The sequence below is a fragment of the Atractosteus spatula genome, chromosome 10, assembly GCF_055471065.1.
Source record: "Atractosteus spatula isolate fAtrSpa1 chromosome 10, fAtrSpa1.hap1, whole genome shotgun sequence".
In the NCBI taxonomy this organism is placed as follows: Eukaryota; Metazoa; Chordata; class Actinopteri; order Semionotiformes; family Lepisosteidae; genus Atractosteus; species Atractosteus spatula.
Window position 1 is genome coordinate 7,804,373 of NC_142715.1, and position 143,885 is coordinate 7,948,257.

A 143,885-nucleotide genomic window follows, 5' to 3' on the forward strand; every position below is an offset into this window, starting at 1 on the left:
TCAGTGCTTGTACAATCGATGGAAATGTTCAAATAAATGTGCTAAAGAACTAAACAAAAAAGATATTCCTTTATCATATTGGCTAGCTATGTCCCATCCTTGTTAGTTAGATCAACGAAATGCTGTGGTGGGTGTAACTTTTTGTCGATGAAAAAATAAAGTCGTTACAAATAGTGTGGACCAGAGTAATACTTTGAGTTTTATTGGCGGAGCTCATACAGCTGTGTCTGGATATCTTGGTCAAATATTCGGCTAGTGTGTATTGTCTGTTTGGGGTTCTGTAGCATTCCACACAGCTGGGCAGCTTGTTCCCCCCTCCCGCTGTTTAGGAAGAAATTGAGTATTGGTGTGTATTTTTTCTTTAAAATACCAATAACAGCAACATACAGTTTACATAATATGTTTAAGTTCCTAAATTAATATCCTTTATGACCTTTATGACCTTCGTTATGCTCCTCTGCATTTTATGCTTAGCTACTAAAATTTCCCTTTTTTGACCGGGGCGGGGGACATTCGGGAATGTGAGTCTGATTAAGAATGAATAAAAGCATTTTATTAAAAACACGTTTGCGTTTGTCTGGGTGCTGACAAAGAACAAAACAATTACTTTTTGACGATGAAAAACTGTGTGTGTGTCTCTCTCTCTCCGCTGGCGTTTGTAATCGTTTTTATTTTTAAATACATTTTAGCAAAGTCATGTACCATAAAAGTATGGTAATTAAAAACCATACTTTCATTACAACAGTAACACTGCAATTAAGGCTTACAGTATCATTATTACTAACAATAACACAAACTTAGTAGTACACTAATAATACCAATAATAACATTAAAACTATCAAAAGAACTAACATGACAATGAATATTAATATTCTGACACTAACACTATGATTATCACTAATATTAACAGGAATACTACAGTAGCATTAAAACTAAAATTAAAAGTAGCTCTATAACCACTAATTCTCACATGAATACTAGTATTCAGTAGTGCTATCATCATTAATACTCACATAGACACACAGACACTACACATACACACGGACACACACCCACACACATCAAACACTCACAAACACCCACACACCCACAGACACCACATATGCTAATAGTGATAAAAACACAGCACTCACAGATTTCTGTTCATTGGTCTGGACTCTAGAAAGTTCTAAAGTGCTCTAGAAATTTGCAAGCGACTCTGGACCTCAACACCTGTTGATGTGTCACTCCTGTCAGACACAGCATTGGAGTCCAAGCCCACCTACACACACATACACACACTGACAGATTTACAACCACAAACTCACACACATTCACACAGACACTACACACACTCACAGATACAAACTCAAAGACACACATTCACAGACACACACATAGACACAACACACACTCACAGGCACCACACACATTTATACACACAATCAGACACTCACACACATACTCGCACACATTCACAGACACACATATAGACACTACTAATACTTACAGACACACACCCAAACACTGATAGACACCACACACTTCCAGACACCACAAACTCACAGACACACTCTACAAACATTTATACTTATAATAACAGTAATGCTATCACTAAAACTAACACTACTGCTACTGTTAATACTGTAACAGTAACACTATAATTAAATTTAATATTAACATAAAAATGATCGTTAAAACTAAAATTATCAGTAGTGCTATCATCATTAATACTCACATGAACACTTGCATTAATATTAAAACTACCAGTTGTACCCTCACTAATATTAACATAAATACACTAGCATTAGTATTAGTTGCTGTCCGTGATGTCACACCACTCTTTGTGATGAAGGCGAGACACCTAGCCAGGCACAGTGACGTGCCGCGTGTCGCCATGGTTACCATACTTACGATTTGTAAACAAATGGAAAATGAATTTAAACTGTTACTTACAAATATTTATTAACTTTTAATATAATTTTCTAGCTCTAGGATACAATTCCTAAATAATAATTTGAATAAATCATTCTTTAATTTCAGATTGAACATTATTAACACTAAACGCACTATGTTAATTAATCGATATTAACTCTTTTCTAGATTTTAAAATGGGTCAAGAACTGGAAAAGATTCAGTGCTCACCAATCAGTGAAGTTAATCGATTATTCTACGTTTTTTTAGTTGAATTAATTGCTTGTCGATAGATAAGTGATCAATAACTCTCCTCCGTGCGCTCTGCGCGTCTCCCGCGGTCTCGCTCTCTGATCCTGGCGCTCAGGCTGGTGTCTGTGACGTCATAGCGCTCTTTCTGACAGAGCAGAGCGCATCTCTGCTGGAGGAGACTCCTGTCCAGAGCCTGGGGGGCTTTTCTTACAGATATAACATCTCCAAAAACAAAACACACCTGGCTGTTAAGAGAAGAGATTCATAACAGCAGGAGGAGGAGAATGAGGAGGAGGAGAATGACAAACCGAGAAATGAAATTCATTAAACAGAAACAGCAAAAAAGTTTACTTCACAGAATAATGCGTTATAAAGCATACTCCTGTGGAGCAGAAGAGAAAGAGAAAGAGCATAGGTCTCTATAATAAGCGCTTTTAAGCGTTTTACACAAATCTCCATAGAATAGAAGCCAGGAGGATCAGACTCCTGAACCTGGAGGTTGAAGAGCAGCTCTTGGTTTTCTTTCCACCCAAGCTCTCAGTTCCTCAGCGGGTTTGATGATTTAATTAACTGTATAACTGTTATCAGACTCTCTTTAACTGTATATTTATAAGACTCTCCATGAGAGACGTGTGGGAGATGCTGAATCCCAGGGCTGGTGTGGAATCACACACAGACAGGTCTTCTGTGTGATCCGAGTCCCACTGCTCAGAGCTACAGACTTGTCAACTAGTCACTATTGTAGACACGACCATCAGTCTGCTGCTGTTGATAATCATATTACACTTATAAGAGTGGCAATACTGCTGTTCATTAAATAAGAAAAAATAATAATAAGAGATAATCACATATTGCTCCATTGTCAGTCAAACACTTCTGACAGATAATAGGTTTATTCCATGCTGAAAAAAAGAAGAGAGAAAACACGTTTCGGCCGTGGAGCCTTCTTCTGGTGTGAGAGAGACAAGGCAGTAGGCAAAGGTAATGTAGCTGGAGAACAAAGGCTGGGAGGGAGGAGGGGTGAGAGGCCAGAGCAGGGGACATAAAGAGAGGCCAATCAAGAGGTGTAAAGTCAGAATAGATGTAGAGAGGCGTGACAGAAAGAGGGTCTTTGAACAGCTGTGAAGAGACGGAATGCTGGTTTAGTGAGAGAAGCGGGCAAGTGGCCCAGGGAGGAAGAGAAGGTATGACGAAGAGATCTAGAAAAAGATTTGGAGGAAGGCATAGTGGGTCGCAGCAGGTGTAGGCTGTAATAGTTCAGGTGGGTAGCTGCGTCAGCATGCGTAGGTTGCAAAGGAACAAGTAATAGGTTTATTCCATGCTGAAAAAAAGAAAAAAGAAAACACAACGTTTCGGCTCTTCACACCTCTTCGGGTGTGAGGTGTCACACCTGCTCACACCTGAAGCTGCTCACACCTGAAGAAGGCTCCACGGCCGAAACATTATGTTTACTTTACTTTCAGCAAGGAATAAACCTATTACTTGTTTCTTTGCAGCCTACGCATGCTGACGCAGCTACCCACCTGAACTTCTGACAGAGGTTTGGAGGCAGACTTACAGTATAGACAATGAATCAGGACAGTAATACTGAAGGGCTGGAGGTCCTGGAAAGGGTTAATAGAAGCTTCTTGCTTCTGACCTGGAACAGAGCCCATAGCTGCCAGATCAGTGACCCCTGAGCCCAGTTCACAGAGATGGGAACCAGCCACAGCCTCACAGTACAACCTAGCTTCCTGTGCTGGAGGAGCTCAGAAGAGCACAAACCACAGACTCACTGCAGAGTCTGACCTGCAGCTCCAGTGAAGCTCTGTCTTATATCACCGCTTTTAGGCTGTATTAACAAGGACTGATTTTTAAAAGAAATCGTCATATCATTGCTTTTTCAAACTGACTCTTGCACTTATGCCCCTGCTGCTGCAGTTATTATGGTGAGGCTGTAACACAGGAGCTCTGTTATATTGAACAGGAGAGTTTAAATACAGCATAACTTCTAATATTACTACAGCTATTACTACAACTACTCCTGCCACTGATACTACCGCTACCTACTATTACTATTAATACCTACTACTAATATTTTACTGCTCCTCCTACTGCTACTGCTACTACTACCTATAAGAATAAGGAGGAGGAGCTGAGCTGTGTCCTCACTCTGTTCAGACAGGGGGTGTATTATTGTATAAGTATCAGTTCAGCTCCACTGTGCTGTTAGATTAGTCTCAATCACACAGTCAGCTCCACACAGAGAGACACTGGGGCCACAGCTGGAGGGGCTGAAACATCTGTGTAGACTGGAGCTGCACAGGGACAGACTCGGAGTCTGAGGTAGAGCTGCTGTCCACCAGGCTCAGTACAGAGGGGACAATCACTGCTGGGCTTTTCTTTCTTTTTCATTTAAATGTTTGGGCTCTGTTCACATCCACAGGACACCCAGTTCTTATTCAGTCCACCTTGTTTCTGTATTCCTGTGCTGACCTGTGTGACCTCACTGCCACAGTGGATGAAACAGTGATGTTGCTCTGATATATGTGGAGAATACTGAAAGGGCCCTGTCTGATTGTTTTATTTGTTATTGGTTTTATTTCCACCCCGCACTCAGTTCCACAGCTGGACTGATGATTTATTTAATTGTGTTACTCTTACCAGACTCAGAATCATGGCTGTGGAGCCTTCTTTGGGTGTGATACAGAATAAACCTTTACTTGTTTCTTTTCATGTTAATTTAGACCTGATCTCCAGAAAATCGTCAGTTGCTTTCAGTAGCTAAATACACAGGCCACACTGCTCCAGCTGAGGCTCAAACTCACAACCTCAGATTAACTCTGCTGTGCACTGCTGTATAAGTGCCACACGCTGACCGACTGCGCTACTGGAGCTGTTTAACACCCTTTCCTCATACAGACTGACGCTGCAGAAACACAGGCTGCAAACAGGATTTCGGTTGTGGATCCATCTCCACATGGGGGAAAGGAACAGTAAAATAGCAAGGAAAATACAAGAGAAGAAACGGAAAGAATTGTGCTCACTGCAAAGTAGGAAGGAAAGAGGTGTCCGGATACGTAAATCAGCTCGGCAGATAATTTGTAACGACATTCTTTGCTGACAATCAGCAGACGGATTTCGCTTTAGGTTCCGCTGTGCAGTTTGAACGTACATTCTCCGAGATCGGTTGGTTATATGAGATCAGCTGAAATTACCAATAACCTTTGTACATGATCTGGAATGTGACTGGTTAAATTTCAGCAGAGCTGCAACTCCCCTTATAAAGGGTGTGCGCACTTATACAACCAAGGCATCGAAAGTTTTTATTTATTATTGTTCCAAAAAATGTTACATTTGTTTTCTTTCTTAAATGTTGTTGATTAAAAGATCTTATTAAATGTGAAAAAATCTGATTGTGAAAAGGTCAAAATGTTAGTGAAAAAATGTGTAATGTGAGGAAAGATGAATTGTGGGAGCACCTTGACTCCTCGTGTCGTTCTATATTTCTCTCTCATTCTAGTGGGAGTGGTGCCGTCGCTTCTGGATAAAGTCTGTCAGTGGTCATTCCAGACGGGTCAGGTATGACTGCGCTTTGGCACAAGAAGAGACATGTGACTTGCGTGAATCCCGTCAGTATCTACTTTCTTCCAAAGCCTGGATAGCTCAGTTGGTAGAGTGTTAGACTTTTAATCTAAGGGTCCAGGGTTCAAGTCCCTGTTCGGGTGGTTGTGCTTTCCTTAAATTTATTGTGAATGTCATTATAAATTAGTAAGGTGTCGGTCGCGTAAACCAAAGATCGGGGGTTCGAACTCCATCCGTGCCTGTTTTGTTTACCAAGACTTTACTTTATCTATATCGTCAATTGTCTTGCAATGTAGAAATCTCTGTATTAAGAAGAAAATAACTACCAGTAGTAGTTAATAATCCTTCGACAAAGCAACAGGTGCATTCAGAACACCAGCCTCCACTGCTTGTCAGGATGGGTGAGTGGTCTTAGGTGCCAGACTCAAGGACTCAATCATGTGTAGTGACAGTTTTATGTTATTCACAACACGGATTTCCATTCATGTTTATTATTTGTTATGTTGGTTGTATGAGAACAGTTTCTTCAAAAGTCCTGTCAATTAACAGTGGATAGCAAGCCGACATACATCTTTATGAAAACTCTCTTTAAGGCAATTACAAGTGTCTTGAAGAAATCTGCGTCATATTTTTAAAATAGTTTAGCTCAAGATGCAATGGGACTATAAATGAATTCTCCCGCCCTCCATTCCAAGATAGACTCCATGTGTGAATCTTATTTTGCTTGAAGTTTCTGATGTTGGTCATTATTGGAAATTGCCCAGTGATGTTGACTCAGGTACTCTCAGTTGTTACGTGCTGTAATTTGATACATGCAAAGCATTTGTATTCCCTCCAAGTATCAATAAGGTCAATCCCAGTGGGCAAAAGATGTAGAATATACATCTCTTAAATACATACCTTAGACGTATAAATGTGGTCCATAATTAGTCTAGAATGAAATTCTAATATACTTATATCGTTATACATCAATTATACATCTATGATATGTCAATTTTTCATAAATGTTGGAGTTCTATTATACGGATACATTTATAGTACTATTATACATATATGGTTAAAGGTCTATTATACATCAAAGCTATGTTTTATAGGCATAGAAACTAGAAAATCAAACCAATGATTTGGTTTAGAAATTTATTCTGAAAATATACAATCATTCACTCCTGAAAAATTATACATTATATACAATATTGTAATCAAAATGTGGCTAATCATCAAAAATCATAAAAAAACAACTAGTAAACTTCAGCTACAAATTCTAGTAACATGGCAATATATTAACAAACACAAACTAATTACATGAACACGCTAATATTTAACTCAAAACCACATTTCAATTCAAATATAAGTTTTAAAATTTACAACTTCTATATTTTCAAGAAAATATTATTACAATGTGAAATTAAGTCGATTTTTACTGTCCACCATTTGCAACACCGTCTAATTGTCCTAACGGTTAGAACCAGACTTCCTGGCCCCCTGCGTTGCATACGCATTCTTTAAATAACACATTGTGTGCTCTTTATTTCTTTTTCTGTTGCTGTTGAGTGGGACTTCAGCACCACAGCTAGGAGAAAATTTTATAATATTAGTACTCAAATAATGGATGAGTAATCTCTTCTTGAATATAATCTCAAAAAAGAGCCATTAAGGTTTACTAAGCACAAAGCTTATTTAATGTATTAAATTTAGCTTGCATCATAGTAATTGAGCAATAAAGTCTGTCCTAATTAAAGAGTTTCCAAAGTTTGAAAGTACAACATAGAATAAGAGTACCTTTAATTACTCTATAAAGATTTGTGTCTCCCAGGCCCCTATTTTGTCGTTGATCTTTAGGGTTTGTGCCAGCGAAGTTGAATTCCATCATCAGTTCGTTTGTCATAAGTCTGAAAAACATATTTTCACTGAGCTTAGACATTTTTTAAGTGAGTTTCCACTCAACATTTATTCACTCAAATATTTAGGATCAAATGTACTAAATTCAGTGGTTAACAAGGTATCTTTAAGCTAAATTTTGTGGATATTTTAACTTGATCAAAGTAAAAATGTAATGTAAAAACATTTAAAAAATTGATAAGCAATACCTTGACAACACTGTGAACAAACTCTCTTTGACATCACTGCTGCCTACCCTCCAAAGTTGGTTTATCTGGAAATAATATTATATTAGAAATAATATAAGAAGCTATTTTTACTACTAGATCTTCACTAATCAACTAATCAGACATACCCATTACACATTTTCAATTATTATCTGCACTTTTCTGATATATTTGCTCAGTCCTAGAACACAAAGTGACCATATTTCAAAGTTCAAAAGTTGTAGCAACTTTTTAGAACATGAAGCTTTTTGTAAAACACTTTATTTTGGCATTAAAAAATAACCAGGATTATACATTATAAACTAAAAATAAGAAAGTATGCCAGAGATGGATCCTATTAATCAGATGTAGGCTGTCATATAATGACGTATCTGTAACCTAGAATACTAGTAGTGAATATTGTCTACACCACAGAGAGAATATAATATCATACAAGCAGGTTTTGATTGTCCATGTTGTCAAGGACTCGCTTGTGTGTACAGGACTCTTCCATTGTGCTCAGCCTCTTGATGTGAAATTGGGAGTTCACCAGTTCTGTACACTTTCCCACATGCCTCAGTTCATCTCTGATCTCTATTAGGAGACCCAATACCCGAAACTCTGAAATCATTCACATTTTGTATCGGCATTTGAAAGGAATTAGGTCAGGATTTTCTTACACTATTGTTACATTAGCATCACTGTAGTGTTGCTAATGTGCTACATGCAATTTATTATCCTAAAAATGTTAAATTTTCACATTTGAAGTTGATTTTGTATGATCTTCACCATAACACTATTTTTATGTGACATTTATTGCTTATTAACATACTATTTTTAATCAAAATAATATTAAGTAAGACCTGTATGTATTCAAATAGTATTATTATTATACTTACTCATCAAAGAGGATTGCTGAGAAAAATGTGACAGTATTTAACATAAATCGCAAACAATGAATATCAGCAATGCATTGTGGTATATAACTGGAAAAGATGCTGTGTTAGATATGTTTTCAATTTCAATTATATATGCGTTTATTAATGTTGTCAATATTATGGTTGCAATTTAACCATGGTGAGAATCCCTGCCTGTCATACAGGAGAGTGGGGTTTGATTCCTGACAAGGAGCTAAGGAGCTTTTTCTACAGCCTGTTTACAATACAAACTGTAGTATGAGACACCTTTCTTCCTACAGAAATCTATTTTTTTAAAAAGGAGATTCATTTGTTATAACAACACAAAACATCAAAGTGAAGTTACTTTTCAGCAACCCCTTGGCTACATGGGAATTTTTTTGGGGGTCATTTGCAAAATAAAACAAGGAATTCACTCCTGTAGAAAATGGAAGACGGATTTGATGTGGAAATAATTTCAGTTTTTTTCCCAATTGTACTCCCATCAAAGTGACATAAGAAAAGTCATTGTCAGAAGTGGGATATGAAAACAAGCCACCAGGGGAGACCGATGTAATAACTGCACCAGAAATATATTAAAACAAATGGGTTGTCACTAAGGAAATTCATAGAGAAATACAAGTCCCGCCATAAAACAGCATAAGGAGTGCAAAACATGTTACATTATTTTAACGTTACACAGCGTCAGTAAAAGAGGGACTCAAGGACACTAGTTTGTGATTCGAGCTGAGAAAAGGAAGTGTGACTTTGGACACAGGGCATTGCAGAGAGGAACAAATGGTGCAACAAAACAAAATGCCAAAACCCCAGATTGAACCAGGGACCTTAAGAGCTTCAGTCTAACGCTTTCTCAGCTGATCTATTTCAACCTCCGTGTATGACCCAAGCTCTGCTATCTGCAGTAGCCTCCCAAAGTTCCAGCATGAGTGCATGAAGAGGAGTGGTAGAGTGTTACTGTGACGTCACTCAGAAGGGAAGTGATCCAGCTCAGCTCTCTGAGGTCTGGTAGATACTGTACATCTTCCTCATGAGTAATGTAGGATCAACTTCTTCAGGCTGGAGGAAGGGCTTACATTTCGGCAGCAGAAGCTGACTGAGTAGTGACTTCTAGGACATGCTCTTAGCAGGTTGCTTTGCCAAGTTTGTCAGTTCTGCTGAAATGGTCTGTCTCTAGGGACATTTAGGAAGCAGAGGAATGACTATCTGAAAGGTGACATGATCTGCTGGCTGTTTGGCGTAATCATGAATGATGCAGGAAATGCAGGTTCTTGAAGTAAGAGAAACAAGATCCATAAAATACTGGCAGAAGTGCAAAACTTGAGAGGATAAAAAGACACCTGTTTCTGCCTGATTTCAAACAGGGGATCTTGTGCATGTGTGATGAACGTGATAATCACAATATTACAGAAATGACAGCAACATTGACCGTGGCAAGACAGAAGATTGTGAATACTCACAGTGCCTTTATTCTGCTGTATTCATTTACTGTGCTCATCAGGCAGTAACACACCTGCTACCTACACTGTTCCCAGAGTTGGATAGGTGACTCCACATTCTACAGCTCTCTAGCAATAGAGGAAGTCAGACTACAGAAATGGAGAAAATCTCCTCTTCAGAATGTGGAAATTTCCTGAGAGAAGTCCTTTTCTCGAAGTTCAACACTCTCTGCAAGTCACCCATTCCCACCTTGCGCAGTGTAGTGGTTATCACATTCTCTTAACACACCAAAGGGTTTCAGTTTGAAAGCAGGCAAAAACAAGTGATCACTTTTCTCACATTTTTCACTCCTGACATTGCTTTATGGGTCTATTTTCTATACTGTGCTGATCAATTGGAAACCCAAAGGCGAAAAAGACACGTTCCCTCACCTAAGGTTGAACCTACAGAACCACATCAAATTCCAGGAATCAAAACTGCTAGAGCGTACGGAAGCAGACAGCTTTATCAAGATATCCAAGTGCAAGATATTTTTATTCATAAAAGACCCTATTTATATTGTTTGAGAAATATTAATACAGATGTTTGTTTTTCACCAAAAAAACGGGCTTCCTGACTTCAAAAAGCCTTCCAGACAAATACTAAAACAGCAAAAAATTCCGCTTGTTGGAGGAAACAAAAACACATATACCCAACCAAACTTTGAGTACAGGCCAGTCAGGGTGATAATACAAGACCATATAAAATGAAACAAATAAAACCTGTCAACTGGTAATCACCACTAACCATAAAAAATGAAGTGGCCATACACAGGAGGTGACTCTTGGGTGTAAATTAAATCCACGCAAGAAGGGGGTTTAGTGTTATATTTCCAAATCTGATATGCAAATGAGAGATCAGGCTCAGCCAATCACAAAGCTCCCATGGTCTGGAATGGAGCTGCTCCCCTCTTCTAGTTATTCACACTGGAGTTAGGTTACATATTAGCACACTTCATCTAACAGTTGTTTCAGAAAACTTTTTAAGAACTTTATTTTAATTTCACAAACAAATACAAAGAATCACAAAATAGGAAACTTTAATAAATATACCCAAAACAATATATATATGAAACCATCTCTTTAGGTTATAGCTGTCTCTAATAATGGACAGGGCCAGGCTACCTGCTCCCTTCACTGGAACCTCGATGTCTATAAACACCCCCATGTTCCTCAACCCCCACAGGGTGTCTTTTCCACTGTTCACCACAGCCCAAATCAAGCAGGGGTCAGGGTGAGGTGAAAGGGCCTGTAACCAGTCCTCCAACTGGGCTCAGAAAGCCCAGTCTCCTGTTCACATCCGACCACTGTCACAAAGCAAGTGACAAGAAGTTACCAGTATGAACCTTTACAAGAAGGTTTATACTGGTAAGCACATAGGAGACATTAAACAATCAGAGGGAAAATGTCCCTGATTGCTGCAGGTCTTGCGAAATTTCATTGTGCAAGATGATGCCAGGTGTCCCACAGCACAGACATTTCTTCAACTGCCCCACAGAAAAACATATCTATTGCAGGCACCCAGCCGGATTGCAGAGGGCAGGTGTCTTAAGCCTCCATTTACATTGTCTGGTAGCAAGTGAATCTTCCTTGCTCCTGTTTTTATTCCATCAGCATCTCTGAGCTGAGTTCCATGAAGGACTGTGGAATAGTGGCTAAGCCAGGTGCGAATGTCCTCCATCTCTGCAAACTCTGAGAACAAAACAACATGCACAGTTGAATATGGATCTTCCCATGGGCCCGAACTATCACTCTTTTTGCCACAAACAACTCCACACAATGTTCAAAGCGAGGGTAGGTAGCAGAAACAACTTCAAACATTTTCTCCACATTCTACAGAGCACTAGAAATAGAGGAGGTCAGGCTGCAAAAGTGGAGGAATGGAGAAAATCTCCTCTTCAGAATGTGGAAATATTTTCCTGAAAAAGTCCTTTTCTCTGCAAGTCACTCCTCCCCGCTTCACGCAATGTAGTGATTGTCTCATTTCTCTTAACACACCAAAGGGTTTCAGTTCGAAAGCAGGAGGAAACAAGCGATCTCTTTTATTAAAAGTTTTGCTATCCTGACAGTGCTTAACGGGGTTCTTTTCTACACTAAGCTGCTCATTTGTAAACCAAAACGCAAGAGAAAAGTTTCCCCTATTGGGAGTCTAACCCAGGCCACCTGGGTGAAAACCCAGAATCCTAACTGCTAGACTATATAGGAGCACACAGCCTCAAAAACAAAATGTGTAATTTTTGTCTTTACAGCACACTTGTTACAGAGCTAGCTGGCACTCAGAGTACCGCAGGATCTATTTACTGAGAATTAGTTGAAGTACAACGTCAGGACTTTTCAGTTTGCTGGCACACGATGAGATCAAACGTTTCCACGCAGGCATGGCAAGACGCATGCATGTCTCAGAAGCTTGTCATGATCGTAAAGTTGCAATATAATATATTTGGCAATACTTGGCAATATAAGAAAAGTAACGGTCAGACGTCGGATTCAAACCCCAGCTTTCAGGGGGGACCGCAACCTTAACACACAGCCTTAGCCCACTCAGAAAAGGTTTGTTGGCTTTTATAAGTAATTAAAGTAGTTAATGTGTGGAATCTATGTCTTCCAGGCCTGTGGGACTACATCACAGAAATGCAAACTTGGAGGAAGAGCTTAGTACTTAGGGCAACAATTGTGACACGGCCCATGCCTCTTATGTCCCCTGCACATGCAGACTTTGAAAATTCTATACGACACTAGCAAGATGGAATAAAGGAGCGGAGCCTTTAAGAGACAGAAACACCACATTGTTATAGCCAATGTTAATTAAAAGGACAGCACAGCGATGGAACTACTGTCACGGATGTTAAAAGGGCATGCCAGAGAGCAAAAAAGACCCTATGCATAGTGGCAATACAGGTGTTAGCCCAGGCTCAGGAGGTCAGACAATGTTTGGTAGAAACCTATGCCCTCAGGCTGCGGAGGAGACGGCCTGTTGCTAGGAAGATCTGAAGACATCCGAACCCTCAATGCTGAATGGGGAGGAAAGGGTGACCTGGAAATATATAGCCCCAGACAAAGACAAAGCAGAAGGACAAGCAAAGCACAGGGAAACTAGGACAGGACAGAGTGGGAGCACCCTCTAGCTGTAGAGGGTGTGACAACTATTAGCTTTGAGTGATTGAAATCCATTTTCAATGGTGTTTTTCCTCTACATAACGTTACCAGTGAGAAAGAAGATTACGAATCACCCTTTGCTTAAAAAGCATTGGTGGTTGTAGTAAAAAAGATTCCATAAAATGAAGCATTATATTTTTGTAATACGTATAGTGTCTATAAAAACTATTCACCCTCCTTGGACCTTTTCACATTTTATTGTGTTACAGCATGGAACCATGGTGTATTTAACTGAGAATTGTTTCCACTCACCAACACAAAGTGCTCTATAATATAAAAGTGAAAAAATTCCAGACATTATACTAAATTCATTAAAATAAAAACCCCAACCCTAACGCTCAATACCCAGTTTATAAGGTAGAAAATGATGCTTGAGGCACAGCAACATTCTAAAACCAGCATGTGAGAAGCACCCAGATACATTAAATGTCCATTTCTCAAAAGTTAAATCTTCAGCTTTGAAAGATTGTTATCCAGTTTTCATTTTTTTTCTTACATAACAAGCTTTCGAGAAATTTACTTCCTATTGTAATGAAGGCAGTATTAGCAAATGTGTATCTTTGTTAAATAAAATCGGGCTGTTTACCCGTCTCAAATTGTTCACTCTTTGGAGGCACACTACAGAAACCCACGGGCGTGAGCTGGTAGAAGTGACTCTTGCAGAGAGTGTTGACCTTTGAGAAAAAGACTCCTCCTCTCAGGAATATATTTCCACATGTTGAAGAGCAGATTTTCTTGATTTTCACCATTGCTTTCCCATATTTTTCGGTGTGGTTATTGATCGCGTTCAAAATATTATTTTCATAATGTACGTGTTATCTGTCAAGTAACAGTGAAACTGTTACAGTGAAAAGATTAATAATATGTATTTTATTGGAATATATGTGTAATGTCTCATTCTTACAAGCAATGTTTAAGGAAACTCTAGTGTAATTTATACTGTAAATAGACAGGAGCTATTACAATTTTAAATACTAGTTGAGATAGGTATAGCTGCATCTGAGTGCTTGGTATGAATAGGTTATCTACAGAGTCTTTTATCTACTCAGGCGAGGAGCTAGATCAGTCCTTTTTTTCTCAATTTGAGTAACCATCAAGATGTAACACAGTCAAAGATGAACAGGAAACTTCATTGATGAGAACACCTGTATCACCCAAAATGGAACCTATAACCCTGAGATTAAGAGTCTCATGCTCTATTGACTGAGCTAGTCGGGCACTGGTTAAAGTACCACTCTAGTCCCTGCTGACATCAATTTAAAAAGGTATACTTGCTCGCTTTTAATCATGTGGGGACCGGAGTTTAGTGAAGCACACTGTGTTCTTTGTTGATTACTTAAAGCAGAGCAAATGTCAGTAATCACAGAAATTTACAATCGTAACAAATAAAAAAACACTCAGTTCTCTCACGCAGTAACATATTGAACAGAGGGAAGATATTCATTGTGTTTTTCAGTGCCTGAGCCCCTGTTGTGTCTTTATTGGGCACAGAGTCTTTGTCTACTAAAAGAAGGAAAGACATATTTAATCTTTGACTGTTCATCAGATGTTTTCATTAGTCGGTGTGTTGTGATGTATTGACAGGTACAATTCTAGTGTAGTATGTACAAGAATTAACTCGCTTTACTGTAAATAACAAGACGCACACAGCTCAACATGGAACTCAAATCCTTATCTCTGAGATGTAAGCGCTGACGGGGCTGTTCTCTTAACTTTATAGAGGCTTAATAGTTGAGTTTCAATAACTACTTAGTCCAATACAGCATTGTGGTGTGCCAGTCAAATGTCAACCACTGTGGGTTTTGTAAATTGTTTAAAGAAGAGAAATTGTAAGTAAAGATTGAAACATATTGTTGAGATAATTAACAATTTGTTCACTCTTGCAGTTACAGATTATAATGTAGGAAGATTTCCTCTGGGTTAATCTGTGTCCGAGTGCCTGGTGCGAATATGTTGAAGGTAGAGACTTTGCTTGATCTGCTCAAGGAAAGAAATTTGGTTTTTGATTGTTTCCAATTCGATCAATGATACATATAAAATATAACAAAATTACAATATACTGAACAGCATTCATGTTTACATTCATATTCAAATTTAGGTAAATTTAATAATATATTAAAATAGAGCTCTATAGTCCTAAGTTAACAATGCTGCTATTACGACCCCAGGTGTCTACGGGGTAAAGGGGTGTAACATTTAGGATGGGTTTGGATGCAGGTGGGATTCCGGTGAGGGACCTGGGAAGCGTGACAACAAGTTTGGTTCAAAAGTGATTTATTTTTAAAAAGTGAATAAGTGACTTGTAAGTATACAGAACACAATAACACACAGGGAAAAGGAACTTGAGCGGTGCCAAAGGAATGAAAAAAACAAACAAAAATGGAGCTGGCTAATTAAGTGAGGGGAGGCTGACCTAACTACCAAAACAAAACCCTAAATACTCCATTTTTGGTGTTTTCTCACACACACGAAACTAAACGAATGAAAACGAAGAGAGGTGAAGCCGAAGCAAAATGAAAGCGAAACGAAGCTGAAGCTGAGCCAAGCAGAACCAAAGTCGAGCTAAAGGCCCCTTCATTCTGAAAACCTCCAAGTGAAATAATGGATGAATTAATGAACAAATGGGGAGGGAGAACAAAGTCAGGAAGTGTGGAAGATAGCATCAAAACAAACACATACAGACCACACAGGGACGTAACTATGTCTTGGTCAGTCTGTGGGTCTCTGTAAGTGTGAGTCTGCGTGTGCTGAGATAGTGTGCAGCTCTGGAGTGCATGAAGCAGAAAATGGATGGATTTATTTAATCTCATCTCATCTGGGAGATGCTTCTGTGTCAGAGGGCATAATAGTATCAGGAAATCTTTTTCCTCTCTGCAGTCTCACTCTCTAACAATGTAAAATAAATGCATTATGACATTATCAATAAAAAAAGCATTTCTGGTAGCAGCTGAGGCATTAATGCTGCACACTATTTCCAGGGGTGAATAGGATGTGCATATAAACTGGGCATCATGTGAAACCGGTCAGTTACACCTTCGGCAGGCTGACAGGCTGACAGGGTTAGCTAGAGAATGCCAGCAGAGCTAGAAGATGAGTGTTAATTGTTGAGAAGCAGGATTATGAAGTGGTGTAGCTTCTTCTACACTCTGTTATGTTGAAAGGTTGTGTTAAATCCTGCTGGACCTTGTGTTTTTGTGGGTGTGAATTCACTCAGGGTAGTGTCAGCAGGGCCTTGTCACAGTAGGTGAGTGTATATGCAGTGCCTTCAGAAAGTATTCACCCCCTGGAATTTTTTTTGCATTTTGTTCCCGTTACACCTCCACATTTTAATACATGGAAATAATTTTTTCCTCCTTTCAATATCACAATAAATTCAACACATTTATGAATCAAAAATATTTTTAATTCAAGAACATTCATTTTTCCAAAATGAAAGATGTACATTTCTCATTTATAAAAGTATTCACCCCCCCACCGGGTCAATACTTTGTACATAGTCCTTCAGTAGCAATTACAGCCATGAGTCTTTTTGGGTATATCTGTATGAGCTTTGCACATTTAGATTGTGGAATTTCTGCCCATTGTTCAATGCAAATTTGCTCCAACTCCAAATTAAATGGAGAACGTCAGCGGACAGCAGTTTTCAGGTCATACCATAGATTTTCAATTGGATTCAAGTCTAGGCTCTGGCTGGACCATTCCAGAAAACGAACCTTCTTTTTTCCAGCCATTCCTTGATAGTTTTTACCACGTGCTTTGGGTCATTGTCATGCTGGAAAATGAATCTTTGCCCTAAATGCAGATCTCTGGCTGACTGAAACAGGTTCTCCTTTGCCTGTATTTGGCTCCATCCATATTTCCGTTGATGTCAACAAGTTTTCTACTTCCTCCTGCTGAAGAGCAACCCCAGAGCATGATGCTGCCACCACCATGCTTGATGGTAGGGATGGTGTTACCTGGGTGTTGGGCTGTATTTGGTTTGCGCCAAACATAGCGCTTTGCTTTCAGGTCAAAGAGCTCAACTTTATTCTCATCAGACCACAAACTTGTCTTCCAAAGGGTTTCAGGTTTTGTCACATGGCTTCTAGCAAACTCAAAGCGTGACATGATGTTGGCCTTTCTCAGAAGTGTCTTCCTTCTAGCCACTCTCCTAAAGAGGCCGAATCTGTGAACTGCTGAAGAGACTGTTAATGTCTAAACAGTTTCTCCCATTTCAGCCAAAGAGCTCTGCAACTCTGTCAGAGTTGTAGCTGGCCTCTTGGGTCACTTTTCTGACGATCACCCTTCTTGTCCGGTTGCTCAATTTGGTAGGAGGGCCTGATCTGAGTAGTGTCTGGGTTGTGCCATGTTTTTTTCTATTTTGTTACAATGGGCTTTTAACGGTGCTCCTAGGAAGGTTCAAAATTTTGCCAATCTTTTTATAACCTTCTCCAGCTTTTTTTCTCCTAACAACTTCATCTCAAAGTTCCAAAGGCAGCTCCTCGGTCTTCATGACAGCAGGACTGATCTGATCTGCTGTTTCAGTTGTGAGACCTCACAATCAGTGATATTTATTGTGCAATCAAGCAATTGAACACCGGTGAATTTGAAATGAACACAGGTGTACCTTGTTAACGTATTTAATGTGATCTCTCAAGATCAGTGACTCAAATTAGGTTGTTAAAACAAAGGGAATGAATACTTATCAATTAAATAATTTTTCCATTTTTATTTTAAATAGATGTCTTCAGAATTATTAATACTTAATTTCATTTTAACATTATAGAGAATTGCTTCTACAGGAGTGGAAAAAAACTCATTTAAAAATTATTTGACTTTGCAACACAGCCGAACGAGAAAAAAAACAATGGGGTGTGAATACTTTCTGAAGATACTGTATATATTGCTTGTCCTGTCTTGTTTAAAAAACAGCAGCATTGAAAAAAAAACATAAAATATGGAATTATTACTAATGGTGCCAAAATAGATTTTCTTATTAAAAGAGATTCATACAATATCTTATTCTTTATTATTTACGTTTTATTGCATAATATTTCTTGAATTTGATCTATATATGCTCTCTTATCTACATAAATTAAATGTGACAAGAACTATTTCTCTTTTAGTCAACTGTAAATAAGAGTATAGTCAAACTTTAACTGACCAGATGAACTCAAAAGTGGGTGACTACAAAGTGACTATGACTAATAGACATTTTGGGAAAAAGTAAAGGTTTGTTCCATGCTGAAAAGGGAAGAAATTAAACGTTTCGGCTGTGGAGCCTTCTTCGGATGTCACATGCTGACGCATCTACCTACTTGAACTAAAAGACATTTTAGTTGACTTGACTAAGACTATGATTAAATAAAAAACCTGGTGACTAAATTAGTGTTTCTAAGTCACCTGACTGGATAAAACTTTTCCCACACTAACTGTAGCTGAATGGTCTCTCTTCAGTGTGAATGCGCTGGTGGGTTATTAAGTTACTTGACTGACTAAAACTCTTCCCACACTGACCACAGCTGAATGGTCTCTCCCCTGTGTGAATGCGCTGGTGGGCTATTAAGTTATTTGACTGACTAAAACTCTTCCCACACTGACCACAGCTGAATGGTCTCTCCCCTGTGTGAATGCGCTGGTGGGCTATTAAGTTATTTGACTGACTAAAACTCTTCCCACACCGACTGCAGCTGAATGGTCTCTCTCCTGTGTGAATGCGCTGGTGGGCTATTAAGCTACTTGACTGACTAAAACTCTTCCCACACTGACTGCAGGTGAATGGTCTCTCTCCTGTGTGAATGCGCTGGTGGGCTATTAAGTTACTTGACTTACTAAAACTCTTCCCACACTGACTGCAGCTGAATAGTCTCTCTCCTGTGTGAATGTGCTGGTGGGTTATTAAGTTACTTGACTGACTAAAACTCTTCCCACACTGACCACAGCTGAATGGTCTCTCTCCTGTGTGAATGCGCTGGTGGGCTATTAAGTTACTTGACTGACTAAAACTCTTCCCACACTGACTGCAGCTGAATGGTCTCTCTCCTCTGTGAATGCGCTGGTGCTTCTTTAAGTGATGTGAATGAACAAAACTCTTCTCACACTGACTGCAGCTGAATGCTCTCTTTCCTGTGTGAATGCGCTGGTGGGCTATTAAGCTACATGACTGACTAAAACTCCTCCCACACTGACTGCAGCTGAACGGTCTCTCTCCCGTGTGAATACGCTGGTGTCTTTTTAAGTCACTTGACTGAATAAAACTCTTCCCACACTGACTGCAGCTGAATGGTCTCTCTCCTGTGTGAAGGTGCTGGTAGGGTTTTGAAATACTAGAATGACAGAAACGCTGCTCCTCCCTGTGCCATAATGGCAGTTTGTCCACTCCATCTGAGTAAGGCCTTGAGTGATTCTTCCTTATCCTCTGATCGTGCTGGGGTCTCTTTTGCTGCCAATGCTCCACGGAACTGTCTTGTTCTGTGTGCTGAAACTGAGATTTGTTTTCTCCACCGTGTCCTTCAGTGTGCTGCTCAGCAGTGTGAATCATCTGGGACTCCTTCTCCAGCTCTCTGAGACAAAAACCATCCAGTTCATTCAGTTGTTCCTCTCTTTGCCCAAGATCAATCATACTCTCCAGTTCATTAAAACTTTCAACAATTTTCTCAGTAACCAGATTAGTAAACCTGTGTGTAAAGTCATCAGATACTAAAGGGTCATATGACTGTTTTAGACTTTGCAATGACAGTCTCTCCACTTGAACAGAACAAGGCCTAATTATCAAGCCCTGTAGGAGCTGGTGTTGCTCCTCCCTGTACTGACTCTTCTCTGTGTGCTGTGACTCAGTACTGTTCTCTTCAACAGGTACATCAGTCTGCTGCTCTGAAAGGTCAATCAACTTGGGTTCCATGTCCTGCTCTGTAAGATTTAAAACATCCAGGTCTTCATTGTGCTCTTGTACAGAGACACAGCCCAGTTCATTACAACCTTGTTTAATATTGTTCGAGTCCAGATTATTAAGCTTCTCTGTAAAATCATCACATACTAAGAGCCTAGGTGTCTCACTCTCAGGCTCTGTCTTCATCATGGGCACAGAGTCCAGATCCTCCACAATCTGTCTGCTCTCTGTGTGCTGCTCACTTAGTGTCTCTTTCCCTTCTGCAGCGGTGAGCTCTGTCTCCTGCATCAGACTGGAGCCCCACTCCTCCTTACTGTGCTGCTGTTCAAGAGGAGCCCTGTCCCCAGTGTCAGAGAGAGCACTGGCCTCTGAGCCTGTAAACACAGGACAAGAAGACAAGACCTTTATAATAATAAACTTTATTTTATATGGCGCCTTTAAAGGTGGCTTCTCAAAGCACTTTACAGAAGGCCAACAACAAAAAATACACAATATAAGCATGATTAGAATACACAGTTAGACGAGACAGTAGATGGTGGTACTAAGTCCAGTAGTAGCAGAGGGGTAAAGAACAGTTAAATAAAGGCTCTTCTGAAGAAGAAGGTTTGGAGTCTGGATTTGAAGGAGTTTAGAGAAGGTGATTCTCCGATATCCTTAGGAAGAGAGTTCCAGAGCTTGGGGGCATAACAGGAGAAGGCCATGTCACCCACAGGGTGTAGACGGACTGGGGGACAAATAGTTGAACACAATTAGAAGAGCAAAGGATGTGAGGTGGGGAGTAGGGCGATAACTTGGACAGGTACTGAGGTGCCAAGCCATAGAGAGCCTTATAGGCGAGCAGGAGGATTGTTAAGTCGATAAGAAACTTGACAGGAAGCTAGTGCAAGGACTCCAGGATAAGAGTAATCTGAACACTTGCACTAGACCTGGTCAGGATTCTGGCTGCCGAATTTTGGACAATGGAGTTTGTTCAATGTGGATTTAGAAACCCCAGAGAGTAGAGCATTACAGTAGTTGATTCAAGACTAGACAACACTTTTCAGACACAGTTACTGATAACATAGGGCGTAGTCAAGCAGTATTTTTGAAGTGAATGAAAGATGTTTTGACAACATGCTGCACATGTGGGTCGAACGTCAAATATCATCCCCAAGTGTTTCCAATATAGACTCAAACTCACGTACAAGACCATCTTCAGATAGGGTTACAGCACTGTTTTTACAAAGTTGATGGGTGGTGCCAATAAGCATGATAAGGGGGTGTTCTGATTTAACTTTGTCAGAAACCTAACTACCATGTAAAAAGTAAGTCTACTGTAATAATATCACAATTACATTACATTTACATTAACAGTGCACTGAGAGAGAGGGGGATTGCAGACACTGACTGGGCACTACAGTACATTAACACTACACTGAGAGACAGGGGGGTTAATAGATACATACTGACTGGACACTCCAGTACATTACAACTGCACTGAGAGAGAGAGGGGTTAATACAGACACACTGACTGGACACTCCAGTACATTAACACTGCATTGAAAGAGAGAGGGGTTCATAAAGACACAGTGACTGGACACTCCAGTACATTAACACTGCACTGAGAGAGAGAGAGAAAGCCAGACCAGCAGCTGAACCGGACCAGAACCACAACCCCTCCCCACCCAACACAACAGCAGAGCCGGACCGAGCCCCTCCTGCACAGCTACGCCGCAGCCCTGGCCAGACCAGCGGTCCCGAGCGGTTTGGAGCTGGGAGAAATCCGGCAGCTCCTGAACCTCATCTGCACCTGGCTTATGAGCTGAACTTCCATCACCCACAGCGACAGGCAAAAACCCAGCACAATACTTGTTTCTGTTGATGATGTAAATGTCCGACACAAATTTGATACAGTTCCAGAAAACAATAACAAATTGCAAAGATAATTCAAACGATAACAATGAGATCTCTAATGATAAGTATGTGGAACATTCAGGGTCTGGGCTCGTCAGCATTTGGGCTGAAAAGCACTGATCCCAAGTTTATCAAGGATGTAAAGGAGACAGACATCATGATCCTACAGGAGACATGGTGTCGGGGAGACTTGGCTACCCACTGTACCCCAGGCTACAAGGAGATCATGGTGCCCTCTGTCAAAAAAACCTCAAATCACCCGGGGCAGAGACTCTGGGGGGATCATTGTGTGGTACAGAGCAGAGCTCAGTCACTCCATTCAATTAGTAAATAAAGAAGAGTCACGAGTTTGGCTTAAAATCAAAAGAAATGCCATCTGTACAGAAAATGAGGTCTTCCTGTGTGCTGTCTACATCCCGCCTTCAGAATCCCCCTACTATAATGAGGGAATTCTCCCCAGTCTCCACACGGAGATCGGTCACTTCCAGGGCCAGGGAAACGTGCTGCTCTGTAGTGACCTCAATGCACGAACAGGCACACTGGCAGACTTCACCAGCACACAGGGAAACACTCACGTATTCGGACAATCCCCTCTGTACCACACACCGGTCACCTCACACAGGTGCAGCCACGACACCACAGTCAACAGCACTGGGCGCGAGCTGCTCCAGCTCTGTCAAGGGCTGGGCCTGTACATCGTCAATGGCAGGACTAGAGGGGACTCCTAGGCAGGTTCACCTACAGCTCAGCACTGGGCAGCAGTGTGGTGGACTACGCCATCACCGACCTGGACCCCTTCTGTATCAGTGCCTTCACTGTCAGGCCACACTCTCCGACCACAGCCAGATCACACTCTACATGAAGAGAGCACACCAGCACAGAGACACACTGACACAGCCCAACCAGCTGTATGACCTCAACCAGGGATACAGATGGGACACAGACAGCCTAGACAGATACCAAACTGCACTGGGCGATGATGAAATTCAGACACTGATGGACACATTCCTAAACACTCCATATCAAACCAACAAATTGGGCATAAACTTGGCCACACAAAAACTAAATCACCTATTCCACAAACTAGCATCAAAATCTAAGCTAAAAACAACTAAATAAAAAAACTACCAAAAAACAAAAGCAAAAGAAAAGTGGTTTGATACGGAGTGCAAAAACATCAGAAATGCACTATGAAAAGTCTCAAATGAAAAACACAGACAACCACACAACACAGATCTGCGCCTCGGGTACTGTGACATGGTAAAACTTTACAAACACATGCTGAAAAAGAAAAGAAACACATACATAAACAAACAACTTGCAGAAATTGAGGAGTCACTAAATCAGAACTGTTTCTGGGAGAAGTGGAACAATTAAAACAAATCAAACCCAGAAGAATTGGCCCTCCAAAATGGAACAATCTGGCAAACATACTTTGAAAATCTCTATGAAAAGCTCCCAAATACAAATCAATCAGACCAAAACACCATTTATGAAAAACTCAAAATTTTGGAATTGGCTATCAAAGACAACCAAAACCCCTTAGACTCCCCAATCACTGAGCAGGAGCTACTGGACAAACTCCAGGCCCTCAGACCACGCAAAGCCTGTGGCCATGATGGAGTCATAAATGAGATGCTGAGACACAGCAGCCCAGAGTTGCAACAAGCCCTGCTCAAACTCCTCAATCTCATCATGACAGCTGGATGTTTCCACGAGGCCTGGAACCAAGGACTGATCACGCCCATCTATAAGAGTGGAGATAGACTCGATCCCAACAACTACCGGGGCATCTGTGTGAACAGTAACCTGGGGAAGGTATTCTGCAGTATCCTGTACACACGAATACTGGCCTTCCTTACCGAACTTCTTGCCAGATCACCGCACATCTGATCACATTTACACCCTACACACACTGATAGACAAACACGTCCACCAAAAACACAAAGGAAAAATTTTTTCCTGCTTTGTCGATTTCAAAAAAGCATTTGACTCGATTTGGCACGAGAGATTGTTTTACAAACTACTCCAAAGTGGCATAGGGGGCAAAGTGTACGACATAATTAAATCAATGTATTCAGAGAGCAAATGTGCAGTGAAAATTGGAAACAAAAGGACTAAATTCTTCACACAAGGCCGTGGGGTGAGACAGGGCTGCAGCCTGAGCCCAACACTGTTCAATATCTATATCAACGAATTAGCAGGAATGTTGGAGCAGTCTGCAGCTCCTGGTCTCACACTACACGACACAGAAATCAAGTTCCTCCTCTACGCAGATGACCTGGTCCTGCTGTCACCCACAGAACAGGGGCTGCAGCAGAACCTGGCACTGCTGGAGCAGTACTGTCAGACCTGGGCACTGACAGTCAATCTGGACAAGACCAGAGTTATGGTTTTCCAGAAGAAAGCCAGACCTCAGAGAAACAGGTACAAATTCACACTGAACAACAACACATTGGAGCACACATCCAGCTACACATATCTCGGTCTCAACATCAGCTCTTCTGGGAGTTTTGACCTGGCAGTGAAAGCACTGAGGGAGGAGGCACTCAGGGCTTTCCACGCAATAAGAAGGAGGCTCTTCAACACCAACAAGAATCTGGCTCCAAATATTTGAAAGTGTAATCCAACCCATTGCCTATTAGGCAGTGAAGTGTGGGGTCCCCTCACAGACCAGGAGTACACTCAATGGGACAAACACCCCACAGAAACTCTGCACATGGAGATCTGTAGAAACATCCTCCGTGTGCAGATAAAAACACCTACAGATGCAGCCATTCAAAATGCGCGGGCGATTCCGCATTATTTTCCGGTGCGCTGTACGCAGTCTACCGCGAGTTACCGGTAAATACCGCTAGTTACTGTAAATTCTCCTATAATACCGCAAGCAAAATAATAGTATCCGGAATTTCCGCAAGGTGGAGCTAATAAAGCTCAACCTCTCATGTTTGAGCTGTCGCCATCAAAGTCTTTAACGAAGATATTACTAATAGTATTAATAATGAATGACCTTGGACAAGCTGTAAGTGTAAACTCAAAGTATTGCCCTGGTCCACATTCTTTTTTTCATTGACCGTCTTTGTAAAAGTAACACCACAGCATTTCGCAATCACGCATTTGTTTCCAATCATGCAAAGTACAGTAATTTTTGAGAATCGATTCACTATGCCTTTCACATGCTCATAAAAGAGATTGATTTAGGAACATAAACATATTACCATATGCAAACTATACTGTATACAGTATGTATATGTATATTTAATGTCTTAACTGTGCCCGTTTAAGTATTGAATATTTATATGGAATTTTACCACTGAAGGGAAATCTTAGTGCCTGAGCATAAAAAGAATAGGAGCATACTGCAACGCGTGTGAAGGCCATAAACGATATTAATTTTGGAACTTAAACATACAGTATATGGCTGGTCTCGGTACTTTAAAGAAAACATACACACCAGTATTCCATTTCTCCCTAAACATTTTAAGCATCGAAGTCTTTAACTAACATGATACCGGAGTCAACAAGCATACTTTTAGAATTTGATTAAAAGGGAATATAATATGGAATCGCGTATCTAAAGAAATTAATAACGATATAATTATATTCATGTACATAATTATAAGAATAGTACACGCTGTACATTGTCTGTTGATAAACTGCAACGGACATAAAAACTCCCTTGCTTTTAACAGAGCGTTTCATAATTGCCAACTACGAAATTTATTTAAACTGCGACACTTATCATTCAACCAGAGCTCGAAATATCACAAGGATCCTCTAGAGCACAGCAAAGACTGTATTAAAAGTATACTAGTGACAAACTAGTATACTTTAGATATTTTTTTCTGAACCGGGGAAAATCTGATCATGTTTCTGTATAACAATAATAAAAACATTATTTTACATATCACCTTTATGTGATATCACCTTAAGGACAGCACATACAAGGGTTAATTGCACAATGGACCGCGCAAAGAAATTTAAAATAGTCTTCTTTAGGTGTGAGGGTAGGAGTGGATCGCAGCAGGCATAATCGGCAAATTAGGAAAACAAAGAACAGGACAGGCGAGACGTTTATCCAGAGAGCGAGTGATCAGAAAAAGGAACAGCTGTTATGCCCAGGTTTTATGCTCTCTCTCTGCTGAATGAATAAAAGCATTTTATTCAAAACGCGTTTGCGTTTGTCTGGGTATTTACTTTGTAATCTGTGGTTTACATCTACTGTATTGTTCTGAGATGCCACTTTTAAAGGTGATATGTAAAATAAAGTTTTTTATTATTGTTATAGAGAAACATGATCAGATTTTCCCTGGTTCAGAAACAAGACGATCAAAATCTGTAATCTTTCCACTTGTAAGTCATCGGAAAATAAAAGAAGTTTCTGCTTTGTGTAAGGATGGTATCAAAAAGTAATCTAAGTGGTGAGAAAGCTGTGCTCCCCAAAGCGCTTTACAGGATAAAAACAATAACAGCAATAGTGGCTGGGCAAACGATTTTTTTAAAGAAATACAAAATGAGATATAATGATGTGTTCCGGCTAAGACATTAACGAGTACAACCCCCCCTCTCTGCGGGAGTGCTGGCTGTGACGAATTAAACCAGTTTCACAGGTATTTTCAAAGTAGAAGGGGGCGAGATTTCCAGCTTAATTTTCGTGTTAAATAATTTTTTTTAATTAAAATTCATTCTATACAGCAATCGCATATTTGGGTACCGTTTCATAAAACTTTCATGCTTAAAATGTTTAGGGAGAAATGGAAGACTGATAATGGAATGGAATGAATGATAAGTGTCACAGTTTAAATAATTTTCGTAGTTAGAAATTATGAAACGCTCTGTTAAAAGCAAGAGAGTTTTTATGTCCATTGCAGTAAAAGAAAATGCCTGACAAAGTAGGGCTTGGACAGATTCCAAGTGCATTTTTGCAATTTACGTTGCATTGTCCAATGTGTTGCTGTAATATAGTTTAAAATACAGTAAGTCTAAACTGTATCAGCTTTATTTATGGGTTGCAATTTAGAAACAGTCAAAAACCGCACTCAAAATGCAATTTAGAGCTTTCTGGCAAGAGGAGACACCCAAATTAATAATGTAACATGCCACTGTTTGTGCATGAACAAAGTTATACTGCTATTTTCCTTAGATACGCGATTAAAAAAAAAAATTTTCTGAATTCCCAGCGGAACACATTCCATAAGAATCAGCGCTTTTATATATCGCCTTTAAAGGTGGCTTCTCAAAACGCTTTACAGGATAAAAACAACAATAACAGCAACAACAACAATATTGTATTTCATTGCACTTTGAAAACCCAGTAATAACTTAACTACATGTGCAAACGTTTTATGATATGTCGCTGTTGTGAATGTCTGTGGAGTGTATCTTATTTGCATGTCTGTCCTGGCTCTCTCGCTCGCCCTCCCCCCTCTCTTCCTCAATTCAATTCAAGGTGCTTTATTAGCATGACAATCAGTGTGGGGTATTTACTTTGCTGTGAGATTCCACTTTTAAAGGTGATATATAAAATCAAGGCTTTAACTTGCTTTAACTTCGCAAGTCTGAGTTCTCGTGTCTGTCCTATCCGAACCGAAAGTATTACAATATGTATCTTTATAGCAGGTGGTGTACAACTTTTTAGCATAGATTACACTTTTATAAAATGTATTTAAAAAATAAAAACGATTACAATCTAATCTTTCCACGTTTGATCCCAAGATCCCAAGAAAAATAAATCTAAACGGGGAGAAAGCTATGCTGAAAGTTTATTAAGATACTTAGATGACAAAGATATCAATTTATGTTGCATTTGTCTGATTGTGAATCAAAAAACACATATATTTAAACACGCGTTTACGATTTAAATCAAAACGCGATTCAAATCAATATAAATGTTTATTTTGTAACGCATAGGTGACTATTCATTGTTATTAAAATGACTTAAATTCGATCATGTTGTGATATTTAGAAATATAAATTTGTTTGGTGCGAGTGAGGTTTTATTTTATCTCTGACCAAGGGAAACGTTTCATTTTTTCAAAGAAATGTTTGTTAAAAAAAAAGTCATAGTTCCAGTGGGATTCGAACACAGACCGTGTGACATGGGAGTCGGGAACCTAACCCACAGCACCACCGGCAAGCTCACATGCAGAGTGCTGAAAAAGCACTACAGAAACATTATCGACAGACAATGTACAGCGTGTACTATTCTTGTGTTGCGGTACATGAATATAATTATATCGTTATTAATTTCTTTAGATACGCGATTCCATATTATATTCCCTTTTAATCAAATTCTAAAAGTATGCTTGTTGACTCCGGTATCTCTTTAGTTAAAGACTTCGATGCTTAAAATGTTTAGGGAGAAATGGAATACTGGTGTGTATTTTTTCTTTAAAGTACCAAGACCAGCCATATACTGTATGTTTATGTTCCAAAATTAATATTGTTTATGGCCTTCACACGCGTTACAGTATGCTCCTATTCTTTTTTTGCTCAGCTGCTAAGATTTCCCTTCAATGGTAAAATTCCATATGAATATTCAATACTACAACGGGCACAGTAAAGACGTTTACTGTAAATCTTTCTACGACAGACCAACGGACCACGAGTGCCCCTGTCGGTCAACCAATCACGTACCACGATACCGCGCGTCATCTTGCGTCACAATGCGCGACGCCGTAGCCAATTACCTCCGGTACGTGTCTGTACCACGCACTTTGAATGGCTGCACTGTAACAACGGGTGCAGGGCTGAATTAGGCCAGTACCCACTATTGATAAACATACAGAAAAGAATATTAAAGTATTGGCTACACCTAAAAAACAGCGACCAAAATTCCTACCACCACAAAGCCCTGCTGAGTCAAGAGCTGAGCCCAAAACAGAGCCCCCTGAGCCAGCTGGTCCTGAGGCTCACTGACCTGAGCCACACCGACACTAACCAGCATCAAGACAGCACTGCTAGAGCACCACAACCCAGACTCAACCACATCACAGCACAGATCAAACAGCAATATCTCACACACTGGGACACACACACACAAACACAACATGAACTGGAATGCTACAGAACCCTAAACAGACAATACACAAAAGCTGAATATATGACCAAGATAAGAAACAACAAACAGAAACAGACCATGACGAAGTACAGGCTCAGTGAGCACAGCCTAGCCATAGAAACTGGGCGACACAGGCAGACCTTGCTGCCCAGAGAGGACAGGCTGTGCTCCCACTGCCAGCGGGGAGAAATAGAGACAGAGGTGCACTTCCTACTGCACTGTGACAGATACTCTGGGATTAGAGAAACATTCTTCCCGAAATTCAGAAATCTAATCCCAGAGTTCCCACACCTGCCAGAATCACAACGGGTCCCAATCCTACTGGGAGAGGGAGGAGGGAACTCAGTTGAACTGGCAGCCCAGTATGTGATCTCCTGTCACAGCCTGAGGAACAGTGAGTCTGTCTCCCAATAATGCTCCAGCCGCCTACAGTATATGTCAATATTTTATAATATGTCTTTGTTGTAAATGTCTGTAGATTTTATTTTACTTTTATTTTTTGTTTTGTTTAATGTAAATATCATTACTTTCATTTGCTTTGGCAACACTGATTGTACCCATCGGTCATGCTAATAAAGCACCTTGAATTGAATTGAATTGAGAGAGAGGGGTTCATACAGACACACTGACTGGACACTCCAGTACATTAACACTGCACTGAGAGAGAGAGGGGTTCATACAGACACACTGACTGGACACTAGAGTACATTAAAACTGCACTGAGAGAGAGAGGGGTCAATACAGACACTGACTGGACACAAGAGTACATTAACACTGCACTGAGAGAGGGGTTAATACAGACGCACTGACTGGACACTAGAGTACATTGAAACTGCACTGAGAAAGAGAGGGGTTAATACAGACACACTGAATGGACACTAGAGTACATTAACACTTTGTGAGAAAGAGAGGGGTTAATACAGACACACTGACTGGACACTCTAGTACATTAACACTGCACTGAGAGAGAGGGGGGTTAATACAGACACACTAGATTAATATTCCAGAGGAGTTAATACAGACACAGACCCTGGAGGACGGTAATACTTAAACCAATTATTTTATATATATATACACACAATCATTAGTATAAATCTAGAACAACGTAAATATAATATTAATAAATGTTGTTTCCTAATGACGTTGGATTACAAATTGATTCAGTGAAACAATTGTTGAATCTGAACGAGGTGTTTTCAGCACCGTAACCGGACAAAACAGTTCAGTTTCCAGTAAAGAATCCCATTGCACACACAACTCTTTCCCACTTCACTTCACTTGCATCTCTCCACTATACTCTCACCTCATTCGGAAAGTTTTTTATTTGATGACAGTTTTATAGTTTGTTAGAACGCATACTGATAATGAGAATGTTTACTCTTGTGAGATGTTTTCTTTAAAATAAAGTTGGTTATTTATAAAATCTCACCAGTGAGGAAGTTACAGACACTGGTTTTAAACACACACACACTCTGACTTCATACAAGTCACCACACTGACCTGACAACCGTTTCGTGTGCATTTCTTCTTTTATTTCTGCAGTGACTTCACAGGTTAGCGTCTGAGTACCCTGATCTGTCTGTCCCTGATCTCCTCCTGCTCCCGACTCCTTCTCCCACAGCTGCAATCTCCACTTCAGGCTCTCGTTTTCTTTCTTCAGCTGCGCCATTTCACTCCCGACACTGTCCTCCACACACTGTGTGATTTTAAACACGACCCGTCTCACCAGAGTCTGGTAGATGCTGCGGAGTTTGTCTTGAAACTCGTTCTCAGAGTCAGACATCCTGTTTCGGAAAACTTCTGAAACTTCATACACGATCGATTTGAGCAAAACCTGCATGAAAGAGTCAAGCTGGATTTGCAGATTTAACAAGCACTCCGCCATCCTTCTTCAGAGTCGGTCAGAAACAAAGGCTGACTTTCGGAGTTTAAACAGAACAACTTATTTTTTATTCTTCACAGATCCTGTTGTCGGGGCTGTGCTCTGTTCAAGCATAAACACAGCCGACAAGACGTTACATATTCAGAACCTGAAGTTTTTTTAAAGAAAAACAACAACTTTCTTTAAAGCAAATGATTCAGTCACCCACACGTGTGTGAAATATATGCAGTGTCGCGCAGTATAATGACGTCATTCGTTAGGGCAGCCGCGGCTTCAAAACAATCGAGAAGCGGAGCTGAGAAAGAGGAGTTTCTGCAGCCGGATATAAACTTCACTGCACCTCCTTGCGCCACCTAGTCAAGAGGAGTGAATCACCTGCGACCTTCGCCGTTCGTAACGGAACAGATACATTTCCACAACCCTCCTCCCCAACGAAAACGTCTCAAGTGGATATTTGTTCTACATCTCTGTCCTGCCCTGCCCTGTCTCTCTCACACCTGAAGAAGGCTCCACGGCCGAAACGTTGTGTTCTCTTTCTTCTTTTTTTCAGCATGGAATAAACCTATTACTTGTTCCTTTGCAGCCTACATCTCCCTATGCAGGTTTTGGTTAAAGAAAAAAAATGCTGTCATTTTCTTGCCAGATGGCAGTATTTCTTCTGCACCGATAAGCAAGATTTCTATTTCATATTTTATAAAATGTTTGAATTTCTCGAAGAACAAGTGGTTCCAAGAAAGGAAATAAATACTTGCATTTAACAAAATCATGCCATATGTGGTTGTCCTTAACGATAAATTCTGTATGACAAGACAGGGAGAAAGGCACCTCAGGATTTTGGACACAGGATCTCATTTACTTTTTAACAGTTTCAATAAGATCGATGAAAATTGTTGCCCTGCTTATTTGTCGTAAATACACAAGCTCTTTACGTCATGTGTCAGAAGTAAACTGCATGAAATTCGCTAAAGCAACAAAAAGCAAGCGCCACAAAGAAGGTAAACATTTGCGTTAATGGTGCAATGTTATCTCGTGTCTTTAAAATTACTTTAAATGCAATTTGTTTTTCTCTGTGGCTCTAAGGCTTTCTTATTTAGCTGTGCTGTTTTTTTTACATATTGTAAAAAAGTCGCTAAATCATACGAACCATAAAAAGTCCAATTGTAAACAATTGACCATTCATATTCCAGAATTTTAAACCCATGGAGTATTTATACCTTGTCTTGGTATTTGTGAATATTACAGAGCTCCTTTTCAAAAACTCTTAGGTCTCGTTAACGTGTTTTTTTTTTTACATTTTATTCCATATTATTAGCATTTTAATGTACACATTTTACATTATTTGTAATCTCTAAATCACCCGGGCGGACTGGGTTCGACTCCTGGTATAGTAGCGTGTCTGTGTTGCCTTTTGGATTTCAAATCAGCAGCTCAGTGCAGAAGAGAGCCCTGAAAAACACCAGCTTTAGGGAAGGACTGCCCACTATTCAGCATAAAAGGTATTTTAGAGCTTTTTTTTTAATAGGAATTGAAACCCTTGCAATTACGTGTCCTTGCTTCCTGGAAGTGGAAGTGGTCTGAGTTGCTTCCCTGTAAAGAGACTGGAGAAATAAAAGAAGAAATGGACACAAAACTGAAGCTGTCAGGTCAGTGTGGCGACTTGTATGAAGTCAGTGTGTGTTTAAAAACAGAGTCTTTAACTTCCTCACTGGTGAGAATACAGTGGAGAGATGCAGAGTTATGTGGGAAAGACTTGTGTGATGTTGCCACACGATTCTTTACTGGAAACTGAACTCTTGTTGTCTGGTTTTGGTGCTGAAAACATCTGTAATACAGTAATGGAACTGGAAACAAAACCTTCAAACAAAATTACTGTCTTAGTAATACAGAACTCACATTAAAGAATATTGTGTATATCTTATTATAATTGTGTTTATATGTGGCAATGTATTCTGTTGATAATTGCTAATTTAATTAGGAAAATTCCCTTTCCTCAAAAAGCAGGCAGCCTAACATTTCAGCAGACAAAAGGTTAAATGCATTGCTAAAGGTCCAGAATGAAAGTATATAGAATATTGTTTTACACAATCTCTTAGTGTTTCACAAATTATATTTGTTTTACAGGTGGCACAGTGGTTAACTTTGCTACCATGCAGTGCTGGAGCCCTGTGTTTCATTCCTGACCTGTGTGCCATCTGTGTGGAGATTGTATGTGTCCCCATGTTTGCATGAGTTTGCTCCAGTTGCTCCACTTTCCTCCTACATTTCAAAAACATTCTGATATTATTTTAGGAAGGGAGCTTAAAAGGCCTGTTCTTTCATGATCATGAGTTTTGTAATTTTAGTTTGTCACACTTGTTAAAGTGTGTATTTGAGCAAATTTTTAACTCTCCTGTGTTCTTGTCATTTGAATCCAGATGCTTTAGTAGATGTCTGTAGTTTCTGAAGTTTTAGATTTTGGAATTCTGTGCCTTCTTGTAGGGAAATTTCAATACCAGTCAGGTTGTCTTATGTTGTGTCTGGTTTTGTCTACTGTGTCCTTTGTGTAGATCAGTTTATATGACTAAGTTGAAAAACATTTACATTTCCTCTTCCTACGGGGTGGATATTATCATTGTGAGTGGCCTAGACTCCTTAATTTTTTATTGATACTTTTAATATCATACATTTGAAATTACACACAGATAACAAAAAATAGTTTTAAAAAGTTTATTGCAAAACAAAGTTTGTTTTAATCAAATTTATAAAAAATGTTACCATCAAAAGTGGTACATTCAGAATTGTATATTAATGAATGGTTTTATTTCTAATTTTAATACATCAAATTATTAAAAAAACAAAAAATGAAGAAAGGCACAAATGGGATGTTCAAGCCTCTCTTTTGTAAAACACAAGCTGCAGGTCCTGTCACGGATGTTGGGAGGGACAAACTATGGAATGGCAGGAGAGCAGAAAAGATCCATATGCGTAGCAGCGGAACGGGGGATTAGCCCGGGCTCAGCAGTTCAGGAGTCGTATAGAAACCCATGCCCTCAGGCAGCGGACGCGGGGTGACCTGGTGCTAGGCAGGTCTCAGGACATCCGAACGTCAATGCTGAGCGAAGAGGAATGAGTGACCAGGAAATATATAGCCCCAGAGAGAGAGACACCGGAAGGACAGCAAAGTACAGTAAACTAGGGACTTACAATACAAACAAGAGCACATACTGTATAACGTATCAAGAAAATCATCAGGGTCACATGCTATAAAACAATTAAACTTTATGAAAAATGATTACACAAGGTAAATAAAGATAAGGTCCTCACAGCTTGTTCTTACATTTTGAAAGAGTCCGTAAATACCCCGTAAATACCCCTTTATGTCTATTCTGAACTGTTCAAACGTAGGACTCTTCCCAGACCATTTCACTTTATATCACATTCCTAAACGAGAATGTATCTCTTGTTTTAGAACTGTTTTGGGCGGTATAGCTTATACAATGCACCCGCAGTGTTCTCAGCTTGGACTGCAGATAATTCAGATAATTCTCGAATTCGAGGGATCCAGCTATCGTACTGGGATTGACTGGGATTCTGAAATGTTTCTTGCAAAGGTTTTCGGGTTTGCTTGAACCTCTAATAAAAAAGTGATCTGAAACTGCCCAGCTTACAATCTCTGAGGTAGTTCTCACTAAACTCAGACGTGATGTGCCGCATATGTGCAGTGTGCCTTTACTTTTGTCGTGTTAAAGAGTATTCGTTGTGTGAGCTCCTCACTGCGTGCCCTGTCCTGTACCGTGATTTTGTTTAGATGATCTACGAAGAGTACTTAATGCGACGGCTTCACTTAATGAATTTCCTTAGTGACAGGTCATTTCTTTCCAGTATTTTTTTCTGGTGCTGTTATTGATCGCATACGAAACCTTATTCTCATAAAGAACATGTCACCTACAAAGTCACTGTGAAACTAGTATTGGGAATAGTTTCTTAATATTTCTATTAGCATTAGCATGCAAGTATTTGATGATTACCTACGGAATCTCTCACCAGCGTGGAGCTTGAATTCACAACCCTGAGATTGGGCTGTATGTGTAAGATAAGCTTTCGCTTCTTCGATCTCTCAGTTGGTAGAGCGGAAGCCTGTAGTGAAAACAGATAGGAACCCTTAAATTGCCAGTTTCAATCTGGTTCAAAGAGTTGAAGACTTTAGGTCCATTGGGGTCTCCTTGCACAGGTTCAAGTCCTGCTGACTATGGCAGTCTCCTTACGTCGTTGTGTGCCTGCATAAACATGGAAATGCACTGCTCTACTTTTAAAAGGCTAAATTGCTTGAAACCGCTGCCTTGGAAATCAATTCTTCAGCGTCCACGAATGACATTTCGCAGCTGGAAGCAGATAAGGATGCTTTTAGCGCTCGCGTGTCTTGTGCCCTACTTCCAGACTTTGAAAACCTAATTAGCAAAGCTGAAAGAACCGACTCCATGGGTGCTGGTAGTGCACAAGGAGGAGCTGTGACAATAGCAGAGCAGGAGTGAGGATGGCGCAGATGGAAACTCGCTTTCATGCGCTCCTCTGGAAGGAATGAAAATAAAAGTCGAAACCCGAAACAGTAGTAGCCATCAGAGTAAATGCCTCCCAACAGCTAGCAAGCATTCCTAGTTAGTAAAGTGGTGTGTATCCCTGCCTGTCACGCGGGAAACCGGGGTTTGATTACCGACGGGGAGACAGGTAGCGTTTTTACAATCAGATTCCAATCTTTAATGCTGTGTGTGAGAGCTTACATACTTTCCTTTTCGCATATTTTCTGACGACTGTTCCGAAGGGGCACCCTGTCAACTCCTAATACTTTTCAAATACCTGCCTGCGTGTTTGATTATTTTTGTTTTATATAAAAAAAGTTCAATATTGATCATAACTAAAGAAAATAATGATCACAAACAAGAAAAGAATGCTGAAGATGCGAATCGCTCTTGAATCAGAGCTGGGTGACAGGGGCTTCTGTTCTTATATGGTTGTACGAGAAGCAAGAGGAATCACTTCACTCCTGTGGAGCATGAGCTGAATCAGGAGCGAGATGCACTAACACACGAAATGTCTCACTCCTGATTCAGCTCATTTAGTGCACAGTATGTCAACGTAAAACTAAAACTAAAACTAAATTAAAAACTAACATTAAGTTGTCAGAGACATTAATTTATATACAAACAAGAGACAGACAAAGCAATAATTCTACATTAACATGTCCTGCATTGATCAGACTAATTGAAATGGTGTAATTCGTGTAGTTCGTGCTAATACAACGCCAGTATTGAACCCTCAGCACCGTAATGACTACTGAGTATAAGTTCAGCTGCTCTGCAGCTTTGTTAGGGATGGTTTTTGATTGCAAATGGAGCTGATCTCCAGACAGTACCGTGTTAATTAGTCAGCAGCCTCTACTAGTAATACATCGCCTCTGTCCAAAATTTCGATGTAAAAAAAAACACATTTTATACATTTGTCTGTTTAAAAATTTAATCTCTTTAAAAAAGACAAAGGGTTGTGTGTCGCGCCTATGTTTCGATTAATTTCGAACGCAAAGAAAAGTAGTTTTCTTCCAAGAAATCACACATTTATCGCATCCTTCTCTCTTGTAGTAGTAAAGCATTTTGATTAAAAGTGAACAATATATTAAAGGTTTCATTTATACACTTACAATTAACATAAGCAGCCTTGAACGGATCGCGGAAATCAAATATACAGATGGATTCAGAGTGTGCTTTCCAACTTTTGTGTAACATTTTCCTTTGATAGGGCGGAGTTGTCTTTAAAATCTGGATTAAATAAAAAGGAGTCACGTCAGTGTAAAACAGTTTTCCTTCTTGGGGAACAACGGTTGTGTTCCATATTTCTAATTATTTTGGTTTCAAGATCGGAATTTAGTGTGAAACATAAAAGCCAGCCGGATAAATCTCTTACACGTAATTTACAATGTTCTTTCAACTAATAGCCCGTGCAGGGATCAAACCCCAGCTGTTGGTACGAGTTGCCTAAGGCTCTGCAACATGCAGATGAGAAACTAACATCCGCTTCTTCATTATATACACAGTGAGCAAAATTTGTGAATCTACTACCCCCCTGTGGACTCTGAAAATAGAATAACAATCAGTGTCCTTGGATTTGTTATCGAGAACAACACCTGCAAAAGAGTTGCGCAGGAAGAATAAAATGTGGTCTGGGAAGAAGAGACTCTTCGGAGCGCAGGAGGGAAAAAAAATTTCGCAACCCTGATTTTTCTCCTTTGGGGGCTTAAAAGTAGCTGTTCCTTGTGCCTTCATGGCACAATGGTGGCGCAACTAACTCCAGATCAGAAGGCTGCGTGTTCAAATCACGTCGAGGTCAGTTGATGTGTTTTTAGGTTCTGCTTGTACCGAACCTGGAAATTACACCAGGCAGGTGAGCTTTATCTGTACCCCACATACTGTACATAATCAAACAAAATAGAGCAGTACCAGACACGGAGTGAGGAGCACACACAGTGAATATCCTTGACTACAAGAGAAAAGGCACAGTTCACATCTGCTAAACATCACGTCTGACTATGTAAAGATTGGAATCCTGGAAGTTTCTCCTTTATTACAGGTTCAAACAAACCTGAAAGTTAGGGAGTTTCATGATACTTTTGTTTTATTAAAAAGTGTCTGAAGCCTGTAAATGTAAGGAGGTGTTCTAGGACTTCTTGACTCAGAAAAAAACTGCCAATACATCACTTATTTCTACCTCATCAATAGCAGCAGTTTTATCGGTACTGAGCGCTAAAGGCAGGTCCTGGCAATACAAACTTCTTTAGAAAACATTTTTAAAACTATTTCCACTACCATACATAAAGTAAAAGATACCAATTGCTCGCAACTAATAAAATCTCTTTCCAGGGACGTTGTAGCTAGATGCAAATCACAATTGAAAATGTATCAGATTTAAAATTTTCTTTTGGATCCATACAACGATCAGCATGAGACTCAAAATATAACTGTTTGTACAGCATAGATTGTACAGCATTTATCTTTATATTTATGTTAAAATTAAGGTAAATATATCAAAATATCAACATCCAACTTCACAGTGCTAACGTAACGATGCTTGTCAAGTTCTCAAACAATTCCGCCTTGTATTTCTAAACGAGTTTAGCAGAGGACGCAACAGGAGTATAAATGACATCTCCTGCCAGCCATTCAAAGATACTTTTCCATGGGTGAACATGGTTTTCTGGGGGAGTTGCAGTGTTGATCACTATTGGACTTCCCCGGTCTCAAGTGTTGTTGTTGGACACGAGAAAAAGACTCACATTTTCTGCAAATATAAAGAGAGTTACGGTTTCAGCTTTAGCGGAGACAGTGTTTACATTGACAATACTAAGAAGGCAATCCCTGGGTGGGTTTGAACCACCAACCTTTCAGTTAAGAACAGAACATGCTCGCCGATTGCACCACAGAAACTGACGAGAGAAGCTGTTCTCCATTCCCACCTTTCCTGTCCAAAAATAAACATCGCTTGCATTTTCATGCCACAACCCATTTGTATCTGCTAGGCGGCGCAGTCGTCATGCAAAAAGAACGCTTTGAAAAGCGTTAAAAGCAAGTCATTCCGATTTGGTCGTTTGTGTTTTCGAAATGCTATATTGCTGCGAAGTGCTGAAATGATCTCACGGCTCCTCGGTTGTCATTTCTGCTCTGTAAAGGAATCACAGCACGCATCAGGGCAGAATAGGGGCATTCACTTTTACTACATGCACGAATGAAGGCAAAAAAAAGCCAACTGATGTGAACAAACGGCGCTTTACAAAGGAGTACTGCCTGACGGGATCATTGATGAATGACAGAGGACACTCCGATTTCTTTTGTGTTTTCTTTAATGACTCACTAAGGATCTTCTTCACATTCGCCCATGAAGGGGAAGCCAGTTTCACCAAAGCAAACGCAGAAAAGTGCATTTCAAGCAGAGACCAGGAGGGACTTGTTTACACCGAGAGTGGTCGGAGAATGGAACAATGCGCCCAGCCCTGTTGCTGGAGCCGATTCTTGATGAGATCTTGGGCTCACTAAGAGGCCCCCGCTGGATGCTAATCTTTCTGTTGTTCTTGCAGGTCCTGCGCTGCTTTTGAGCCGACAGAGCTCGTCCTGGTCTGTCGGCACAGCCCAATTGCAAATGATCGGCTCCGCGTACAGAAGGAACGTGCGTTTGATACAAGAGTGCATGAAGGCACCGGAAATACATTGGAAACAAATGACCGGTCGCTCAAGACCTCTATGAAGTACAGGAGTGTGCAAAAAGAGGCTGTTTCTTGAATTCTACACGAGTGGAGAATTCTACAAGGCAGCGCCACATTTTACACATTCTACTGGGCCCGATTCCTCCGGTTCGAAACCCGGCAGAAACAGACCCGTTTCGTTTGTCGCCACACACAATGTTTGGGGATTCGCCTAGCGCTGTGATCGAACAGACCCACTCACCTCTTAGTGTGGCGGGATCTGCACAGTGCATGTCGCAGCGCATCCTGCTTTCACTACAATGCGCGTCCTGATGTACCCCGGTCTCCCGCGTGACAGGTGGGGATACTCGCCACTATACTAACGAGGAAGACATCGCTCTCTGCTTAGTGTGCAAAACACTTACTTGCAGCATTGTGGGTGCTGTGGTTTAAATGCTATTGGTTTGTGAACAGAATACCCCTATCCCAGTGCATTGTGCCACATTAAATAAACGCACGAGAAAAAGAGATTCAGAACGCAAAGCTGTGTCAGTGTTCTGTGTAAAAAATCGGTTTGAACATCATGGGAGCTGTTTTTAATAAGCTGCTGAGTAAAGAATATTTTAATCTTCCTGCTGTCAGTAGTATTGTGAATATAGTTGACTCTTACCTGAATGAAAACAGGACGTAAAGGAAGGGTTTCAGAATTCAGACAAAGCTTTATTCCCGTGCTTACAGTCTGAGTAATTGGAGACTGCGCTATTCTGTTGCCTATGGTCATATACGGGTCTTTCGCATGAAGCCGTATTGAACAGTATTTCTCGCGTTGTGAACTTGTGTATACAGCGGTCCCCCGGGTTCCAGTTAGTGCGTAATTACGCATCGATGAAAAACCGGAGGTTTAAAAAAAGATAATTAGCTCACTGATACTTTGATGTAGAGGCTGTGGAAATAGCCACATGTCGTGGCCTTTAAAATGCATTTGGTTTGAAGGCGTTCTGTGCTTCCGTTGCGAAGATATGGACAAAAGAATATTCGTGCTTGGTCAAGAAAATGTCATATAAACGAAAAAGTAAAGGCTGAGAAAGCATTCACAATGTATTTTATACACAAAGCAAGCATTCTCGCGATTCTAAGAGGTTTCGTGTAAACGCTACAGGCGTGCCAAAATCGTTTTCGAACTTCAAGCTAACTTTACCCCGGTTCAGGACCGTAGCTGCATCAGCATGCGTAGGCTGCAAATGAACAAGTAATAGGTTTATTCCATGCTGAAAAAAAGAAGAAAGAAAACACGTTTCGGCTGAAACGTTGTGTTTTCTTTCTTCTTTTTTTCAGCATGGAATAAACATATTACTTGTTCCTTTGCGACATACAATTTGTACGATCTGGTTGCACTGATGACGGCACCGCCCTCCCCTGCGCATAACAGGGATGCTGGCCGCCGGGGCTAACGAAAGTGTTCTTTAGCTCAGCTGGCAAGACCTGGGTTCAAGCCAATGCAGTGAGGCATGGACTAGAGTGGGAGCAGCGAGGGTACAAGCCCTAGAACCCGAATCCATCACGATAACAAAATGACAGACAATTAAATATGGGCTATTTCGAAGTTGCAAATGTGAGATATAAAGTCGCAATTCTGAGTTACTTAGTCGGAATTCTGCGATACCATAGCGCGTTTTTTTGTAACTCCCTGGCGGAAACGGGCTTTCATACATTTCAATTAGTCTGATCAGTGTAGGACAAGTTAATGTAGAATCATTACTATGTCTGTCTCTTGTTTGTATATAAGTGAATGTCTTTGACAACTTAATGTTAGTTTTTAATTTAGTTTTACGATGTAGGTCATGCGTTAACATATGCACGAGCATACGAAATGTCTCACTCCCGATTCAGCTCATGCTCCATAGGAGAGAAGAGATTCCTCCTACTTCTTGTACAATCATATCAGAACAGAAGCCCGTGTCACACAGCTCTGATTCAAGAGCGACTCGCATCTTCAGCCCTTTTTTTATTAGTGATCCTAATTTTATTTAGTTATGATCAATATTGAACTTTTTCTAAATAAAACGACAATAATCAAACATGCAGGCAGATTTTTAAAAAGTATTAGGAGCTGACAGGGTGCCCCTTTGGAATAGTTGTCAGAAAATGTGAGAAAAGGAAAGGTACGTAAGATCTCACACACAGCATTAGAGATTGGAATCTGAAAAAAAAACTACCTGTCTCCCCAGCATTTAACGGTGCTGTTGTTTTGATTTTACATATTGTTAGCATTTTAATGAATTGTTAAAAGATTGATACACAAATCGCTAAATAAGAAAACGTAAAAACCCTAGCTGTAAGCAATTGGCCAGTCATATTCCTGAATTTTAAATCCCTGTGTTTATCTGTATCCGAATGCCTGGTGCAGCTATTTTGAAAGCAGAGTCTATGATTTACTGTATTGCAGAAGCGTATTGTTGCCACCAAGAAAAAAAATCCTGAGTTTACAGGAGTAAAAGAGGAAACAAATGCAAACACCGTTTAGAAAAAAAACACACGTCTCAGGCCTTAACCGTGACAAGGATGGGATTTGAACCTAGACGAGCAGAGCACAATGGATTAGCAATCCAAAAAGTGACACCTGTTTAATTTTCTTTTCGCTTGCTCGATTTGTAGTACGCTCTTCAATCCTTACAACCAATAAACAAAACGGCTTCATGTGCCACAGCATTCTGCTGCAGGTACGGTTTGCACCGTGTATTAGGCGAACCCGAATTAAATATTTCAAATATGTGAAGAATTTCATGAAACTTGAAAAAAGATCATAGCCAATGTCAGCAATTCGGAGCCTGTAGGCAGCTTCAACAGAACAAAACGATCTGAAGCCGCAATACTTTCATAGAGTGTATTGTGACACTCTAACCACGTTGTTGCTATTACAGCTACTTCTGCTGCAGTTGCTTTAAACTCTACTCAGCGGGCAAGTAAAGTTGTACAAGGAATAGACTACTTTGAGCCGTCCAAATTCCATTATGTGAATTTAAGCTTTTTTTTATTAATAACAGCATTAGTAATACAATGCGTGCTCAGAAACGTTACTTATTAGCTTATGAAGCAATAGTGTTTCGACAATTTGCGGTCTTCAAAAAGTAAACGCTGAAGTTTTTATACTTCCTTGTGAGCAGATCACCTTTGATTTAGAAAAGGAAAACTTACTCCCCTGTTGCTTTCATTGCAATATCTGAATCGAGACCCAAGCGCTAAGAAAGCTGAAAAACGCAATAGTCATAAACCCGATTTTAATTTAGATACACATTTTCTAATGCAGCCTTCATTACACGACAGTCTATTTCTCGAAAGCGTGTTATGTAAAAAAGAGAAAAACGAAAATAAATTGATGACAATATTTAAAAGATTAAGATTTTACTTTTGAGAAATTGTCATTTTATGTATCTAGCTGCTTTTCAACCACTGCTTTTAGAACTTTGCTGTGCTTCCTGCATCATTTTCAGTGTTATAAACTGGGTGTAGAGGGAGCGATCACTTTGTAGAGCAGTTGATACTGTAGGCTGGAGCTGTTCAGACTACTCTTGTTATTTCTCAAATGCTCCCATCATTTTTCTTTCACGCTAGGACGCGAGTGTGTACATGTGTTTGGTATTCGTTTCACTGATTCTCATTGAAGATTTGGGAATTAACGACGAAAGAATCAGCAGCCAGGAAGGCAGAAGCTTTGGTTCTCAACGATCTTGAAGACACGCCCATGTAGAGCAGCGTGTGATGATTTGTACTACAAAAGACCAAGTGCTCAGTGACGTCTGCGTTTACCGTTGAAACTTTTCATCTCAGGTGCAAAAGCAGTTGTGTTAAACATAGCAGAGTGGTGCAGTGGAAGCGTACTGGGCCCATAACGCAGATAGATTGAAACCATCCTCTACTATACACGTTTTACGCACGATTGATAAGCACACCATCAGTTTAATGAAGTGCATTGAAACTGATTTTTTCTCTCGTGTGTGCAAACTTCACACTTATGGTGCTCTTTAATCTGTACAAATATGCAGATGCCCAAATGTATCTTTGGTTGTTCTGAGATTCCACAAATCCTTCAAATGAACATCCATATCAGCACAATTATGTTTATATATTTTAAAATTAAGGTACATACAACAAAATTATCAATGTACATTTGTACAGTGCTCATTTAATAATGATTGTCAAGGACTGTCAAGTTCTCCAACAACTCTGTGTTATAATTTTAAAATATTTTTGCTATGGATACACAACGGGTGTATAAGGCATTCTCCCTACAGCCAGCTGAAGATAAAATTCCACACGTGAAAATGGTTTAAAACACGCACATTTCCTGCAAAGTTCAAGAAGGCTTTTTATCGGAACAATCCGAAGCGCGTCCCTGAATGGGCTTGAACCACCAGCTCTTTGTTTAACAGCTGTACAGAGACACACTCCCGTTGCTTTTCAATATTCACACGTTTGTAGTTAAAGAAAATATAATGCTGGCATTTTCCTGCCAGCCGGCAGTATTTCTTTGGCACTAACCAAGAATAACCAAGAACTTTATTTCTTCTTTCGCAGGCTGTAATTTCCAAAAAAGGAAGTGAATACTTCCGACGGAGATACACTGCCGTTGTTTTTCTGCACTTTTCGTTAAAAGGAGAAAAAAACATTTTTTTTGCAGTATTTCTTCTGTCCTGATAAGCAAGAGTTGTATTTTTTCTCTCAGAGGTTGTATGAATTTCTTGAAGTTCAGAAACAACTTGCTCCCGAAAGGAAATTAACACTTGCTTCAAAGTAAGTCAAGACGTACAGTGTCTTTCTCGCTGTGTGTGCTCTTATCTGTCCATCTCTATCTCCTCTCCTCTCCATTTGTCTCTCTTCTTGTCTCACTCTGGCAGTCTGTGCAGGGTATCTGAAGGCAATGTAACAACACTTGGCAAAGAAGAAAAATTCTCAGAAGGCAGATAAAAATTCATTATTCTGTTCTCAGTCAGACTCGCACTCGGACCTCCATATTTCTCTTTATCCGACAATCCAGAACCAGAGGACATGGAGACAATCAGTGCTGCTACATGAATAATATCAGACAGAACAGCCTGGACTCAGGTCACATCTCCCCCTTTTCTCCTTCCTCACAGCCACTTAGAGACAGAAAGGAGCTCCTGGTTCTCCTCTCTGTGAACTGGGCTCCTGAAAGGAGCTCCTGGTTCTCCTCTCTGTGAACTGGGCTCAGGGGTCACTGATCTGGCAGCTGTGGGCTCTGTTCCAGGTCAGAAGCAAGAAGCTTCTATTAACCCTTTGCAGGACTTCCAGTCCTTCAGTATTACTTTCTTTACTGTATGTCAGCCCCCAAACATGTTTTCTAAGTGTTTTATAAAGCAAGTGAGTGTGGAATTATCTTAGTATTTATTTTATAAACACCAGTATTGACACTCTGATCAGTATATTGATTATTAGTAGCCGATGGGCTGATGGTCATGTCTACAATAGTAACTAGTTGACCAGTCTGTAGCTCTGAGCAGTGGTACTCAGATCACACAGAAGAAGACCTGTCTGTGTGTGATTCCACACCAGCCCTGGGATTCAGCTGCTCTCACAAGTGTCTCACAGACAGTCTTATAAATGTACAATTATATGAAGTCTTTAACAGTTATACAGTTAATTTAAATCATCAGACTACCTATGAAACTGAGAGCTGGCTGGAAATAAAGCCAGGATACACATTTTAACCTCCAGGATCAGGAGTCTGTTCCTCCTGGCTCCTATACTCTGATGATTCGTTTAAAACATTTAAAAGCGCTTATTACAGGGACTTGTGCTCGTTCTCTACTGCTCCACACGGGTACACTTTGTAACACATAATCTAATCTGCGAAGTAAACTATTTTTTTCCTGTTTAATGATTTTCATTCCTCGGTTTGTCGCTCTCCTTCTCCAGCTGTTATAAATCGCTTCTCTTCACAGCCCGGTGTGTTCTTTTTGGAGATGTTTTATCTGTAAGAAAAGCCCCCCGGGCTCCGGACAGGAGTCTCCTCCAGCGGAGACGCGCTCTGCTCTGTCAGAAAGAGCGCTGTGACGTCACAGACACCAGTCAGAACGCCGGGATCAGAGAGCGAGACCGCGGGAGGAACGCGGAGCGCACGGAGGAGAGTTATTGATCACTTATCTGTCGACAACCAATTAATTCACCTGAAGAACCGTAGAATAATCGATTAACTTCACCGATTGGTGAGTACTGATTCTTTTTTCGTTTTTTTTTTTCGTGTTTCCGTGTTTAAATATCTAGAAAACAGTCAATAAAGACTGTATCGATCAATTACCATAGTGCGTTTAGTGTTAAAAATGTTCAAACTGAAATTAAACAATGATTATTAATATTATTATTTAGGTAACTGTATCCTAGAGCTGGAAAATTATTTTCCAAGTTGATAAATGTATTTAAGTAACAGTTTACATGCATTTTTTCCAGTGTTTATAAATCATAAGTATGATAACCACAGCAACAGGCGCCACTTCACTGTGCGCGTCTAGGTGTCTCGCGTTCGTCACAAAGAGCGATGTGACGTCATGGGTAGCAACTAATACTAATATTAGTGTATTTATGTTAATATTAATGAGAGTACAACTGGTTGTTTTAATGCTAGTGTTCATGTGAGTATTAATGATGATAGCGCTACCGATAGTTTTAGTTTTAATCAATCCAATTGCCAGTGGAGAGCTTTCCGACGCACACCTTTATGAAGACTCGTTAAGATGATCACACCTTTCATTGTCAAGTCACCTCCTTTATATACAATAGTTGCACCAACACTAAGAGAAAGGATGAGAAATGGCTTTTATCAAGCGATTGCAGTGTTTGTTGAGGATCCTTTTTTGCTGAACTGGCCTCTGGAGAAGTGTCGTAGTGCAGTAAAAGAGAATGTTTGTGTCACTCAAGACTGTAATAGAACAATACAATTACAATACTTTTATAAGAGTTAATATTACTGGTGCATCACAGTTCTTATAATGGTGAAAAGAGGAGCACCTTCTCAACATTTTTGACATGATGTTCTAATCTGATGAAACAGTGTATAGAATTAGGTGACAATATCGGAATTCATTCAAACGCACAAGATTAATTTTCAGCAACAAAAATGCGCTCGAAAATATTTTACAAGAAAGAAACCTTACATTCACCTGAATAAACATTCACCCTCTATGTTAGCAGAGAACAGTAGGACAGATAGTTAGTGTCACTGGACACTGCATCACAGAGGCCAATCTCTTCTCCCTCATTACACCGGCTTACTCTCTCATGATAAACACTTCTCCAACGATAGTCAGCTGCCATCACTGACTCAGACATGATGTTCATGTACACATTATACCTTAATATGGCACTGCATTACAATAATTTGATCAAAACAACTGGTGAAAAATAATAATCAAATATTTATTTTTTTCTTTTAGTAGATAAAGACTTTGTCCAAAAAAGAAGCATTTATTCCTTTCGTCTCCTACCAGCCTTTACAAGTCACCTAGTTTTCTGTGAGCCAGTGTGAGGTATGAGGCAGTCGAGGCTAATGCAGCCGAGCGCTCTAAAGAGGTAGATTAAAGCTCCCGTCTCTTTGGGGGTGTGAGTTGGAATCCCACTGCTGCCAAATATCTCCAACTATCTCTGTGTTAAGAAGCACTTCTTTTTTTGTTGTTATTTCCCTGCAGTTTAAACCAATTTCAGACTAATTATTTAAACAACCACGCTGTTCTTACAGCATGGCATTGTCTGGCAAAAAAATAACATGACACCTCCTTTAAAACACACATTTTCTGTGGAGGGAACAGGAGAACTTGTGCCATTCAACCTTATAGCATGATGTCATTTTCTCATGCTCATTTTTAGATGCTTGTCATCGAATCTATGATCCTTATGAGTACAGTCACCCTCCATTCAGGTAGCACAGATATAATGTGCCACGTTTTCAGTGAATCGCGTTAAATACAGGTCAGAAGAAGACGACAAAATGTTCTCTAGGCAGTTTCCCAGTTGATTTTTTTTTCTTGTTTTGTAAGACAAGAAGACCGGCTGTTCAAAAAGTTACCTCACACTGGAGCCACTCTTTTCTTTCCAAAGGCTCAGAGAGAGATAATACCGCAGGTAACACCAAGTGAGAAACATCATGAGCATTTGTAAAAGCTCTCTACCTGCCCACTCCCCACACTGACATGTGTCAGAGCAGAGCATTTCTAAAACAGGAATTACACATTTCGGAATGCGCCCTCCTTTATACATGAAATAAAAGGTCTGAAGCCTGCTCTAAAGAAGAACTATATTCAGAGCTGCCAAAGAAGTCGAGATTTCACCAAGTGACAGGAAGCATCTCAGAAAACGATGGTACAGTTGTTTCCACACGTCGGACAAGAAGAGCTGAAGCCACCCGGCGTTCTCCGACCAAGTAATGTGAGGATGGATGGTGTCATCAAAGGTAGCATGGCCGAGTGCTCTAAAGTGCTGTGTTTTAGGCTCCCGTCTCTTCAGAGGTGTGGGTTTGAATCCTGCCACTCCCAGGTCTTTCTGTGTTAAAGCCTTGCTCACGGAGCTAGGTTTTTCACGATTGTCTTTGTAAGCTTAATATCAAGGCAGAAAAAAGCTTAAATTTTTCTTCTTAACAGAAATGCTCATTGGATTGCTCATTATGCAGGGAACAACTTTTGAGTCCGTGCGAATCGTAGTGTGCCGTCAATTCCATTTAATATTGCTTTTGTGTGGCTTTTGTGCGGCGGCGTTTTTGTCAGTGAAACTTGAACGCTCTGCTTTTTCACGCCGAATTGTCGGCAGGAGTACAGTTTATTTAATCTTTGCGCACAGTGCTCCATCAGAAATACTTTGTCCAAGTTTAGAAGAGATTGGGATTTAGTGCATGTGTTTATAACGCATACCTCAAACAACAACACCATTTAATGGGAAATTGATTCGCTTCTTGCTGTGGTTGCGGTAGTTAGAAAGTTGAACGCTCTTTGATGTTCTGCTATACTACTCACTGGGTCGGCTTTATCAATTGGCTCAGAAAGGTCAACTGTGATTTGGCTCCGTAAAAATCATTAGCAGTGTCGTTATTTTTTTCTGTGTGTATGGGTGTACTTTTAAAGCATGTGAAAACACGAGGTTGTGGATTTCTCCAAATAGCAACGGCAAGTTTTAAACCTGTGATAAACATTCTTCCAGTTGAATAGTTTTACTCCAAGGAAAAGGCAGCGCAAAATAGAGAGTCGATATTCAAAGACTTCAGTGTCTGTACTGGACTGCTTGTATGCGGACATCACTCAAAATCCCTAATATGTTTCTTCCGAATTCAGTTTTGCAGTGCTTTAGTGCTTTACTGTTTTCAGAGGGTCTTTTACTGATGCTGCTGTAGTAGAGAAGTGACAATCTTCTGTCCATTGCAGTTGAGAACGGATTTAATATGGAGCTGCGGTGAAATGTCTGCGGCAAATATCGCTGCAGAACTTGCCCGTGCACAACACCGAAGAGAAAAAGAAATACCACAGGGTTGCCCATAAGAGTGAAAAATAGACATCAATTGTTCAAAGAATTACAACACTCTTCCTCTTACAGTGGTCTCATGTTATTTTTCTTGCAATAAGAACAGTGGGATTGTTCGACTGTGTTGTTCCCCAACTGGTTGAATAATAATAACAATAATAATAGTGGTGGTAGCTGATCATTCTTGTCCGTGGCCGAGTGACCTGTGCAAGTATGTAGGTTGAATTCTAACCATTCGGTGCTTATTTCAACTAACGCCACGTTCCTTTTTCTAGGTCTTCAAATAATTCACAATGTAGAGGTATCTTTAGTAATAAGAAAAAAGGTGCACCTCAGAGATCCATCTCACAAAAGCAAAGACTTCTTAAAGTGCACTTCTGAGCTTTAGAACCCGAAGGAGTTATCTCTCCTAGTTATTAAATGTGCAGATAATGAAATCTGTAATTTACGATTAGTAAACAGGAGAACCTGGGTCCGATTCTCAGCGGTGCCTTCCTTCCTGTCTTACTGCACAGGATTTATCCTTACAGACAAATCCCATACGTTTTAATTTAGGTGAATGCAAGTGTTCGTTTCCTTTCTGGAACAACTTGTTTTTAAAGAAATCTATACAGCTTGCAAAAGATGAAACACAAATCTTGATTATCAGTGAAGAAGAGGTACTCCCAGCAAGCAAGTTAATACCAGCAAAGTTATTTTATCACCCTAACCCTGAGAATGTAGAAAGGCTCCATGTGGCTCTGCAGTGTAATCAGTTCGTGAGTTTGGCGGTTGGCTGAAAGAGTGGTAAACGGAGCTCGCCCCAGCCCATCCTTATTCTTTTAAAGAGGAGAAAAATGAACTTTGTCGGCATTTTTACAAGCTTCAAAAGACGGCCGTGTGCATAGAAAAAAACACACTACAGATGACTTTTCTGGAACTGAAGCAGAGATTCCTTTACGAACCAATTGATAAAGCTCACCCAGTGAATACTGTTAACAGAATGTGAAAGCATGGTCAACTTTCTAACTGCAACCACAGCAAGAAGCAGACTCCATTCCACATTTAAATCTGTCGTGCAAGGTATGCTTTTTGAACGCATTAAGTAAATCCCACAATCTCTTTTGAACTTGGTCAAAGTACTTCCAAAGGAGCGCTATGCGCAAAGATTTAACAAGCTCAACCCCCGCCAATGATTCGGTGTCAAGAAGCAGAACATTCAAGTTTCACAGACAGAAGCAGCACGCCAGCACAACCAACATTAAAACGGAGGGCACACTACGATTTGCATTGACACAAAAGTGATCTCGGCAGACGTCGTTCCCTGCATAACGCAAAAAGTGGCAAAGCGCATTTGGGTTGAGAGGACGCAAGAAGGTTTTTGTTTTGTGCCTTGATGTCAAGCTGAGAAAGTATCTTTAAACACTTTGCTTAGTTTCTCGAGAGACTGCCAAAAAGCAGTTCCCTCCCTTTTAGCTGAAAGGGGGTCTTGACAGAAGCACCTAGCAGCAGTGGGGTTCAAACCCACCCACCTGAAGAGACTAGAGCCTTAACCCAGCACTTTAGACCACTCAGCCACACTACCCGCTGTACCCTGTCTCTTTGTCTCATTACTTGCCAGGAGGAAGCTGGGTGGCTTTTGCTCTTGTCGCCTGACTTAGTGGCGTTATGACCGAGGAACCGACTGCACCTGCTTTTTCTGAGATGCTTCCCCTCTCATGGCGAGATCTCGACTTCTTTAACACCTCTGGATAAAGATCTTCTGTGGAGCAGGCTTCAGACCTCTGCCTACAGCACCCTCGATGTCATTTGATTTTTACAGCAGCCACATCCGGAAAGATGTGTTTTTTACTTTTTATTTGAACAACAAAAATACATACAATACAAACAAGAGCACATATAATCTATCAATAACATCAGCAGGGGCACATGCTAAAATACAATTACACTTTATGAAAAACGATTACACAAGGTAAATAAAGATAAGGTCCACACAGCTTGTTCTTACATTTAGAAAAAGTCCGTAAATCCCCCTTTATGTCTATTTTGATCTGTTCAAATGTAGGACTCTTCCCAGACCATTTCACTTTATACCACATTCCTAAACGAGGATGCATCTCCTGTTTTAGAACTATTTTGGGCGGTATGGCTTATACAGCACACCCACAGTATTCTAATGGTGGACTGCAGATCTGTGGTATAGTTCAGCCGAATTCGAGGGATCCAGCAATTGTACTGGATTTGACTGGGATTCTGAAATGTCTCTTGCAAAGGTATTCGGGTTTGCTTGAACCTTTAATAAAATAGTGATCTGAAACTACCCAGCTTACAATCTCTTAGGTTCTTGTGGCAAAGCACAGTCATACCTGACCTGTCTGGAATGACCACTGAGAGTCTTTATCCAGAAGCGACGGCACCACTCCCAGTAGAATGAGCGAGAAATACAGCATGACATGGGGAGTCATGGGGCTCCCACAGTTCATTTTTCCTAATGTTACTGATTTTTTCACTAACATTTTGAGCTTTTCACAATCAGACCTTTTTTCACATTTAATAAAACATTTTAAACAGCGAACCGGTTTTATCGGTTTGTGAGGTTTGTGAATGTGTGCAGTAAGTCCTTATTGAACTAGGACAAAATATTCCTGATGGAGTGCTGTGCGCAAACATTGAATAAACTCGACCTTTGCAGATGATTCGGCATGAAGAAACAGAAGATTAATTTTTCACAGACAAGCAGCACGCCAGTACAACCAATATTAAAATTTAATTGACGGCTCACAAACATTTGCACTGACTCAAAGGTGATCTCGACGGACGTTGTTCCCTGCATAACGCTGAAAGAGCTAAAGAACATTTCTGTTGAGAAGACAAAAACACGCTTCTTTGTGCTATGGTGATACGATGACAAAATTTGTCTTTAAACACCTTGCTCAGCCTCTCACGAGACTGTCAAAAATTGCTCCCACCGATTGTATTTCAAATCGGAGGAAGCGGGGTATTGGGAAATGTTTTCAACTAGCAGTAACTGCACCTCTGCTAAACCTCATAGGCGACGATACTGCCACTGCGCAAAGCTGACGGTTGCCAGGCAACCATGGGGCTCCTACGGAAATTGCGATTAATCATCTCATGATATGCCATTGCTGTAACGCTTCACGTTTGTCTTCCCCTTATAGCTTTAGGGTTACATAGGTTTAACTATTACATAGTTTACATCCTTTGGATACATAGGGCATTCTGAGAAATCACTGCTCATTTTCAGCAGTAGATGACAGAGCCCTGATGAAGATGACAGAGCAAAGATATAAGATAACAGAGCAATGTTCTCGGATTTTGCACAAACAAATCCTAACTTCCTGAAAGTATTACAGCACATTTGCGTCTGACTTTCCATAGCTTCAGGATGACTGACACGACTGGACAAACACAATCTGTGGCATTTAGCATGAATAGTCTAGCAGGCATTGTGTTGTCTCACTGCAATACAATACCACTGCGGTTTGTGACTCTCTAGGAAACAGTCCACCTGGCCCTGAAACCCATTCGAACGTCTAGCGACAGTATTGAACAATATCATGATTCCTTTGCGATATGTGGAATCAGCACAAATGCTGGAGAAAGCTTCCGATATCAGTGGCATTATCGTATGATGTTCTGAGGGGCTCTGTGGTGTGCACGTTGATGGTGTAGTGTCAGGCATAGCTGTCGTCCAAGCAGTTGACCCGGGGTCAGTTCAAGCCCAATGCATCGACAGCCGTTTTCAAATGCTGTTGAAAACTGTTAGGAAGCTAGTCACCTATACATTTTTGAAAGCACTAAAGCACAGCCAGTCTGAATTTGGGAGAATCATACAGGTGATTCTGAGTGATGTCTGCATCCACACAATTTGATAAATGCTAAATGGATTCTGTGTTAATTGTGCTCCTCCTGGGAGAGGTCAAGATGAGAAGTTCACGAGGCTGGTGGTAAATATCCTGTCCAGCAATATCGGGGCTGTAGGGGGTCAGATCTATAGATGTAGTAAACACATTAGTGGAGACGGTGTGTCTGCTCACTGTGTGAGAGCCGAGCAGGAAGAATAATCTGTGGTCTGGGAAGAAGAGACCATCGTTGCGGTGTTCCTCACAGGAGAGAATGAAAAAAAAATATTTTTCAGGGACGCTGATTTTTCTCTTTGGGGGAATTAAAAGCACGTGTAGCGAGTGATCTCGTGGCGCAACGGTAGCGCGTCTGACTCCATATCAGACGGTTGTGTGTTCAAATCACGTCGAGGTCAGCTGATGAGTTTGCAGGTGCTGCTGGTGCCAAACCCGGAAATTACACCACGCTGTTCAGTTTTATCTGTACACCACTTAGATAATCTGAACGAAATAACAGAACAGTACAGAACACGCAGTCAGGGGCTTATGCAGCGTTTCATCTTGAACACGACAAGAGAAAAGGCACACTGCACATCCGCGAAACATCACGTCTGACTTTAGAGAAAGTGACATCAGAGAATGGAAGTTTCAGACCGCTTTTTTGTTACAGGTTCAAGCAAACCTGAAAGTTAGGGAGTGTTTGGTCACTTTTGTATGAAAAACTGTCTGAAGCCTGTAATTATAATTTGCCCTTTTTTAATTGTGGTTGAAATCCACTCCCATGTACCAAGACCTTACAGTATATTCATGTTTACTTAAATGACTAACTATTGGACTATTGGACATTAGTTGGTGTTTTTTTTGTAACGATTTGCTATTTCATGCAGGAAAGAAAGGAACCCAGACCCAACGTTTGCTTTCAGGTGCGGTTCATTTACATAACGGACATCTATTTCTGAGGAGCCTGATTTAAATCACACAACCCCGGTAGAAGTCGAATCGACAATCTTATAAACCGAAATCAGACGCGTTTTCCATTAAACCACTAGCCCGTCACATAACTGAATTGCACCATGGTGAGTTCAGCGCCGCTACTAGTAATACCCCACCCCCATCTTAAATTTCTACGTGAGAAACGTGTTTTCTACATTTTTATCAGTTTTAAAAAATCATCACTTTTAAGCAGACAAAGCCTTTATGTGTCGCTCTGAATTTCTAATTGATTTAGAATTCCAAGAAAAAAGCGTTTTGTTCCACAATGGCGTGAAATGATCACGTCTTTCACTCTACTTCTCTCTAGTAGTAAAGCAGATCTTGCTAGGTGAGCATTTGCTCCGGTAAATTAGGTCACTTTTCATGTTAACTCACTTCTTCTAAACACAACATTTCCTGGTGCATGTTTTCTCCATGAAAAAAGACATTTTCCCTTACATGATTTCTCGTTTTGTTTCATCAAAGAGTACAGAAAGAAGAAAGAAAGAAAGGAAAAGTGTCGTAAATGAACTCTGTCGCCCTTGGGAGATGTCAAGCGCATTGGACATGAAAAGTGCACAATAAAAGCCATTTCTCTTCGTGTCGGGGCTCCTATTGAATGTAAAGGAGGCAACGTGCTCAGCCAGCCGACTCAGCGCTTACTGAACGCAGGTGTCTCAGAGCGGTGTGTCCAAGTGGCAGTAAAAGAGGAGAATTCTGCCGGCGCCGTGGCTTAGTTGGTTAAAGTACCTGTCTAGTTAACGGGAAATACTGGCTCCAAATCCTAGCAGTCCATCGCCTGTGTTGCACTGGACACCCTGTAGATCATCAAAAGCATATTGAGCTCCTTGGTAATGAAATTGCCGGATAAAAGCCATTTCACATCCTTTCTCAACATGCTCAGCGAGCAGGCTCACCGCACACCGAACGAAGATGTGACAGAGCGGTGTGTGCAATTGGCTGTAAAAGGATACTGCTTCGCCGTCGTTGTGGCTTAGTTGGTTAAAGCTCCTGTCTAATAAACAGGAAATCCTGGGTTCAAATCCCAGCAGTGCCTTTCTTCCTGTCTTCTCGCACCGTTTATTGATATAGACAACATGCTTCTGCATTATGTTTAAAAGAAGTGTTCATTTCCTTTTTGGCACAGCTTATTTTTCAAGAAATCCACACATTGCGAAAGATAAAGTGCTCATCTTTCTTATCAATGCAAAAGAATTACTGCCAGCTGGCAAGAAAATGACAACGATTTGTTTTTACTGTAGCCAAACATCTGTGAATGTAGAAAAAATACGACATGTGTTAATTTCTATGCCACACTCAGGGTGTCCTTCAGTTAAACACAACGTTGGTAGATCAAACGTACGCAGAGACACACTTCGAATTAATCCGATCTAAACATTACCTTCTCTAAATGTGATTGAGTTTCTTTCCACGTCCTTAGCCATCTTGATGTTTGCAGAGATTTTCAACTTTTGACACGAGTCAAACTACGAGTAAATAGTTGAGTACCTAAGTCAATATCACCGGGAATGTGAAAATAAATGTAAACATCAATATTTCTGCTGTCTCCTGAGAAACACAAGTATAGAGTCAAAACACAATAAATAATGCTAAAAAATTATTCAGTTAACACCCAGATGTGACAAAACACATTTAAGACTTACATCCCCTTTAAATATGTATTTCCTTAATATCAGTTCTCTTCCCTCCCCAGGACACTTGCAAATTCACTATAGCATATTAAAAGCTGTGCGTAAGTCTTACATGTGTTCTGTCACATCTGGGTGTTAAATTAATAGATGTGTTGTGTTATTTAATATGATTTGACTCCACGCTTGTGTTTCTCGGGAGACAGCAGAAATATTGGGGATTTGCGACTACAGAAAATAATGTGAACTTTACAGGCAAAAGTAAGGTTACGTTAAAGAAACAAAAACTTATTGTCACCCTTTTTAACGTGATTTTTTAAGACATTTGTTCGGAATAGTATATCTTCTCGTGTCTGTGGCTGTTATCCTACAATAACGGTGGTGAAATAGCAGGAATGTGCGGAAAGAATCGGAGATTGAACAGAAGACTCATCCAGTTGATAGTAAGGTTGTGTAGGACCGCACACACTACGATGTCAGTGTTGAGTAGCGTGGTTTAAAAGCTTCTTCACGAACCAGGAAGGAGTAGAAACCTAAAGTCTTCTGATCCGTAATCAGACACGTTATCCATTGTGCCATTGGCGTTTGCATCGCGTTCCCATACAGCACCACATTCAGTTCAGAGCCGCTACTATTCATGTGTTTTGTACGTGTGTCTAGTTACTACGTCTTTCATTATGTCTGGTTTAAAATAATGTATCTTTAAAACAGACAAAGAGTTTATGAGTCTCCCTGAAATTCACACACGAAGAATAAAAGATATCGCGTTTAAAAAGAATACAGAGATGCCGGCGATAGAAAACGGAGCGTCTTAAGTGCGCGCTATCACTGAACTAAACTCCCGATCGGTAAGTTTGTCGGTGGGTTTTTAATTGTGTTAGGAAGGGCAAACAGTCCACAGTGTACATTTTAAAGGTCTAAGCAAAACAGTCAGACGTGAGGATTATTCAGAACAGGAGCCTCTACTTCTTTGTATACTGAGCTTTCGGGTGAACGTCAAAGTGAAAGACAAATTCGCAATTTTCACTTTTTGATTAAGGAACAAGAAAACACCATCCCTCGAGCTGGATTCAAACCAGGGACATAAGAAATGCCCGTTGTTTTTGTTTACAGTCTTAAGATCTAGTAACATAGCTATCGAGAGGTCGAAAAGTAAACGCTTTGTCACACGTGTAGCCCAATGTAGTTTAGTGTTCCTCTTTATTTAAATCCCAGTTCGACATCAAAATACTCACTCCCATAGTCTCGTTCAGAAGAAGAAACGGACCAGGCTTCCACTGTATAAACGTCCAGAGTTCTTAACGTAAAACGTTTGAAGGGACATCAGTGCAGGCGGAAATTGACCCTTTTTCTAGTGGGATCAGGATCATATAAAACCTTTCTTTTGGATTGAAAAGAGGATCATGGAGACACTCAAAACATCCCTGTCTTTGCTTCTTTCAAGGACAAATGGAGTATTGAGCTGTAAGCATCGGTTCAAATCAAAACTCTCTGCTACTGCAGTTGCTTGTTTGAGAGTTTCTTCAAATCTTTCAACTGAACGTTGATATTGTAGCGTTGCAGGTTCTTTTCAGAACTAAAGAACAGTGGAGACGCGATTAACCAACCAAACACTGACTTTATTTAACAACCACACAGTCTACACACACATGAGGAGACTGACGGAACACGTACACATATTTAGGGTGGTAACTACCTAACAACACACTATACTTTTACAGGACTACACAGGGCACTAGAATTACTAGGACATTATTTACACAGGTAGGGTCAGCCGCTGGTCATCGTGCTGACCCTCAGACTCTCCCCGGCTACCACTCCCAGCATGCCCAGCGGTACTACGAGCGCCTAGGGGCGCTTCCTCCTCACCACCAGGCGAGGGCGTTACACTGCCCCCACCTGAAGCGTCTGGCATCTCGCCGACGTCGAACACCCCCCTCAGGCTGTACTCGTATTCGGCCAACTGCTGCGGAACCCTGCGTGAGCGGCCGCTGCGCCGCGGTGACGGCTGGCGACCCACGGACGCCCCACTATCGGCCGGCTCCAGCCCCGGCTGCTCCTCTAGAGCCTCCCCACACGGCTCCTCCTCCCGGGCCCGGTAGGGGGCCAGGCGGTCTCGGTGCAGGACCACCACTCTCCCCCGTGTTCGCAACCGGACACGGTAGCAGACCTCGCCCACCACCCCGAGTACCTCAGCGGGCCCCTCCCACGACGGCGCCAGCTTAGGGCTGAGGCCTTTGCGGCAGCGCGGGTTGTACACCCAAACCGAGTCCCCGGGCTGGAAGGCAGGCCCCCTGCAGCGCAGGTAGTAGTACCGCTTCTGTCGGACCCCCGCCTGCGTCAGGTGGGTCCGTGCAAAGCTATGCACCCGCTGCATCCGCTGCCGCAGGTCCCACTCGTAATCCGGTCCAGCCGGCGGTGCCGACCCGTCTCCGGGCGGCGGGCCGAAGACCAGGTCCACCGGGGTTCGCATTTCCCGGCCCAGCATGAGCGAGGCCGGGGTGCACCCGGTGGATTCCTGGACCGCGGTCCTGTACGCCCAGAGCGCAAGGGGGAGGTGGCGGTCCCAGTCCCGTTGGTGCCGGGACACCAGGGTGGCCAGCTGGGTGGCGAGCGTCCGATTAAACCGCTCCACCAACCCGTCGCTCTGGGGATGCAGCGGTGTGGTCCGCGTCTTAGTGATCCCCAGGCGCTGGCACACTCTGGCGAAGACCTGGGACTCGAAGTTACGCCCCTGGTCACTGTGTAACTCCTCCGGCACCCCCAGCCTGGCAAACATCCCCTCCAGCAGTGCATCGGCCACCGTGGGGGCACTCTGGTCTGGGAGGGCGTAGGCCTCCGGCCACTTCATAAAATAATCCATGGCCACCAAGACGTAGCGGTTCCCGGCCTCGGTGCGTGGAAACGGGCCCAAAACGTCCACCCCCACCCGCTCCATAGGAGCCCCCACCTGGTGTTGTTGGAGGGGGGCCTGGGAGCGCTCGGGGGGACCCTTCTGCGCCACGCACACCGCACACGTTCGGCAGTACCGCTCCACGTCCCGGTGGCAAAGACCCCAATAAAAATGGCCTCGGAGATGCTGCAGGGTTTTTTTACCGCCGAAGTGCCCCACGCCCGGCTGGCCGTGCACCGCTCGGAGCACCGCCCCGCGGAGCGACCGAGGCACCACCAGGTGCCACCGTACCTCGCCACTGGAGGGTACCCGCCACCCCCGGCGCAGCACCCCGTCCTTTACCTCCAAGGCCTCCCACAGGGCGCAGAGGGCCTTGACGGACTTCGGGTGCGGGGCGAGCTCCTCTCGCGTAGGCCGCACTCCTGCTGCCCTCCAGCGGAGCACCGGCCTCACATCAGGATCAGCTGCCTGATGCTGCGCCAGGTCTGGCAGGCCCACCCCCAGCGGCCCCTCCCGGGCCGTGGCCGCGGTGCTCACCCCCGCCACGGGGCGGACAGCCTCCTCACGCTGCTCCCGCCGGGCGCAGTGGTGGCAGTCCGCGGCCTCGCAGGGGCGCCGCGAGAGAGCGTCGGCATTGAGATGGCGAGACCCCGCACGGTGCACGACAGTGAAGTCGTACTCCTGCAGGATCTCTATCCATCGCGCCATCTGCCCCTCTGGCTCCTTAAAGTGGAGCAGCCAGGTGAGGGACACATGGTCGGTCCTCAACCGGAACCGGGTCCCGAACAGGTACGGCCTGAAGTGGTGGACCGCCGCCATCACCGCCAGCAGCTCGCGACGGGTCACGCAGTAGTTCCGCTCAGGCCTAGTCAAAGCCCGACTATAGTATGCCACTACGCGCTCCCCATCCGGCCCCTCCTGCGCCAACACCGCACCCACCCCCGAGTCACTCGCATCGGTGTCGAGAACATACGGCAACCGCGGGTCGGGGTAGGCCAGCACGGGGGCCCCCACCAGAGCTTCACGCAACCGGCCGAAGGCAGTCTCACAGCCCGAGTCCCAGTCAAAACGGCGGCCCTTGTCGGTGAGGCGGTGCAGCGGGGCAGCGATGCTGGCAAAGTCCCGGACGAACCTCCGGTAGTACGAGGCCAACCCCAGAAAGCTGCGCAGCTCCGCGACGGTGCGTGGAGTTGGCCAGCCCCTCACTGCAGCGACCTTACCTGGGTCCGTAGCCACCCCTTGCAGTCCAACAACATGTCCCAGGAAGGTCACCTCCCGCCGCAGGAGCTCGCACTTGCGGGGGTTGAGCCTCAGGCCAGCACGGTGAATGCAGGCCAGCACCGCCTGGAGGTTCGTCAAGGCCTGATCGAAACTCCGGGCATGAACCAGCAGATCGTCCAGATACAACACACACTGGTTCCGCGGGACAGATGCCAGCACCCTCTCCATCAGCCTCTCGAACGTCGCCGGGGCATTGCACAGGCCAAAAGGCATGACAGTAAACTGCCAGAGGCCCTGGCCGATGGAAAAGGCCGTCTTCGGGCGAGCATCGGGAGCAAGCGGTACCTGCCAGTAGCCGCAGCGGAGGTCCAGGGAGCTGAACCAGGTCGACCCGGTGATGTAGTCCAGGGCGTCATCTATCCTCGGCAGAGGGTAGGAATCTTTCCGGGTGACCTCGTTCAGCTTGCGGTAGTTGACGCAGAACCTCCACGAGCCGTCTTTTTTTTTGACCAGTACGGCTGGCGCCGACCACGGGCTCGCGGAGGGCTCAATAACCCCCGCTGCGGCCATCTCCCGGATCTTTTCCTCGGCGGCGGTCCGCTTGGCGTGAATCATGCGTCCCGGTGGGATGCGGATGGGCCGAGCGTCGCCGGTGTTGATCTCGTGTTGGACCAGGGCAGTGCGGGTGCAGTCCTCATCTCTCGCCGCAAAGAGGTCCTCGTTCTGGGCGAGTAGCTCCTGGAGCCGCTGCCGCTGGTCCTGATCGAGGCCCTCGCAGCTCCGCTGGTAGAGATCCTCAACGGCGCGCCTTGCTTCCACGCAACGTTTGGCCCCCGCCGCCGCCGCCTTGTCTGGCCCCCCGGCCGACTCGGGGGCAGGATCCAGCACGCTCGCTCCCCGGCTCGCAGGCCTGGTCTGCCCCGGCGACTGACGCCGCCGCCGCCGCCGCTGCCTCTTGTTCCCCCGGCTCCGGCAAGCCCGCGTCCCTCGGCCTTCGCCGGGCCTGCCCTCCACCAGGTGAAGTCGCTCCCCCTGCCACACCAACTCCTGCCATCCCAAGTCCAAACTGGCCCCCACTCGCTGCAGTAGGTCCAGCCCCAGAATGCAGTCCTCCTGGATGGGTGCGAGGTAGCAGGGGTGGCGCACCGTCGCTGCACCCAGACGGAAGGCAAGCACCTGTTTCCCCCGGACTGCAGCGAGCTGTCCCGTCACGGTCCTTAGCCGCAAGCTGGAGGCCTCCCATCCTGGGGGGTTGGTGCCCTCGGTGTCGGGGAGGACGCCCGGCCGGAGTAGGGTTACCGAAGAACCGGTGTCGAGTAGGGCCAGGCAGGGTTGGTCCTCGATTCGGCAGTGGAGGTACAGGCCCCGGCTACAGCCGACTCGCCCCACGGTGGCGTAAGGGGCGCCGGTTTTTACAGCGCTCTCCGGAGCGGGGGTTGAGGTGTTCAAGGGCGGCCTTCCCCGCGCTGAGCCGCCCCGTTCCCGTTTCCCGACGCCGATCGGGGAGTGCGGGGCTCGGGTGCCCGGCAGAACCGGGCTCGGTGTCCTCTCTTCCCGCAGCGGTTGCAAAGCAGCGTGCGGGGTTGTTCCGCGGGGGTCGCTGCCCGGGCTGGCTCCTCTTCCCCCTCGCTGGATTCCTCCGTCGCCGTCTCGGTCAGCCGGCAGGGCGCACTGCGTCTGCTGGCGCTTCCAGTCACCCCGAACACGGTCTCAGCCCGTGTAGCAAGGGCCAAGGCCTGCTCCAGCGATGTTGGCGCGGCCAGCTGCACGTGGCGCCGCAGCTCCTCGGGTGAGAGGGCCTTGAGAAAGGCCTGGAGAGCCATCTCCCGCTGCGCCTCCCGGGGGAAAGTTGGGTATCCTCGGCGGGCGAGGAACATGACATCCGCGGCGACCGGGCCCAGTCGCTCTCCTGGTCGGCGCCGCCGCAGGGCCAGCCTCTCCCGCATCAAGTCCGGCGCCTCCTCTACACCGAAGCGCAGCTGGAGGGCTGCCGCCAGCGCCGTGTAGTCGCCTCTGTCCTCCTCCGGGACGTCCAGGAGCACCTGGCAGGCCGCTCCTTCCAGCGCCACCGCCAGGTGGCCGGCCATCTCCGCCTGGCTCCAGCCATTCGTCCGGGCCGCGAGCTGGAACTGCGCCTCAAAGGTTTCCCAAGGCGCTTCACCGTCGTAGCGACCTAGTCGCACCCGCGCCGATGGGTGTGGGAATCGCTGATCGGCTCCAGCAGGGAGGGCATCCTCTCTCCGGGGCAGCCGCCCCAATTCTACTGGCGGGACCACTACTGGGTAGCCCTGGTAAGGGCTGTGGCCACCTGTCGCACCCAGGAGTTGCTCAGGCTCCCTATGTGTGCTGCCGATGGGTTCTGCGTCTGTCAGCGTCAGTCGGCGCTTAACATAGTCGGGTAATGTTTGCCACGGGTTGCTCATTCTGCTCGCTTCTGACACCAATGTAGCGTTGCAGGTTCTTTTCAGAACTAAAGAACAGTGGAAACGCGATTAACCAACCAAACACTGACTTTATTTAACAACCACACCAAAACCAAACATAGGGTCTACACACACATGAGGAGACTGACGGAACACGTACACATATTTAGGGTGGTAACTACCTAACAACACACTATACTTTTACAGGACTTCACAGGGCACTAGAATTACTAGGACATTATTTACACAGGTAGGGTCAGCCGCTTGTCATCGTGCTGACCCTCAGACTCTCCCCGCCTACCACTCCCAGCATGCCCAGCGGTACTACGAGCGCCTAGGGGCGCTTCCTCCTCACCACCAGGCGAGGGCATTTCAATATCAAGGGATATTGACGGTAATATCATACGGATTTTGGTTTTCTTTTGATCGAAAATTGTATTAAAATACAAGCCTCTTTCACGTTTGTATAATACTTTCCCTTGCATCCTCAGATAAAAATTCTAAATACCACAAAGTTACAATATATGGAATAGCATTTATTTTAAAATGTATTTTAAAATTTGCATTTAATTAGACCTATATTTAGAGCTTAGTAAAGATAACATTGCTAATATTGATGGAGTAGAAATGTAAGATGAATTGATAGCTTTTTCTGAGCTAAAAAGTCCTACAACGCCTCCTGTAACAGGTAAGGACTCATATCAAGACAATGCTATTGCATTGCGCATTTTGCAGATACGACCAGTTTCTGCTTCTGGTGAGTGCATTTTTTCCAAACTGAAATTAACAAGAACATTTTCAAGATGCGCCATGTCCCTAAATCGTTCATCAGGACTACTATTAATATCAGGTGAAAGCAGTACAAAGCATAAATTTAACCTATTAAGAGACTATATCTGTCAGCTACTGCTGTAAGCCATGTTCAGCCAACGCTAGAAATATTACTGCTCTACTACAGTAGCTAAAGAAAACAAGTCCGACTTAGAAACGGATCGCAAGTCGAAGACATAAACCGACGAGGATGGGATTCGAACCCACGCGTGCAGAGCACAATGGATTAGCAGTCCATCGCCTTAACCACTCGGCCACCTCGTCACGAAAGCCATCTACCCTTGGGCATGATTTTGGTCGGCGACCAGGCTCAGCGCACATCGACCTCAGATGTCTCAGAGCGGTGTGTCCAAGCGGCTGTATAAGAATAGGTAATAGGTTTATTCCATGCTGAAAAAAAGAAGAAAGAGACAACAACGTTTCGGCCGTGGAGCCTTCTTCAGGTGTTAGAGAGACAGGGCAGTAGGCAAAGGTAAAGTAGCGGGAGAACAAAGGATTGAGGGTGGGTACCCACCTGTATAAGAATAGTGTTCTGCCGGCGCTGTGGTAAAGCTGGTTAAAACACCTGTTTCATAAAGAGGAGATCCTGGATCCGAATTCCAGCGGTACCTTTTTTTTCCTGTCTTGTTTTACAGAACATGTAATTTGGGACACTCAAAGAGGTCTTGATTTGGTTTAATGCGTTTATTCATTTCCTTTGCAGAACAACTTGTTTTTTTTTTAAATCATATAGCTTGTGAAAGATGAAATGCGAGCGAATTTTTTTGTTCACCAAAAGTATGTAAATGAAAAAAAGCAAGGTGTAAGCATTTCTGTGGTGCAACCGGTTAGCGTGTTCGGCTATTAACTCCAAGGTGGGTTTTTTGATCCCACCCAGGGACGCACTTCCTCCTATAGTAAACATCATCGCCGCAAAAATTTAATTGTTCCGCAAAACCTGAACTATTTTGATATTTGCAGTAGTAAACAATTGAGTACCAGAGTCAACATTACCGGGAATTTCCAATAATTACGGACATTGGCAATTTCCAAGCAGTTAGTATTCACCCATGGAATTATAGGTTCCAGTGGGTGGCGGGAGAATTCACTTATGCTCCCGTTGCATCTTCAGCTAAAGTAATTTAAAATACATAGCAAAATTGTTTGAGAACTTGACAAGCAAAAACGACAGATCGCCGAAGTTGTATTTTAATATTTTCGTATATTTACTTTAATTTGAATATAAATGTTAACATAAACGCTGTTCAATATAATGTAATTTTGTTGTACTTTTAAAATATTTTAGCTGAGGATGCGAGGGGGGCTATTACACCTTGACAAACATCTAAATAACTGTAAAAGAGGCTGGCATTTTAATAAAACAGGCGATCAAAAGAAAGCTACAAATAGTACGGTATTATGCTCAATATCCCTCGATATTGAAGGTCAGATGAAGAACTTGAAGAAACTCTCAAAGGATCAACGGCAATAGCAGAGGATGTTGATTTTGAACCAACGTTTGCACCTCAATTATCCAGCAGTCTTTGCTTGACAGACTTCCTCAAGATATTCGGTGTTCTATACAGAAAATCGAAAATTAAAAGTGCTAATGTGCCAAGAGGGGTGGTCCGAGGCAAAGACTGCGGTAGAGGAAGAATAAGCTCCGCACGATAACGCGTGTCTAATACTCGGCCCCTGAAAGGCATCATATTCGTTGAACTGCCTCCCAGCTGTGACTCTTACACGAATTTCGCGGTACGTGTGTACGAGCTTATAATTCAGGAATATCAATGGTCAGACGTTTACGGTGGGTTTGTGTTTTGTATTATTTAGTGAATGGAAAAAAACATTTTCAAAACTACAGCTCGAATGAAATAATAAAAAAAGTTTATTTGCCTGTTTGTTGTAACAGCTGTGCCAAAAATATTCATCTACATCAGAATAGTACCTGAACGTGACTGGACCTTGTTGGATTTTAGGAAATTTATTTTTGCACATCTTCGCCTACGATCAGGAATACCTTCCTGTTTTCAGCGTGTTTATTGTTTCTACCTGTGATCTCGGAAAGAAAGACCCACTACCTGTGAAATAGGTAAAACCGAAATATTCTGGGAATTTGCTGTGGTTTGAGAGGAGTGTATGAAGGTATTAAAGGAGAAAAGAGACGCGCATTCCGCAGGGGGAGCACAAAACCATGAACCGCGCCTGTGTCTTTTCTTATATAACCGCTGAGCCCGGACACAGCGTCTCCAGCCAGTGAAATACAGGATAAACCGCAAGGAAAACAATGTTTCTTTTAATAAGTCTTCTTCTGGTTTTCTATTTCGGTCTTTCACATTTGAATGCATACTTTGCAGTTAATCTTTCCTCGATTACAGGCAGCCCAAACAGTTCTTAAGGCAGACATCGAAGCCTATTTGACTTTCTGCTAATCACATAAGTGTTCAAGAAGTATTTCCCTGCCCATCATGTGCCCCCAAGCCGGTTTCTCCGTTTTCCTCTTCCTGTCGTTGTCAGCGAGCACAAGAAGACAGGAAAAACGCAAGGCAGGGAAAAGACGGTAGCTGTCAGAAGTGGGATTTGAACCCATGCCTCTATTCAGAGACCAAAACACCCAAGCAATGGAAAAACATGAGCCCTTAAACCTGGCGCATTAGACCACTCAGCCATCCTAACAAGCTACAGATGTTAGTGTGTTGGAAGCACAAGTCATTCACAAAACTGAGAAATGGTTTGCTGGAGAAGCGCCAAGTTGCCTGTTGTAGCCTAAACCGATCGAGGAAATCAAATTTTCGGATCGATTCAGAGTGTGCTTTACAGCCATTGTGTTATATTTTGATCTGCTAGGGTGCAGTCGTCTTCACAATCTGGATTATCTCATAAAGAGCGACGTCAGTGTAAAACAGCTATCATTTTTAAGAACAGACGTTGTATTGCATATTAATAATTTATTTATTTTCCTGATTACAATACAGTATACTTTCCTGATTGCAATGTATTGTGAAGCATAAAAGCCAGCTGCATCAATCTCTATTACGCGTCATTTATGAAGGCGTTTCAAATAGCAGCCAGTGCAGTATTAACGCTTTTGGAGCATGTATTACATTGTAAACAATCTTATTTAAATAAGTTTAAATTCGCACACTGTTATTTAGACAGCGCAAACCAGTCTGACCTCCTTCAACTTTCTGTGCCCACTGAGTAGATCTTAAAGCAGCTGCAGCCAGAGTAGCCGTAATGGCAACACAGTGCTTGGAGTTCGGCTACTCTTATTTCTTCTGCAGAACCACCGGCATCGGAATATACTGATCCTCATAAGAAGCGCTTTCGGTTTCTGATCGTTTTTATTGAGCGCTGCTCTAAACTTTACATTTGCTCGTACTTGTTTTTCCCATGAAAAAAGATATTTCTCTCATTACATGATTTCACTTTTTTTCTTTTCAACAAGTAGAAAGAAATAAAATATAATTTCGTATAAGAGACACAGGTTGGATGGTTGGTGGTCTAAGGCGTTGCGTTTAGGTTGCAGCTTTTCCTGGAGACTTTTGTTTAAACCCCACTTCTGACAACGTAGAAACGATAAAATCCCTAGGTAGAAAGCATCTCGCATTTCACGTGTTCAATGTTAATTGTCTCAGTGGTTGCCTCAGTGAATGATGGATCTTCTCTCTTGCAGGGTGACGGAAACTTCTTCAGAGAGGGAGTCTCTGGAGTTTACAGCCAGTGCAGTTTCTCCTGGAGACGTATGTTCAAATCACACTTCTGATGAAAAGCTTTTCTCGTTAGAGTAGAAACGATAGAAGCCTTAAGTGGGAAAAAAATCACGGCACGGCTTTTCTTCGTCAAGAGCCGAGACAACAGAAACAGACTTCAAACTGACATGAATTACTTCATGAGCGTTTATGACCGTCTTTAAAAAGCTGAGAGCAGGCGAAAACGTCATTTAAATGAGGAAATGTCTGCTGACTGTAAACAGAGCTCACGCTCAGCTGCGAATAAGCGCTCCTCTTTAGTACAGTGCTGAGTGCCTACGCTTGCTGCGCGGGAGACCGGGGTACTTTTCTGTGACAGGGCGCTGGTTTAATTTTTTAACAACCTGACTCCACTTAAAAGTGTGTACTGTGTACTAACTTTCGAACTACTTAGTGCGGTAGAATATGGAGATCATCTCTAGCTCTGAGCTCAACTGCAACAAGAAGTCGTGCTGAACAAAGTCAGAGCCCAGCTGAACGTGTGCTCAGTGTGGTGCTCAGGACACGGGAGCATTGTTGTGGTTCTAATTAGCACGAACTGCAGGGGCTCTGAATCAGAACGTTTCAATTTATCTGTTCAGTAAATTAAAATGCAGGACACGTTAAAATCGGATTATGACTATATAACCGAATGTCCCTCACAGTTTAAAAGATACCAGTAAGGACACACAATTACTAATGCGATACTTATTGGAAATAGTCCCAAAACAAGCACGTATCGCAGCTGGTAGACCCCTGTAATAATTTTGCAGTGACAGAACACTTTGAAGATTTGCAATCTATTTAAATATGAATTTTCTAAATTTCAGTTCTCTTCACTCCCTGGCATAACTGAACTCTCACCTTCACATACTAAAGGCATTACATGCATTAGCTGTGATAATGCTTCTAAGAAGCACAGAATGACATTTAGTTTTGTTCCTCATTTCCCCCAAGAAAAAAAAAAAGAGTCAATTTCCGCCTGGAATGATTGATGCCCCATCAAACATGTTTTAATATCCCCGGAAGTTTATACAGTAGAATCCTGGTTTGTGGCTTAAATTCAAGGTAAAAAAGACTAAGGAAACGAGTTGGAAACAATGTCGATCTGGGATTTTACTCATCTGGAACATTTCACTACATTGGGCAGTATGTGCCAGAGTGCAGCTCCTGGTGTCCCTTCGATAGCTCAGTTGGTAGAGTAGGGAACTGTAATGGAAACACTTGGGAATCCTTAGGTTGTTGGTTTGACTCCAGCTTGAAGGAAGGTGCCTTTTGTGTATTTTAATCAAAGAGTTAAAATAGTGAATCTGTTTAATTCAGTCGTTGATCAAAAGCTCAATAAATGACGAAGCAGAGGCTCCTGTTCCAAATTCAGCTCCCATCTGATTGTCTTGTTTTGGCCAAGATCTGATCTATGAATTAAGGGACTTCTCTGTCTGCTTTGTAATTCAAAAATACATTTTGTAATGCAAATGTCAAGTTTTTTGTAGATATAAAGGTGTTCTCTGTTTTCAAAGGATAGCTACTTAATTGGCTTTATGATTTGGTATTGATTTTGTATCGTTATATTATTAACTTTGTGCTTTCTGTGTTTTTATCGTATTGTGGACTTATTTTTTAAACAAATGCTTATAGAGGCAGACATGGCACACATCTGTTTATACCAGCGGTGAATTGTACATTTTTATTAAGTACAATCTACTGTGCACTTTTGGGAGTATAACAGGTTCGATATAAAGTGGCAAAAATATAAAAGGGGAAAATACCCCAGACTGCGTGTAAAGCCCTTGTTGTGGCTGTTGTTTTATTTTTAGATAAAAATGGCGTACTGTGCACGAAATGTTGCAGAAACACAATCTGATATTTTAATAACTATTATTTTAAGTATGAGGCCCCGGATCCAAATCTTCGGTTCTGATTTTTTAAACATGATATCTTCCCTTTCTCTCGATGTGAGCAATTCTATTTTTTCACGTTGCGATCCAAAGAGCCTCAGACGCACAGTCTAACAGTAACCAAACCAGAATGGATTCTGCTGGGAGCCGGACTGAGCTCATTCTCACTCCCTGTGCTGAAAACAGAATTATCTCTTCCCCGAACATCGTCTACAGATCACTTGTGTGCTTTTAACCTTCTCCCAGCTACAGGCGAGACTGAAGCTGGAGATGTGAAGGCACCCACTGGTGCATCTTCTCCAAATTTCACAATTGCAACAGACTTCTCTTTTTTTTAAAAAGTAGATATAGCCCTGAAAAAAGCATTAGCTTTATCAGTTTTTACATTAATCGATTTTGAAACAAATATTCTATTTTTATTGCAATTTACATAATAATAATTATTATTATTATCGCTTACACTTATATAGCGCTTTTCTGGACACTCCACTCAAAGCGCTTTACAGGTAATGGGGAATCCCACTTCCGCCACCAATGTGCAGCCCCACCTGGATGATGCAACAGCAGCCGTACTGTGCCAAAATGCTCACTACACATCAACAATCAGTGGGGAGGAGAGCAGAGTAATGAAGCCAGTTCATAGATGGGGATTATTAGGAGGTCATGACTGGTAAGGGCCAATGGAAAATTGGGCCAGGATGCCGGGGTTACACCCCTACTCTTTCAAGAGATGACATGGGATTTTTAAAGGCCAGAGAGAGTCAGGACCTCAGTTTTACTTCTCAGCCGACGGACGGCACCTGTTTACAGTTTAGTGTCCCCGTCATTATACTGGGGCATGAGGACCCACATGGACCGCAGGGTGAGCGCCCAGCGACAGAAACCAGATGGTACCGTGTGTCGGGCTCGGCTGCGAGCAGGACAATGACGTCACGGGGACAAAGTAGAAAAAAATCAAAACAGTTCTGTAAAAGACCTGTGTCAGCTGTCGGTTAGCAGTCTGGACTCTAAATCCATCGATCTGATTTCAAATCTCTCTAACACCTGAGCTGCGGCTTCTTTCGAGTAGTTATTCAGGAGAACACTATGTTGATTGTATAGATGAAACGTTTAATATATTCAGGTGGGTAGCTACTTCAGCATGCATATCTGCAAAGAAACAAGTAATGTTTGTATATAAATGAATGTCTCTGACAACTTAATGTTAGTTTTTAATTTAGTTTTAGTTTTACGATGTAGGTCAGGCGTTGACATATGCACAAACACACGAAATGCCTCACTCCTGATTCAGCTCATGCTTCATACGAGTGAAGCGATTCCTCCTGCTTCTCGTACAACCATATCAGAACAGAAGCCTGTGTCACCCAGCTCTGATTCAAGAGCGACTCACATCTTGACAGGGTGCCCCTTTGGTCAGAAAAAATAGTTGTCAGAAAATGTGAGAAAAGGAAAGTTATGTACAGTAAGCTCTCACACACAGCTCTCACACACAGCATTAGAGATTGGAATCTGATTGTAAAAAAAAAAACTGCCCATCTCCCCGGCATTTAACGGTGCTGTTGTTTTTATTTTACATATTGTTAGCATTTTAATGAATTGTTAAAAGATTTATACACAAATCGCTAAATACGAAACGTAAAAAAAACCAACTGTAAGCAATTGACCATTCATATTCCTGAATTTTAAATCCCTGTGTTTATCTGTGTCCAAGTGCCTGGTGCAGCTATTTTGAAAGCATACCTCAAGGAGGGCTTTACACGCAGTCTGGGGTATTTTCTCCTTTTACATTTTTGCGATTTTATATCGAACCTGGTATACTCCCAAAAGTGCACAGTAGCTTGTACTGTGTGCCCTGTTTGCCTTTGTAAGCGTTTGTTTAAAAAATAACTTCACAATACGATAAAATCAGAGAAAGCACAAACTTAATAATATAACGATTCAAAATCAAAACCAAATCATAAAGTCAATTAAGTACCTAACTTTTGAAAACAGACAACACTTTATCTATAAAAAACTTGACATTTGTATCTATTTTTGAATTACAAAGCAGACAGAGCAGTCCCTGAACTTAAAGACCAGATTTGTTCAAATCCCTTGTACCAATTTAGATTGATCTTGATCAGAACACGACCATCAGACGTGAGGGGAATTCGGAACAGGAGCCTCTGCTTCGTCATTTATTGAGCTTCTGATCAACGTCTGAGTGAAAGTTATTTATTGTCTTTGATTAAAGTACGCAAAAGGCACCTGCGTACACCTTTTAGCTCATAAATTCATCGTACATTTATATCCCATCAATATAAACAATGTTATCTTTACCTAGCACTAAATGTAGCTCTAAATAAATGCAAATTTTAAAAAAACAGTTAAAAATTAATGCTATTCCATATATTATAACTTTGTGGTATTTAGAATTTTTATCTGAGGATGCAGGGGAAAGTATTATACAACTGTGAAAGAGGCTCGAATTTTAATACAATTTCGATCAAAAGAAAACCAAAATCCGTAAGATTTTACCGTCAATATCCCTCGATATTGACGTTCAGTTGAAAGATTTGGAGAAACTCTCAAAGAAGCAACTGCAGTTGGAGAGATTTGATTTGAACCGATGTTCGCAGCTCAATAATCCATTCGTCCTCGAAAGAAGCAAAGGTTAGTATGTTTTGAGTGTCACCATGATCCTCTTCTCAATACAAACTAAAGGTTTTATGTGATCCTGATCCCACTAGAAAAAGAGTCAATTTCCTCCTGCACTGATATCCCTTCAAATGTTTTATAAGAACTCTGGACGTTTATACAGTAGAAGCCTGGTCCATTTCTTCTACTAAACGAGACTATGGGAGTGAGTATTTTGATGTCGAACTGGGATTTAAATAAAGAGGAACACTACACTACACTACACTTGGGCTACGCGTGTGACAAAACGTTTATTTTCTGACCTCTCGATAGCTCAGTTGCTAGCTCTTAAGACTGTAGAAAAAGCAGCGAGTATTTCTTATGTCCCAGGTCTGAATCCAGTTTGAAGGATGGTGTTTTCTTGTTCCTTAATCAAAAAGTGAAAATTGCTAATTTGTCTTTCACTTTGACATTCACCCGAAAACTCAGTATACAAAGAAGTAGAGGCTCCTGTTCTGAATAATCCTCACGTCTGATTGTTTTGCTTAGACCTTTAAAATGTACACTGTGGACTGTTTGCTCTTCCTAACACAATTAAAAAGCCGCCGACAAACTTACCGATCGGGAGTTTAGTTCAGTGATAGCGCGCACTTTAGACGCTCCTTTTTCTATCGCCGGCATCTCTGTATTCTTTTTAAACGCGATATCTTTTATTCTTCGTGTGTGAATTTCAGGGAGACTCATAAACCCTTTGTCTGTTTTAAAGATACATTATTTTAAACCAGACATAAAGAAAGACGTAGTAACTAGACACACGTACAAAACACATGAATAGTAGCGGCTCTGAACTGAATGTGGTGCTGTATGGGAACGCGATGCAAACGCCAATGGCACAATGGATAACGTGTCTGATTACGGATCAGAAGACTTTAGGTTTCTACTCCTTTCTGGTTCGTGAAGAAGATTTAAACCACACTACTCAACACTGACATCGACGTGTGTGAGGTCCTACACAACCTTACTATCGACTAGATGAGTCTTCTGTTCTATCTCCGATTCTTTCTGCACATTCCTGCTATTTCACCACCGTTATTGTAGGACAACAGCCACAGACACGAGAAGATATACTATTCCGAACAAATGTCTTAAATAATCAAGTTGAAAAGGGTGACAATAAGTTTTTGTTTCTTTAACGTAACCTTACTTTTGCCTGTAAAGTTCACATTATTTTCTGTAGCCGCAAATCCTCAATATTTCTGCTTTCTCCCGAGAAACACAAGCGTGGAGTCAAATCATATTACAGTACACAGCTGATAGTAATTTAAGTAGGGAGCTGCGTCAGCATGCGTGGGCATGCTGCAAAGGGAAAAGTATAGGTTTATTCCATGCTGAAAAGAGAAGGAAACAATGTTTCAGCTGTGGAGCCTTCTTTGATTGTGACTCGAAATAAACCTTTACCTTTACTTGTTCGTTTGATGTTAATTTATCTCCATCAAATACCTAAGAGTATCTAAACTCGACAGTTGCTTTCAGTAGCTAAAGACAGGCTCTACTGCTCCAGGTGAGGCTCGAACTCACAACCTCGGCATGACTCCGCTGTGCACTGTTGTATAAGTACCGCGCGCTGACCGATTGCGCCACTGGAGCTGTGCTTCTCATACAGACTGACGCTGCAGAAACACAGGGTGAAAACGGTTTCGGTTGTGGATCCATCTCCTCATGGGGAAAAGCAACAGTAAAATAGCAAGGAAAATACAAGAAAAGAAACTGGAAGAATTGTGCTAACAGCAAAGAGGGACGGAGGGAGGTGGTCGGACAAGTAAATCAACCCGGCGGATTATTTGTAGCGACATTTTTGAGTCAATCAGCACACGGATTTCTCTTCATGTGCCTTAAGCTGTGCAGTTTGTATTTTCGATGTCGATAGGTTTCTTCAGAAGTCCAGTAAACTGACAATAATGGAAAACTAGCTGACGCACCCCGTCGTGAAGACCCTCTGTAAGGTGATTACACGTTTCATTTTCAAGTCGCCTCCTTTACACGCAATTGCAGCCCCGACACTGAGAGAAAGCATAAGAAATGGCTTCAATTTCAATGTGAAAGCGCAGTACAGGCATTATGGCTTCACATCTTCCATCGATCACATAAAATTGCAGTAAAGCGCTCTAAATATGACTCTGAAGTACTGGGAAAGATGATTATTTTGAGCATGCCTCCCAGGGTCTGCTACGAGGCTGAAGTTGGCTTCTTATTCGCCAGCTTCTTATTCGCGTTTTTCGTTCCACCTTAAATGCTGCTGCTGTTATGTTATGTCGCCTTTCGCCTGTAGATGGCTCTCGTCGATCAGTACTAATCCGGCTGGAATACTGTAGACATCTTCAGTGAAAGGGAATATCCAAATAAATAGCGGCTGTCCAAATTATATTTTTGTATGGAATATATTTCAGAAAATCGCAAACCAATTTTAAAAACTCACCACAACACGGACTTACACTGGGAAAGGGTGATTGCACTTTCTGCTTATTGCTACGGCCTTCCCCCCGATTATGAAAATGTCTCACAGTTCTGACACCGACGTGTGAAAGACAATGTAACAGACTATCAAAATCCTGAAGTACAAAAAATTTTAATAAACCAGTTTTTTAAATAAAAAAACTGATCTTGGCATGTCAGAATACATTGGGAAAAAGTATGGCATGAATTGCAATGGCACACATTGTTGAGAATATCACTGACCTTGCCGATATTTGCAGGGGATACGAATGTTTTGCACATGTTAAACTACAACACGTAAAAATTGAGCTCCTTAGTCAATATCACCGGGAATGTCCAATAATGACAAACATCAGTAGCTACAAAGAAACTTAGACTCGCACATGGAGTTTTATCTTTGAATGGAGGGTGGGAGAATTAATTTATACTCTCGTTGCTCATTAGCTAAATTATTTTAAAAATCTGACACAGATTTGTTCAAGAAACTTGTAATCGCCTTAAAGAAAGTCTTCTTGAAGATGTGCACCAGCTAGCTCTCCACTGTCAATTGACAGGACTTTAGAAGAAACTGTTCTCATACAACCATCATACAAATTACACATCTTAAGGAACATGAAGAGAAATCCGTGTACTAAATAACATAAAACTGTCGCTGCAAATTATCACCAAGCTGTTTTATGTGTCTGACCACCTCTTTCCTACTTTGCAGCGAGCACAATTCTTTCTGTTTCTTCATCGCTATTTTACTGTCTCTTTTCCCCATGTGGAGATGGATTCACAGCCGAAACGTTAGGTCGGTTCCTGTTACTCTGTCCAATTGAAAGAGCTGTATTAAAGGCACTCCCATCTCTGCAGGAAAGTTATTGCTGCCCTCAACACAATATACTGCAGCCAATTGTGATAGTATCACATTACTATCACTGCCTGTGGGCCACGTGTTCCTACTGTCAGTCTATTATGTCATGTTCATCCACACCCAGAAACATTACTGCTGTAGCACAAGATTTATATAGGCGCGGTCGATAGAGCATGAATCTCTTAATCTCAGAACTGTGGGTTCAGCCCCCACATTGGGTCCCTCTGTGTCAATTTGATCCTCCCAATCCTCCTAGCAGGACCTGATGGTGTAACACTGATACCCAGTGCCTTATATGACCTTTGCGTAATTCAGCTTTCTTTCCACTTGATTCAGATTTTGATCTGAAATCATCGACCAAACAAGAGTTTGTCTAAATCGAGGGAGATCTGCTCTCAAGAAAGTACTAAACACTTCAGCATTTACTGTTCGAATACCACACTTTGTCAAAACACTGCCGCTTCTTAAGCTAATAAGTAACGGTTTTTGAGCACGCCTTGTATTGTTAATGCTTATATTAAAAAAGCATAAATTCACATAATGGAATTTGGATGGAACAAAGTAATTCAGCCCCTATACAACATTACAAACCCACTGAAAACTGTAAAACAAACAAACAAATGAAACAACTTCAAAACAAAAAGAAAAAGAACATTAAAAACATTAAAAAGAGTTTAACTGCGAGAGCTTTTTCAAGTTTTCGGTACTCCATCCAGTAGTTACGTTAAGCCTTATTCAAAGCCCAACTGCAGTAGGCAACTACACGCTCCCCATCTGGCCCCTCCTGCGCCAACACCGCGCCCAACCCCCGAGTCACTCGCGTCGGTATCTAGGACATACGGTAACCGCGGGTCGGGGTAGGCCAGCACGGGGGCCCCCACCAGAGCTTCACTTAACCGGCCGAAAGCCCGAGTCCAAGTCAAAGCGGTGGCCCTTGTTGGTGAGGCAGTGCAGTGGGGGAGCGATGCTGGCAAAGTCCTGGACGAACCTCCGATAATACGAAGCCAACCGATAATACGAAGCTGCGCAGCTCTGCGACGGTGCGGGGAGTTGGCCAGCCCCTCACTGCGGCGACCTTACCTGGGTCTGTAGCCACCCCTCGCTGTCCAACAACATGTCACCTCCCGCCGCAGGAGCTCGCACTTGCGGGGGTTGAGCCTCAGGCCAGCACGGCGGATGCAGGCCAGCACCGCCTGGAGGTTCGTCAAGGCCTGGTCGAAACACCTGGCATGAACCAGCAGGTCGTCCAGATACAGCACACACTGGTTCCACAGGACCGATGCCAGCACCTTCTCCATCAGCGTCTCGAAAGTTGCCGGGGCATTGCACAGGCCAAAGGGCATGACAGTAAACTGCCAGAGGCCCTGGCCGATGGAAAAGGCCGTCTTCGGTCGAGCATCGGGTGCGAGCGGTACCTGCCATTAGCCGCAGCGGAGGTCAAAGGAGCTGAACCAGGTCGACCCGGTGATGTAGTCCAGGGCGTCGTCTATCCTTGGCAGGGGGTAGGAATCTTTCCAGGTGACCTCATTCACCTTGTGGTAGTTCACGCAGAACCTCCACGAGCCGTCTTTTTTTCGGAAAAGTATAGCTGGCGCCGACCACAGGCTCGCGGAGGGCTCAATCACCCCCGCTGTGACAATCTCCCAGATTTTTTCTTCGGCGGCAGTACGCTTGGCGTGAGCCATGTGTCCCGGTGGGATGCAGATGGGCTGAGCGTCGCCAGTGTTGATGTTGTGTTGGACCAGGGCAGTGCGGGTGCAGTCCTCATCCCTTGCCGCAAAGAGGTCCTCGTTTTGGGCGAGTAGTTCCTGGAGCCGCTGCCGCTGGTCCCAATCGAGGCCCTCGCAGCTTCGCTGGTAGAGGTCCTCAATGGCGCGCCTCGCTTCCACGCAATGCTCGGCCCCCGCCACCACCACCGCCACCTTGTCAGGCCCCCCGGGTGATTCAGGGGCAGGATCCGGCACGCTCGCTCCCCGGCTCGCAGGCCCGGTCCGCCCCGGCGACTGCCACCGCCACTGCCTCTTTTTCTCCCGTCTCCAGCAAGCCCGTGTCCCTCGGCCTTCGCCGGGCCTACCCTCCACCAGGTGAAGTCGCTCCCCCTGCCACACCAACTCCTGCCATCCCAAGTCCAAACTGGTCCCCACTCGCTGCAGCAGGTCCAGCCCCAGGATGCAGTCCTCCTGGATGGGTGCAAGGTAGCAGGCGCACCGTCGCTGTACCCAGACGGAAGGCAAGCACCTGTTTCCCTGTTTCGGCACGGCTCTTCGGGTAAGAGGGCCTTGAGAAAGGCCTGAAGAGCCATCTCCCGCTGCGCCTCCCGGGGGAAAGCCGGGTATCCTCGGCGGGCAAGGAAAATGACATCAGCGGCGACCGGGCCCAGCCGGAGAGCTGCTGCCAGCGCCGCGTATTCACCTCAGTCCTCCTCTGGGACATCCAGGAGAACCTGGCAGGCCACTCCTTCCAGCGCCGCCGCCAGGTGGCCGGCCATCTCTGCCCGGCTCCAGCCATTTGTCCGGGCCGCGAGCTGGAACAGCCTCGTAGGTTTCCCAAGGCGCTTCCCCGTCGTAGCGACCGGGTCGCACCCGCGCTGGCAGGTGTGGGAATAGCTGGCCGGCTCCGGCAGGGAGGGCATCTTCTCTCTTGGGCATCCACTGGGCGGGAGTAGTGGGCAGTCGCCCCAATTCTACCAGCGGGACCACTACTGGGTAGCCCTGGTAAGGGCTGTGGCCACCTGTCGCACCCAGGAGTTGCTCAGGCTTTGTATGTGCGCTGACAGTGGGTTCGGTCTCTTTTAGGGTTAGCCGGCGCTTGACAGAATCAGTTAATGTCTGCCATGGTTTGTCCATCCTGCCCGCTTCTGACACCAATGTAACATTTTTCAGGTTCCCTCAGGACAAAGGTCAAGTGGAGACATGATAGTAAACCAAGCGACGGCTTTATTCTCCAAACAAAACCACACAAAAACCAAACACAGGCTATACACACATGAGGAGACCGATAGAACACTTACACATGGTTAGGGTGGTAACTCGTTAACTTCGGGCTATACACTTATAGAGCTATACAGGACACTAAAACTACTATCACAATATTTACGTATGCAGATACATATCATCGTGCTGACTCTCAGACTCCCCCCGGCTACAACTCCCAGCCTGCTCCGCAGTACTATGAGCGCCTAGGTGCGTTTCCTCCTCACCACTGGGCGAGGGTGTTAAGGTATTATGCTATTGGCTTGTTTGTTTATTACCAAATAGATTCACCGCTGTAAAAATAAACTTTATAGTTGTGTTCAGAGGCTATTGGGAATCTTTTGCGTTTGCGACGTTTTTTAGGAACACGTATTTTGTTTGTGGCAATGTACACTTTGTAGTGTTAAACGGGGACTGCTGCCCCAGTGTCTCCAACCAGTTATTAAATCTCCGTCTCAGAAGAAATTATTAAGGGTACTGCAAAATGTGAGAAATTCCGAGACCTTCACAAATTCGTGAACGTTGTGCAAGTCCTGTATGGTCGCCATGTTTGTGGAGATCAGCGCAAGGCTGCTCTCATCACGGGTGAGAGCTCGCGAGAATTGTGATGTAGGGGCTGCCCTTCCTGCTGGGGTCAGTTGTAATGAACTGAAAGCAGCGCCCCAAACTGGAATTCAGCCTTAAGATCAGAAGCAACAAATGTGGCCGCTGAAATTAGCCCCCTGTTTAACTTGAATTGCCTTTAGTGTTGACAGCATGAAGTCTGCAGAATAATTTCTTGCTTAGAATGTTTTCTCTTTCCATTTACAATGATTTTTTTTCCTTTTGTCTGTTTGTATATCATACATCAGCTCCACTGTTATACTCCTGTTTTTTAAATTATTTCATATATTTTCTCCTGTAATTCCTCATATGGTTACCTTATATTTCTTCATTAATTATGGGTTTTCTTATCCATTCAGCCCTGTTTGCTGGGTTGTTAGATGGTCTAATTTCCAGTTTCGTCTCCTATGTGTTCCGATCATTTGATCGCAGCTCATCTGAAAAAGGTCTTTACACCCTGTATCATTCACACCACACTGTGTTGCAGACAGTAGCTGCGGTCACCCACTTTATCTGTCTCTGGAGCTGTAATCGAGAGCATTATCAGATATGGTACTTCAGTGTGGTTCGGTCATCTATCAGTTCATTTTAAATGGCAAATGACCAGCCTCATCCAGACAGCTTTCAAGGTCAAGGGAGTGAAACAGCAGCCCTCCCTGCAGGCCATCTTTGAAAAATCCCTAATCAGACAGGCAGGAAAAATGATATCAGATCCTTCCCACATCCTCAACCCTGAATACCAACTTCTTCCTTCTGGCAAACATTTCAGGGCTCCCAAATGTAAGTGAAACGGATACAAACATTCCTTTGTTCCATTATGCATTACAGCTGTCAACACAAAAATGTCAAGGATAAACAATTTTGACTCTTACAACCCACTTGGGTGCAATATGTTCTGTGATGTGTTATAAACGTTACATGCTGTTATGTGTTCTACTGTACGTGTGCAATAGAATAATGTGCAATGTCTTTCTTATTTTTTGTAATAGTGTAATGTGCAATGATTTCCTTTTCTTCTCTCTTTCTTATTTTGCATGCTATTTAAATGTACAGGAGTGCTGGTTGTCCATAAAAAATTTGCCTCAGGGGACAATAAAAGTCTTATCTCTTTGCTGGAATTTTTTTTTGCCCATCTGTTGAGAGAATTGAAGTGTGAAAGAGCGTGAGGTGTTAAAGTAGCTCCTGTCAGGTTTATTATATTGCTGTTGCTTTGTTTGACTATACTGTTATCTGTTGTGGGAATTAAAAAAAAATCATCTGTGTTAGTGTGGGCATGGCTCTGTAAATGGCTGACTTAGCTTTTAACTCATCATTCTGTACGGTACGAAAAAGAGCAGAAGATAGATAAGACTTTATTGATCCGGAAGGGAAATTGATGTGTTACAGCAGTCCAAGACAAGCCAAAAAAAAAACAGACACCAGAATAGACGAAAAATTAAGATGCGTACAGCAATACAAAATAAATATAAAAAAATCACTTAAATAGAAATATAAAAGACTCTTTTCACAGGTCCCAGGCTCTTACACAGTTGGGTCTCTCTGGGGGGCGGCGTTTATTTGAACATCTCTCCAGGCTCCGTTCTTGCTCCTGTGTCTTCTGTAAGTCTCTCTTTCAGCGAACCCAGAGCAAGAGCTGCTGCCCTCTAGTGGTTACTGAAGTAGGGGGACGAACTGACATCACCTCTTCATGTGGTTTAAGCAGCTGGAGTCACATTAGAACGTCCCCAGTTAGGGTGGACATAATACAGTCACTACTGTCATGAGTCTGTTATGCAGCTGTCACTGGGAAAATTGTAATATTGAACTGAAACTGCTTTCCAGTGAACATTAATACATGTGTGAACTAATACGAATGTCATTTAGTAATGGCGAATTTCAATGTCTGTCTTTGTTTGTAGCTGTATTACAGCTGGTGAATGTAGAGCAATGTGTGATGTGAGGGCGTTGTGTGTGAGAGTGGGTTTTCAGAGATCATGGGGAGCAGAGCGATCTGAAATGAAGGAAAGGCATGTTTAACCGGGGTGTAAACCTGAAATGTGTTCGGTCACCTCTGAGTGTCAGTTGAATAGATGTGTTGTCTTTTGTTATTTGGACGAGACTCCACCCTCTTGGCTCTCAGGGGAAAGCAGGGATATGGAGAAAAGGTTGTGTAGTCAAATGGAAGGGTACGTTTCTGGAGAAAAGCGAGGGTATCGGCTTCCACCACAGGGCTGGGCCGCTTGTTCCAAACCCCTGCCCCCCTCTGTGTACAGAAGACCCTCCTGTCCTGACTGGAGGAGCTCACCCAACTGTGTCGGGAGAGAAGCCAGGGTATCGGCCTCAACAACAGGGCTGGGCAGCTTGTTCCCCACCTCCACCACCCTCTGTGTACAGAAGACCCTCCTGTCCTGACTGGAGGAGCTCACCCAGCTGTGTCTGGAGAGAAGCCAGGGTATCGGCTTAAACCACGGGGCTGGGCAGCTTGTATCACAGACGGCAAAGGAATCAGACTGCTCCCATCGAGACCATTTTATTGTGCAGTTCCATTATTTCACACCATACAGATTGAAATTTTCTGCAGTCACACTAGAAACACGGACATAACCAAACCCCCCTGCTGTAGATCAGCAACACCCTAGCCTTGATCCTAGTCTGCATGATAACCCCTCCCAGAACCCCAGGAGCAGGGAAAAGCAATTCCCATCCTCCATGACATCATAAATCACCACATGACATCATCAAGAAACTAGACAGATGGCCTAGCAGGGACCCCATTATAATGCAGGAAGCGCAGAGGCCGTGAGAGAGCTCTTCCCGGTCCTCGTGCTCCTGCCTCAGATGCCGATGGCCATGTCCTGGGAGAGGCTCAGCTGCTTCAGCTCTTGCAGGGCCCGGTCGTACTCCCTCTGCAGCTGCTCCGCAGACAGACTGGAGGGGCGTAGGGCCAGGAAGCTGTAGGCGTCTTCGCAGTGAGAGAACTTCTCCCCCCCACTGGAGCAGCAGGCACACAGCACCTGGAAGGACTGCAGTGTGTGTGTGTGTGTGTGTGTGTGTGTGTGTGTGTGTGTGTGCGCGTGTGCATGCGTTGCATTGATGTAAACAGTACAAATGTGTAGTGTGTATACAGTATAGTTGGGTGTAGAGTGTGGTTGTGTGTATTGTGTATACAGATCAGTGGTGTGTAAAGTGTGTATGTGTTGATGTATGTAGTACGAATGTGCATGCATGTGTAGTGTGTCGTTGTGTGTATTGTGAATACAGATCAGTTGTGTGTACAGTGTGTGTATGTGTTGCGATGATGTGTACAGTATGAATGTGTGCGTGTGTAGTGTATATACAGTATAGTTGGGTGTAGAGTGTGATTGTGTGTACGCGTTGCGTTGATGGATATAGTACGAATGTGTGTACATGTGTAGTGTGTATACAGTACAGTGGGGTGTAGGGTGTGATTGTGTGTACAGTGTGTATACGTTGTGTTGATGTATGTAGTACGAATGTGTCTGTGTGTGTAGTGTGTATACAGTATAGTAGGGTGTAGAGTGCGATTGTGTCAGATCAGTTGTGTGTATACATTGTGTTGGTGTGTACGGTGCGATTGTAGTCAGAATGTGTGTGGTGTGCATTTGTGCACAGTGTGTAGATGTGTGGAGAAAAATGGCAGTTATTAACTCTAAAATGAATGACTGTCCTAAAATATCGTAGTTTCCTTATTTCCAGCTACTGTAGACAGCTACCCGTCTGACTGACGGAGGCTCCCACTGAAATTCGGGAGAGAAAATCACACCACCGATCTGCCCCTCTGCCCCTCCACCCACCTGCTCCGCCTCATCCAGGCTCTTCAGGTACTCCTCCTTGAAGTCCTGGATGTAATCCAGGAAGCTCTCTCCCGCCTCTGTCTTCTGCCCCAGGCTGGCGATGGCCACCCGGGCAGTGTCGCAGAAGTTGTGCAGCCTCAGCAGGATCTGCTGGACGTGGGACAGGCAGCGCTGCACTTCCTGCAGCTGCTTGGGCTTCCCGAGCTTCCCTGAGGGAGAGGGAGAGAGGGAGAGGGGTGGGCAGCAAGCAACAGGCACAAGGCAGGATTCACCCTGGACAGGACAGCAGTCCATCACAGGACACACACACACACACACACACACACACACACACACACACACACACACACACAGAGGACAGGATGCCAGTCCATCACAGGACACACACACACTTACACACCCTGGACAGGATGCCAGTCCATCACAGGACACACACACACACACACACTCACACTCACCCTGGACAGAACACCAGTCCATCACATGACACACACACTCACACCCCCTGGACAGGCCGCCAGTCCATCACAGGACACACACAAACTCACACACCCTGGACAGGATGCCAGTCCATCACAGGACACACACACACTCTCACACCCCCTGGACAGGCCGCCAGTCCATCACAGGACACACACACACACTTACACACCCTGGACAGGACGCCAGTCCATCACAGGACACGCACACACTTACACACCCTGGACAGGACGCCAGTCCATCACAGGACACACACACACACACATACATGCTGGACAGGACTCCAGTCCATCACAGGACACACACACACACACGCTGGACGGCCTGCACGCGGTTGAGCTCGGCCGCGTTGTCCCAGATCTCCCAGGCGAGGCGGTTGTCCTCCCCGAAGAGGTGGCGCAGCTCGCCCTCCAGGGCGCTCAGGCGGGCGTTGTTGCTCTTGTCGCTGTAGGCCCAGCAGCCGCCCTGGCGCCGCCTCTTCTCCGCCAGCTTGTCCTGGATCTGCCGGCCCACCCGGGCCTTCTCCTCGCTCAGCCGTGCCAGCCGGTCCTTCAGGGCGTGGGCCTGCGCCCGCAGAGCCTCCGCCTCATGAGTCTTCTTCTCCCTCTCCTGCTGCTCGCTGTCCCGGACCGCCTTCACGTCGCTGCAGGTGCTGGCCACGCTGCCATTCAGGCTCTCGTACCTGCGGCCAGGAGAGTGAGAGAGAGAGATAGTCAGGGGTTCATCCAGCCGGTGACAGAGACTAGACTAAAGAGAGGGTCCCACACTGACAGGCCGGTGGAACTGAGTTTCTTCAGTCTGAAGGGAGTGTCCCACACTGACAGGCCGGAGGAACTGAGTCTCTTTAGTTTGAAGGGAGTGTCCCACACTGACAGGATGGAGGAACTGAGTCTCTTCAGTCTGAAGGGCGAATCCCGCACTGACAGGCTGGAGGAACTTTTAAGTCTGAAGGGAGTGTAAAACTATCTGAAAGTGTTTGAAAGCGGAGAACAGAAAACACCTCTTTGCACAAAGGGTGGTGGGGGTGTGGAACAAGGTTCCCAGCTCCGTGGTTGAAAACTGGCTAATTTCACACCATTGCAGCCTCGGATCCATTAACCATTAAAACAGGCTAGACCAGTTAGAAATGAAAAAGAGGACTTGGCCCTTCTTATGTTCTCACGACAGAGAAAAACGAGTGCCTTGGGGGGGGGAAACGAACGTGAGACTTGACATATCGTTCAGTAGCCTTTATCCATTTGCACAGCTGTTCAGTTGAACCCTTCCACCTTGAGGCTGACTGAACTCCGATTAAAATGATGAGAATGATACTTAACCCTCTTCCCCAAGAGAGCATCAACAGACCCAGCAGCCGCGAGCTGGAATTCCTCAGAGGAAATAAAGATGTGTACTTTTCCACGACATTATGCATTATATTCTTCTGGATCAGGGTCTTGGACAGCTCCAGGCTGACCCGGGCCAACTGCGTTTGCTGGTCCCTCACCGCCTGCCGAATCGCTGGGAACACCCGTTTCATGACGTTGGTCCCCACGTTGGCGCACTTCGGGGGGGAAGAACAAGAAATGAGAGAGAAAGGTAAAGATACTTGTTCCCCACCCCCACCACCCTCTGTGTACAGAAGATCCTCCTGTCCTGACTGGAGGAGCTCACCCAGCTGTGTCAGTACAGACGTGCTGCCTCCCCCCCCTATCAGTTTTAAATACACTTCCAGGCAGTGGTCCACTACACGAGCATCACTATTAGTGCTGCTGGGCCAGCAATAATGATATTTAAAGGGCGCGTCGCCTACCTGTAAAAACGTAGCCGCCGTGGAGATGCACAGCTTGCGCGACTCCGTGCCCCGCTGGTGGACTTTGGTCTCCAGATCCGGGTACAGGTAGAGGCTGAAGTAGGACACCTTGAACAGCACGGCCGCCTTCTGCACCACGGAGACCAGCTCCTGGAGCTGGATCACCGACTGCACCGCGTGGAAGCTGGCCTGGACTGCGGGCGCACGCAGGCAGAGAGAGAGAGAAACCGGACAGGAGGCTGTGTTAAAAAATCTGCCGCGGGCCACCGAAAACAGCCCGGCAGACGGATAAGATGGGAGGGGAGGAGACCGTTCAAATGCAGCTGCTTCGGCCGCTGCAGGACAAGCTCGCCCCGGCTCCTTTCCTCGCTGTTGAGGTGTGGGGACGTTAATAAAGGCAACCGGAGGAAAAGACCTGGGAGCTTGGGCAGTTCCCCAAGGGGGAACCACAGCGCTGTTTCACTTAAATCCAAAAATAAAAATTAATTTTCTAGAACATCGATGAGGAACTGGTTGTAACCGAGATCTAATAAGTGGTCTTTGAGTAGTAACTAGTAACTTTTTTTACTAGTTGTTTGAGGACACCTCATTGTTGAAGAGGGCCGAGCGGCTGATAATTCGGCCCTTTTCCTGCCAGAGGGCGCCCCAAGTCCTATCAAACTTCCATCAGGTCTACGCGTTCCCACAGTTGAAGCAATTTGGACATAGGGAAGAGATTCCCCAGGATAATATAACCATCCGCGGCTGTTTTGTAGGGCATTCATTTTCAATTTTGTAAATTAGATCTCACTTGACACTGCTCAAGAACGTCATCCTTGATTTTCTCAGACTTCCGCCCTTATAATATAACGGGATGAGAAGTTCCTTTGTTTAACAGCGTCTGATCTTTAAGCCGACTTGTGCGTGTCCTTCTCGACCTCGGAGGTACCAACACTTACCTTTGTTCTCCGCCATTTTTCTTACTGATCTTCTTTACTTCTGGAAAAGAGAGAGACGGAGGTCAAAATGTTGTTTTTTAAATCTATGGTCAGCATCTGCTCTTCCTTTCCCTGCAGCTCTGTCACCCTAAACATCACCCAGGTGAGGCTCCACACTGGTGGGGGTGGAGGGGATCCCCATGACCTGGAGAGAGCTGGAGAGTCCGGAAAGGCGCTATATAGGTGGAAGGGGGTTGAATAATATGAGCTGCACCCCCCTTTTGGGTAAGAGGAAACTTTTCCAGGGTCCTTCAATACAGGGGCGGCTCCAGCGTGCGTGTTTGCTTCTTCGTTCGTGAATATAGGGTCGCTGGTGTGTTTCTGCCGGTGCCTCGCTGTATCTAATGAATTAATTCCTTATATACAAAGGAGCGGAGGGCGGAAGGCGGAGCGCGGAGCGGTGGCTCTGTAGCTCAGGATCTGCGCCTGGGGCTGGAAGGGTCTGCCGGTTCTGCGCTCTGACCCCCAGCTTCTCTCTCCCTGTCTGTGTGTCTCATTTAGAGCAAGCTGGGGTCTGTGAAAAGACACATTCCTCATGCAAGAAATTGTATAGGGCTAATTAAAATAATCTCATCTTATTTTATAGCTGCTGCCTCTACCGCGTTTGCTGGGGATCGGAGTGAAGTTGCAAATTCTAACCGAAAGACAGTTCTAGTGCTCTTCACGCGAGACAGGGGAACCCGAAAGAAAGCCACGCGCGTGTCCCTTTTTAATCCTCATTGCGTTACGCATCGGTCATTAAAACCCCCCATAGACGCAGATCTGAACCTTTCTGATTGGAACAGGAACCCCGATACACCCACAGCCCTGCACCGTGAAAGAGTGCAGCGCGGGTTCATTCCACTCAGAAAAGCAGAAACGGACACGCTGGGGGGTTTTTTCTGTCCACGTTTCGGCCTGTAGTTAACTTTTAAGCCTGCTTAACACACACACACACACTGGACAGGACACCAGTCCGTCACAGGACACACACACACTCTGGACAGGACACTAGTCCATCACAGGACACACACGGACACACACTCCGTGCTCGCGTAGGATCGGCGCGTCCGTGTGACCCTGGATCGTGGATTAATATCGGCGTACCCACCCCGACACACAATGCAGAGCAAAACCCGCAAACCCGCAGGCCAGCCCGATCAAGCGCGGAGAGACGGGCAAGCTGATCGCGCGGGGCAGCAGCCACGCAGAAGAGGACCGAGCTCAAATACGCACCAAGGAGCTGCTGGAAACGCGCGGAGCCGGCTGAGCTGCTGAAGATGGTCTGATCTTCGCGGCGGAAAGGAATAAAACCGTGCAAGAGGAGGAGGAGGGGGGCAGGTTGGCGATACACACCTGTGTGCGCGCGGCCCCGCCCCTCGAACCCCTCACCCCGCGCGACACGCAGCCTTTCCTGCTGAAACGGGTGATTTCTGAAGAGGTGGCAGTTTTCCAGGCAAGTCAAGATAAGAACAGGCGTCGGCTTTCCCCAACCGTCCGTTGTCCAACCCAGCTGTGTCTCTCGGGGCGCGTCCCCAGTCTCTGTCGCGTCCCGCCTTTCGCTTGCATGTGAACACACCTGCATCCACGAGGGGTCCGTTCAGCTGTTTGCTGGTGAAGAATTAATTGTTCCGAGGAGCTCATCCAGCTGTGTCCCGAGAGAGGCTTTAACAACAGGTTGGGCAGCCTGTTAATAATAATTAATAACTCCTTACACTTCTATAGCACTTTCCTGGACTCTCCACTCTCCAGCTCTTCCCAGGTCACGGGGATCCCCTGTAGCCCCACCTGGATGATGCTCCAGTCCACTCAGCACGCAGCAGCTCTCAGTGGGGAGGAGAGCAGAGGGATAGATAGATACTTTATTGATCCCGTGAGGAAAATTGCAGTGCAACAGCAGCTTTACACAGACAACACAGCCGCAGTGTAACGAATGATACAATAATAATAATAGTACAATACATACAATACAATCAGTACAGTGAGGGGTGCACTAAAAGAGTTACTCACAGTCTGGACACACAAAGAACAAACTAGAACAGAACAGTATGCAGAAAAATCATACATATGAATATAAATATAGATGTAAATATAGATATAGATATAAATATAAATGTATTGCACGGGTCCCTGGCATATATTGCACAAAAAACAGTTGTAAACGGGAAAAAGAAAGAGAACAGATGTAGCAGTAGATGTGTAGATGCATTCAGTCCAGAAACAGGTCACTGTCAATGTTGCCTCTGCCCAGACGCAAGGTGGATGCGTTGTACATTCTTATGGCAGAAGGCAAGAATGACCTCCTGTAGCGCTCCCTGTCGCACCGTGGATGAATCAGTCTACTGCTGAACGTGCTCTTCATTTCTACAAGCCTGTCATAGAGGGGATGGGAGACGTTGTCCATGATGGCCTCTAGTTTGGACACCATTCTCCTCTCAGCCACTACCTCCACTGGGTCCAGGCCAGACCCAATGACAGAGCTTGCTCTCCTGATGAGCTTGTTCAGCCTTTTAGAATCCACTGCTCTAATCCCAGGGCCCCAGCATACCACTGCGTAGAAAACGGCGCTCGCTACCACCGACTGATAGAAGATATGTAGCATCTTACTACATACATTGAAGGACCTGAGCCTCCTCAAGAAGTAAAGTCGGCTCTGTCCCTTCTTATAGATGGGCTCGATGTTCTTAGACCATTCCAGTCTATTGTCGATGTGCACTCCCAGGTACTTGTACGAGTCCACCATCTCCACACAACTCCCATGGATGTAGACAGGAGTAGGTTTGACCTTTTTTCTCCTGAAATCTACCACCAGTTCCTTTGTCTTTGTTACATTCAGTTCCAAGTGGTTCACCCCACACCACTCCACAAAGCTGCTGAGCAGTCCGCTGTACTCCTCCTCCTGCTCACCCTTGATACATCCCACAATTGTAGAGTCATCTGAGAACTTTTGCAGGTGGCATGACTTTGAGTTGTACTTAAAGTCCGAAGTATAGAGGGTGAAGAGGAATGGAGAAAGATTTGTCCCCTGAGGTGCCCCTGTGTTACTCACTACCTGTTCAGACACACAGTTCTGAAGTCTCACAGACTGTGGTCTGCCTGTCAGGTAGTCAGTGATCCAAGAGGTCATGGAGGCATCGACTTTCATCTCCTCCAGCTTCCTCCTTAGAAGTAAGGGCTGTATGGTATTGAAGGCACTGGAGAAGTCGAAAAACATGATTCTTACAGTGTAGCCAGCCCTGTCCAGGTGTGAGTAGGCCCTTTGCAGCATGCAGATGATCGCATCCTCCACACCAACACTGGGCTGGTAGGTGAACTGTAGGGTGTCCAGTGATGAAGCCAGTTCAGAGAGGGGGGTTATTAGGAGGCCATGATGGGTAAACACCAGGGGGGGAATTGGGCCAGGACACTGGGGTAACACCCCTACTCTTTTCCAGAAACACCCTGGGATTGTTAATGACCACAGAGAGTCAGGACCTCGGTTTTACATCTCATCAGAAGGACAGTCCAGTGTCCCCGTCACTTTACTGGGGCATCAGGACCCACACAGACCGCAGGGTGAACGCCCCCTACTGTCCCCCCTCACACCTCTCCCAGCTGCAAGGTGAGATGGCTGCTGGCCACACCCCCTACCACTCTTTGTGTAAAGAAGCGCCTGCTGTCCAGTTTCCAACCAACTTTCGTGCAGTTTGAGCTTGTACCCCACCCCAGGTTGTGCTTCACCATGAGCAGTATGATACTGGGGAAAAACTGAAACTGGACACCAGCCAGACAGACTGAAGCCTTATTTTTTAGAGTGACTTCTGCAATCGCAAATGCTGACTGGTAACGTGCACAAACATGATTTTAAGAAGGTCCCCGATGGCCTGAGGCTATTTGGATGACATTTTGTTGAGATAAAGTGGAATTTAATGGAGCAGGAAACAATGATCCGCAGACCTCAATTGAAACAAGCCTATAATTAAAAATTCAATCAGGCTTTCACTCTTTTCCAAGCTTCAACACCATACATGCTGATGGAGTCTGCTAGCAGAATCTGTGTGTTACCCTGTACCCAGATAGTGGCAGGAACTGTGAACTCCTGCTGCATTCACATGCTAAACTCTAACCTTCACGCTGGCTTGAGCACAGATGCTTCTCCCTTCCTGTCCTAAATTCCCAAATGGGGAATGTTTACACTAAACTCCCTGATAAGAAAGGAATGTTTTAAGTGCTTTCTGAGTCCTGGAATTTCTTGAGAAAGCTATCTCAAAGACAGGAGGGGGAGGGTGTAGAGAAACGTGTATAAATAAGCTGTGTAGAGTCATGTCCCTTCTGAGCTACTAGGACTACTATGGTCCTTATTGTGGTTCTTGTATGCAGACAATAAAGCTTGGCTGGACGAATAGTCACTTCAGGCTCGAATCTCTTGGTTTCTACAATGCCAGCTGATCTGCTGGAATATCGTCAAGTATAACAGTGGCTAGGACTTTGAAGATCGTTTATGGTGCGTATTTTCATATCTGCACTTTGTTAAACACAACAATATGATCCCAATAAAGGTGAGAAGATCCAGCCTTTACAGTATTTAGGAGTTATTTGATCTGAGGAGCTCATCCAGCTGTGTCCTGAGGGAAGCCAAGGTATCGGCTCCAATAGCTTAACTGGGCAGCTTGTTCCCCACCCCTGCCACCCTCTGTGAAAAGAAGAGCCTCATATCCTGACTGGAGGAGTTCATCCAGCTGTGTCTGGAGAGGAGCCAGGGTATCGGCTTCAACAACAGGGCTGAGCAGCTTGTTCCCCACCCCCACCACCCTCTGTGTAAAGAAGAGCCTCCTGTCCTGATTGGAGGGTCTCACCCAGCTGTGTCTGGAGAGAAGCTGGGGTTACCAGCTCCCAACAGCATAGCTGGGCAGCTTGTTCCCCACCCCCACCTACCCTCAGCGTAAAGCGGTGTCTCTGTTTCTCAGTTCCATATGCCCTTTCCCGGAGCTCCTGTTTCTCTGTTCTTTTTCAGACATCCACTGGGTTGACGTCATCCCCGGGGCCTCCAGGGAAGGCATGCTAAGAACATCCTGCTAACAGAGTCCACTGCTAGAGTGTCAGAGGCCAGAGGCGTGTTCTGTCATGCCCCTTCAATAGCTTCAGGTCACTACAGATCATTTTACTGTGGCTGCTGAGGTGGGTACACCCCTCTGGTATGTTCCTGCTCATGTCTCTGGCGCTCTGTGAGTGTGTGAGCCCAGCCGTCTCCGTCATCAACCTCAGCAGCTCGCCTGCGTTTGAACACTGGCTCTCTTTCACACAATATGAGAACAGGTTTTTGCCTTTTTTTTAACTGTCCTCCAGTTTGGTATTTTGCCATGTTTCTATTAATTTAAAATTATGCCCCCCCCCCCCCCAAAAAAAAAAAAAACGAACCGGATTTGTATTGTGTTCCAGATTCTTGTAAAGAAGAGTTTTTATGATTTATTTATTTTTATTATTGAGCCCACTCCTGAAAGGTAAAAGGACTTATTTTCTGTAGGGCTTGAAATCTGAAGCTCCAGACATCATGAATGTAGAAGATAATATCATTCTAATGTTGACTCCAGCTGTGGAAATCCTGATATTCGAACATACTGTACACTCTTCCCTCAGGAAATGGGTACCTTGCTTATGAGTACTGAGTACTCTGTCACTGACAGAACATGAAACAAAACATTTTACTGTCAGTGTGGGACACCCCCTTCGGACTAAAGAGGCTCAGTTCCTCCAGCCTGTCAGTGTGGGACACCCCCTTCAGACTGAAGAGGCTCAGTTCCTCCAGCCTGTCAGTGTGGGACACCCCCTTCAGACTAAAGAGATTCAGTTCCTTCAGACTAAAGAGACTCTGTTCCTTCAGCCTGTCAATGTGGGACACCCCCTCCACACACACACACTGCAGCCCTTCCAGGTGCTGTGTGCCTGCTGCTCCAGTGTGTGGGAGAAGTTCTTTCACTGCGAAGACGCCTACAGTTTCCTGGCCCTGCGCCCCTCCAGTCTGTCTGCGGAGCAGCTGCAGAGGGAGTATGACTGGGCCCTGCAAGAGCTGGAGCAGCTGAGCCTCACCCAGGACACGGCCATCGGAGTCTGAGGCAGCCGGCTCCTTCCCGTCTCTCTCCAGGATGAAAACAGATAGGTACTTTATTCATCCGGTAAAATTCAGGTGCTACAGCAGCCAGGCACAAACAACACAGCACAGTACAGATATAGTAATACAGTAATACAATACCATAACTAAATAAAATGGAATAAAGAATTACAAACAACAGAAAAGGCACACAAAGAAAAAAAATGAATGTACAGAACACAAGGAAGGTGTAACACACAGTATAGATGTTGCACACTCCCAAGCACTCCCAAGTGAATAATAAATGAATTACCCATTCCACTTCCAAGTATTGCACTATAAACTAGATGTAGACAGAGCGCCAGTAAAACAGAGCACTGGTTGATAACAGATTACAGAGGAATCAGGTTTCAGGTGTGCAGGTCACTGCTGCCCCTGCCCAGACATACCGTGGTTGGGTTGTAAAGTCTTATGGCAGAAGGCACGAATGATCTTCTGTAATGGTCCCTGTCACACCCTGAGTACTGGGACAAGCTCTTTCACAGCTACAGCGCCTCTGCTGTTTCTGCAGTATAGTTAGTCACTTGGCAGCTGTAGTCCAGGTCCCTGCTAGGCAGTCTGTTTACTTTATTGATGTTAAATAATCAATCAGTGTTAAACAATTGGAGGACCTCACCCAGCCTTTTCTCAGGACACAGTTGGACATCGGCTTCAACAACAGGGCTAAGCAGCTTGTTCCCCACCCCCACCACCCTCTGTACAGAAGAGCCTCCTGTCCTGAATGGAGGAGCTCACCCAGCCGTGTCTGGAGAGAAGCCAGGGTATCGACTTCAACAACAGGGCAGGGCAGCGTGTTCCCCACCGCCACCACCCTCTGTGTAATGAAGACCCTCCTGTCCTGACTGGAGGAGCTCACCCAGCTGTGTCTGGAGAGAAGCCAGGGTATTGGCTTCAACAACAGGGCCGGGCAGCTTGTTCCCCATCCCCACCACTCTCTGTGTACAGAAGAGCCTCCTGTCCTGACTGGAGGAGCTCACTCAGCTGTGTCTGGAGAGAAGCCAGTGTATCGGCTTCAACCACAATGGCTGGGCAGCTTGTTCCCCATCCCCGCCGCCCTCAGTGTAAAGTGTGGTGTCTCAGTCTCTGAGTTCCAAATGCTCTTTCAAGGAGCTCCTGTCTCTCTGCACTTTTTCAGACGTCTGCTGGGTTGATTTCATCCCCGGGCCTGAAGTAAAGACATTTTGAAAGCATACTGATAACAGAGACGAGAGTTTAAGAGACTGGGAATATGCTCTGTCAGGCTTCTTCGACAGCTGTAAATCATTTGCTGCCACAATCGAAGCTCAGGTCTGCACAAGTCCCTGGTGCTCTGTAAGTGAGTGAACCCAGTCGCTTCTGTCATTAATTTCAACTGGTCAGGACCTGTATTCAAACATTGGCTAATTTTTTTCAATAATATTAGAACAGGTTTGGTATTTAATTGTCCTCCATTTTGGCATGTTTCTATGAATTTGAAATATGATTTCATGTTGTACAAAAAACTAACTGGATTATTTATTGGTCCCGATTCTCATAAGTGAGTTTTGTGTTTTATTTTTTTTATTATTGCACCCACTCCTGAGCAAAGTACTTATTTTCTGTAGGCTGCAGTTTCTCATCTTACAGTCGAAAGCTCCCTCAGACCCTGACATGTACCGTATCTGGTTGCTGAAATCGCTGTACATTGCTGTTAACACACATGACTCTGGTGATTTCACTGACACCTTACAGAAAAGGGTCTCACGTGAGCCCCTGTCCACACAGCTGTGTACATTAGTGGGAGAAACACGGTGGGCTGCTTGTGTCAGAACACTGTAATAGCGTCTGCAGGAATGCCTCCTGGTAGAGGTGTCTGCCGAAGGGGGTGGGGGCAGAGCAGTCCAGACCCAGTGCCACGAGCAGGGGGCATTGCCCCCTCCACTGAACTGTCCTGCCCCCTCAGTTTTGGACAAAAGGACTTTCGCTTACTTAACTCGCGCCCTAAAAAAATAGATGTGCTTTGTCAACTGTCAGATAACGAACATGAACCCCCAAATTCGCAGGCGCTGCATGCGGCTGTCTGACGTGCCGGAGGGCTATCCGTACAGGAACGGCACCTATTCCATGGTTCCTGGGTGTCCGCATTACGATGAAGTAGTTCCAGTAGGGAGCTGCGTCAGCATGCGTAGGCTGCAAAGGGACAGGCAACGGGCTTCAACGTTCAAAGGAAAGACAATGTTTCTTTTCCCTTCAGCAGGGAAGAAAGCCGCCGCCTGTCCCCTTGCAGCATTATTTCGATCTTGTGGGCTCAGGTGGACCGATGGCTTGCAGGAGTTTATCCCGATACTTACAGTCGTTCTATAACGAGAACTGTAGTTACAGGAATCTGTGCTTGCTGTTGGTTTCACAGCTCTGTTTTCTTAACCTGGAGGGGAGACCTCCTGGGAAAATTAAGGCTGCTGCTGGGAGAGGTGTTAGTTGGGGCCAGCAGGAGGCGCTCACCCTGCGGTCTGTGTGGGTCCTGATGCCCCAGTATAGTGACTGGGACACTATACTGTAAATAGGCGCTGTCCTTCGGATGAGACGTAAAACTGAGGTCCTGACTCTCTGTGGTCATTAAAAATCCTAGGGTGTTTTTGGAAAAGAGTAGGAGTGTTACCCCAGTGTCCTGGCCTAATTCCCCCCTGGTCTTTACCCATCATGGCCTCCTAATAACCCCCCTCTCTGAACTGGCTTCATCCCTCTGCTCTCCTCCCCACTGAGAGCTGCTGTGTGCTGAGCTAACTGGAGCATCATCCAGGTGGGGGCTGCACACTGGTGGGGCTGGAGGGGATCCCCATGACCTGTGAAGAGCTCTGAGTGGAGAGTCCAGGAAAGCACTATATAAGTGTAAGCAATTATTAATTATTATTATTATACCTCAGGACATATAGCTCCACTTGCAATTATTATTATTATTAGCGATTCAGAACCTCGATGCAGCTGCAGAGATGAACGAACGCACGGGGTATTTTGCCCCTCTGGGCAATAATAAAAATCGCGAGGGCGCCGGTGAACGTGAAACCGGGCTTCTACCCTCAACACCAAACGGCTCGTCGGTATCTTCGATCACAATCGTCAGGGGGCCTGGTTGTGAAATTCCACTGGGACAGTCACGGCGGCTCCATTTCACCTCCCCCCCTCCTCCGAATTTCAGACGCCCCCTCCCCTACAGATGTTTCCCCTGGAGCAGTCTGAGTAGGGGCGGGGTTCTGCAGCCCTGTGAGCCTTATATGGCGTTTCTTACCTGTTAGGAGCACTAAAAAACAGGCTCAGGGAGGGCACACTGTCGCAGTCCTCCAGGAAGAGCTGAGAGAGCTTCGTACAGCTGTGAGTCTGAACACTTTTTTTTATTAATATGCTCTGGGATGCCTTACTTTATCCGTTTATAATAATAATAATAATAATAAAAAACTTTATTTTATATAGCGCCTTTAAAGGTGGCTTCTCAAAGCGTTTTACAAGATGACAACAACAATAAATAAAAAACATACACCAGATAAAACACAATTACAATACACAGAGGAGACCGTGGATGGTGGTACTAAATACAGCAGGAGGAGAGGGGTGAAGAATGGAACCAGTTCAGTAGTAGAAGCAGTTCAGTAAAGGCTCTTCTAAAGAAGAAGGTTTGGAGTCTGGATTTCAAGGAGTTTAGAGAAGGTGACTCTCTGATATCCTTGGGCAGAGAGCTCCAGAGCTTGGGGGTATAACAGGAGAAGGCCCTGTCACCCATGTAGACGGGCTTGGGGGACAGTAAGGAGCTGCCTTTGCCATGTGCTTTCGATTTGAACCGGACAGTCTTGTAGTCCTCCTGTCTCTCCTGGTCTTAATGTGGGGGGAGGGGGGGGGTGTGTGTGTGTGTTGTCCGCTGGTCACAGAAAAGGATTAGTCGTTAAGAGGACACCAGGTGCTCGGTTTACGAAGATTTGCACAGCATTCCAGTGAGCTGTGAGGTCGCTAGAAATATGCGGCTTAAACTTGTGTAGACTTGAAACCGGTGTGTGCTTTCTCCACTTGATACCTCCCCAGTAGGGTATCTCAAGCAGTGTATTGGTCTCTCAGCTTGCGTTGTCATTCATCTCAAACCCAGCTGCTCTCCATCGGTGACGAGCTGGTGTTCTGGCATAGGAACGGCAGGGAAATTACTTTATATTCTTGATATTTGCCTTAAATAAATAAACAACTTCTTTCTCTTTGCAGGAGAGACGTTTCGGTGCCGAAGGTCCCCTCGAACTTGCTTCAGGATGTCTCAGTGTCGCGGTAAGTGTGTTCCGATCCATTAACCCGAATCAGATATTGTGATTCTCTGACTTCAGCTGTGGTTTTTGAACCTTTGCTGTCTTACAGAGGTATGGTGAGGCTTTAGAACTCAGGAGCTGAACCCCAGTGTACTGTCTTGATTTCAGTTACTGAAGGTGTTTGCTCAGGGCAGACATGCAGAAAGTTTCACACGGACTCAGGGGCTCAAGGTGTTCTGGGTTGGGAGGGTTTTGACATGGGTGAGCGCGGGGGTGATTTTTTGCTGAATGTCTCTCTCTCAGACCTAGTGCCTGCGGATCAGCAGCTGATGAACGACATGGAGATGTTCAGAGATATGGTCCCGGCCGCAGAGAAGACGGCTCTGCTCTTCCACCTGTCCTACCTGTGTCTGGCCACCCACCCCGAACTGGAGAGGAAGCTGAGGCTAAAGGCCACCGAGAGCCAGCAGCTGTTCGCCTCCTCCGAGGTCCTGTTGCTCCAGGTGAGTGTGTTTGTGTGTGTGTGTGTGTGTGTGTGTGTGTGTGTGTGTGTGTGTGTGTGTGTGTGTGTGTGTACGTGTGTACCTGCTGCTACACGTGTGTGTGTCTCAGTTGTGTGTGCAGCTGCTGCTCTGTTTTTCTTTGGTTTTCAAATTTAAAATCTGAATAAAATATCATTTTCAAATGGGTTCTACAATTGAGCTTATATCCCATACATTTAGTTGGGTCTTGGGAGATCACACTTTTGGTAAAAGTTGCAATTTTGTCAAATTTACCAGAAAGGGAGCACTAAATTTTAAATGCCTTGCTGTATTCATAGATTCCATTATTGAAATATAATTTTCTTGTTGCTCAGGCTGTACAGGAAATGTCCCTGGGAGGCTTCCATAGAGTCCTCCAAACTCCTACATGGAGTTTCCATGTTCTCCCTGTGTTCATGCAGGTTTCCTCTGGGTGCTCCAGTTTCCTCCCATAGTACAAAATCGTACTGGCAGGTGCATTGTCCCTGGTGTGGGTGTGTGAGTGTGTGTGTCTTTGTGTGTCCTATGATGGACTGGTTTCCTGTCCAGGGTGTGTGAGTGTGTGTGTGTCCTGTGATGGACTGGTGTCCTGTCCAGGGTGTGTGAGTGTGTGTGTGTCCTGTGATGGACTGGTGTCCTGTCCAGGGTGTGTGAGTGTGTGTGTGTCCTGTGATGGACTGGTGTCCTGTCCAGGGTGTGTGAGTGTGTGTGTGTCCTGTGATGGACTGGTGTCCTGTCCAGGGTGTGTGAGTGTGTGTGTGTCCTGTGATGGACTGGTGTCCTGTCCAGGGTGTGTGTGAGTGTGTGTGTGTCCTGTGATGGAATGGTGTCCTGTCCAGGGTGTGTGTGAGTGTGTGTCCTGTGATGGACTGGTGTCCTGTCCAGGGTGTGTGTGTGTCCTGTGATGGACTGGTGTCCTGTCCAGGGTGTGTGAGTTTGTGTGTGTCCTGTGATGGACTGGTGTCCTGTCCAGGGTGTGTGTGAGTGTGTGTGTGTCCTGTGATGGACTGGTGTCCTGTCCAGGGTGTGTGTGTGTCCTGTGATGGACTGGTGTCCTGACCAGGCTGTGTGTGAGTGTGTGTGTGTCCTGTGATGGACTGGTGTCCTGTCCAGGGTGTGTGAGTGTGTGTGTCTTTGTGTGTCCTGTGATGGACTGGTGACCTGTCCAGGGTGTGTGAGTGTGTTTGTCTTTGTGTGTCCTGTGATCACTGGTGTCCTGTCCAGTGTGTGTGTGTGTGTGTGTGTGTGTGTGTGTCCTGTGATGGACTGGTGTCCTGTCCAGGGTGAACCCTGTCTTGTGGCTGTTGCTTGCTGGAATATATCCTAGTTCCCCCAGTCTGTGACCCTGTACTGGAGAGAGCTGTGGGAAAATGGATGGATAGTCTCCTGTAAAATACATCCCAATCCTAAAATCTAGAACCGGGGTGTCTTCCCTGTTGGAATGGACTTCCCTGTTGCACTGGAGACTCTGAGATAGCAGGGGGTCAGCATTGGGAAACAGAGATAACTGCACTGGCGCTTGATCTCGCTCGCAGTGCGCCAGTACGGGGAACAACATCGTCGGCACCATGCTGCCGATGATCCGGATGGCGGTGAAGAAGAGGAATGTGGCGCTGGCCAAGAAGTTCCTGGACAAGTCGAAGGGCTGGATCGAAGACATCTGCCACCAGGTGGACCGATCGGTGGAGAAGTAAGACCCCCCCCCACCAGAGCTCCGGCTCTGCTGTGGGGGAGCCCATCACCGCAAGCAGCCAGATACCCTGGGATATCGGGACGCATTCCGACCGAGCAGCTTGTTCCACCTTCCCACCACCCCTTGTGTAAAGCACGCCCTGTTAGGGTTGAATTATCCGCTCCCATACTGTCTCGGGAGCTGCCGTTTGCTTCATATTAGTTAGACTTTAAGCCCAGGGTGCCCGTTATAGTTGTTTTTGACACCACTGAATACCTTATTTTACCAACTAGGAGAAAGTACTGCAAGATCCTCTTCTGCTGTTGGCGTCAAACGCATGAGAATGCATCAACCCAGTCAAAACTCTTCATCGGTCACCCAGTAACTTCAAGACCACAAACCAGGGAGCCAATGAGAGGCAGAGTAGTTTATAAGATCACTTTATTGGCCCTTTACAATTTCTTGCATTAGGAATTGGTCTTTTTGCAAACCCCAGCTTGCTCTCCATGAGACACACAGACAGGGCAGAGAGAAGCTGGGGGTCAGAGCGCAGGGTCGGCCATTTATACTGCGCCACCTGGAGCATCTGGGGTTCAGGGCCGTGCTCAGGGGCCCCAGCGGAGTAGGATTGCCCTGCAGTATGCACATATGCAGTGCATAGGAGTTCGCATTGGCCCCGTTCTCTCGGGAGGCGTACAGTAAAAAAAGACGACGCCCCACAGTGTGCACGGCACATTACAAAAAGGTAAATAACGACAGTCACGACAGCCCACCACCATGTACAGCCAAGCACAATAACAATAACAACTGGACGGTAGAATCGCGATAAGTACAGTAACGCCAGTGAGAAGAGCAGAGCGCGGAGGCGAGTGGAGTTCAGCAGCTGTAGTGGTGAATCATTCACACTGCTGCCCTCTGGTGGCGAACAGGGGGAGATTCCTTCCACTGGGTCCCAGGCTGCTTTTAAGCAGCAATAATAATAATAATAATAGTAATAATAATTGCTTACACTTATATAGCGCTTTTCTGGACACTCCACTCAAAGCGCTTTATAGGTCATGGGGATCCCACTTTCACCACCAGTGTGCAGCTCTTTACAGGTCATGGGGATCCCACTACCACCACCAGTGTGCAGCCCCACCTGGATGATGCTCCAGGCCTCTCCCCACACATCAAAACTCAGTGGGGAGGAGAACAGAGTAATGAAGTCAATTCAGAGAGGGGGGTTATTAGGAGGCCATGATTGGTAAGGGCCAATGGGAAATTTGGCCAGGACGCTGGGGTAACACCCCTACTCTTTTCGAGAAACGCCCTGGGATTTTTAATGACCACCGAGAGTCAGGACCTCGGTTTCACGTCTCATCCGAAGGACGGAGCCTTTTTACAGTCCTGTGTCCCCGTCACTATACTGGTGCATTAGGACCCACACAGACTGCAGGGTGAGCGCCCCCTACTGGCTTCACTAACACCTCTCCCAGCAGCAGCCTTTGTTTTTCAGCCGGTGGACATCTCCCCCCCCCCGTCTCTTGGATCGCTGGCCCAGATTCTCCTGTCCCATACGGTCTCGGGTAGGGGGGGGGCTGCAGGCTTCCACACAAGAGAGGGGTCACAGCTCTCCACCCCGTCTCCTCCTCCAGGTACGAGAATCTGAGCAAAGGCGTGGGCGACACCTGCAGCGACGTGGTCAAGACCAAGGCAGACAAGGAGCGTCAGGAGAAGGAGAAGACAGCGGAGGCCCGGGCGCTGGAGGGACAGTGCAGCAAGCTGGACGTCTCGGTCAAACAGCTGCAGGGGGAGAGGAACCAGCTGGAGAAGGACATCCAGGACAAGAACAAGGAGCTGCAGGGCCTCATCAACAGCATCGGGGAGCGCGACCGCAAGTTTGGCATTGTGGCAGCCGTGGTGCCCATCCTGGGCGCCATGATCAACACCATCCAGAAGGCCGCCAACGACCCCAAGGACAAGGCGGCCGTGGAGTCCCTCAAGGTCCAGCTGGAGGAGCTGCGCAGCCGCAGGGACGCCAAGGTGTCGGAGCTGTGGCAGAAGGAGAAGGAGCTGATCCGGCTGCAGCTGGACTACGCCAAGGTCCAGATCGACATCGGTAGGCGGGCCGCTGGGACGAGGTTTGTCTGTTGGGGTGAGATCACAGGCTCGGTGACCCTGATTCCCACCGGCAGCTCAGGACAGTGCTGTCCCGGTCCGGCAGCTTGGTGCATGAAAACGTCCTGTGTGTAACCTCCAGGCTTGGCTGGCAGATCGGTAACTGACTGAGAAGCAGATCTCAGCCAGCTGTGTCTTGACCCAATTCTGGGTGTTGGCTTCAGCAACATGGCTGGGCAGGGTGTTCCCCACTCCCCCCACCCTTTGTGTAAAGAAGCGCCTCCTGTCCAGCTGTGTCTTGACCCAATTCTGGGTGTCGGGTTCAGCCACATGGCTGGGCAGTGTGTTCCCCACTCCCCCCACCCTTTGTGTACAGAAGAGCCTCCTGTCCCGACTGGAGGAGCTCACCCAGCTGTGTCTGGAGAGGAGCCAGGGTATCGGCTTCAACAACACGGCTGGGCAGCCTGTTCTCCATGCCCACCACCCTTTGTGTAAAGAAGAGCCTCTTGGGTTTTATCTGTACTCAAATCAACATGAACATAAATCAATATGAACAATAACGCTGCAAAGGCTAATTAAAATGTAAATTTCTCTGCAGTAAGCTTAAAAGGCTTCAGCAGTAGTCCTGTCCATAGCTAACCAGAGACTTAGAGAAATGCACTAATGTTTGTAATAATGTGTAATTAACAGTGTGATAACATGTTAAGAGGTTGCTTATAACAGACCTGAAGTGTCACCAGAGTTAAACAGCTTCATTCTCGAAATCCGCCGTTTTTTTCCATCTAAAAATGACATTTGCCTCTTGATCCAGCCTCTCCAGCAATTCCTGTTTTCCTCCTCTGCTTCCCAGGATCCATTGGCGACCCCAAGCAGCTGGCGGAAGTCCAGAAGTGCCTGACCAAGATCCAGGAGATCCTGCTGCAGATGAAGAAGTTCTGGGAGACGACCGGCGTGGCGCTGGACAACCTTAAGCAGAGGACCTTCGCCGGAGAGGACATGCTGGACTTCTTGGAGGACTGCGAGATGGACTTCCTGTCCAGCCTGGATAAGGCCGAGCCGGTCAGTGTTGTTTTTTTTCCCAGCGTGATTCTGGTAGATCAATCTCAGAGCGGGGGTGGACAGAGCTGTCCTGCCTGGCGTCTCTCTCTGTCGGGTTGAGCTTCTCTGATCTGGTACCTGTTGGCCCAGATCTTTGTCCTGCACACCCCAGACACTCTGACTTGTCCAGACATTGTGCTGCAGCACCAACAATCCTACAGGCAGCCCCTGAGCTGCTGATGCGGTGGTTACTGTGGCTTCTGATGGGTGCAGTGCTTGTCCTGTATAGGCGCGGGTGGTGTCGTGGGGAGGCTGTTCTGTCATCACTCTGTCAGGTGGAATAAGAAAAACGAGAGTCAAAAGTGTAGCCTAAGGCGATGGAGACCAAAGGCTACGAGATTGAAGAGCAAGGTGGGAGGTTTCACAGGGGACGCAGGTGATCATGAGCTGTAGCTGTGGATCAGGGAGAAGTCATGTGCTAAACATCCAGATGGCCCCCATTGCCTTCTGGGCTAGAATTCGGTCAGATCCTTTCACGGGTCAGGGATAATCCTGCGGGTGGATTATCGCTGCAAGGGTTTGCGAGACACGCGGACCGCCCCCAATGCCTTCTGGGATAGAGGTGCGCCCCCCCGAGCGAGCAGATGATTCCTGGCGGGCTGATGGGTGCGTTTTGATTCAAAATGGTCCACGTTATTCTCCAGGCCTCTGTGTGGCAGGGATAAATCTTGTTGCTCTGAACTGCCCTTCACTGAACGGTCTCAAACCCCCTCTCCCGCCCAAGATGGCAACTGCCATCCCCACTGGTTGCTGCTGGAAGAGGTGTTAGTGGGGCCAGCAGGGGGCACTCACTCTGCGGTCCACATGGGTCCTAATGCCTAGTACAGCGAGATCTCGCGTTTCCCGCGCCGCTCAGGTCGACCTCACGTCTGTGCTTCTCCTCCTCCCCCCCCCGCAGATCTGGAAGAGCTTCTGCAACGTGTGCATGCACGTCCGCGGGATGTTCATCCTGCAGTCCAAGGAGGCCTACAGGTTCCTGGAGGTCAGCCCCTCGGCCCTGAGCAAGGAGCAGTGGCAGCAGGAGTACGACAGCGTGGTGGCGCAGCTGGACAAGCTGAACCCCCCCACCATCCGGGAGCTGCCAGAAAAAGCTGCTGGGAAGGCGGTTGAGGGGCCGAAGTAGGGAGGCGCTTCGAGTCAGGGGGCTGCTGGGATATCGACCGCTCTGAAGGGGTCGACTCCTTCCTCCGCCCCCAGTTCGTGAGGCTCCGGTGATGCTGTTCACACTCAATAAAAAGTCGGTCAGCACCTCTTGCGTAGTGGCTTTTTTTTGCAGTGATTATCCGTAAAAGAGGCCGGTGAGACCCCTTATTTTTTGGGGGGGAATGATGCACCTTTCGTCGAACCTCTGTTTGGTGAAGGCAGATGGGCCTCGAGGACCTCTTCTTTCAATCCTCTGCCCATCAGCGGGTCCTCTGCTGTCTCGATCATGTGGCGCAAGAGGGTGCGAGGCTCTGACAAAGATTGCGGCTTGTGTCTGAAACTGCATTTCCCAGAAGGCATTGGGGGGGGGGGGGATAACCTGCACCATCCTCTGTCACCTGACTGATTTGGAGGCAGACCATTGGTCAGGTGACTGCTTCAAGCCAGTAAGCTGAGGACTCTAGGTCAGCTTTCTTCCCACTGGCTGTACTTCAGTTATATAGCACAGCACAGTGCCTTACAGCGCTGCGGCCCCGGTTTTGACTCCTGGAGTGCTCTATCTGTGTAGAATTTGTACGTTCTCCCTGTGTCCATGTGGGTTTCCTCCCACAGTCCAGAGACATGCTGGTGAGTTCATTGACGTCTAGGAAAATTGGCCCAGGTGTGTCACCTTAGTCTTTTTCTACATTTCTAAATCTCACAGAGTTTTCCTGCCTGCACAGTAGTGGTAGAAACCATGAAGTTAATTCTTCTGATCGGCTTTAATTCAGACCTTTGTCTGCCAATTTCCCTATGGGATTAATAAAGTATTATCTATCTATCTACCTAATTAGACACCCCACCATCCCGATGCTCAGGGCATGACCATGACTTTCCCCCCCCAGCTGCGTGTAAAACACAGGAGGAGGAAAGAGGCTGGTTCTCTTTCGTCTGGAATGATTCATGGGGGGTTTGACTGGATTTGGAGATGGGGATCGGGGTCCATTCTGTTTACGGAAATAAGCAGCCATCACATTAATAATTCAGTAGATTACACATCTAAAAAAAATGGCATGCCATAATCTTTCACAGAGGACATTTCAGCTCCCATGGGAAGGTCAGATGGAACCGGCTGCTCTGATGAAATCCGCCGACATTGTGAATACATCACGAGTATTCATACATACTAGTATTGAGAAGGAATTGTGAAGACATCTCCTGAGTTGGCTTTTCATCGCATGAAATACTAGTATCAGGTGCCCAAGTAGTTTTCCCTATTATGGCCAGCAGCAATATCACTCTGCAACTCTTAGCTGGCAGCCCCCACTGAAGCTCGGCAGGCATGAGCCTGGTCAGTACCTGGATAGGAGACCTCCTGGGAGAAACTAAGGTTGCTGCTGGAAGAGGTGCTAGTGGGGCCAGCAGGGGGTGCTCACCCTGCAGTCCATGTGGGTCCTAATGCCCCAGTATAGTGATGGGGGACACTATACTGTAAGCAGGTGCCATCCTTTGGATGAGACAAAAAACCAATGTCCTGACTCTCTGTGGTCATTAAAAATCCCAGGCTGTTTCTCGAAAAGAGTAGGGGTGTTAACCCAGTGTCCTGGCCAAATTTCCCATTGGCCCTTATCAATCATGGCCTCCTAATAATCCCCATCTCTGAACTGGCTTCATCCCTCTGCTTTCCTCCCCACTGAGAGCTGGTGTCATCTATCATCCAGGTGGGGCTGCACATTGGGGGTGGTAGTGGGATTCCCCATTACCTGTAAAGTGCTTTGAGTGGAGTGTCCAGAAAAGTGCTATATAAGTGTAAGCAATTATTATTATTCCTTTTATTATCCCTACTGAACCGCACAGCCCTGCCGAGACCCTTACAGCTCAGAGTCTTAGCCCCTACTCAACAGAGCCACAAAGTCCAGCCCCAATCTCTTTACTCATCAATGTGCGACTGTCACTAAGGATTAAACTGAAAACCAGCTTGCACTCAGAAGCAGGATGTGATCCCCACAGGCTCTGACACTGAGCCCACAGTCTTAACCTCACACTCACAGGACCAGTCTCTTTACTGATCAGTGTGTTGACATTTCAGGAGGAATTAAATTGAAAACTAAGTTACTGTCACTTAGAACTAAATTGAAAGTTAACAAGAGGACAGAGCCAGGACTTGAACTCCTAACCCTCAGGCTGAGAGTCCTGCTCGACAGAGACACATGCCTTGTGACTGAGTCTCTTTACTCATCAACGTGTTACTCTCAGGAAAAATGTGATTGGGAAGAAAAAGAACAGTTCTCTGGCAGTTCTAGTCAGCAGTTCAGAATCTGTCCCTTCAGATCCGGACAGCCGCTGTTCCTCGGTCCCGAGTTGAGAAGATTAGTTCCCCTGGGATACCTGGGCCTCGGAGCCCGCTCACTGTTCGAACCCCTGCCCACAGGGGCCAGACACGCTCTCCCTGAGATCTCGGTGGTCTTGACCTCCGTGAAGAGAGCGGGCATGGTTCTCTTGTCCAGACTCCCAGTCCTGCTGCTCGGAGCTCGGCGGACTGGGCACAGCGGCACTGAGCAGACTCGCGCTTCAGAAGAAGGCAGAGTCCAGGGGAAACGAAACCGGCAGGGGGCTGTGGTGTCTCTCCACGTCTCCTGACAGCCGTCCAGCCTGCAGAACCGCACACACAGGCGCCCAGCTCCTGTCCGAGAGGAACCGGTCCTTCATCATTCCCCAGGGAAGGCAGGTGTGAAGTTGACACCCCTAGGACTGCTCCCTGAGTGCAGGCTGGGCTGGAGTCTTGAATTAAAGAGATCCCCTTAGTTTATTTAATTGATGTATTCTTTTGATGTTGTATCTCACTACTGCTGGTCCTACAGGGGCTTATTTTAATGTTTATGTCACAGTAAGGTGAACCCTATGGGCGAGGAATGTTCCTGCCTCGTGTCCGACTACGCCACCTAGCAATACAAACGGGGTGCTAGGGCCCCTCTACATTACCACAGGTTCTGTTTATCTCCCAGAATCACCAAATGCACACACAGACCAGCGACAAGCATTTGTATTGTATCAGTGCCCTTTTATTTTCTAACTACATTCACATTCACTGTCACCCAAAAACACATCGAAAAACAGCATTCACAGCAGCAAAAGGTCCTTCCCAGGGTCATATTGAATACAGAGGGGCAGCAGTCTTCCCTGTAAAATACTGAAGAGGGCCACACAAACATTTCTACTTAGTCCCTGTAGTCTCTGATGGCCCACATGGAGGAGAGGGGTATCATCCAGTCCTATTTCCCCAGTCTCCGTTCAGGTAACAATAGGAATCCTCTACGGGCTGTATTACATTCCCCTTAGTTTGAATTGGCTAGCTGTGCCAGTTTCCTTGTTCCTTGCCTTCAGGTGTTAAAAGTCTCTGTACAGTACCTCTGTTCCAATGCCAATGTCTCCCGTGGTCGTCAGTTACTGAACCAGTAGATCCTTGCCTTCAGGTATTAGAAGTCTCTGCGCAGTACCTCCGTGGTCTCGCACTCTGCAGCTTCCCTTGTGCTGCCTATGTCGTCTCCAGGCTCCAGTGGGAATCGTGCTCCGTCCATGACAGGCATGCTGAGCTCTGGTGAGAGAGCATGGTCAATCAGCGCACCCCAACAAAGACACTGGAATCAGCTGAATAGCATTGGCGAAGCCGAAGGTGTGGTCATGAGACACCCGTGGGGTGTTGTTCTGTTCTTGCTAATTGCTTCCTGCCCGTCGCAGGCAGGAGTCCACGCGAGGAAGATGCGCTGGACAGAGCTCAGAGGGCGCAGCTGGGTGGCTTTCCTTCTGAGTGATGTTCCCGCAACACTCTCCCGCTCCTCTTGGTGCACTCATGCCGCAACATAGGAAGACTGGAGCAGGTGGCTGTGGACTGTGCACATAGCTGAAATAGCTCAGTTAGGAGAGTGTTAGACTGAAGATCTAAAGGTCCCTGGTTCGCTCCTGGGTTTCGACATTTTGTTTCATCGCGCCCTTTTTTCCTCTCTCCAGCGCCCCCTGCCTAAAGTGAGGCTTCCCTTTCTCAGCCTGAAACGCAAGCGAGACACCAGCAGGGGCTCCCGCAGGTTTCCGTAGTGTAGCGGTTATCACGTTTGCCTAATACGCGAAAGGTCCCCGGTTCGAGACTGGGAGGAAACAGCCTCTTTTTGCATGCTGCTGTACTTCACAGAGGTCTTGAGCCACCGGTCATTTGTTCCCAATGTATTTCCGGTGCCTTCATGCACTCTTGTACCAAACGCACGTTCCTTCTGTACGCGGAGTCGATCATTTGCAATTGGGCTGTGCCAACAGACCAAGACAAGCTCTGTCAGCTCAAAAGCAGTGCAGCACCTGCGAGAACAACAGAAAGATTAGCATCCAGCGGGGGCCTCTTAGTGAGCCCAAGATCTCATCAAGAATCGGCTCCAGCAACAGGGCTGGGCGCATTGTTCCATACTCCGACCACTCTCGGTGTAAACAGGTCCCTCCTGGTCTCTGCTTGAAATGCACTTTCCTGCGTTTGCTTTGGTGTAACTGGCTTCCCCTGCATGGGCGAATGTGAAGAAGATCGTTAGTAAGTCATTGAAGAAAACCGAGAAGAGGTCGGAGTGGCCTCTGTCGTTCATCAACGATCCAGTCAGGCAGTACTCCTCTGTAAAGTGCCGTTGGTCCACATCAATTGGCTTTTTTTTGCCTTCATTCGTGCATGTAGTAAAAGCAGATGCCCCTATTCTGCCGTGACCCGGATTCGGGGTTGTTGCGGCCACAACGCAAAGTACTGACCACTATACGATCACGATCATTGTTCCATACTCTGACCACTCTCGATGTAAACAGGTCCCTCCTGTCTTTCTGCTAATCACATTGAAGTGTTCATGAAGCATTTCCCTGCCCATCATGTGCCTGCTAAGCGGTTTCTCCGTTTTCCTCTTCCTGTCGTTGTCAGCGAGCACAAGACGACGGGAAAAATGCAAGACAGGGAAAAGGTATTAGCTGTCAGGAGTGGGATTTGAACCCACGCCTCTTTTCAGAGAGCAGAACACCCAAGCAATGGAAAGACGTGAATCCTGGAGTCTAGCGCCTTAGACCACTCAGCCATCCTGACAAGCTACATAAATTGGTGTGTTAAAAGCACCAGTAGTTCACAAAAGTGAGAAATGCTTTGCTGGAGAAGCGCCACGTTGCCTGTTGTTGCCTAAACGGATCGCTGAAATTAAATATTCGGATCGATTCAGAGTCTGCTTTACAGCCTTTGTGTAATATTTAAAATTGTTTTAAAAAAGTGTGTACTGTGTACTGTGTACTACGTTTAGAACTAGTTAGAATATGGAGATCATCTCCAGCTCTGAGCTCAACCGCAACAAGAAGTCGTGCTGAACAAGTCAGAGCCCAGCTGATCGTGTGCTCAGTGTGGTGCTCAGGACTCAGGAGCATTGTTGTGGTTCTAATTAGCACGAACTGCAGGGGCTCTGAATCAGAACATTTCAATTTATCTGTTCACTAAGTTAAAATGCAGGATACGTTAAAATAGGATTATGTAACGTTCCATCCCATTCAAAAATATAACAGGTATACTCAATTGATATATTCAATTAACAAATATAAAAAGATATTATGAACAAGGGAACTCTTTTTCATATAGATCCAGGTTTACACAATTAATTTAATGCATACTTGAAGTGTCTTGCTCTGCTGTTTTAAATATACCTCCAAAGCATTTAGTTGTGTTAACTACCAAATTATTTGAACTAATTTAACGTCATATTCAGGAAATTCAGAGAAAGTCTTCAGACTTGTTGTGGCTGTTGAAGAAGCCACCTGTTGAATCTCACCCGGGATTTCTTGAGAGATCATTCAGCGAGCGAGTCCTCCTTCTGCACTCCGCACTGAGCTAAAAGCTGTGCGAATTCCTCACTGCGTGTCCTGTACTGTTACATGTGTTCTCGTCTAGATGTGGAGCACAGCGACAAGAACACCTTGAACTTTTTCCATAAGTGAAGGAAAATTCAAAAGAGCATGAAAAGTATGGATCGTATGAAATATCCATGGTACAACTCGAGAAAAAACTGAAGGACTAAACAGCGACTTTTGATGATTACAAGAGATTCAAGAAACACAACCGTCCACACACGGCCTTGGATCCTGAACGCTTAAGTTAAAAGACAAAGGGAAGGATTCAAACTGTAAACTCTCTTCATGTCTTACAGTTTATGAAATAAAACAATTTCTTATACTCTTAATAATTTCTTACTGCTGATAGATATTTATTGCATTTTAACAAAATCACAATTACAAACATTTTGGGTTAAACTGTTATTCACATACTCTAACGGAGAGAAACGTTAGTGTCTTCAGGTGTGTGAGCCCATTTCTAAAAAAATAAAAAATAAAAGTTATATTAAATTAATTGTTCTACTTTTTAGGCTTGCATAGCCTTATGAATATTTCGGTTAAATCTTTTTTACTGTAGTAATTTCAGTTGATATTAATATTAGTCATGATTTACAATTTTTGGACATGGTTCATCTTAAATCATTTTGTAGTTAGTTTCAGTTTTGGAAAATCGCACCCAGAAGCTACCAAAACTGGTAATGTTCACATAATGTGTAATGCAATAGCAACATTTTGGGTGGGAAAACAAAAAGTATTTCTCGGTATGAATCCCAACACTTCATAAGCGGCGTCCGAGAACTTCTCGCTTCAGATAAAGCTGTCAATACATCATAGATTTTTACTCAATCAATATCAGCAGTTTTATCGGTACCGAACGCTAGATATAGATCCTGGCAATACTTCGTGAGATCTTCATAAGAAAATCCAAAATACTACAGAAGCACTCAAATGTTTACGTTTCTTTTGGATCAAGAAGAGGATAATTATGAGACTCAAAACATGCCTGTCTTTTCTTTTTTTGAGGACAAATGGATTATTGAGCTGTAAAGATGGGTTCAAAACCAAAATCATCTGCTATTGCTGCTGTTTCTTTGATAGTTTCTTCAAATCCTTCAACTGATCATCGGTATCGAGGAATAATATTGTACAAATTGTGGTTTTCTGTTAATTGACAATTTTATTGTAATTACATCTTCGTTTACAGATGTCTTGCATGTATCACAAGGTTTGATAGTCGCCATGCGTCCTCAGCTAAAATGTTTTAAAAAGTACGACAAAAGTACAATATGCTTAACAACATTTATGGTTATATCTATATTAAAATGAAGGTAAATATACCAAGATATTAAAATACAATTTTACAGTCCTAACCTAATAATGCTTGTGAAGTTTTCCAATATATCCAAACTGTAGTTTTGAAATATTATTGCTGAGAATGCAAAGAGAGTACAAAGATCAAATTCAATAAGTGAAAATACAAAAGTAGTTCACTAAACTGAGTTTCTTCCCTGAAATGATTTGCTTGCAAAACACTAAGCAGCTTTGAATGGATCATGGGAATCAAATATACAGATGGGTTCAGAGTGTGCTTTCCAACTTTTGTGTAACATTTTCCTTTGACAGGGCAGAGTTGTCTTCACAATCTGGGTTAAATAAAAAGGAGTGACATCAGTACACAACAGCTTTCCTTCTTGGGGAACAACGGTTGTGTTCCATATTTCTAACTATTTTGGTTTCAAGATAACAATTTAGTGTGAAACATAAAAGCCAGCTGGATAAATCTCTTACACGTCATTTACAATGGTCTTTCAACTAATAGCCCGTGCAGGGATCAAACCCCAGCTGTTGGTACAAGTTGCGTAAGGCTCTGCAACATGCAGATGAGAAACTGACCTCCGCTTCTTCATTATATACACAGTGAGCTATATTTGCGAGCCTGCTGCCCCCTGCGGGCTCTGTATTTGGTTGCGGTACAAGACCGGCCGTGGAGAAATGAAGTGAGGAGGGTGTGTTCATTAAAAGGCTCATAGCGTCCCTGGGAGGGCTCAAACCACCACCCTTTTGGTTAACAACCGAGCCACAAAGACTCATGTACAGCTTAACACTTCTTGGTCTCTGTGAAAGTGATACATTTCCAAACATTCATTTGTTTTTAAAGGAAAATCACCAACAGCAGCCGAGATCTATTGGAGTTTTTTTTCATTCTATACTGCGATTTCTGTAGGGTACCCTGTGAAAATACGAGTTTTGACGAGAAGGGATGGACATATATGGTCAGCAGGCTTGGGGAATTGGACCTTATGGTGAAGGCTGCGGGCTCAACAGCAGCAGAACCTGATCAGTATCAGTTGACTCCGATATACTTTGAAAACTTAACTTCTGGATTTAGAGACATTTATCTTAGTGTCAGTATACTAAGATGTTTTGGTAACGAGGAAGGAGGGACAAAGCAAATTGGCAGAATGTGTGCTATTTTGTTGACTACAAGTCCTTACATGCCATGTTCAGAGGGTCATTATTAAAAAAAAAACGTAACAGTAAAATTTCTTGTACTTCACGATTATGAGTGCCTGTTACATTGTTTCTCACACCTCAGTGTCAGAATTGTGAGACTATTTTGTAATCAAGAGGGAGGGCCATAGCAATTCAGCAGAAATTGCATTCACCTTTTCCCAATGCATTCTCACATGCCATTTTCTCACATGCCATGCTCAGAGGGTCATATTTTTAAAATGGTACAGTAAAATGTCCTGAAGTTCAGGATTTTGACAGTCTGTTATATTGTGTCTCACACCTTGATGTCAGAAATATGAGACGATTTTAAAATCAGGAGGGAGGGCCCTAGCAATATAGCAAACATTGCATTTACCATTTGACAATGTATTCTCTCATGCCATGTTCAGAGGGTCGTATTTAAAAAATGGTACAGTAAAATGTCCTGAAGTTCAGGTTTTTGATAGTCTTTTCCATTGTCTCTCACACATCTGTGTCAGAATTTTTAGACATTTTTATAACCAGGAGGTAGTTTCACAGCAATAAGCAGAAAGTGTGATCACCCTCTGCTCATCCTCGGTTAACCATATATTCTCATATACTATGTTCTAAATGTCCCATTTAAAACTGCTATATTAAAATTTCTTGCAAAATGCAAGAGTTTGAGACTTTTTATGATCAGAAGACAAGGTCGTGGAAAATATGCAGAAAGTGCCAGTGAATTTACGTTTTGCCTTTGTCTTATTTACTCGTGGTATAACATGCCAGTTTGTTTTATTGTGAGTTGTGTTTCTGAAATGTGTTTCATACAAAAATGCAATTTGGACAGTCTCTACTTACATATTCCCCTTTACTGAGGATATGTACAGTAATACATCCGGATAAGTATTTTTAAAAATGACTGTAGAGAGCCATCTACAGGCGAAAGACGACATAACATCACAGCAGCATTTAAGATGGAACGAAAAACGCGAAGCAGCAGCTGGCGAATAAGAAGCCAACTTCAGCCTCGTTAATACAATAGCATTAGGTGAGGTGGAAAAATAGTTCTTGCTCTGAATCTTAACATTTTTATAGGAGGTGTTCTAGGACTTCTTGCCTCAGAAAAAAAAAACTGCTAGTACATCACTTATTTCTACTCCATCAATAGCAGCAGTGTTATCAGTACTGAGCCCTAATGTAGGTCCTGTCATCATATAAAAAGTCGAAAGTATCGACTGCATTCAACTGATAAAATGTATCTACTATGAGAGTTATATCTTTATCCAAAATACATTGGAAACAAATTTTCACGTTTTTTTTTTGGATCCTGAAGACTGAGACTCAAAACATTTTTTTTCCTTTTTTCCAGGAGGAAGGATTATACAGATGCAAACATTGTCCCAAAATCAATGTACTCTCCATTGATTTTCTTATCCTCAAATTCTTCATCTGAACTTTGATATTGAAATATGATATCGTACATATTGTGTTTTTCTTTTTAAAGCAAATTTTATGCTTTAAATTAAATACATTTTATTTATTATGAATGTGCCTGAAATGTTTCAGTACTTTTGAGGGTTCTGCCATTTTAAATGTTATGCTTTTCCTGTCTGATTTATCAAATGTGTCATTTAAACCTCCCGTCATTTCTATATCAGTCTGAAGGCCTTGCAGTAAAGATTGCAATACATCCAAAAATGCCAAGTTTCCCACTGGTGATACATACAAGGAAATTAATGTACATTGTCCCCCCAAATCAACAAATTTAAAATCAAATACCTCCCTCATCTGCAGGTGGAGAGAATAATGTCAGAATAAACACAGGTTTAAAAGTCAGGAGCATTCATAGTCCTGTTTAAAAATGACACTAAAATGCTCACAATATATTAAAAAGCTCTGTAAAATGCAAAAAAAAAAAAAATAAAACAAGGTAAAAAGAAATAATACACAGTTATAAAGCTCAGGAATTATCAATGGGAAGTTACAATGGGTTGATTGTGTTTCATGTGATTTAAAAAATAAAATGTTTGCAAAAAATCCTCTTACAATATGCTAAAAATGGCAAGAATACTTAAAACAGGTGTGTACAATTTTTTTAAATATAAATAAAACAAGTTAAAAATAAATACTAAATAATACTTTAATGGGTTTAAAATTCAGGAATGTAATTGATCAAATGCTTACGATGAGTGATGCTGGTGTTTCGTGTGATTTAGAGAATTCAAAAAAATATTCACTTTAAAAACGGCAAGAGCTCGTATGAAAAAAAAAGTTCTTAAGTATCTTTAACAGCTGCGCCAGAACTATTCAGATACATCAGAAAGTACCTGAACTTGACTGGTTTATATTCAGTTATGTGCATTGGGAACGAAAGGGAGACTTAGATGGATTTTATTAGGGTTTTAGGAATCAGAAAATTTATTTTTACACATTTATGCCTACGAGCAGAAAAAACTTCCTGCTTTCAGCGCTTTTTTTTGTTTTTGCTTGTAACCTCGAACAGAGAAACCCAGTACTGACTTACAGAAACACCCCGGAGTTTCTGTGTTTCTGGGATTTAAGAGGGATGTATGCAGCGGTATTACGAGTCCGGAAGGAGGATACGCGCATTCCACACGGGGAGCTTAGAGCAATGAGCCGCACCTGCTGCACGCCGAGTCCTGTCCTATATAGCCGCTGAGCACGGACCCAAAGAGTCTCCAGCCAGTGTTGGAGATTTACAGGGTTAAAGCACAGAAGTTGAGAGTAGAGTTTTTTTTACGAGTATAAGATTAAGGGAATAGGGTTTGGTGCACAGAAGAGGTTTAGGTTTGGTTTGCTTTTGATACATTTATAACGGCCATGGCGGCCTGTAGGGTCGGCATGCGCCGTTACTTTTGCGCGCGTTTGGTGTACAAGAGTGGTGTGGGCTCGGCTCACTCGGGTGATATTTCACGGTTGGACTTTTCAAGGAAGGTGTTACAGAAAGAGTTAAAGGTTAAGGCATTACATGTCAATTGCTTAATTACTTTGCCGAAGGGAATTGGTTTTGACATTAGTTTCAAATCGGCAGAGTTATTGGAAGAATTTTGGAGAAAAATGGAAGAGAAAAAAGATGTGGGCCTGATTAGAATGTTTGAATGGCAGAAGCTGATGGATCTTTCTAATAGGCCTGTGATTGATCTCATGTTTAATGAGATGGTGATGAAGGAAGATATTGTGACATGGTTGTCTAAGTATTGTTTAGTGAAAGGTGAGCCTTAGAAAGTCTTGGATGATGATGGCATCTGGAACTGTGCATGGAGAGTACCTATTTTGTTGTATGAAGACAAAAATGGTTATTGTGGATTTAAACACAATCCTTCTTTGATTGGATTAGGTGAAAATAGAGGCCTTGTGTTCTACCAAGGGCAGCCAAAACTGTGCAGGAGGTGTGGGGAGCTGGGTCACTTTGTGGATGCCTGTACAAAGGTGGTGTGTGGGAAGTGTAAGGAAATTGGACATGCATATACTGAATGTACAAGCGTGAGGAAATGTAATCTCTGTGAGTGTGAAGGTCATGTGTTTAAAGACTGTCCAAATTCCTTTGCGAATAAAACAAAACTGGGAAGACCGATGCAAAAACAGGAAGAGTCATAAGAGGCATTTAGGGCTGGAGCAGTGGTTCTGGATCAGGAACTGGATGTGGTTGATGTTGAAGAAAGTAGTGGAAAAGAGAGTGAGGGTTCAGAATGGAGTGAAGGGGATGAGGGGGAGGTAGAAGAGAATGATAATGATGTGGAAAGTGAGGTGGACTCTGAATTGAGTGGTAGCATCTCTCCTGATCGTCTGCCACCTGTGGAGACTGAAAGCGCTCAAATGGAATGTACAGAACAGAGGGTGTAGTCTAAAAGGTCTGCTGAGACATCTGATTTAGAAAGTGATCTAACTCCGAGTGGAAAAGTGAGGGAAGATCATTTTCAGAGTCCTCAGATGGCAGGTTCTCCCATGGGATTAGTTCTCTCCAATCCTACTGATCCAGCTTTAGAACTAGAGACTCAAGGAGGGCAGGTGGAGAACCATCCTATTGATGGTGGGGGTGGTGGAGGAGGAGGAGGCAAGGAGAGCAAATGGGAAAAAGAAAAAGGCCTGTATAGTAGGTGTCACAGACTGAATGATTCTAGCCAGAGTTTTTAGTCTCCCCTGGTCCTACTTTAAGTATGGCTCTGAACATTGTGTCCGTAAATGTGAGAAGCATTCGATCCAAGTTAAGGGCAAGGACTATATTATCATTTGTGAGTAAGGTAAATGCTGATATTATGTTGTTACAGGAGTGTGGATTACCTTTTAAAAACAGCTATAAGGATATGGAAGAACTGTGGGCATTGGGACCATCAATTTGGAGTGGGTCCAATGAGAATAAATCTGATGGTATAGCTGTTTTAATTAAAAATAAGATGGTAGAGGTACGTCAGTACCTTGTAGTGAAACCAGGGAGAGCACTGGTGGTGTATCTGGGTTTCATGAATGTCAAATTTAAACTTTTAAATGTGTATTGTCCGGGTTGCCCACATGACAGATATGTCCTAATTCAGGAATTGAGAGAATATTTATTGGGATTGGAACCACTGGTTTTAGTTGGGGATTTTAATTGCCTTTTAGAAAGAGAAGGCAGAATGAGGGGTGAGAGACGGGTCCAATTTGATAAATCATCAATATTATTGCAAACGGTGTGTAAAGATTTTAAACTGAAAGATGCCCTCAAACTTCATAGTCAGGGGAGGGCAGGTTTCACATGGCACAAGTCTAATGGGACCCAAGCCTCACGTATAGATTTCGTTTTGATACGTGATTTTACTTGCACAACTGCAGGCTTAACCCCTGTTTTTTTCTCTGACCATTGTTTACTGTCATGTACACTTGCTATTCCAACGGTTGTTACTGTGGGGAAGGGTGTGTGGAAGCTGAATATTTCACTTCTGGAGGATGAGGAAGTGAGGAGCAGGTTCAGGGAAAGATATAAGGAATGGCAGTCTTTGTACGACCTGTTTGGCACAAGAGCACAGTGGTGGGAGCAGGTGAAGGAGCGTACAAAAGCATTCTTCATAGAGATGGGGAGCAGAAAACAGGCTAGGATACGAAGGGTTGAAAAGGGATTACAAAAGAAATTACAGAGGTATGTTAAGTTATTGGAAGAGGGGTGGGACTTCAGTGAGGAAATCAAAGAATTAAAGAATGAGCTTTTAAATCTCTCTAGAGAAAATATTTTAAAAATCATGTTTCAAAGCAAAGTGAAAGAGCTTGAAGACGGTGAAAAATGTACAAGATCCCTTTTCAAGAAAAGGGTTGCAGGGAGAGGACTAATGTCAGCATTAAAGGGATGAGAGGGGGTTTTGAAAACTTCTACGTAAAGACATGTTGACTGTAGCTGAGGATTTCTATGGGGAGTTGTTTAGAAGGAAACAAGCGTCTAAGGATTTGTTAGAAAAATCTGTGAAAGTGGTTCCAAAGAGTGTAAAAGACGATACTGTTTTGTCAAAAGACCTTTCTGTAGAAGAGTTAATGGAAAGTTTGAGGACTTTCAAAACGGGCAGGACTCCAGGGTTGGATGGTCTATCCATTGAGTTTTACAGGGCCTTTTGGGATATTTTAGCATTATTTAGCTGTCTTAAACTTTTTTTGAGAAAGCTTACGATCGTATCTCTTATGAGTGTATGTTTAGAGTACTACAAAAAATGGGGCTTTCAACCAGGTTCATCAGTTGGGTAAGGTTATTATATAAAGGTATAATAAGTAGAATAATGACTAAAGCTGCCCAATGATAAGTTACGCACCTGTACGGCTTACTGGAAAACATTTTTCTTTTTTGGTTTTTGCTAAGAAACACTAAAAATGGCAAGCAAAGCACCCAAGAAGGCTAAAAAGCTGACGGCTGCTCAGGTATTTGAAGAATGATATCAGAGAGGTTCAGGAGAAGAATCAGATGTGCTCCTCCATCTGGACAGCACGTCTTCTTTTACAGAAGATGCCTTTGATGAAGGACTGGATCCACTGCTGGATTTGTGAGTATTTTTGTTTTATTTATACAATTGTAGCAGCAATGCTTGTTAATAAGACAGAATTAAGTGTTGCTGTGCTTTCCCAAATGAGGCCCCATCTCTCTGTTCATCTCTGTGGTGCAGCCACAGAGAAACTATTCATGCAGGCTGATTTAAAGATGTTTTCTTTTGATAAGGGACAGCTCCCAAAGGGGGATGCACTTAGCTAAGCCTGGCTATCATGATCAATGGTCATCCATTGGCGCCTATCTGTCTAGGGAGTGCCAGATGGAGATCTGGACTGCATTCCTAAGTGTCAGGAGTAAGTGACTCATATCTCACCTTGATCAACCAATCAGGGACTGGTAGGGCCGAGTAACCCACGTGGAATTCTGATGCCCATGAAACTTTCAGCCAATGAATGAGCTGAAGTTCCTCCAGGTAAAAACAGGCAACAAAGAGCCTGTAGTGAACTATTCCAGTAGGAGAATCTCAAAGGAGAATTCCAGGGCACGACGGCCCAGGAGCAAAAAGGCTCCCAAGGGCAGGACATTCTCGCAGCGCGCCTCCTGACCATCCTGAGACTCAGTCCGGACAACCATGGAACGGCCAGTGTGTCAGAGTGCCAGAACTTTCCTTTGTTCTAAGAGTCTAGAGCGGAGGTTGCCAGAGAGTAACCAGAGGACCCACCTGAGGTTAGCATCAGCAGCAAGCCTCGTGAGCAGGTCGGAACTGTGGACAGCTGAACCACTATTCAGAACTAGCGCTTCATCAGGAACGAACCGGTCCTCTTCCTGACTTGCTGGGACCCACAGTCATCTTTTCTCCTGTGCACAACTTTGCTAGTTTCAGCCAAAACTAACTAGCTGGTCTTCAGAGAGCACACTACACAATCCAGACCTTTGCTATTATTAGTTCTAAAATTGTTATTGATGTTTATATGAAGTTATCTGTATATATGAGAATGAGAAATACATTGCGTATATGTTGCGAATATGAGAAAATGGCCTGTTTTTTTTTTACTGCAAATATTGAATGGTGATCCTTCTGAGTCTCTTGGACAATCCACACAAGACAAAAGTTTGGCTATTATAGTTTTGAGTAAAAGATATTCACAAACATCCGAAACTGCTGCTTTTTGCATCTTACAGTTCTTAGACATATGGTTTTAGAAATCACTATTTTCTGTGAGTTGTTATATTTCTATGCATATTTCTTAGATGTTTTTTTTTATAAGATCAGAAGGGTTCCTTGGGCACCTGGCACTAAAGTTTGAGTAAACAGACTAGTCTGCAATTACAACCAGGCCACGTTTGCTCATTCTCCAAGGCCTTGGTCTGCAGCTCAATCATTACACATGTGGAGTGCAATCCTATTGCCCTAACTTTGTCACCTAGCAATAAAGGCTGTTGGTCAGTAATAAAATAATGAAACTCATTCCCAGTTTCAGTATTTATTTCTAATTTCCTTGTTTTTCAGTGAGGACATCGAAGAACCACCCACCCCCTCAACAAGTGCTGAGGTTCCTCCCACCCCCTCAACAAGTGCTGATGTTCCTCGGCCAAAGAGAATGCGGAAGATTCCCACACCGAGAAACGCTCCACCCCAGCCCACAAGACCCGGCTGGGGCAGGAAGAGAAGAAGCCCCACCCCCCCAGCAGAAGAGCCAGAGGACAGGTGGAAGACCGAGGCAGAAGAGGATGTAGCACCAGAAAGGTTTAGGTTCAGTCCAGCACGGACACCAGGTGTCCAGCTGGACACTTCAAAAACATACTCCCCGCTAGACCTATTCCAGCTGTTTTTTTAAATGGACGTTACGTGCACACTGTGCAATAATACAAATAAAAATGCAGACAAGCGAAAGCCCCAGGGGATGGAGACAGTGGCAGCTGGTGTCCATAGTGGATCTATATAACTATATAGGAATTTCTTCATGGGGCTCCTTACTGCTCATAATATGAGAGACTGTTGGACTCCTCGGGAGCCCTATGATATACCATTCTGCAGGTCGGTTATGACCCGATCCAAATTTGAGGCCATATCCTGGACACTTCACCTTAGTGATCCAGAGGAAGACGGGGTAAATGATCTAAAAAGGGGGACCCCAGAGTATGATCCCCTTTGCTGCCTTTGACCCCTGTTAGACTCCATCCTAACTGCCTGTCGATCATTTTATCAGCCATTCCAGAATCTGTCTGTCAATGAAAGGATGGTGGCCTCAAAGACAAGAATAGGATTTAGGCAGTACATGAAGGGGAAGCCCACTAAGTGTGGCTTCAAGCTGTTTGTGCTTGCTGATGCCTCCACAGGTTACATCTGTGACTTCTCCATTTACACGGGGAAATCACCCTCTGCCACCGGAAAAGGGCTGAGCTATGACTCGGTTATGAACCTTTTGAAAGTTTCATACCTGGGTTATGGTTATAATGTTTTCGGTGATAATTTTTACACTAGCTCAGCCCTTTTCTGGGACCTCTTCAAAATTAAAATTTGGTGCCTGTGGCACTATTAGAGAGAACCATGTGGGTTTCCCTTGCACAAAACAAAACACTCTCCCTAGAAAGGCTGAAAGGGGCTCCTTGCGCTGGATAAGGTCTGGAGAACTACTATTCACCAAGTGGATGGACACACGTGAGGTGACCATCAGGCTCTGACTCATAAAGCTTTCAGAGAGGAGCTGTGCAAACAGCTTGGCAGTTTGGGTGACGAAGGAAAACGGGAGGCATCAGCAAGCACAGCAGCAACTTGTGTGCCCGTCTCATTCTCCCACGGGCAGGTGTTGGTCACCTCAAAAAAGGCAACAGTAGGGCATAAGATATGTGTTGTCTGCGCCAAAAAAAAAAGCATAAGATCAAAACGCCATGGAAATGCAAAAGGTGTGATGTGGCGTTGGGCCTGATTATTGATAGGAATTGTTTCAGAGAGTGGCACCAGAAAAAGTAGATAGGACACCTTTTCTATTTCATTGCTGTTTTTGTATATAACTGTTTGTTTTTCACTTCTTACATTTCTTGTTTTTTTTTACACTTTTTGTTTTGAAAAGCTAGTAAAAACCATAGATAAAAAGGTCTCCATGTCTTTCTTTTTGATGTTTTCACATTCAAGCAAATTAGGATAAATTTGCTGTTGGCTATTTGTGGATTTGAATAATCTAATTAGTGGGCTGTTTCTCTTCCTGTCTGCCTGGTGTTTTCAATGGAGTGAGCAAAAGGGTGAGGCCTTTTTTTGTCAACCTCCTTTATCTCTTGTGAGCACAAAAGAAGTGTGAATGGCTGTGGAGAGAGAATATGGTAACCAGTTCAACTTCAAATGATCAATAGAATTATCTTCACAGGGAAAAACGGCTTACTTTGAAAGACTGAGAAAATATCTAATAGGGTAAAACAAAAAAAAACGTGTCAAGTAAATCAGAACTTATACTAATGAATACACATAAAATGTCTGTTAGTTTACAGAATTGAGTGGAAGTAAGTGTCTTGACAGGGGTACCCAAACCTCTCCAAAAAGGCCATCTTTTGGATAGAATATTGAATTGAAAAGGAAAATAAGGGGATTGAGAATTGTAATGTTTATGCAAAGTACAATATCTATAATAACAGAAAATGACATCCCTAAGTTTTGCTCATAAAACCCAGGTATGGTTGGCCACCAATATTGGCACAAATTCACAGTTGTGAGAGGTTTGGAGAGGTTTTGGGGACGCATGGACCTGATTGTCTAAAAACCCATGCAGAAATTGACTGTTTTTCACAAGTTCCAGATTTTTACGCAAAGCTGTAGACATATTGCAGAAGGCCTGGACAAAGTTATAGTTCTCTACCAATACTAAAACTTCAAATTTTGACTATGGAAAATATAAAAAACAAAAGCATTTTATTGTTTTTTTTTTGCATTTACAACTCTAGGGTGTGTACTGGGTCAGGGATATAAAGGTTTAGATGGTTCAGACTTAATACCCAATGGGTTACCTTGAATTCAAACTCTCTACAAGGCCTGTTCTATACATGTTTTCCAATAAAATGCAAGATATATAGGGGTACCTGCTTGCAGGCGGAAATTAACCCTGTAGAGCCAATGGTAGTAAGAGGTAAAGCACCCTTTTTCATGCATTTTGTCCGGACCCTCAAATTGCAGTAAAAGTTATTTTATAAAACTACTCTGGGAGAATGGTGATGCCGTTATGACTCGTAAACCTGAAAACATCGTCTGGTGTTACAGCTGCCGGCAACCTCTATACGCGGAGTTGCTTGTGAAATTTCCATACATTCAGTTTTTAGGTGGTCTACCAACGTCGTTTTCCGATGATCAGTTACTACCGCCTGATAGAGTACATTTGATTACAGTTGATGATTTGATGGAGTCTGCGTGTGAAAATAATGAGATAGAAAAAGCTTTTACCAAATACGTACACCACCGAAACCTTAGCATTATGTATATTGTCCAAAATGTGTTTTGTCAAGGCTGGAAAAGTAGAACCATTGCATTAAATACAAAGTACATAGTGCTGTTTAAAAACCCTAGAGATAAACTACAGATTACATCCCTGTCCCGGCAGATGTACCCCGGTAAAGCCAAATATTTTTTGGAAGTGTTCGATGACACTACTAAAAAACCTTTCAGTTACTTGTTGGTGGATTTAAATGCCGACACCCCAGATGACTATCGCTTGCGAACAGGTCTTTCCCCCCCAGATGTACCCACGGCTTACGTATTTAAAAAAATCTATAAGTCGGTGATCTTGCTACCATAGATTCAGTAAAAAAAAAACACATTCGGTCCGTCGACATGTCTTCACGAGTTCAGCGAAACCTGACTCTTACATTTTTTTGGTGAAAGCCAGCCCCAGTCAGCAGAAACCTATTCTCTGTGGGGCTTCAGGTGATCTTGTACAGGCAATAGCTAAAATCACCTTGAACACCTTGAAAGGGAACATACCGTTACTGTATCTGCTTAGCAGTTTGGGACCCTGAAGAGAAAGCATAAGCTTTTAAAGAGTCAAAAGGGTCTTTCTCCTAAAAGAAAGACTCTTGGTGAACCAGTCAGCAGTTTTATTGGGACACTGTTGAGTATTGCAGTACCATTGATTACGGGGCTTCTACAACACCGATAATGGACCACGCTGAAAAAAAATGTACTTGTACCTCAGAAACAGCTCGATCGACTCCGAGACCGGTCCGGCAACGAAAGCGATGTGAGAAAAATAACCCGCAGGTTGGATGACTAAATGAGAGACATTTTTCAGAACTCGCATCTGCCTGAATATGAAAAAGTGAAATTATATAATCAGGTGTTACAACGGTATTTGACATTAGTACGCCAGGAGGTTTCTGAAGAGGGAACTTTAACTGTTGTACTACCAGAAAATGCACCCACCAATCTATCACACGCGTTACCACAACAGCCATCATCAACAGACTCTGACTTTGGGTATATTTTAGACAGCGCGTCTCAGTGGTTCCAGAGAAATGCCGAGATCTTGTTAAAGACTATGGCACGCAATAAACCGTTAATAGCCTGGAATTAAAAAGGAAAATTTGTGTACAAGGGGGCACCCGTTGAGGGCTCTCACATGATTGATCTTGTCAGAGCTCTCACACAACAGCAATCAGTTGCGGCCGGTAAGAAGCTAAAAGGTTGGGATGTGTTCACGGGGGCAATGGCCGAAATCAACGTACTGGGCACCTTGCTAGCCAACGCTGGTAACCAAGAGCTACTTGAAAAACTCAAGTCTGCCCCACTGTGGTGTGCAGCCTCTGTCAAAACTTTAAAACCCCATGTCCCGCCCCCTTTTCAACCAATGGTGTTGTTATAGGGCGGATGTCCCGCCTTCCCCCACCGAGCAGTAGTGTGATAGAGAGGTTTAACCGAACTATTAAAACAAAAATGTGAGGTACCTGACACACAAAAACACCTTTTGATATATCGATCTGTCTGATCTTATTTACTTTTATAATCATAGTTACCACATGACTATTAAACGAACCCCGGCTTCTGTTACGACCGATGACTCCCTTGAAATGTGGAGAACCGTCTATGGCGAACACTTTAAGGGAAAACCGTCAAAGTTTTCATTTAACGTGGGTGATCATGTGCAGGTGTCCAAAATAAAAGGGAATGTTTGAGAAGGGGTATGAACAGACCTTCACAGATGAAATTTTCATTGTCAAAGAGCGGACCCCAGCTCTAAGACCCTATTACAAACTGCAGGACTACGCAGGCGATGACATTAAGGGCTCCTTCTACACAGAAGAGCTACAGAAGATAAACCCCACTGCTGAGAGCGTCTATCGCATCCAAAAGATTTAAGCAGCCAGGGGGCGTGGTAAAAACAAACAGCTTTTGGTAAAGTAGCGCAGATAGAGCGATAACTTCAATAGTTGGGTAAAGGCTTCCGAGGTCAGAGAAATATAGAGGTAAAAAAATCCCAATGTCTTTTATGTTACGCTGGCCAGTAATTCATCCTCAAAGATGTTTCCAAAGAACACCAGCACGTACTTCACAAAGTATCTAGCAAAGGCAATTGACCTGGATGGGAACTGGGAAGTGGGTCTGGTCGAGCTGCACTATCTGCATACGCTAAATACATTTGATCAAGATGAAGATTTTCTATTCATCAACGATGAGACTATATGGACACGTACCTTACCTGGAGGGTACTACTGCAACATCGATCAGCTCATGCATGAAATGAAATGTGCTGCGGAAAAATCCAAGTTTTAATAGTTCTGTTAAACCTCTCTATCACACTAACCTTCACATCGCTGGCCGTAACGAAATGTTCAATATTCTCACATTTGAGAAAATTTTGGAAGGTCCTGTTAAGAAATTCTTTTCCATTGTCCATTTGTAGCTTTTTAGGAGTATGACCCTCTTGAAGTATATTTCGGAAAGCGCTTGTCATGCCCCCTCCAGACTTTTCAGTGGCATGGCCCAGGCATATTTAGACAACATGTCCATACGTGATAAGATGTCACAGGAACCATCGTTGAACTCACTGTAGTCTCTCATGTCCACCAAGTCGGCCTGCCACTGCCAGTCCATTTCGGGTACCAGCGTCCTGTTTCTCTTAAAGCTCAGGCGCGCCGGCTTGTGCAGCGTATAAGCCAGCTGGCCGGACAACCAGTCTGACACCCGGCAGGGACTGGCGCTCACACCCCGGGAACTCGTGGCTCTCGCCAGACTTCCCACGTCGCCGTAACTCCCCGATTCCCTAGGGTTATAATAGAGCGTGCTCAACCCCGTGGCAGACATGATCGCCTTCCAACCCTCGTCGCTAATACGTGCTTTCATACACTTATTTATAAATCATTAGCTCCGGTGGAGGGCAGGACATCCGACCATAGCAACACACCATTGGTTGAAAAGGGGGCGGAACATCCGCCAACCACGGCCTCCCATTGGCTGAAAAAGGGGGCATGGTACCTGTCAAAAAGTTTGACGAAAGGTGTCGCTTTATACTACTTACTGGTCTTACTGAATATTATTTTGATTAAAAATAGTACTTTAATAAGCAATAAATGGCACCTAAAATAGTTTGAAGGTGAAGATCACGTAAAATCAACTACAAATGTGGGAACTTAAAATTTGTAAGATTACAAATTGCATGTAGCACATTAGCAACACTACAGTAATGCTAATATAACAATAGTGTAAGAAAATCCTGATCCAATTCCTTTCAAATGTTAATACAAAATGTGAATTATTTCAGAGTTTCAGAAGTGGGTATTGGGTCTCCTGATAGAGATCAGAGATGAACTGAGGCATGTGGGAAGGTGTACAGAACTGTTGGACTCCCAGCTCCACATCAAGAGGCTGAGCACAATGCATGAATTCTGTACACACGAGCGAGTCCTTGCTGCTGGTATGATATTACTGTATATTCTCTCTGTGGTGTAGAAAATATTCACTAATATTCTAGGTTACAGATGGGTCAAAATTTGACAGCCTACATCTGATTAATAGGATCCATCTCTGGCATACTTTCTTATTTTTAGTTTATAATGTATAATATTACTTATCTTTTAATGCCAAAATAAAGTGTTTTACATAATGTTCTATGTTCTAAAATGTTACTACAATTTAACTTTGAAATATGGTCACTTTGTATTCTAAGACTGAGCAAATACTGCAGAAAAGTGCAGTTAATATGTGAAAATGTGTTCGTTCCATTGAGTGGTTATGGGTAATGTGTATGTCTGATTAGTTGATTAATGAAGATCCAGTAGTAAAAAAGCTTCTAATATTATTTCAAATATAATATTATTTCCAAATAAACCAACTTTGGAGAGTAGGTGGCAGTGATGTCAGAGGGAGTGTGTTCACAGTGTTGTCAAGGTATTACTTATTGATTTTTAAGATGTTTTTACGTTACATTTGTACTTTGATCAAGTTAAAATATCCACAAAATTTAGTTTATAGATATTTATAGAAGAGATAATCATCATTTATTTGAGTACTAATATTATAAAATTTTCTCCTAGCTGCAGTGCTGAAGTCCCACCCAACAACAACAGAAAAAGAAATAAAGGAGCACACAATGCTTTGTTTGAAGAGTGCATATGCAAGGCAGGGGGCCTGGAAGTCTGGACACTGGAAATGATAAGTTGCTGGTTTTAACTGTTAGGACAATTCTAGAGGTCTTTGCAAACGGTGAACAGCAAAAGTTGGTCTTAACTTCACATTGTAATAATATTTTCTTGGAAATATAGAAGTTATAAGCTTCAAAATTTACATTTGAATTGAAATGTGTTTTTGAGTTAAATATTAGCATGTTCAGGTAATTAGTTTGTGTTTGTCTTTACTATATATATTGCCATGTTACAAGAATTTGTAGCTAAAGTTTACTAGTTGTGTTTTTTACATCTTTGATGTATAATAGACCTTTAAACATATGTACAATAGTCCTCTAAAGTTATCCGTATAATAGAACTCCAACCATTTATGTATAATGAACATATAATCTTAGATGTATTATTGACATATAACGATATATTAGAATTTCTTTCTAGACGAATTACGGACCACATTTATATGTCTAAGGTATGTGTTTAATAGAAGTATATTCTACATCTTTTGCCCACTGGGCCAATTGCTGTTCACGAGCTCCTAGCCCCACTTGTTCCCAGTGGAACCAGCCTGGAGCAGCAGAACAGAGGTTTTGTTTCATTATATTGTCTGCTGTTGTAAAACAAGTCATCCCTTAGGGATAAAAACTGTCCCTCGAGTAATGCGTGTCTCCCGTATTTGCCCTATACTCCCAGGGCTCATCTCTCAGCTGAGTGATCAAAAGCTGAGCTCCAACATACTGAATTTCATGTTGGGCTACAACAGACCCTGCTGTGAGATTGGGCAGGGGAGAGCCGGTTGTGCTCCTGAACTAGTCCCTCCTCTCTTAGTTATTCCTGTATTTGCATCACAGGCTATAAACTCCAGCAGTGCCCTATTGCTTTGCTTCCAGTTCCCATATTTTGTTATAAAAACAGCTCGTGTGAGTTAGGTATCTAACTCAAATTTCACAAACCTATCCAAAACGAATTCTGGTACAATTCCTTTTTTACTTGAAGGTCTTTAGCTTAGTTAGCAAGACCTAGGTTCGAGCCTATACAGTAAGGCACGAACTAGGGCGGGAGCGTCAAGGGCAAAAGCCCTAGAACCCAAATCCGTTACAATAACAAAAGGACAGAATTATATGGGGATAATTTCGAAATCGCAAATATGAGATACCATAGCGCGGTTTTTTTTTCCACTCCCTGGCGGAAATGGGCTTCCATAATTATGTGTATTCTTGATACATCACAAGGAGGTACTGTTCTCTTTATCGCACGTAGCCCTGAACACCGCGTATGGAGTTTGCGTGAGTGAGGTCAGTAACGAGCTCGATCAGACCCAATCTACTGCTTTCATCCAAAACAGCCCTTTATTTGGCTTTAAACTCCACTTGTTACCACTCACACTCAATGTTTCAGAAAAAGGTTTTAATTTAAGCTTTGCCCAGCAGAGTATTTGAGCAGAGAAAATAAATAGAAGCGCTATTCGCGCCGGTCTAGCACAGTAACCACTAACTCCAATAATAATAATAGCAGCGAAAAAATCCCGGCTTCTGCTTAAAAAAACAACTATTGAAATTGTACATCTCCAACACTGGCTGGAGACTCTGTGTATCCGGGCTCAGCGGTTATATACTGTAGGACAGGACTCGGCGAGCTGCAGGTGAAACTCATTGCTCTGCGCTCCCCGTGCGGAATGCGCGTCTCCTCCCTCCAGACTCGTCACACCGCCTTCATACTCTACAGCGGGGGAAAAAAAACTCCCCTTTACTGTCTTCATACATCCCTCTTAAATCCCAGAAACACCGAAACTCCGGGGCGTTTTTGTGAGTCAGTACTGGGTTTCTCTGTTCGAGGTTACAAGCAGAAACAATAAAAGCGCTGAAAGCAGGAAGTTATTTCTGCTCTTAGGCATAAACGTGTAAAAATAAATTTTCTGATTCCTAAAACCTAATAAAATCCATGTAAGTTTCCCTTTTGTTCCCAATGCACATAACTGAATATAAACCAGTCAAGTTCAGGTACTTTTCTGATGTATATGAATACACTAGTAATGACTGGAGATTTAAATAACACATTTGATACATCACACAGAAACAGCATAACATCTAAAATGGCAGAACCCTCTAAATCACTGAAAAAATTCAGGCACATTCATAATCTATAAGATGTTTGGTGGTTACTGTGTCCTGCTACCCTTTCATATTTTTTAGTGTGCAAGAATCTGTCCCTCTTCTTTTACTAGTTTTTAAGGAATATTCTGAAATCTCCGATTACAAGATCAAGCCAGAAAAAAATGATGACAATTAGTAGGAAGAAAGATACAGTACAATGTATTGAAAATGTAATATGTTTTAAAGGATTAAAGGGAAAAGAAATACTTTATCTACGCAAACTAATTCAACTGAGCTCCTCTAAACAATATAGCCTGAAGAATTGCCAAAGCACAATGTATCAATTTGGGTGACACTGGGGGAAAAGGATCACAACTTTGAGAACCAAAGGCTTATTTTCAACAGCAAACTTTGTGCTTGAAAATAATTGACAAAAAAAGGAATATAACACACACGGAAACCAATATTTACCACTAGGGTAGAATGCAGCATAGAACAGTTGATTGAAGGTTAGTGTAACTCTATAGTGCATCACAGAGGTCAGTCTCTTCCCCCTCATTATGCAGGCTGACTTGTTCACAGTGAACTGTCCTCCAGCGATAGTCAGCTGTAATCACCGACGCAGACATGATGTTAATACTCTGACAGCACCTTGGCTGATTTGGTTAAAGTGTTTTTCCCCTGGTTATAAAAACGTCTCAAAATTCTGACACTGAGGTGTGAGACACAATGTAACAGGCTCTCATAATCCCGAAGTACAAGAAATTTTACTGTGCTGTTTTTTTTAAATTTGATCCTGTGAACATTGCATGTCCCTCCTTCCTCATTACCAAAACATCTCAATGTCACCAACAGTACAGATGCAGCCATTCAAAATGCGTGAGGTATTTCGCGGCATACCCCGGTGGGCGTGTCACAGTATCACGCGGTATGACGCAGTTAACGTGGTGTCACGTGGTTAACTATCCGGCGTCGCCTTGTAAAACCGCCAGGGGGAGCTTAACCTCTCATGTACAGCATTTGAGCCTTTAATTTTGAACTGTGTATTACAGCATGTTAATCATCAGTCATTAAAATGTTGGTATATTTTATGAAAGCAAGATTGCTCAGTTGGACAAAAGTACACAGCCTACCTTTATCATAAATATTTATGCATCAAAGCCTTTACTGAAGATATTACTAATAGTATTAATAATGGATGACTTTAGACAAGCTGTATACTCAAAGTATAATTTCTTTAGCACATTTGTACAAGCACTTGGAATCTGTCCAAGCCATACTTTGTCAGGCATTTTGTTTTACTTCAACGGGCATAAAAACTTCCTTGCTTTTAACAGGGCGTTTCATAATTTCTAACTACGAAAATGATTTAAAATGCGACACTTATCATTCAACTAGAGCTTAAAATATCACAAGGATCCTCAAGAGCACAGCAAAGAGTGTATTAAAAGACACTTGTATTTATCAACGCTTTCTTTTCCGTATACCAGATTTTATGGAACCACTTCAGAGGGGTGTCAGCCAGTCAGATTCCAGGATTCGGCACTTTAAAGGAAAAATACACACCGGTATTCCATTTCTCCCTAACGATTTTAAGCATCGAAGTATTTAACTAGCATGTGAAATAGCGTGTGAAAAAGTGGTAGTTTTAAGCTTTTCTGCTAATATAATATGGAATCGATATTGATTTAAATCGTGTTCTGATTTAAATCGCAAACGCGTGTTTAATTATATGTGTTTTTTAATCATAATCAGGCTAATGCAACATAAATTGATACAGTATCTTTGTCTTCTAAGCATCTTAATAAACTTTCAGCATAGCTTTCTACCCGTCAAGATTTATATTTCTTGGGATTTTGGGATCAAACGTGGAAGGATTAGATTATAATCGTTTTTATTTGTCAAATACGTGATTGTATTTCTGAATGTTATGTGACACCTACAGTAGTTCACTGCTTTAAATACATCGAATTAAGAAAGTTATGTGTAGCACTTTAGATCTTTTTTCTGAACCAGGGAAAATCTGATCATGTTTCTCTATAACAATAATAAAAAAAACTTTATTTTACATATCGCCTTTAAAAGTGGCATCTCAAAGCAATACAGTAGATCGAAAAACAGTTAAAAGGGACCAGATTAAATACCAGACAATCGCAAACGCATTTTCAATAAAATTATTTTATTCATTCAGCAGTTTGTGAGAGGAACATCCAGCAGGGAGAGACACACACACCGGTTTTCATTGACAAAATTGTTTTTTTTCAATTCCTTTTGTCTAACAGGAATGTTTTGTTTGTGGACAAACTGTTAGACAAGAGGAAAAGACCGCCTCCTCCTACGAAGCATTAATCGCGTATCTAAGGAAAATTGCAGTATACCTTTGTTCATGCACATCATTATACAGTACAGTATCTCAATTTGTATTTCGATAAAAAAAATCGTTTGCCCAGCCACTACTGTTGTTATTGTTTTTATCCTGTAAAGCGTTTTCTTTTTCTGCGTTTTCCATTTCCTTTTTCTGATCACTCGCTTTCTGGATACACATCTCACCTGTCCTGTTCTTTGTTTTCCTGGTTTGCTGATTATGCCTGCTGCGGTCCACTCCTACCCTCACACCTAAAGAATACTATTTTAAATTTCTTGGCGCAGTTCATTAACCCTTGTATGTGCTGTCCGCGCCCAAAATGCAATTAAAAAAAAGTAAAAAACCGCGCTCAAAATGCAATTTAGAGCTTAATAAGATACACTCCACAGGCAAAATTAAAGACAAAATTAAAGACGATTAAAATCTGTAATCTTTCCACTTGTACTGTGAGTCATCGGACAGTTTCTGCTTTGTGTAAGGATGGTGAGAAAGCTGTGTTCAATGTATTTAAGGGACTCAGAAGTAAAAGAAGATGCTTCATATTGCGTGACTAATTTTAAAAACCAAGTTATAAATGCAGACGCTCCCTCGGTGCCGCGCCGGGTGTAAATATCAAAGTATACATTCCCAACAAGAATTGTACCCATCTGTCAAACAAATAAAACACCTTGAATTGAATTGAGGGAGAGATGGGGGTAGTGGGACAGAGATACTGTAGACAGACTCAAGGCAAATAAGATACTTATGGGTACGCAGGCATTCACGACAGCAACATACGAAACGTTTGCACGTACTGTATAGTTAAGTTATTACTTGGTTTTCAAAGTGCAACGAAATACAATATTGTTGTTGCTGCTGTTCTGGTTGTTTTTATCCCGTAAAGCGTTTTGAGAAGCCACCTTTAAAGGCGATATATACTGTAAAACCACTGATTCTTATGGAATGTGTTCCGCGGGAGATTCAAATTTTTATTGATTTATTTTTTAATCGCGTATCTTAGGAAATCTCAGTATAACTTTGTTCATGAACAGTGGCATGTTACATTATCATTCGTTTTTTTAACAAGGCTCGCCAGCTAATGTGAATCGAAACCTGTCTTGCTAGCTTTTAAAGTCGTGCATGTGTAAACTGTACTAGAGGGCATGCAAGTTACTCTGCCCCTTTCAGCGGCAGGGAGTCCCTCTGCTGCAACACACAGCAGACAGAACGGGAGACTATTGCCTTTCATATCTGACACCAGTGAAGTAAAAGGGGTGTCTAAAGGGGTGATTTTAGACCACATTTTAGTTACTTTATTTTGTTTACTTTTAACATTTCTGTAATTTACAGTAGATGTCACAATAGAAGCCCGAAGCCTATTATACTCAGTCTAGCCTTGGATCCTCTGAGTCCCTTGACTCAGTTATTGCATATTAATTTCTTGAGATACGCGATTCCATATTATATTCCCTTTTAATCAAATTCTAAAAGTATGCTTGTTGACTCCGGTATCGCGTTACTTAAAGACTTCGATGCTTAAAATGTTTAGGGAGAAATGGAATACTGGTGTGTATGTTTTCTTTAAAGTACCGAGACCAGCCATATACTGAACGTTTAAGTTCCAAAATTAATATCGTTTATGGACTTCACACGCGTTGCAGTATGCTCCTATTCTTTTTATGCTCAGGCACTAAAATCTCCCTTCTGCTTTGTGTAAGGATGGTATCAAGAGCAATCTTAAGTGGTGAGAAAGCTGTGTTCAATGTATTTAAGGGACTCAAAAGTAAAAGAAGATGCTTCATATTGCTTGACTAATTTTAAAAACCAAGTTATAAATGCAGACGCTCCCTCGGTGCCGCGCCGGGTGTAAATATCAAAGTATACATTCCCAACAAGAATTGTACCCATCTGTCATGCAAATAAAACACCTTGAATTGAATTGAGGGAGAGATGGGGGTAGTGGGACAGAGATACTGTAGACAGACTCAAGGCAAATAAGATACTTATGGGTACGCAGACATTCACGACAGCAACATACGAAACGTTTGCACGTACTGTATAGTTAAGTTATTACTTGGTTTTCAAAGTGCAACGAAATACAATATTGTTGTTGCTGCTGTTCTGGTTGTTTTTATCCCGTAAAGCGTTTTGAGAAGCCACCTTTAAAGGCGATATATACTGTAAAACCACTGATTCTTATGGAATGTGTTCCGCGGGAGATTCAAATTTTTATTTATTTATTTTTTAATCGCGTATCTTAGGAAATCTCAGTATAACTTTGTTCATGAACAGTGGCATGTTACATTATCATTCGTTTTTTTAACAAGGCTCGCCAGCTAATGTGAATCGAAACCTGTCTTGCTAGCTTTTAAAGTCGTGCATGTGTAAACTGTACTAGAGGGCATGCAAGTTACTCTGCCCCTTTCAGCGGCAGGGAGTCCCTCTGCTGCAACACACAGCAGACAGAACGGGAGACTATTGCCTTTCATATCTGACACCAGTGAAGTAAAAGGGGTGTCTAAAGGGGTGATTTTAGACCACATTTTAGTTACTTTATTTTGTTTACTTTTAACATTTCTGTAATTTACAGTAGATGTCACAATAGAAGCCCGAAGCCTATTATACTCAGTCTAGCCTTGGATCCTCTGAGTCCCTTGACTCAGTTATTGCATATTAATTTCTTGAGATACGCGATTCCATATTATATTCCCTTTTAATCAAATTCTAAAAGTATGCTTGTTGACTCCGGTATCGCGTTACTTAAAGACTTCGATGCTTAAAATGTTTAGGGAGAAATGGAATACTGGTGTGTATGTTTTCTTTAAAGTACCGAGACCAGCCATATACTGAACGTTTAAGTTCCAAAATTAATATCGTTTATGGACTTCACACGCGTTGCAGTATGCTCCTATTCTTTTTATGCTCAGGCACTAAAATCTCCCTTCTGCTTTGTGTAAGGATGGTATCAAGAGCAATCTTAAGTGGTGAGAAAGCTGTGTTCAATGTATTTAAGGGACTCAAAAGTAAAAGAAGATGCTTCATATTGCTTGACTAATTTTAAAAACCAAGTTATAAATGCAGACGCTCCCTCGGTGCGCTGCTCTGGTGCGCCGGCTGTTACACAGTGCCTGTCTGCCGTAAGCGTTACAATATACATACCCAACACTGCTTGTACCCATCTGTCATGCAAATAAAACACCTTGAATTGAATTGAATTGAGGGGAGAGGGGGGGAATACTAAAGCCAATACTGGCTCAATACCCTCAATGGGCTTTGACTTGCTAATGCGTTGGTTTAACAGTCCGGGTGTGGCAGGCTTCCAATGTCAACTCGACTCGATTGGAAGACAATGAACGTATTTTAGCCCTAAATGAATTAATAGCAAACATGGTTTACATAAAATACATTTTTCCAAGAAAGTTTATAATAATACGATCTATAGTTGAAATCTGAGCCTACTTTAAAAATAAAGGAAAAGCATTTTCAGAGAGTAATCATGCTGTGTTTATGTAGAAAAAGCGATTAGGTTTACGAGCAATCTAATTACCTATTCGCTTAAAACGCTATTAAAAATTTACTCTGTTGCACACACACACACAATAGAAGCAGGCACCGCTGTCAGAAGGGAAGATATGTTCAAAATATCGCAAATATCGATCATGTTGCGATATTTTGAAATATAAAAGTCAATTGATTGTCCATAATATCGCTATTCTATTTTTTCGAAGAAATGTTTGTTAAAAGAAAAGACCAGCACCAGCTGGATTCGAAAACACAACCTGTCAGCTGGTAGTCACGTCTACAAGACAGCTCACATGAACAGGCAGGCGAAACAGCCCTACACAGCCCTGTCGCAGCACACGAATACCATTATTAAATTCTTTAGATACGCGATTCCATATTATATTCCCTTTTAATCAAATTCTAAAAGTATGCTTGTTGACTCCGGTATCGCGTTAGTTAAAGACTTCGAAGCTTAAAATGTTTAGGGAGAAATGGAATACTGGTGTGTATTTTTTTCTTTAAAGTACCAAGACCAGCTATACACTGTATGTTTATGTTCCAAAATTAATATCGTTTATGACCTTCACACGCGTTACAGTATGCTCCTATTCTTTTTATGCTCAGCTACTAAGATTTCCCTTCAGTGGTAAAATTCAATACCTACAACGGGCACAGCAAAGACGTTTACTGTCTTTCTACGACAGACCAACGGACCACGAGTGCCCCTGTCGGTCAACCAATCACGTACTGCGGTGCCACGCGTCATCTTGCGTCATACTGAGCGACGTCACCTGCGGTACGTGTCTGTAACGCGCACTTTGAATGGCTGCATCTGTATGTACATTTGTAATTACAACACTTCACTGTTGCATTTCTGAGTTGTGACATTGTGAACATGGCATGTTAAAGTATATAGAATATCTAGATCAGAACAGGCTAAATGCAATTCATAGTGATTTATCATTTTCTTATTTTCTAAATGAAAAAAAAATTTCAGTGATTATGACACTTCGGTATGACATAAAATATGCTTCAATGACAGAATAAATAATCATGGAAAAAATACCCACAGTGGTATTCATATTTGTGATTATAGGAATGTTAAATATCAGGTGAGTAGCTGCGTCAGCATGCGTAGGCTGCAAAGGAACAAGTAAAGGATTATTCCATGCTGAAAAGAGAAGAAAAGAATCACAACGTTTCGGCTGTGGAGCCTTCTTCAGGTGTGAGAAAGACAGGGCAGTAAGCAAAGATAATTTTCTTTTTATCTTTGCTGACTGCAGTTTATCTTTGATGACAACATCAAAGACATTAAGTAATTTTTACTGCTAACAGCTCCACATCAACTTCCTTTTATATCTAACCTCATCAGATCTCTCAACTCCCAACTCTTCCAGTTTCTCACTTCAGAGAAGGATAAAACATTCAATCATCCTCTACAAAGAAAAACCATCAACACCCCTACCACCTCCACCAATCCTAACCTTGTTGTTACTATACCCTCTGACCTTTCCCTTTCACCCCTTTGCATCCTCAGCTAACATATTTTAAAATTACAATAGACTGTATAGTATTTATGTTTAAAATTAAGGTAAATATGTCAAAATATCAAAATCCAACTGCACAGTGCTATTGTAACAATGCTTGTCAAGTTCTCAAACAAACCTGCATTGTATTTTTAAAATATTTCAGCAGAGGATTCAACTGGAGTATAAATGACGATTCGACGATCATTTTTCTTGGGTGAATATGGTTTTCTGGGGAGTTGCGATGTTGGGCATTATTGGACATTTCCTGGTGATCCTGACATGTTAAACACTCGCATTTGTTGCAAATATTAAAATGGCTATGGTTTCGTTGAGAAATCCAATCAACCGAAGACAAGGTCTACATCGCAACCGAATTCCGTCCCTGCGTGGATTCGAACCACCAACCTTTCGGTTAATAACCGAATGCGCTAACTGATTGCGCCACAGAGACTGACTTGTAGGGTCATCTCTCGAATCACAAATTTCCGGTTAAAAAAAAATCTCTTACCGTTTATTTTGCCAGCCGGTAATATTTCTTCTGCACTGATAACCAAGAATTGGATTTCATTTTCCGCAAGCTGTGTGAATTTCATCAAAAATAAGTTTTCCAGAAAGAAAATGAACACATGCATTTAACGAAATCAAGCCCTTTGTGAGTGCCCAAAATGGTACGTTCTGTACTACAAGACAGGAAGAAATACACGGCTGGGATTTGAACATAGGTTTTTTTGTTTAATAAAGAGGCGCTTTAACCAACTAAGCTACGGTGACAGGACAGCCATCACCTTTTACAGCCACTTGGACTTACTGCTCTGAGACATTTGCGTTCAGTAAGCGCTGAACCTGCTCTCAGAGCAAATTGCCTCTTTTACATAGCAGCCCCGACACTGAGAAACGAAGAGAACTGGCTTTAATCTGGCATTTTTCATGTCCAATGCGTTTGACATCTCCCAAGGGCGAAAGAGTTCTTTTGCAACACTATTTCTTCTTCTTTTTTCTTTCTGTACGCTTTGATAAAAAACGAAAAATCGTGCAAGGGAAAAATGTCTTTTTTTCATAGAGAAAACGTGCACCAGGAAATGTTGTGTTGAGAAGAAATGATTTAACATGATACGTGACCTAATTTATCGGAGCAATTGCTCAACCAGCAAGGTCTAGAGAGGTTGGAGTCTGGTAGATGTGATAATTATACGGTGTTGTGGAAGAAAACAGTCTTTCTTTGAATTCTCAATCAATCGGAATTTCAGTGCGAAACATAAACCCCTTGTCATATTTAAAGAGATTATATTTTAAAACTCATAAAAATCAGAAAACACCTGTTTCTCACTTTGAAATTTTAGACGGAGCGGTGCATTACTAGTAGCGACGCTGAGCACACTATGGGGGGGAATTCAGGTTATGTGAAATGCCAGCGGTTTATTAAATAACGCATCTGATTTCGGATCATAAGATTGTAGGTTCGACTTCTACCTGGCTTGTGTAAATTTAATTCAAGCTCCTCAGTAATAGATGTCTATTATGTAATGAACCGCACCTGAAAGAAAACGTTGGTTCTGTTTCCTCTGTTTTCCAGCATGAAATAGCAAATCGTTACAAAAAGCACCTGCTAATGTACAATAGCGTTTTTTTTTTCAAATTACATTTTCAGGCTTCAGACACTTTTTTATAAAACAAAAGTGTCCGGAAACTCATTAACTTTCAGGTTTGCTTGAACCTGTATTAAAAAAAGTTATCTGAAACTTCCGGGATTCCATTCTCTGATGTAGCTGTCTCTAAAGTTGGACGTGATGTTTAGCAGATGTGAACGGTGCCTTTTCTCTTGGGTTCAAGGCTATTCGCTGTGTGAGCCCCACACTGCGTGTCCTGTACTGCTCTATTTTGTTTAGATTATCTATGTGGTGTACAGATAGAACTCAACTGCATGGTGTGAATTCCTTGTTCAGGACCAGCAGAACCTGAAAAACCAATAGCTGACACGCAGATTTCTGATCTGGAGTCAGATGCGCTACCGTTGCGTCACGAGGTCATAGCTGTCAGCGCCTTTGAATTCCCCAAAGGAGACAAATCAGCTTCACAAAAAAAAAATCTCCTGTGAGGAGCGCCGCTCTTCCGAAGAGAGTCTCTTCTTCCCAGACCACATTTTATTCTTCCTGCGCAGCTCTTGTGCAGGTGTTGTTCTCAATTACAGATCCAGGAACACTGATTTTTTTTTTAATTAAGTACCCCATGGTGCAACGGTAGCACGTCTGACTCTAAATCCCCAAGTTCATTTTCAAAGTATATCGGAGTCAACTGATACTGATCAGGTTCTGCTGCTACTGAACCCGCAGTCTTCACCTTAAAGTTCAATTCCCCAAGCCTTTTGACCTTATATGTCCATCCCTTCTCGTCAAAACTCGTATTTTCACAGGGTACCCTTCAGAAATCGCAGTATAGAATGAAAAAACTCCAGTAGATCTCGGCCGCTGTTGGTGATTTTCCTTTTAAAATAAATGAATCTCTGGAAATTTTACGGAGTGTATCACTTTCACTGAGACCGAGAAGTGTTAAGCTGTAGATGCGTCTTTGTGGATCGGTTGTTAACCAAAAGGGTGGTGGTTTGAGCCCTCCCAGGGACGCTATGAGCCTTTTAATGTACACACCCTCCTCACTTCATTTCTCCACGGCCGGTCTTGTACCGCTAACAAATACAGAGCCCGTAGGAGGCAGTAGGCTTGCATATTTTTTTTTCTTATAAAATATACTTTAATCAGAAAAAAAACATCGCAATAGTAAACATCTCACACATTAATTCTTCAAAAAACAACGGCGGAACGGCGGTGATTGTCCGTTATCAATCGTTGCAAGGGTGGGCGGATTTGTGCTATTATGAGAGTCCCTCCAAACCCTACCACTTGCTGTCAAACATTAATCCCTGTACAGGGTCCATAGTCCTTTCCAGCGCTCCCTTGCCGTGCGGAAACCCTATTTGGCAACGTCGCGCTTCATCCTCCTCCTGAGGTCCGCCAGGATCCTCTCCTCCAGCTCCCTCGCTCCCCACTCGATGTTGTGCCGGATGAGATTGTTCCTCGCGTCCCACAGGCCTTACTTTGTGAGGGACAGCAGCAGCCACATCAGGAACTGCGTCCCCTTGTCCAAACCGGTAGGTGCCAGTCCCAGCAGAATGTACTGGTAGCTGAGCACCGCACCCGTCTCCAGGAGTTGCATGGTGTTGTCCATTCTGCCCCACACCGCCTTGGCGAAGGGGCAGCTCCAGAACACGTGCTCCTGAGTCTCCTCGACGAAACACGTGTCCCGGGGGCAATGCGGGTTCCTGGTGAGCGAGTGTCTGTAGAGGACCTCTCTGGTGGCCAGTCTCTTGTGTACGGCCATCTAGTTGAGGTCCTTCAGTTGATTGTCCAGTTCTTTAGGCTGCGTCCTTTCCCAGACTTGTCTGGGAACTTGCAGCCTTTCGTCGGCGACCAGATGCCCCCTCACCTCTTTGTACAGAGCTCTGTGGTTGGTGCAGAGCTCTGGCTGTCTCGTGGCCTCGTACCTCCTGCTCCACTTGACAGCGTGGGTGTAGAACTTCGGTCGCCTCTCTGCCTTGGGCCCAGTGTTTGACCACTGGACCAAGTGCCTCATCGGGACGGAGAGCCACAGCCTGACAAAGTACTGGTACTTGTGGCCGATGGGCTCCCGCAGCGCCCGACAGAAGTTGCAGAAAAAGATGCAGTCGAGTTTCAGGGGGAAATGTGGGACATCTCGACCCCCTTCCTCGACCGGCTGACACATCCAGTTTCTCGTGATGTACTCGTACTTGCCGCCCCAGACGAAGCCGAAGATCATCCCTTGCAGCGCTCGTCTGAGTCTGGCCGGCAGCGGGTACACCACCGCCAGGTAAACCAAAGCCGGCAGGACGTCTGCTTTCAACACCATCACTTTCCCTGTGTAGGACAGCGACCGCGTTTTCCACAGACCCAGCTTCGCGTTCACCTTGGCGATCCTCTCGGTCCAGTTGTTGGTCTCGTTGTCCTGGCTCTGGAAGGAAACCCCCAGTATTCTGAGGGGCTCCATGCAGAGCTCCAGACCCTCCGGCGCCGTCGTCCTGTGCTTCCAGGGCCCGAAGAACTTCAGTTTGCTCTTTCGGCGGTTGAGCTCCAGGCTCTGGAGTATTGCTCCATGACCTGCAGGGCCCTCCTCAACCCCCTGTCCGACCTCAGGAACAGCGTCGTGTTGTCGGCGTACTGGGAGATCGTCAGGGTTTCCCCCGCGCCTCCCGGTATCTCCAGGCTGTCGATGACAGGGTCCCGTCTCACCGCCTCTGCTAAGGGCTCTGTGAAGAGAACATAGAGAAGGGGTGAAAGGGGGCAGCCCTGTCGTACTCCGGATTCCTGGGGAATGAAATCCCCCAGGTTTCCGTTCACGTTCACTCTGCTGCCCACGTCAGAGTACAGAATCTGAATCCAGCGGCTGAAACTCTCTCCGAAACCGAAGCGTTCCAGCACCCTGAACAGATAGCTGTGGTTCACTCTGTCGAAGGCTTTCTCCTGGTCCAGGCTGACCACCATCATGGGCACGTTCCGGTCCTCGGCCCAGGCGATGGCGTCTCTGGTCAGCTGGAGGTTCCAGCTGACGGATCGTCCCTCCACCCCGCACGTCTGGTCGCTGTGGATGATGTGGGGGAGGGCGGTTCTCAGTCTGCCGGTCAGGAGCTTGGACAGGATCTTTACGTCCACGCAGAGCATCGTGATCGGCCTCCAGTTTTTGAGGTCGGCGGCGTCTCCTCCCTTGAAGAGCAGGGAGATGACGCCCTCCCTCATGGTGTCTCCGAGTTTCCCCCGGCGGAAGATCTCCTGCGCCACTTCCACCAGATCTGCCGCCAGGGTGTCCCAGAAGCAGGTGTAGAATTCCTTGGGGAGTCCGTCCGGCCCTGGCACCTTGCCATTCTCCATGGACAAGAGCGCCGCCTTCAGCTCCTCGGCCGCGATCGGACCCTCCAAGTCCTCCCTCACCTCCTCCGGTACTCGTGCCTTCAGCTCCTCCAGAAAAGCATCGCCTGCCTCCACCTCCGTCTGCTTTTCTGAAAAGAGCTCCGTGTAGAAAGCGGTGGCCGCTTCTACCTTGTCGCTCTCGTCCAGCACTTCCTCTCCATCTCCCCGTCTCAGGCCGTGGATCACCCTCTTTTTCTGGCTCCTCGGACCTGATTGAAGAAATAGGAGGAACAGGTTTCATTATTTTCATAATGCTCCCTTTGTGCCTTGACCAGGAAAGCCTTGGCTTTCTCGGTGTGCAGTTTGCGGAGCCTCTCCTTCAGGTCCCGTGCCCGGGCTGAATTGAAGGCTCCTCCCCCGTTAGCCGAGCTGTACTCCTCCTCGAGTTGCCTCTGGAGTCGTGCAGCTTCCTTCCTCTCCCTGGCCGCCTTCCGTCTGCAGTACGTCTGCGCCAGGGTTCGGGTCCTGTCCTTCACCGACTCCCACCATTCCACCACGGAGCTGTAGCCGTCCCTCAGGTCGATCCAGCTCGCGTAGTCTTTCCGGAACAGTGCCCTGAAGTCGTCTTCCTCCAGTATCTCCCGGTTCAGCTTCCAGTACCCACGACCGAATGCCGGCAGGCTGGTGTTAGCCACCACCGTCAAGCGCTCGTGGTCGGAATACCACACCGGGGACACCGTCGCCGACTCCAGGGAGCAGGTCGTGTGCAGGAAGATGTAGTCCAGGCGGCTGCACACTCCCCGGGAGTTTTTCCAGGTCGTTCCGGCGTCGTTAGGGCGGCACCGTCTGAAGCCGTCTATCAGGGAGAACTGCTTGAGTAGCGACTCCAGCTCTGCCGAGCTAGCGTCACTCCCCTTCTCCCGGTCGACGTTGAAGTCCCCGCCGAGCACCACCTGTCTGTTGGTGGTGCAGCAGCTGGCCAGGTCAACAAACACTTCCTTCCGGATAGAGGGTTCCGTCGGAGCATAGACGTTAATCGCTCTCAACTTCTGCCCCCTCCAGTCGATGTCTGTGACCAGGATCCGGCCCTGCACCACCGAGAAGGAGGAAACCAGCGCCATCTCTGGGTTTCCGAGGAGGATTCCCACTCCGGAAGAGTGGACCCCTCCTACGCTCCAGCATGATTCTCCCTTCGTCCATTCCCTGGTGAATGTCAGCTTGTCGCTTTCATCCTTCAGGTGGACCTCCTGTAAGAAACAAACTGAGAAAGACTTTGAGGCCAGATCATGAAAGACTCCCCGTCTTTTCACCGGGTCTCTCAGCCCTCTCACGTTAGTTGTTAGGAAGGTTAGTTTCACAGTCATGATTAAACTAGTGAAAGTTAAACCTCCTCTCTGTACTTACAGTTGAAACCTGGGAGTCTACATCTGGGCACTGTTTAGCCTAGATGTAACTCCTCTCGTTCGGGTCCTGGGGGGAATATGCTGGGCTCCCTCCAGGTCTCGCTGGGAACTGAAATGTAAACATGCTGGACAGGTCCAGCCCTACCATCAGTCCGGGCTCCAGGGCGGCTTCGAAGTAATCCTCGTCTTCCTCGAGGATACTCTCCGCCACCGCTTCGGGAAGACTCCTTTCTTCCCTTTCTCCGGGAGTTTCGGGGACCTCCAGTTTCTCCTGGGCCTCGGGGGAGGGGGGCTCCAATTCCTGGGCTGCCTCTTCCTGTTGTTGTTCCTGGGCCTCGGGGGAGGGGGTTCCGACTTCCTGTGCTGCCTCTTCCTGTTGCCCCTGGGCCTCGGGGGAGGGGGTTACCTCTTCCTGGGCTGCCTCCTCCTGTTGTCCGTGGGACTCGGGGGAGAGGGGTTCCGTTTCCTGGGTTGTTACTTCCTGTCGTCCTTGGGCCTCGGGGGGGAGGGTTTCCATTTCCTGGGCTGCCTCCTCCGGTTGTTCCTGGGCCTCGAGGGAAGAAAGTTCCGTTTCCTCTAGGACGAGGAAACGGTTCTCCCTTACCACTCTTTTTTTCTGTCCTTCCGAAGGTGGATCCGCCCTGGGTCTCTTCTCCCGCTTTAGCTTTCCCTTTTTGCTGGGAGTTATCCAGGGCCCTTCCTCCGGTCGGCCATTTTGTCCTTCTTCCTGGCGGCCATCTTGTGGCACCGATGCGGCTGGGGGTGTGGCCTCGGCAGTTTCGGTTCCCAGCGGGGGAGGTGCGGGTTCTTTGTTCTCACCCCTCTCCCTTTGTCTGGAGACCGGTTTCTGCCTGCCGGCTTCCACCACCTGCGCAAACGAAGGTTTGCTTACCTTGCATTGGCGAAGGAGATGTCCCTCGGCGCCTCATCCGTCGCACTTTTTGGCTGCCCGGCAGGTTTTTGCCAGGTGCCCGTCCTCATTGCAGTTGTGACATCTGACGATGTCACATGTGTTTGCCTTGTGGCCGGACTGTCTGCACTTGCTGCAAAAATTCATCATCCTGGGGTAGTAAAGGTACCCCCTGTCGGCTCCGATGTTGAAGCGAGCCGGGGGGTGCTGGAAACCGTCAACGCCCTCTGGGTCCTCTTTCAGGAGGACTCGGTACTGGCGTTTGCCGTACCAGACGCCTTCGTCCCTGATCTCTGTTGGTTTTCCCACCACGGTTACATACCTCCCTAGGTACGCTGTTACCCGTTCCGTTGGTATGTAGGGGTTGTATGTGCAAACCGTGATGGTCCTCTGATTCGTTTTCCTCATAGGCTCCGGCCTGAAATCAGAGAAACCGGGGTGCTTACCTTTTTCCCTGATCAGTCTCGTTGCCTTTTCGTATGAGGCGTCCGTGGCCATGTAGGCCTCCATGTATCTCTCTGCCTTGTTGTCCTGGAGGCAGTAGAGATCTCCGGCCACCAACTGGAAGATCCCTCGCAGGAAGGTCATAAAGAAGGACTTCGCAGTCGGCATCGTCTCCGTCTTTTTGGTCCAGTGGAACCGGATCAGTGTCCTCTTGTCTGCCATCTCTGAGGGAGAAAAAGGGGAAAAAAGGAGGAAAAGAGAGCGAGCAAAAGGAGCAGCGAGGGAGCCCTGGCCTTTGTCCTTGTGGGCAGAGCCCAGCTAGGTGCAGGCGCAGGAGGAGAGAGAGAGAGGAGAGCGGAAAGTGCTTCCGGGTCTCAAGGAAGAAAGCAAGCACCGCGGGCAGGCCACGTGTACCTGCTCCCAGCCAAGAGGCCAAGGAGGCAGAGAGAGAGAGAGAGAGGGAGCGGATAGCGCTTCCGAGTCTCGAGGTGGAAAGCAAGCACCGCGGGCAGGCCACATGTACCTGCTCCCAGCCAAGAGGCCAAGGAGGCAGAGAGAGAGAGCGAGAGGGAGAGGGAGCGGATAGCGCTTCCGAGTCTCGAGGTGGAAAGCAAGCACCGCGGGCAGGCCACGTGTACCTGCTCCCAGCCAAGAGGCCAAGGAGGCAGAGAGAGAGAGAGCGAGAGAGATAGGGAGCGGAAAGCGCTTCCGAGTCTCGAGGTGGAAAGCAAGCACCGCGGGCAGGCCACGTGTACCTACTCCCAGCCAAGAGGCCAAGGAGGCAGAGAGAGAGGGAGAGAGAGAGAGAGAGCGAGAGAGAGAGGGAGCGGATAGCGCTTCCGAGTCTCGAGGAAGAAAGCAGGCACCGCGGGCAGGCCATGTATACCTACTCCCAGCCAAGAGGCCAAGGAGGCAGAGCAAGAGAAAGGGGGAGGGGAGAGGAGAGAGCAGAGAGAGAGAACGTTGCTGCCGGATCCCACCCAGCTCAGCTGCTGCTTGGCCTTAACCCCCTAGGCTCAACCTAGAGCGATACCAGCTCAAGCACTCTTCAGGATCTTCGATCGCCTTCTAGATCTTTGGAAAGACAAGAACTGCGGGCATGCCACTTGAACTTGATGTTAGCCAAAAGGCTGAGAGGCACTGCCCTACCGCTTATCTAGCTGGCTTTTATGTTTCACACTAAATTGCGATCTTGAAACCAAAATAATTAGAAATATGGAACACAACCGTTGTTCCCCAGGAAGGAAAGCTGTTTAACACTGACGTCACTCCTTTTTATTTAACCCAGATTGTGAAGACAACTCCACCATATCAAAAGGAAAATGTTGCACAAAAGTTGGAAAGCACACTCTGAATCCATCTGTACTGTATACTTGATTTCCGCGATCCTTTCAAGGCTGCTTGGTGCTTCGCAAGCAAGTCATTTCAGGGAAGAAACTCAGTTTAGAGAACTACTGGTGCATTTTCACTCATTGAATTTGATCTTTGTACTCTCTTTTCATTCTCAGCTATAATATTTCAAAATTACAGTTCGGATTTGTTGGAAAACTTCACAGGCATTATTAAGTTAGGACTGTACAATTGTATTTTAATATCTTGGTATATTTACCTTCATTTTAATATGGATGTAACCATAAATGTTGTACTTTTGTCGTACTTTTTAAAACATTTTAACTGAGGACGCACGACGACTATTATACCTTGTGATACATGCAAGACATCTGTAAACGAAGATGTAATTACAGTCAAATTGGCAATTAACAGAAAACCACAATTTGTATAATATTATTTCTCTATGTCGATGATTAGTTGAAGGATTTGAAGAAACTATATATTATTTCTCGATATCGATGATCAGTTGAAGGATTTGAAGAAACAGCAGCGATAGCAGGTGATTTTGGTTTTGAACCCATCTTTACACCTCAATAATCCATTTGTCCTCGAAAAAAGAAAAGACAGGCATGTTTTGAGTCTCATAATGATCATCTTCTCGATCCAAAGAAACGTATAAATTTGATTCCTTCCGTAGTATTTTGGATTTTCTTACAATGATCTCACGAAGTATTGCCAGGATCTATATCTAGCGTTCGGTACCGATAAAACTGCTGATATTGATTGAGTAGAAATCTATGATGTATTGACAACTTTATGTGAAGCGAGTCCTAGAACGCTGCCT

The 143,885-nt window shown here is 44.1% G+C and overlaps 4 protein-coding genes, 7 non-coding genes and 1 pseudogene across 14 annotated transcripts; 3 read left to right on the plus strand and 9 right to left on the minus strand.

Moving 5' to 3' along the window:
- Window positions 1–5,779: 5,779 nt before the first annotated feature.
- Window positions 5,780–5,852, plus strand: trnak-uuu (transfer RNA lysine (anticodon UUU)). Its single transcript has one exon. It is a non-coding gene; the product is annotated as a tRNA-Lys (tRNA).
- Window positions 5,853–10,750: 4,898 nt separating this feature from the next.
- LOC148824707 (U7 small nuclear RNA) lies at window positions 10,751–10,809 on the minus strand (annotated as a pseudogene).
- A 40,873-nt stretch (window positions 10,810–51,682) lies between these two features.
- Window positions 51,683–51,824, minus strand: LOC148824708 (U4 spliceosomal RNA). The gene has a single exon (XR_016093255.1). It is a non-coding gene; the product is annotated as a U4 spliceosomal RNA (small nuclear RNA).
- A 1,128-nt stretch (window positions 51,825–52,952) lies between these two features.
- Window positions 52,953–53,024, plus strand: trnaw-cca (transfer RNA tryptophan (anticodon CCA)). Its single transcript has one exon. It is a non-coding gene; the product is annotated as a tRNA-Trp (tRNA).
- Window positions 53,025–60,788: 7,764 nt separating this feature from the next.
- On the minus strand, window positions 60,789–63,504 carry LOC148824710 (uncharacterized). Its single transcript, XM_088926168.1, has 2 exons — window positions 63,471–63,504; window positions 60,789–61,813 (listed from the first exon to the last, which is right to left on the minus strand). Exons 1-2 carry the CDS (start codon window positions 63,502–63,504, stop codon window positions 60,789–60,791), a joined length of 1,059 nt encoding a protein of 352 aa, XP_088782294.1.
- Window positions 62,780–62,861, minus strand: trnas-gcu (transfer RNA serine (anticodon GCU)). Its single transcript has one exon. It is a non-coding gene; the product is annotated as a tRNA-Ser (tRNA).
- Window positions 63,505–72,374: 8,870 nt separating the features above from the next.
- On the minus strand, window positions 72,375–72,468 carry trnai-uau (transfer RNA isoleucine (anticodon UAU)). The gene is made up of 2 exons: window positions 72,431–72,468; window positions 72,375–72,410 (listed from the first exon to the last, which is right to left on the minus strand). It is a non-coding gene; the product is annotated as a tRNA-Ile (tRNA).
- Window positions 72,469–80,240: 7,772 nt separating this feature from the next.
- Window positions 80,241–82,289, minus strand: LOC148824713 (uncharacterized). Its single transcript, XM_088926465.1, has 2 exons — window positions 81,540–82,289; window positions 80,241–81,224 (listed from the first exon to the last, which is right to left on the minus strand). Exons 1-2 carry the CDS (start codon window positions 82,017–82,019, stop codon window positions 80,559–80,561), a joined length of 1,146 nt encoding a protein of 381 aa, XP_088782591.1. The 5' UTR covers window positions 82,020–82,289; the 3' UTR covers window positions 80,241–80,558.
- A 7-nt stretch (window positions 82,290–82,296) lies between these two features.
- On the minus strand, window positions 82,297–86,270 carry LOC148824714 (uncharacterized). 4 transcript variants are annotated; one of them, XM_088926469.1, is made up of 5 exons: window positions 86,001–86,270; window positions 84,747–84,786; window positions 83,809–84,002; window positions 83,411–83,559; window positions 82,297–82,701 (listed from the first exon to the last, which is right to left on the minus strand). In XM_088926469.1, exons 2-5 carry the CDS (start codon window positions 84,760–84,762, stop codon window positions 82,311–82,313), a joined length of 750 nt encoding a protein of 249 aa, XP_088782595.1. In that variant the 5' UTR covers window positions 84,763–84,786; window positions 86,001–86,270; the 3' UTR covers window positions 82,297–82,310. The 4 variants fall into 4 exon arrangements, with proteins under 4 accessions (XP_088782595.1, XP_088782592.1, XP_088782594.1 ...); XM_088926466.1 differs by having other exon boundaries at window positions 83,336–83,559; XM_088926468.1 differs by having other exon boundaries at window positions 83,336–83,559; window positions 86,121–86,236.
- An 8,827-nt stretch (window positions 86,271–95,097) lies between these two features.
- Window positions 95,098–101,719, plus strand: LOC148824715 (uncharacterized). The gene is made up of 6 exons (XM_088926404.1): window positions 95,098–95,151; window positions 95,433–95,632; window positions 97,186–97,340; window positions 98,960–99,423; window positions 100,273–100,481; window positions 101,419–101,719. Exons 1-6 carry the CDS (start codon window positions 95,136–95,138, stop codon window positions 101,641–101,643), a joined length of 1,269 nt encoding a protein of 422 aa, XP_088782530.1. The 5' UTR covers window positions 95,098–95,135; the 3' UTR covers window positions 101,644–101,719.
- A 4,913-nt stretch (window positions 101,720–106,632) lies between these two features.
- Window positions 106,633–106,743, minus strand: trnaw-cca (transfer RNA tryptophan (anticodon CCA)). Its single transcript has 2 exons — window positions 106,706–106,743; window positions 106,633–106,671 (listed from the first exon to the last, which is right to left on the minus strand). It is a non-coding gene; the product is annotated as a tRNA-Trp (tRNA).
- Window positions 106,744–134,416: 27,673 nt separating this feature from the next.
- trnan-auu (transfer RNA asparagine (anticodon AUU)) lies at window positions 134,417–134,490 on the minus strand. The gene has a single exon. It is a non-coding gene; the product is annotated as a tRNA-Asn (tRNA).
- Between the last annotated feature and the right edge of the window lie 9,395 nt (window positions 134,491–143,885).

What these genes read in the sequence shown, in the direction of transcription:
- LOC148824715 (XM_088926404.1), top strand. An exon ending in GTGGACCGATCGGTGGAGAA is followed by an intron (nt 97,341 to 98,959) that starts GTAAGACCCCCC and finishes CTCCTCCTCCAG; the next exon opens with GTACGAGAATCTGAGCAAAG. An exon ending in CAAGGTCCAGATCGACATCG is followed by an intron (nt 99,424 to 100,272) that starts GTAGGCGGGCCG and finishes TCTGCTTCCCAG; the next exon opens with GATCCATTGGCGACCCCAAG.
- LOC148824714 (XM_088926466.1), bottom strand. An exon ending in CGGCGGCTACGTTTTTACAG is followed by an intron (nt 83,560 to 83,808) that starts GTAGGCGACGCG and finishes TCCCCCCCGAAG; the next exon opens with TGCGCCAACGTGGGGACCAA. An exon ending in ATGCTCTCTTGGGGAAGAGG is followed by an intron (nt 82,702 to 83,335) that starts GTTAAGTATCAT and finishes TCCTGGCCGCAG; the next exon opens with GTACGAGAGCCTGAATGGCA.
- LOC148824713 (XM_088926465.1), bottom strand. Translation starts at nt 82,019, where the DNA reads ATGGACTGGTGTTCTGTCCAGGGTGAGTGTGAGTGTGTGTGTGTGTGT. An exon ending in GCCTGGATGAGGCGGAGCAG is followed by an intron (nt 81,225 to 81,539) that starts GTGGGTGGAGGG and finishes CTACACACACAG; the next exon opens with ACACATTCGTACTACATACA.
- LOC148824710 (XM_088926168.1), bottom strand. Translation starts at nt 63,504, where the DNA reads ATGATGTTTACTATAGGAGGAAGTGCGTCCCTGG. An exon ending in AGGAGGAAGTGCGTCCCTGG is followed by an intron (nt 61,814 to 63,470) that starts GTGGGATCAAAA and finishes ACTGTTCTTTAG; the next exon opens with TTCTGAAAAGAACCTGCAAC.